Source organism: Zonotrichia leucophrys, chromosome 26 (assembly GCF_028769735.1).
Source record: "Zonotrichia leucophrys gambelii isolate GWCS_2022_RI chromosome 26, RI_Zleu_2.0, whole genome shotgun sequence".
NCBI classification, from domain to species: Eukaryota; Metazoa; Chordata; class Aves; order Passeriformes; family Passerellidae; genus Zonotrichia; species Zonotrichia leucophrys.
The window spans coordinates 516,801-648,674 of NC_088195.1; the positions used below are offsets into that span (position 1 = coordinate 516,801).

Consider the following 131,874-nt stretch of genomic DNA (forward strand, 5'->3'; position numbering starts at 1 on the left):
CAGAGTCGCTGTGGAAATACCAGAGGAAATACCTGCAGCAGGAGCACCTGTAAAAGGTGAATGGGAAACACAGGAGCTGCCTGCTGTCCTTTGGGAGGGGTGCATTAAATACAGCTCGGGGTATTGGGGGCACCTCAACAAACCTCCTGATCCACCAGGATCCCCCAGAACAGGGAGCAAACCCAAAGGCTGGAAACGGTAACAAAAACACAGAAACAAAAATGAAAATGTACTAAAATTTAATCATTCATAAAAGCTGTAATTTAATCTGTGACAGTAAAACACAAGAAGCAATATTAGAGTTGGTTTAGTATATTATATATTTTTGCTTTTAAAGCCATAGAAATCAGTTATCCCAGTTTTTTTCCTATAAAAGACCCATTTTTCCAAAGCATTATGCACAAACATTTTTAATTAGAATACAATGGCAGAATGAAAATAATGATATTCCGTAACTTTTAAATATAAAATGAAGTCAATGACTCAAAAAGTTATTTGTTGCAGTGAGTTCAAAGGGAAATTTTTGGATAATATATATCTATAGTTATAGATATAAAATATAACAGTGGAACATTTTTAGTGCTTGATGGGGAGAAATTATGATAAAATGGTCAATATGAATTTTAATTATAGTAGCAATCTCTAACATTTGAAATGCATCCATGCTCCTTGGGATAATCATATGCTAGAGTCAATTATATTTATTTTCACATCTGTTAATTGCTATTGCAAAGGAGGAGGAATATTGGCTTTCATTTCCAAGAGATATACACAGAGCAACTGCTTTTTCCAGGGACTGTGTGCAAACCATTTTTAAGATCTAAATTCTTCCCGCAGGATATAAAAAACAGGAGAAGCTTCTTCCGATATGTTACTCATTTCCATAAGGTTCTGAAGTTGGGAATGCTGGCACTTTCCATTTAGGCAACAGTTCTTCATTCCTGCAATCTGGAGGAAGAAAATAGAAATGAAGATGATGGGGGGGCATTTCTTACTCTGCTGGTGGCACCAGTGACCTCCAGGGCCTGGAAGCCAACAGGCAGCACAGGAGCTGCTTTTTCCCAGAACTCAGGCACAGAAAGCAGGAGAGTGTGGGAGTGTAACTCTCCAAATGCTGTGCTTTATCAGGGCCAGAGCAGTGCCAGCCAAGTGCCAGCCTGCTGCCCCTGCCCGATACCAGCAGTGCCCAATGGCAAAGGCAGGGCTGAACAGCACAGAGCTCACAGCTCAGCACAGAGCACAGCTTAGCTCAGCTCATTGAAATTACGTTATTGCTAAAATAAAGTCATTTCAGTAAATAAAAAATGCAGTTCAGTAAATAAAAAATAAAGTTCAGTGCAGCACAGCACAGCTCTGCTGGCTCCAGGAACCCCCTGAGAGCTGGCAAAGGCAGGAGGCAGAGCAGTGCCAGCACCCAGTGCCCCTCTCTGCCCCAAATGGGGACATTTCTGTCCCAGCCCTGGAGCTGCAGTTCCCTTCCAGAGCAGGACAGAACAGCTGTGAGCACACAGAGCTCCCTGCCAAGACACACAGGAAGATTATTTATAGCTCTGTCCAGTCTTGGTGTGCTTTTTGGTTGGGTTTGTTTGGGGCTTTTTATGCTTGGTTTGGTTTGGGTTGTTTTATTTTTTTATTTCTGTGCCACTGAACCCCATGTCCACCCAAAGCAATTTGCAATTGTCCCCAACGGTGCCAGCACAGGCACAGCAGTGGCACCAACATTTAGAGAGAATAACTAGCATTTCTCAGAGGATAAGCAACACTTCTCAGAGGATGAACAGGAAGCACAAGCCAGCCCTGGGGCTGCTCAGTCACCCCCAGGAGCAGCAGCAGAGGGAAGGGCTCTGCTGGGAGCTCTCTGCTCACCTGGCCCAGGTGGGAGCCAGGCCCCTCTTACCTGGCTCAGAGCTGCTGCATGATGGGAGTCTAAAGCAGCAGACATGATTTCTTTTTAGGCTTCTTCTTTTCCACTGGTGTTTTTCTATTTATCTGTCTGACCAGGTCATAAAAGATCTGCAAATGAAAAGCACAAGTGATAAAACACAAGCTGTCAGAACTGAGGCAGGCTGGGGAGCTGACAGCTCTCTCCTGGTGGCTGCAGTTATGTAAATTCAATTAAACTGCCTGAATTTATTACACGTTTCTCAAGCAGCTGCTTATGGAGAAGGAAACCCAAAGCTCCCATCAGAACTTAAGGGAGCTGCAAACTCAGTTTATCAGCACCAAAGCCTTCAGAAGGGCAGGGCAGTGAAACGGCAGCAGTTTCCTTGCTTTGGAAAAGTGGGGGAAGCTCGGGATTAACAAAGGGGTTTTTAAGACAGGCACAGCATCCTCAGGGATCAGGAGGGGACAGCCCTGTCCCTGTGCCCTGGCTGGCCCTGAGCCCCCAGTGCCACCAGGGACCACCCCAGGGCCCTCTGCAGCTGCAGAGCCTGGTCAGTGCTGCTGCTGCTGCTGGGAGTTGTTTTCCCAGCAAGACTCAGCCCATTTATAGCAAAATGAGCTTTGCAAAAATGCTTGCAGCTGGGTCACAGCATTGAGGAGAAATATTTCAACCTTCAGAGGGCTCCACCCTTGTCCTTGTTTATTTTTTCCCCTTCCTGGAGTGGCTGACAGCTCACAAATTCTTGTTGATTCCAGAGAAATTCACAAGGCAAAGAAACAGTTTATAACACACTGTAACAACTGAAATCTGAGATTTCCCTTTCTCATAAATTAGATTATTAGGTGCTAGTACTGACTGTGAGTACAGCCATCTGCAACAAGGTTTCAGGAACGGCACCATCCCTAACACGAGTCAGCGTGCTGCAAGAGCATCTCAGAGGTCAGCAGGAGGTCATCTGGATTAAAAACTTATTATCTGAAAGGTTTGGTTCACATGCAGCAAATGCACGTAGGAGTTTATCACTCTTTACCTAGATTTTAACAAATTTAGGAACTCCAAAAGTAGTGAGAAAGCAAGAATAAATCCCAAAAGAATGCAAATGGCTCCCCAGCCCAGGAGGCAGCAGGACAGAGCCCCAGTGCCCTGAGCTGCTTCACTCACAGCTCCTCTCTTTGATTCCCTCAGCTTTTGTACTTTCACAACTGGGAAATATCAGCTGGCAGCAGACCAGAACACAGAGATCACAGGGAGAGCAGGAACTCATCCTCCAGATAAGCACATTGTCCTCTGTGCTGTGGGGGCTGCAGAGGGACAGGCAGGGCCCCCCGAGGGATGGGGGTGGCACCCCAGGACCCCCCAGCCATGGGGTGAGGCCTGAGAGGGGCAGTGTGCCCCCCAAAGCTGGCAATGCTCACAGCCCTGGGTCTGGCACCCCAGAACCCCCCAGCCATGAGGTGAGGCCTGAGAGGGGCAGTGTGCCCCCCAAAGCTGGCAATGCTCACAGCCCTGGGGTGCGACACCTCCCTGGGCATCTGCTGAGGGCTGGGCTGCTCCTTGCTGCACCCAGCCCAGACACACACACACAAATAAATCCCTGCTGGCAGCAGCCTGGCTCAGCCCTGCTGCTCCTGAGCCCCCAGCCAGGCCGATCCCAGCCCAGAGCTGCCATTATTCTCAGTTCCTGGGGCTCCCCTCCCTCCAGCCCATCCTGCTGGCTGCCAGGGCAGCTGGGCCCAGGCCAGGATCCTGCAGCTCCTGCTGCTCCCACAGCCCTGCACGGTCCCAGTTATCAGCTGGAAGCGGCCCAGCTCTGCTGCACGGGGTCAGCTCAGCCTCTGTGCCTGCAGACGTGGCCTCTGGCACGGGCAGATAACTGCAGCACACAACAGAGCTGGTGCCTGATGTGGAGCAGAGCTGCCCCAGCCAGCCACGGCCCCCGCAGGAGCACCCAGAGCAGAGGGGTCTCAGTTAAACCCAGGGAACTGCAGGGTCTGGCTTTGGGCATGGCTTTAGCAAGCTGGGGGCTTGCAGGGGCTGTGATGGGGCACCTGCAGCCAGAAATGCAAATATTCCAAACCCAACAGCCAACCCCACACAAGACAGGGAGCACAACAGGGCATCACCCACGGTGGGAATGGCAGCAGTTATTGTGACAAACATTCTCTCCAGATAAAGCTTATCTGAGCTAAAAGTCATCCAGCTCTCTCTGCTCATGGCCCCTGGGAGAGGCTGTAAAACACCTCTGAGAGAGCTGGGGAGTCACCCTGGCTGTGCAGGGAAAAGGGAGCCCATCCCTGGGGCAGGCACAGAGCGCCTGGCACACGGCATGGCTGGGAGCACGGCATGGCTGGGAGCACTGCATGGCTGGCACGGCATGGGGGACTGGCTGGAGACGCAGCTGATGGCTGGCACACTGCATGGCTGGCACACGGCATGGCTGGGAGCACTGCATGGCTGGGAACACTGCATGGCTGGCACATGGCATGGCTGGCACATGGCATGGCTGGGAGCACTGCATGGCTGGGAGCACTGCATGGCTGGGAGCACTGCAGGGCTGGGAACACTGCATGGCTGGCACACTGCATGGCTGGCACACTGCATGGCTGGCACACGGCATGGCTGGGAACACTGCATGGCTGGCACACTGCATGGCTGGGAGCACTGCAGGGCTGGCACACTGCATGGTTCCCTTCCCAGCTCAGACACACAGGGTTCAATGCCTCATTCATGCTGCGAACACACACACCACAGGAGGTGCTCACCTCATTTACGTTGATTTTCGACTTTGCAGACGATTCTAGAAAGGCACAGTTACACCACTGTCGTGCTAAGTTCTGCCCCTGCTCTTTGCCCACGACTCGTTCTTCCTCCAGGTCACATTTATTGCCAACCAGGATCATGGGAACCTGCACAGGAGCAACAGGGGGAGAAACCCATCAGCAAGGTCGTGTGCAGGCAGCTCTGTGCTGCTGTGGCGCTCAGGATGGGGGGAAATGGAGAATGGGAAACGCAGAATGGGAAATGCATGATGAACTATGAACCCAATAAAAGCCAGGAGACAATGATGAAGTGGCTCTGCCCCTCTGCAGTGCCTGGCACAGCTGTGGTGTCCCCCAAGGTGTCCCCAGCAGGTACAGGACAAGGTGTCCCAGGCCAGCCTGGACAGGCCTGCAGCTCCCTGGGGCACTGGAGCTGTCCCTGCCCATGGATGAGCTCTGAGGACCTTTCCAACCCACAGGCAAGGAAACAAAACCCCCAGAATCTCTCCCAGCAGCCCAAGTGCCAGGGCCAGGGTGCCAGGAGCTGCCCCAGCTCTGTCCCCAGGGCTGGCACACCTGGGCTCTGGCACAGCTCAGAGCAGGGCAGCACAGGGAGTGCCACAGCCCAGCTCCATCTCCTGCTTCCTCACACCCAGGGGCAGCAGAAAATCCCCCAGAAGCTGATGGTCAGGGAGTGCACCCGCTCCATCTCCAGCATTTCACTCTGTGAGCACAAACCCAGTCCTGTCCAGCTGGGAAATAATCACCACCCCATTCATTTGGTGATTTACAACACACTGTGTGTTTTTAATCTGCTTCAGTGTTAATGTTTGTGGTCTCTTCCTGACACAGCTACACTCAAGATTAATTTTTCTCCTTAAAACTCCCAGCCATACCCATTAGAGAGTGATCATATTTTTATTTTTGAGATGTAAATTTTCCTTATTACATCAGGAACCTGAAGCCACAGTACAGATGAAGCAAATGCAAATAAAGCTCATCTGAAATCAGATCTACAGGCTCTATCAGCTTACACAGAGCTGTAAATATCCTGTTCTTTAGAGTTTTCTAGACAGTTAAGAGAAGATTTCTCATACTGAAACATGAAAATGTGTTATGAACATGTTCAGCAAAAAACCAAAGTGTATCAAGATGTGAAATAATAGGGCAAAAAGGGATACTGAGATGAGTAAGCAGTACAGGTTTGAAGACATGAAACTGTGTAAGATCACTGCAGAAGGTATTAAAGGTTTATCCAAAAATGGAGTTTGGTGAGCAACTACCTTTGATCATTTGCTGTTAGGTGTAGGAGATTGGAATTTAAACTCTTCCAGATACAGATAATGCAATGATTGATGTGCTGGGACTTTACACATGTTCTGAAAGCTCCCTCAGCATCCCAAGGAGATCCTGTGAAAGCAGCTTTGTGTGTGGACACGCAGCCCTGGTGGCTGGAGAGCAAAGCCCCTTAGGCACCTGCAGGGACCCTCCCAGCCATGCTGTACTCACATCCTCGGTGTCCTTCACCCGCAGGATCTGCTCCCGCAGGTCCTGCAGGTCGTTGAACGTGGACTGTGCTGTGATAGAATATACTAGTGCAAACCCCTGCCCGTTCTTCATGTACAGGTCCCTCATGGCTGTGAATTGCTCCTGCAAGAAAACGGGTTTTACACTAATTAGCCGTTGAATGCAGCTAATGAACAGTTCCAAAGGAATACTGCTATTGTGCTGGAGACAAGAATGCAGTGCCACAGATGGATTTACATATTTACCCCTCACAGAAACCCACTGGAGCATGGAAATTGAATAAAAGCATTAACACTCCCTTTCCTTTTGGTTTGGGTTTTGTTGTTTTTTTTCCCTTTATAAAGGGCTTCTTGGAAAAATGGGGAAAAGATGAAGAGCAGCAGTAAAACCATCTCTGCATGGTGTTATTGACTGAAATGCCAGAGCAGGCTAGACAGTGCCAGCTCAGAGCCCCAGCAGGGCCAGGACTTTTACCAGACCCACCCAGCAATGATTCCTGCTCCTGCTGCTGAGGATTTCCAGGCTTTCCCAATAAAACCAAATTCCAGGGAGCCCCGGGTGCCTGGGGTGTGCTGGTTTGTTGGGGCAGGGCTGTGCCAGCTGCAGGTGACAGTGGAGGGACAGCAGGGCAGTGCCAGGGAGGTGCCAGGGCAGCTCTGCTGGGGAGCAGCCCCTTGGCTGGCACTGCTGCAGCCCGTGGCAAATTCACATTTCAAACCCTCCCAGAGCAGAAAGCTGACATGGGGATGGCTCAGGAGGCACCAGCCCCTGTGTGTCAGCAGGCACTGGCACTCACCTCACTGCTGAGGTTATCCAACAAAATCCTTCATTTAAATGACTGCACTCATTGACTGCCTTTGCTTGGGCAGGATTACTGCTCCCAAGGAAGGCACTGCACAGCAATGAGATACAGAAATGGCACTTACTGTCCCTGCTGTGTCGAGGATCTCCAGCATACACTGCTGACAGTCTACCTCCACTTGCTGCGGAAAGAGAGAACAAAGCTCAGGATGAATGGTCTGCATGGGACAGGCAAGAGAAATCCCAGCTCTGGCTGCACCTCTGCACAAAGGGCTCTCAGCAAAGAGCACCTGCAGGGCTGGGCAGCTCTGCTCTTAGAGGATTAACCATGCCCCAAGCCAGGCATCTGGGTCAGCTCACATGCTCCAGGACTCCCTTCATTAGCAAGGCTTAAATGAGCAGCTCACTGTAAACATCTCAACTTAAGTGAGATTGGAAATATCTCGACTTAATCCACTCTTGCAAATCAAAGCACCCTAAAACTCGAATTTTTCTTTGCTGCCCAGAGAGAAGGGAGTAAGGAAGAGAAGAAAATGCAAAATATTTCAGGATCCTCAGAGTGAGACTTTGCAAATCTTCCACTCTCTGAGAAATGTCTTGGATCTAAGGAGGGTAATTCCAGGAAAGTCAAGTAAATTTAACAGCAGAACTCACGGCACAATTTAATTTAATTATCACAGGCACAAATGTCACAAGTTTTCAGTGTATGTTTTGGTGCCTTTAATGTGCTGACACTTCTGCTAATCCGTGGAACAATGGCTCGCTTGACATCCACGCAGGGAAGAAAGCAGCTCTGTGCCTGGATTATGTAACAGCCCAGGGACCCTGCAAGGACTCTGCCCAGCAGCTCCAGCCCTGCACCCAAAGCAGCCCCAGGAATTCCCTCTGAGAGACTTGGAAGGAATAAAAACAACGGTGCTTTACCTTTCTGTATGAATCTTCTATTGTTGGGTCATATTTCTCAACAAAAATTCCCTGAACGAACTGTACAGTCTGGGGAGGAAGAGAAGAAAAACATCCTGAGTGAGCTGAACACAACCAGGGAAAAGAACAACAGTAAGTCTGCTTTTAAAAGTCAGTAGTGAGGACCAGAGAAAAAGACATAAAATTTCTATTTTGAAAATAAAATTGCCCTGAGTGTGACAATGTGACTGGCATGTGACACTCCTGATCTCTGGTGGACTTCATCTATTATAGGTGAAAAGAAAGGCCAAGGGAGGAGCTGCAGATCTGGGGATGTTTTGGGCTCTGTGTAGATCCAGGACTTTTACAAGTTTCCCTGTTTGGGTGGTGCAGCACAGCTTCAGTTTCCAGCTCCCTGCAAGGCTCTGCACCTCTGGGCACCCTTGTAAATCCTGTCACCCTCTGCCACCCCAATAGAGTTTCAGCCTCAGAAACGGGATCAAAGTGCTGCACAGGAAACAAAAGCTGCTGTGGCTTTGTGACTGTGAGGGTTTCTGCTGCTCCACCAGTGTCACCAGCAGCAGCCTCAGCACTGGGCTGGCACAGAGGAGTTAAACCAAGCAGGGTCTGCAGGGAACAGCCCCAGTTTGTCACTGCAGCCACGCACCCAGGGCTGGACATGAACACCAGGCTCTTTGTTGCACAGGTCAGTCTGTGCAGTTGGGAGAATGAAATTTAAAGTGACCCCCAGATTATTTTAAATCCCACCTTGTAACCTCTCCTTGCCAATGTTTGTAAATAAGTACACAGACTCTGTGAAAGCTAAATATCACCCACTCCTAGCTGCTAATTGGCAATTACTGTGTGCTGCTATAAAAATAATGGATCATGAATTACCAAATTCATGCATATGAATTACCAGATATGCTGACTTAGCACCCAGCCTGTCAAACAGAATTTAACTTTTGTTTACCAGACTATTTGAGTATTTGCATTTCAGCTGATCAAAAGGTCAGGGATGGTGCTGACTCAGGCTTCACATCACAGAGAAGGAAATTCAAGTATGTCAGATGCTGAGTAATTTTTATTTACAGCATGCTACTAAGTTCCCCACTTCACCTAGTGAGTCTTTCAGTGTTACATAAGAAAATTAAGATAATCAGGGAAGTGCTGGTGGCAAAAGCAATACAGATTGCTCACATTGCTGAGGAGGAACAGAGCTTGTAAAAAAATTACACCCTGTAAACACCTTGTAGTGATTAGGGTGGCATTGCTGAAGAGTGCATCAAATTTGATGTACAACTGAGTAATCCCTCCTCCTGCTCACTGGGGTCCTGCAGGTGATTTACCAGGATTATCACCTGGCTGTGGCAGCAGAACAAACAGTGGGGCAGGACACGAGAGCTGCTCAGCCACTATCGTGCCTGTGACAAGGAACACTGCGGTTCTTGCTGCAGATAACTCACACTTGACCAGTTCTTGGCCTGTCTGCTGGAGAGAGCTGCTTGACTGCTGAGTGATAAATGTGTGACAGGAGTCCCTCTCTCAGTGCTCCACTATCAGCCCTGCTGTGTAAAGCTCTCCTGAGAACAGGACAGCACTCCAGCAGAGCAAAGTGCTGCTCCTCCCTCTCTGCAGGGCTGTGGATGCTCCCTGTGAGCCAGCTGCTGCCTCAGGATGGAAACCCAGAGCCCTGGAGGTGTGCAGGGCTGATCCCAGCTCTGGGCTTGGTTCTGTGATTGATTCCAGCCAGGTTTCTCCTGTTGGGCCTGCAATGCTCACAGACACTCAGCACCCGTGCAGGAGGCAGACATGACACGCTAATTAGCAGCAATTAATCACCTCTCTGAAGCATGGCACAGCTCCCCAGCCCTGGCACAGTGGCTAGTGAGGTGCTGGCACATACAGAAGTGACCCCAGACTCACCAGAGCAGACTTGCCCACACCTCCTGAACCAAGGACCACCAGCTTGTACTCACGCATGGTGTGGGCTGTGCAGAGAGCAGCGACCTGCAGGGCAGAGAGAGGGCAGAGTTAGAGCACAGGGCTGGGGGCTGCCCGAAACAGCAGCACCCTGCACCTCCTGAGAGTGAGAATGCCTTCACTGCCAGCTTGGGTTTCATCTTCCCGAACACAAGGCTGAGAATGGCACTCTGACAGCCCCAGGTCAGGGGAAATGGCCACAGCTGGGTCCTGCCAGAGAGGAAGAGGATGGACACAGCAGGGACAGACACAGGGGCTGTGCTGGGCACCACGAGCTGCCACTGCCCATCCTCTGCTTCCTCAGCATTCCATGGCCCCAGCCAGAGCACGGGACAGGAAAATGAGATCAGAAAGCAGCAAGTGAAGAGGTTTCCCTCTCCCCTCCACCCCCAGCAGGGAGGGATTTAGGTCAGTGCTTTCTCTCTGGAAAAGGTCAGGCCCAGCACACGGCTGCCAAGGCAGAGCTCTGCTCGCCCAGCACAGACTCTGCCTTTTTATGGAAATCTCGCAACTCCCTCAAGTCACTACGCAGCAGCAGCAGCAAACCGTGCTGCTCCTCGAGATTCCCTGACTAATAAGGCAAATGACAAAGGCAGTGATAAACACTGGCCAGAGTGTTTACAGAGCAGCAGGCTGGGCTGTCCCTGCAGCAAACAATGAGCTCAGCAGCGAGCCCCTTCCGCAGGGCTGAGCTTCCTTCCCAAGTAAGGCTGCACACACACACACACACACACCAGGCTGGGCAGCCCCAGCCCAGCACTGCAAACCAGCCCTGCCATGGACTGTGGGCTCCCAGACACAGCCCTGGGAAAGGAAAACCTCCTCCAAGGGCTTTGGGACAGAAATGCACCAGGAGCCTGTGAAGAACAGGGGTGTATTTTGTGTTTCCAGCTGAATGTCACCCAGGTATGGCTTAAACAAAAACTCAAACATCCCATGGGCAGCTGGAGAGAGACACAGATTTCAGTGATCAGCTCAGCACAACTTTAAACTCATTTTAAGGCAGAATAACAGAAATAAAGGGTTTGCCTGTGCAGTCACAGAGCCAAGGGAAGCTGCCCTTCCCTCCCCAAGCCCTGGGCAGGGAGCGAGGCTCAAGCAATCCGTGCAGCCCCTCACTTTAAACACCTGCAGGAGGTTTTTGTCCAACTCCTGAAGCCCGTGTGAGCTGCAGCTGCCTAACTGCAAACTGTGAAACCAACTCAAACCAAAAGGGGTTTCCCAGAACTGCCCAAAGGCAGAGCAGGCACGGCTGTGCACTCCAGGACACTGACAACAGCTCTGGCTGCATTCTGGGAACTGTGAGCTCTTCTGCTTCACCATTTCCCTGAGAAGTGACATTCACTTCCTTTCTCTCTGAAATCGTGATTTTGAATGGGAAGGACAGGGGAATTCCAATTAACAATTCTTTCCCCCTTGATAATCCCTAGAAATTAAAAGCTGATGCATTTTTTATAAAGCATAAATGCAACTTATTGATCCAGGTTGTCATCATTTCCCTACAGTCCCAAAGAAAACCCAGAAAGCAATCAAGCTAAGGGTTAAATTTAGCTGTGAACTATTTCACTTCTTATTTATAGTAGAAAATACTTGTGGGAAAGCTTAAGCTCGGAGCAGTACAAGACTAACTTCTCATTTCTTCTCTACAGTATTTGCTGATTTTTTTTTTTCAGGTGCAACAGGAAACCAAGATCCTGAAAGGCACGAGCCTTATTACTGTAAACCCCACATGCCTTAATTATCTTGTAGCTCTTTCACAAGTATGTTAATGTTATCTGTTTATACAACATGAATAGAGTGCTCAAGAAATTACTATGCTGCATCCCAGCCAACTTTGCATTTGGCAACTGCTGAAGCCCACCTAAATACAGTGAGACACAGCAGCATTCATTTCCATCCAGAGCTCTCTGGAGCAGTCACATGCTGGGAGGGAACAGCTCCATTTCCAATGGAATTGAGCTATGGCTGTTAAGCGTTCTTTGGAGTCAGGAAAAGGGTATGATCACTAAAGAGTGTAGAAAAATTAACTGTAAATGTTGTGAGACTGGTCTCATTAGTTCAGAATGCTGTAGTGCAAAAATAAAGCAACAGCTGAGGGTGTTCTCCTTGCTCCCTTTGGCCAGTGTCCTGGTTTGAAAAGTGAATGAGTGTTTTTGGGATGATGTGGTCAAACTGTGACAGCCAAGCACAGCCCCTGAGCTGCAGCAGGACAAACAGGCACAGAGCACGAGTGCCACCCCAGCACTGCCTGAGCTGCAGCCCCTGTGCCACTCCATCACTCTCCAAACCACCTCATCACCTGCAGGGCAATAAATCACAGGGTTCTGCATCTGTAATCACCAAAAACTCCGCTTCAGACACCTGATCCACCAGAATCCACCTGTGCTCTGCATTCTTTAACAGGAGCATCTCTGCTGCTGCTGGTGCCACCAAAGTGCCCAGGCAGAGACAGAAATGGACTCTCCCCACTCACAGGAGCAGCCCCAGCAGCTCACAGAGAAGTGGAGCAGACAGAGGTGAAAATCTGCAGGATATTTGTGTCAGTATCCAGAGGCAGAGCAGGCACACGTCCCTGAGAAGGACCATGGGTGGATCCAAACCCAGCTGGAGCCCAGCCCGAAGTGTGGCTGCTCCCATCAGCCGCCCCTGGCTCACCAGGCCCTGGTGCCCTCTCAGCTGCAGCAGCCAGGGCTGGGCAGGCAGGAAGGAGCAAACCCGAGGGTATTTCCCAACAGAGCTGGGGGAGGCCCTGGGGACAGGGGCTGAGGCCACCCAGGACAGAAACCTGACGCAAAAGCGAGCTGCTGCTGTTTCTAGAGTTTCAGCAGCTCAGCAAGAAGTTTGTAATTTGGGCAGTGGGGACAGAGAAGCGTGAACCAAACTGAGCAAACACAGCACTGAAAGAGTGAGTGCAAGAGCTTCACTTATCAATTACTCACTCCAACAATGTTCACAGAAATTTCATTTAAAATATGATGAGAACACTAAAAATGTCTTACCTTGGCATAAAAGATCTCTCATCAGTGTTAGCAGCTCTACTGAAGGTTCTTCCAGGCTCCCCACAAGGAACTGAAAAAAAGAAGAATAAAAAAAAGGAGTTAATAGTTTTTCAAGTGTCAGCATTTGTGAAGCATCTCTGCAGTGCTTAAGCCAAAGCACCCTGTTCCTGTGGACCTCTCCTCCCTGGAACACTCTGAGACTTCACTTACACCAGACAGACTCAAACTAACCATGTCTGAGGTTGCATCAAGTTCTGCAACACCTACACAGCACAATTATTTTAGGGAATCCAGCAGGTTTGTGGCAGGGCTGGAACAAGAGGAGCTTTAAGGTCCCTCCCAACCCAACCCAACCCAACCCAACCCAACCCATTCTGGGATTCTGGCGCAGTCCTGGACTCCCAGCACTGTCCCGTGCCCAGGATCCCGCTGGCCCCTTGCCCAAGAGCTTGAGAAGCTCCAACATTCCAGTCCCCAATCTTTGTTCAGCAGCCCTGGGCAGCAGCAGAGCTGATATCCAGTGATCACAGCACTGGCTGCACCTGCTGCTCTCACAGGGACAGTCCTGCCTTCAGAGCCCCAGCACTTCATCCTTTCTTTTCAGGGGATTAAAAAAAAGAATCAGTTGCTCCTCTGGAACCATAGGAAGTTTAAATAAAAAACTAGTAGTCTGGTTTTCTGTAAATATTCCTTTTTAGCAGCTCTGGAGTCACCTTGGAGTCACAGAAATCAAAACTGTCTCAAAGCCGATAACAGAAGCTCTCATAATCCTTGTCAAATATTTTCCCGAGTATAAGAGAAAGTGAGTCTAGAGGGCAGGGTTATTGGGATATTGGGATGAAATCCTTCCCTGGGAGGGTGGCACAGGGTGGGCAGAGCAGCTGGGGCTGCCCTGGATCCCTGGCAGTGCCCACGGCCAGGTTGGAGCAGCCTGGGCACAGTGGAGGGGTCCCTGCCATGCCAGGGGGCACTGCAGGGCTCTGAGCTCCCTTCCAGCCCAATCACTCCAGATTTTCTGTGCAGTGCTGCCAGTGCCAGCTCCAGCACTGCACAGGGCATGGCTCAGCTGCCCCTGCACCCAGAGCACAGCCTGAGCTTAAATGGGGGTGAGAGAAAAGGAACAGAAAGAAGGGAGGCACAGAAAGGAGCAGCACAGAAACCACAGCAGCAGCTCCTAGAGACAGTGTGGGATGGCACCTCGAGGTGCAGCTCCTACAGCTGGAGGGGCTCTGCTCCCTGCTCAGCCCCAGCACTGAGGGGCTCTGAGGGGCTCTGCTCCCTGCTCAGCCCCAGCACTGAGGGGCTCTGCTCCCTGCTCAGCCCCAGCACTGAGGGGCTCTGAGGGGCTCTGCTCCCTGCTCAGCCCCAGGAGGATGCACTGGGATACAGGAAGATGTCCTGACAGAGAGAGGCAGGCAGCAAGGGCCACTCACCTGGCTGGAAGGAGGAAAAAGCAATAACTCCTTGCTTGCCCATCACTCACACCTCCCTGTGCCTGGCTTTCACCAGCAAAGCAGAACACGGAACATTTCCAAGGGAAGAGTGGGGTCAGCACCGTGCCCATCTGGGAGAGCAGCACAGATGTGCAGAAGGGCTGCACCTCACTCCAGGCTGGCAGTGCCACCCCTGTGCCCTTTCCCTTTCCCAGATAGAGGCAGATTCCTGGGCTGCTGCAGCCACGTGTCCTGGTTATTTTTATCCTGGCAGTTCAATGCTGAATCGTGGCTACTATAAACAAACCTGTTTCATTCTCAACTTGGAAATGTTCTCCGTGCCAGTTTTCTTCAGTTACTATAAACTAGGCCATGGAAAGTGGTGGATTTTCTTTTTTTAAAAGTGTCAACTAAACATTGCTCAACACTCTACCAAAACCCCTCCATTACTCAGAGCCATGTTGGCAAAACAAACCCAAACCCAGCACTTGTGCAAGGGGGAGATTTACAGCGATCAAAGCCACACTTGAGCTGACAGATTCCCTCCAGAGTAAAAACAAAGAGTCCAAACAAACAGAGAATGATGCAGCAGCAAAGGCTGGAAACTCCAGGCCAAGGATCTCCCCTTGAACCAGCCCAGCTCCGGGCTCTGCCCAAGGACAGCTCCACTCAGCACCTGCTCCCTCATGTGTTCCACACCGTGCTCTGAGGGGTTAAATTACTCAATGGTGTCTAAAGCACATGAAATACTTCCCTAATGCTCACCAAAGCTGTCAGCAATTACACAATGGCTCCAGAGCTGTGCAGGGAACAGGGATGTGCACCCCAAAGGGGGATTGGCACAAATCTCACAGCTCAGGAACAGGGATGTGCACCCCAAAGGGGGCTGGGATGGAAATCCCACACTCCTTAGCAGACACCACCCCTGAGATCACCCTGCTAGTTAGCAAGGAGTCTGTTTAATTAATACCAATCACTGCCATGGCCTCACTTGTTCACAAAACTCTCACAAAACCTTCTCCAAGGCAGTCAGAGTCCCTGGCTCCAGGGCACAGGGAAACCTCCTCCACCTTTCCTGAGGCCGCCAACTCCAGAAAAAGGAGAGGGAAGAGGAAAACAAAGGACTAAAAGACCAGACTAAGCAGAAAGCAGGACTCCAATGTGACTTCAAAAGCACAGTTTGACAAACTTCCGCTCACAGACTCTGCATTTATTTCCTTGCTCATTATCACTGCGGTCTCTGACACCACAGCAAGTGTGTTTTAGGTACTAACATTACATAACAGGTAACATTTTATAATTTGTACCAGAAATCTCAGTTTGGTAATTTTAACACCAAACTCATTATCATTTCCACTGCCTGCTTTCAGCATCAAATCAAACACCAATCAAGGCAGCAAAGGTGTAATTAGCTAAGCACAAGCCTGCTGTGGGGTGAGTCATGACCCCACTGAGGTGCATTCCTGATGCTGGAAGATGCAGGCTGTCCCTTGCCCAAACCATCAATAATCCAGGTGTAAATGGATTTTCCTTTTGTTTTTCAGATAACAAATAACCCCAAAAAGACCCAGCAAGAAGCACACACAGAAAATGAGGCTGGTGACAAACCAAACAAGCAAACAGGTATGTGAGAGCACAGGAGAACGATGTGGGTCAGAGGCGTTATCTGAAGAGTTCCATCAGAAAAGGCAAGAGAGCAGCCCTCAAACCCTGCATCCATTCCCAAAACCACCAGCCAGGTGCGTGCAGCTCAGAGCCACATCCCAGCCACACTTTCTGCATCACCCCACACCTCCTGCAGCCTGGCAGGCTCCTGAGCCAGGGCCATAAAGGCTGGGCACAGAGTAAAGTCCTCCAGCAGCAGAGCCTGGGCTGGGCTGGAGCTCCAGCAAATTAACTGCAGCCCACACAAACACGGCCCAGAGACAAGCTCCTTGGAAAACAGCAATAATTCTGCCATGGGAAATAGTCATTTTGTGCACAAACACTCTGGGATTGATCCTCCTCAGCCTGCAATCTTTTGTGCAATCAGCCTCACGCTGAACCTGCAATTTCAAATAACATAATGTTAACTTCTATGGAAGTGGCTGCCTAATTATTCACTGGAAATTGCTCTGCTATAGAAGCTCTCCAGGCAAGGAACAAGGGCTCTGGGCAGCTAAAGCCTGCCGTGCTGAAACGGCTAATTTATTTTTTGTCCTATTGCTCTGCACTTGCAGAAAGTTGCTAGGGACATGTGCCAGCCAGACAAAGGCAGGGGAGAGGAAGCCAGCAGCACAACTCAGAGCCCAACACACTCTGCATCCCCAAATTAGAACAAAGCCCTACGTCAGGGGCTGGAGCTGGCAGCTGCCCTCCAGCCAGACTGCAGCACTCTGCAAAGGAATGCCAACCAGGGCTGCAGGCAGGGCACAGCGCTGGGCACACCGAGGCACACACGCTGCTCAATTCCCAATATCTGGGATGGTTTGATGGCAGGGAGGGCAGGGATGGCAGGGACAGCGAGGGCACAGCTCCTCCCAAGCAGCACCACAGCCACATTCACCATTTCTCCTTTTCCATGCAGCCCCATTGGCGCAGCTCAGCAGAGGGCTGTACACCATTCACAGGAGTTCTCCACAGCTTTTTTTTGGAAGAAAAAATAAAAAAAACACTTCCTTTCCCCGTTCCTCATCAGGCAAAGACGTAAACATTAAAGGGCAAATCTGCCATTAGGCACAGCAGCCGCTCAGGGCACTTCCTCCTTTTGCTGCCTATCACATCCACAACTTGCCACTGATTTTTAAGCCCTGTCAAGTTTTTCATTCCTCTCCATTTCCTTTAGTGGGAAAAATATTCTGACCTTTTATAAAACAGATTAAATTCCAGACAGACCTGAGGAGGCTCAGTGGTAGCAAAGACCAGCTCCATTCTACTTGCAAGGAATAATTTGCTGTGCTGATAGTAGCTTGGCAACATTCGCCCCTATTCTTCCTGGTTTATATAATTAAGAGTAAATAAGTGACATGAGGTAGATAGATTGCCACCGAAAGTTCAGCCTGCACTTTAATTATTTTATTTCTGCAGTAGTAGTGACGAGACATTGGCCGTAAAGCCCAGTTTGAGCTTACCTGGTCTCCAGCATAAAAAATATAATAGAGAGAAGAAGCTTCCATGCCACTAGGGGTTCTTTGAAACTTTTCAATCAAGTTGGAGAGGTTCAAACTGCTCTTCCCACATATTTCAAGCTGACAGTGGGTAGGTTAAGATTGGGTATTGGGAATAGAGTCTTTACCCAAAGGGCAGTGAGGCCCTGGCATGGAGCAGCTGTGGCTGCCCTGGAGCCCTGGCAGTGCCCAAGGCCAGGCTGGACACTGGGACAGGGGAAGGTGTCCCTGCCATGGCACTGGATGGGCTTCAGGTCCTTCAACCCAAACCATTCCATGATTCTATGGCTTACACCCACCAGTGATAAACCCTAACACCAAGCCTCTACACATGGGGCACATCCCAGCCCTTCAGCACACCGGGCTAACTCACAAATGCCAGAAAATACTGAGATTCTTTAAATGTGCCTGGCACAGCTGCCATAATCTGTGTTTGCACACTGGCTGTGACCGTGCAGCCCGTTCTAAAGGTCAGCTCTGCATGTGCAGCCCAGAGATTTTCACTTGCCACAAGCAACCACCCCCCCCATTCCCACGCAATTAAACGCCTCTTTTAACAACAATTTCCACAATGAAAAGCCCCACTGACCATATGGCCGCTTATTAATACTACATTTGTTTATCAGTTTAAACAAACCCCCTGCAGCAGTGAGCATCCGTGTAATGAGGACTTAAACACAGCTCACAAGGGATGTCCTGGCACTGCCAAGTGGGACTGCACCTCCCCAGTGCTTTTCAGGGCAGATTTCAAGGCTTGATAGGAACCTGAATGGCACTGAGCGCACAGAATTAACTGCAAATAGAGGGGAAAGTAACAGTTTCATTACGTTTCGTAAAGAAATTAAGTTATTTAATGTGGTGCTTAATCCTCCAGTATTTAGCTCAGCCCCTTAATGCTGCTTCCTGGAACCTTGGGCCAGAGTGGGGGTGGAAACTGAATTTTCTTCTACAGCGAAAATGAAACTTTCTTCTGTGCAAAGGTTTTAACTGAAGGAATATTCAGACAGTTATTAACACTTCAGTGCCAGAGAGAGAGCTTCAAAACCAGAGGGGTTTTAACCAAACTGCCAGGCCTGGCCTCTGCACCAGGGCTTCTCTCAAGTTTCTTAATCCTCCTGAACCTGCTTAAAAGGGCAAAACCCCTTTGACAATTCATCCTGGAACTTCCTTCATGGTGAATAAAAGGTGGCATTAAAGGAAACAGCTCTGGTAGTTTAATCAGTTTCATACGAGCCATTTCAGTATTTACAGGTCAAGCTTGATTACAACCAAAACAGACAATTATAGAGCAGCCTTTAACCAGCAGCAAGGCCAGGGCTGGGGCAGCACAGGGGCTGGATCTGACTCACAGGAAGGGAGGGCACATCCCAAAAATCCTCTCTCCAACACTAATATGTGCATTTGTCAAACACCCAGCCTGGGGGCAGGTTCTGCACTCTGCAGGACCTGGGCACACAGCTCACTTCATCTGAGTGTAAACTGCCATCTCCGCAAGTTCTGTGCCTTCCTCGTGGTGAGAACACCTTCCACCAAATTAAAAACTTCCTCTCATCTGTTTTCTGGAGTAAATCTACAAACAGAGCATCAGCCCAACCCATGCTTTCAGCACAGAACTACCACCACTGGTTTTTAAAGTTCCCAAATCTATTTCAACTTCCACCCACGGAGATGCAGGGGATGCGAACCTGGCATGAGAAGGACAAGGGCAATAATTACAGCATTAACAGGACAAGGGGAGTTACAGCACCCAGCTCTGCACACACAGTTTCATCCTCCTGACACCTGCTAAGCCACCCAGCTCAAGTTTGCTCTGCTACCAAACGGATTTGGACTCAATTATTGTGTTTGTGACAAGGGTTTGGGCAAACAGCTCGTTTAACAGAGGCTGCAAAGTACTGGAATTACAGAAAAAAGGACAAGACCCACTTTCTCAGAATCACACCACCGAGGAAAGTGCCCTGGAGCATTACAACATCTGTTTGAACATTTCAAATGGGATTCCTGAAAAAGCCCTGACTGCATTCTAATGATCAATACGCCAATGCAGTGTATTCACAAAACAAGGCAAAGCCATAATAATATTGTAACCTCCACAACTTCGTAAGTGATCTGATGAGTTAAAAGCCCTAAATGCATAAATATTTCATGAGAAAGGCTGTCTGGAACCACTTCAGTCTGTATCTTTAATCTTAATGTTATTTTCAGCTACAATTAGTGTTATAATCTAAAGCAGAAAGCAACAATTGGCTAAATTTATTTTATCTTCACCCATATTTACTTCATAAATCCAGCAAGTTTTCTGTTCTTCAGGCCTGATACCCAGTAACAGCTACTTAGCACAGGACTGACAAACACATCAAATCTCAGGGTAAAGCAAGATGTGCTGGAATGAGACTGTTACACAAAAAAAAGGAGAATTGCACCAGAAATAGCCTTACCCAGTGAACTATGAGTTACTTTTAACTATCACGTGGTGAGTGGCATATAAAAAGATCTTATTCTGCATGTCAGCTGTCTGTAATGAAAGTTTTCCTCTTCTCAGCCGCCCCTCCCTACCACTTCAAGTTTATTTGCATGAGAGAAAAGCATATTGCATAAAAATACAACATAAAAGGCACTGCATCCAATGCATGCAGCCGAAGCGCTGCTCCCGCGTCCTCGCTGCTCTCCAGAGCCAGGGTCTATTTCCAGGTTCCAATGTGGGAAATGCCCGATTGCACAGGGATTCCTGCCTGGGACCACAGAGGGCAGCAGGGCAGGAGCAGCCCCAGCGATGCTCAGAGCAGCCCGCACTGCCCTCGGCTCACACGCAATGCCCCGCTCCAGCATGACAAGCTCACATTTTTGCAGCATTACAACACTGCACAACACAACACCATTGAATCCAACAAATATTTCCACTAAAAAAAACCCCAAAACATTCCAGCCAGCCCTGAATGTGCAGTCACTGACCAGGGAAGTGCAAGGAAATGCAAGTGTCTGTTTTCCTGCAATGCTCCAGCAAGCAGCAGTTATGCAACACAGCCCATTGACAAGCACGCTCCCAGGTGCAGAACATTCCCAAAAAGCAGGGCTCTGACAAAGCGACAATTCCCATCACAGAAATGCTCACCCTGCTTGCTACATGGAGCACATTTCTGAGTGCATTCTGCCTCACTGAAGCCATGAACAAAGATTTGTTTCTGCCCCAACACAGCCACTGCTGTGGGCACATCCAGACCTCTTGCTTCAGTGCCCCAGATGGATTTAAGTATTTCCCATCTTATCAATATTCACAATAAATAACAAACCACAATGCCTCGGGCCACCTGCTCAACAGGACTGCCACTGCCTGGCTCCCCACATTTTGAGTTAAACAAAGTCAAAGAGGTGAAAGAGCAAAGCCAACCACCTGCAGCCACGGGCTGTGAGCAGCCCTGGAGACTCCTTTTGCCTGTTCTTCCTGTTACCTGTCTCTCCCTGGAGATTCCTTTTGCCTGTTTTTCCTGTTACCTGTTTCTCCCTGGAGATTCCTTTTTGCCTGTTTTTCCTGTTACCTGTTTCTCCCTGGAGATTCCTTTTGGGCTGTTTTTCCTGTTACCTGTTTCTCCCTGGAGATTCCTTTTGGGCTGTTTTTCCTGTTACCTGTTTCTCCCTGGAGATTCCTTTTGGGCTGTTTTTCCTGTTACCCGTTCCTTCCCTGGTATAAAAGCCCAATGCAGGGTCAGGGTCCCTCTCAGACTGATGATTCTGTTCACCAAAAGAAAGCAGCCAGCAGTTTCCACAGCATGCCAAGCCTGCTTTTGTCAGCATCTGGGCTTCCCAACCAAAAAGATGCAATGGGTGCCTTTGCCTGGGTTCGGGTGAAGCCAGGGCAGCTGCAGTGAGGAAGTGCCTGTTCAGGTATAGCAGGTATTTCCCAACTGCCAATACCTGCTGGAGCACACATCAAAACATCAAAACACCGTCTTTATGTGGCCACCCGACCTGCTCCAGCAGCTGCCAGCTGGGAAAGAGCCCCAGCCCTGCCCTGGGCCCTGCTGCCACAGAGAAGCAGAGCCAGGCACTCCTGAGCTCACCCTCACCCAGGGCTTTGAGCACAGCCTGCAATACAGAAGTTACAGACCCAAAATGACTGGGGATCCAGCGAGGGATGGGTCCTGGTGTCCCATTTTCTCCCACACACACCCCTGAGCATCTTCCCACAGCACATGAATGCAATTTGAGTTTAAACACAGCATTTCTGATCAGGAATGTAACGCTCAGTGCCTCCTCCTTGAGCACCACCCTTCTTCCCACAGCCTCCTCATTTCAATACTGTTAAATGGCTTTCTCTACACAACTTCATTACTGCAGCATTTGCAAGGGAAGAAGGGATCTCTCAGGAACCAGTTCCTGTCCCTCTGCAGATCAAAACTTGTTTCACAGCAGACCTGGGAGTGAAATGGCACCAGAGGTGCAGCACAGAGTGCTCCAGTGTAAAAACCTGGTACCAGGAGCTGAGCAGGCCCACGTGTGTCCTGACTGATGCTCTGCTCTCACTGGGTCCCCCTTCCCTCAGAGGGGAGCTCAGAAAACAGGCACTAATTAACAAAATTATGCTATCACAGGAAATAACAGGAAGCTTCTCATAATGAGCCATTTAGCTCTGAAGGGTTTCAGTCAGACATGTCAAACCAGCTCACAGAGGATGTCAACAGGCACCAGCACACCGCCAGCTGAAAAACAACCAGCACAGACCCTCAATCTGCTGCAGGAGAGGCAGCTCCAGGTAACTCCCATGAACACAGGCTGGTCCTTGCAGGTAACAGCCTGGTACCTCTGAGACCCAGCATCACCTCTCTGGAACATTCTGGCACCAGAATGAGACACGGGGCACGCTCCTGCCAGCTGTCCCAGCCCAACAGAGGCACCACAGCATCCCTGCTCAGCACCAGGCTGAACAAGGACACTGCCCTGCTCAGGCCTGGCAGGAGCTGCAGGTTCCTCTCTCCCCTCCATCAGCAGTGCTACTGGCACAATTAACGTGCATATTCCTCACACCCCTTTAACCCTTTCTCCTCTGCTGTCACAGTCCAACAGGGCTCCACTCACCCAGCACCGACGGTTTTCACTCTGATGTTGGTGCAGGACACCCTGAACTGCATCCCCTGGGTTCCCACTGGGCTCTGGCTGCCAGGAGGCGCTGAGTGCTCAGCAACAAAGGTTCCACAATGGGACACAGAGGATTCAGAGTCTGCCGTGCCCTCCTCCCCGCCCAGGGGTGAGTGAGTAACCCACACAGCTCCATCCCACCACCTGCCCTGGAGCCTCCGAGCCTGATCCTGCCTTGCAGGAGCTGCAGGGAGCCCACGGCAGGGACGGAGGGGGACTGTTCGCACCTCACACAACGTCATGGTCCACCTGAGACAGGCTGGACCAAGCAGGAGAGCTCAGCAACACGCACAGCTCTTTCTTCCTTCAAAGAGACTCTGGGACATCCTTACTTATCTCTGCCATTAGGTGTCATGTTTCCAGCAGCAGCACCTTTCCTGAAGAGCAAACACAAATGCCTACAGGAAAATTTCACCCTGGGATTTAGAAGCATCCTTTTAAGAAGACGCTTTCATTAAAATTCAAATAAATAACAACTTCAGCACTCAACACAAAATGAACTGAGGCCATACTTTAACCACCGTCCTCACTACCATATCTTCAAAAAATAACCCAACAACCCCCAAAATCAAGGCCAAAAAATCCAAACAGCACCCTTGGGCTTGACCAAGTTTCAAAAGTTGTGTCTCTCTTGAATCTGCTCTGCCAAATTAAATACACAAAGTTATAAGAAGCGACTGATGTTCAACACTAATGTGGCTCAGCAGAAATGAAAAGAAAGTGATAAAATAGGAAGTCTCCCATATTACCCTAAAACCCAAAAGTTTTGATCAGGATCCACAGCCAGAGCCAGCTAAGCTGATTTTGGCAAGGCTGAAAGTAACACTGGATCAAGGATAATTCTGAACTTCAAACAGCTACACACAAAAAACACTTCAAATATAAAGCCTAAAGGTTTGAACTTATGTATGTTCAAAAGATACACTTTGTTTTCTCCAGGAAAACAGATAACAGGTTCCTGTTGTCAGAGCATTAGGATTCCTCTTGAAGATGATTTTTAAAGTCTGCAGAGCTGCACAGAAGCAATCTGTTCTCTAAACACTGAGTTCAAAGTGCCACCGAGTGCGCTGTGCACGTGCAGGGTACAAGAAAAAGCACTGCAATATAAAGTACAAACAAATGCTTGGAGTTGTTTATGCCCAGGACGATGATTCAATATACAATTAAAACTTTAATGTTCAAGTGCATCCACATGTCACCCTCCTGCCATTTAATTACTTTTCAGTTTTTTTAAGAACAGTCCTCCGACTGGCTGAGCAGCCACCAAATGCATCACCAATAACTCATGTCTGTATATTTGCAACTTATGGCTTCAAATATAAACTGCTCCAACGCTCTGTGTAAACACGAGCCTCCAAACAAAAGCATTAACCTGTCACTGGACTTATGCTGCGCGAGTAATTCAGCCCGTTTGGCAGGAGATCCTCTCAAACCTCCAGCAAAGCTACTTACCCTGAACACAGCCACGCCAGGGCCAGGACACGTGATGGCAGGATCCTTCCTGGGAGCCCTGGGGTGCCAGCCTGGCTGGGACAGTGCTGGGGCTGGGCTGGCACCGAGGGTCCCCCAGCCCTGCAGCGCTGGGCATCATCTCCAGCACCAGGCTGTGAGCAGGAGAGGGTCCCCCAGCCAGGCTTAGCAGGAATGGGCATCATCTCCAGCACCAGGCTGTGAGCAGGAGATGGGCACCATCCCCAGCACCAGGCTGTGAGCAGGAGATGGGCACCATCCCCAGCACCAGGCTGTGAGCAGGAGATGGGCATCATCTCCAGCACCAGGCTGTGAGCAGGAGATGGGCATCATCCCCAATACAGGCTGTGAGCAGGAGATGGGCACCATCCCCACGACCAGGCTGTGAGCAGGAGATGGGCATCATCCCTAGGCACAATGGCAGGAGATGGCATCATCCAACAGTGTGAGCAGGAGATGGGCATCATCCCCAGGACCAGGCTGTGAGCAGGAGATGGGCATCATCCCCAGGACCAGGCTGTGAGCAGGAGATGGGCACCATCCCCAGCACCAGGCTGTGAGCAGGAGATGGGCACCATCCCCAATACAGGCTGTGAGCAGGAGATGGGCATCATCCCCAGCACTAGCTGTGAGCAGGAGATGGGCATCATCCCCAATACAGGCTGTGAGCAGGAGATGGGCATCATCCCCAATACAGGCTGTGAGCAGGAGATGGGCATCATCCCCAGACCAGGCTGTGAGCAGGAGATGGGCACCATCCCCAGCACCAGGCTGTGAGCAGGAGATGGGCATCATCCCCAATACAGGCTGTGAGCAGGAGATGGGCACCATCCCCAATACAGGCTGTGAGCAGGAGATGGGCACCATCCCCAATACAGGCTGTGAGCAGGAGATGGGCACCATCCCCAATACAGGCTGCCCTGCAGTGCTGGGCATCCCCAGGACCAGGCTGCCCCGAGCAGGAGCTGCTCTGGAGCTGTTCTGGAACGGCTCTGGAGGGATAACTCCGCTCCCCTCCAGGATCAGGCAGTGCCAGCACTGCGCATGAAAACAGATTTTTATTTTTAGAAGCGGCGCGAGCGCAGCACTTCCTGGCGGCTCCACCTTGAAGAACGACAGACGCTCTGTCACCCTCCATTCCAAAAGCAGCATTTCACAACTTCTGCTACCTGCCACAACACAGGGAGGCAAGGGACAATCTGCTGAGAACGGCAAGTGACAGTTTCCCAGTTTGTAACTTGGCACTGAGAACTTCTGTTGGAATATGCTGCCAGTCTTCGCTCACATCAATAAATCGATGCCTTTTTTCCTGCCACGGGGATGAACAGAACATTAAATGTTTTTATTTATGACACTGATTTTTTCCATAGCAACTGGATGTGAACATGGCATTCCCGGAGCAATGAAGTCACTATAGCAACGTGATAATGATGTCAGAATAATCAGCATTTCATACTTGTGAAATACATGGCTTCTGTGAATTCAGAAAGTCGCAGAGACCACAAGAGCAAGAGTGCTCCATCTGGAACTTCCCTTTAACTTGCCTGGTTCTGGATAACTTCTCATTAAAGGCGCAGAGCTTTGCTAACGCACCATTTTCTGTTTCTCCAAGCCCCATCCATTACTTCCTGAAAGTCTCACAAATTCCCGCATTAAACCCGAGGATCCGCTACACCAGGGAGAATTACTGGCACACCATTTCAGCATGAAAAAAGCAATGACACCAATCACAACAGTGAAACACTTCACAGCAGACAGGCACTGTCAGCTGAACAGACGCTCTCTTCGACTCTTCAAATAATCTGGTGTCTCTTTGCGGGGAGCAACACAACCACTCAGAGAGAATTACAGCAGCAACAGAAATTACAGAGTGCCGGTACAATACTCCGAAGGCAGACAGGCGTTTTCAAGTCAAACAACTATTTTAAGCAATATTATCTCCCCTGTCAAGCGACTGAAAGGAAAAAAAAAACCAAGTTTTCATGGTTTGCCCTTCCTGTTTGCAGCTCTCTCCAAGCTGTGCGCAAAGCAAGACCCAATTCCAGCTCGGTGTCAGTCGGAACTGGTTCGGCTGTGTCCAAACCCCAAACCCACACGTTCTGGACCTCAAATATCGCCAGCAAAGACACCAACTAACGAGAAGTACCTAAACACCAAAGTTTCCCTACGCAGAGAACGGTTTCTCTTTAAAGCGACCGAAGGAAGTGCAAGAACCCTTTTCAGAGCTGAGGTGGTCTGAGACAACCGGTCCTTGGGAGTGGGGGATGATGATGGGCTGGGAGGGTGAGGATGGGCTGGGAGGATGGGGCGGAGGGTGAGGATGGAGCAGAGGATGAGGACGGAACGGAGAGTGAGGACGGACCGGAGGATGAGGACGGGCCAGCCCGCTGCTCCACGTGGCTCACGGGGGGCTCCCCTTGGCTTGTCCCACCTGCCCAAACCTCCTGCCGCCCATCCGGGCCGCTTGTCCTACCGTGCCCTGCGCCCCGTCCTGCCGTGTCCTGTGCCAGCCCACCGGCCGTGCCCTGTCCCCTGTCCTCTGTGCCCTGTCCCCGTCCCGCCGTGCCCTGTGCCAGTCCCCCGGCCGTGCCTCCAGCCCCCTGTCCCTTCACTCCGCACCAGCCCCTGTGCCCCTGCCCAGCCCAGCGCGGGCAGCGCGGCCGCCCCGCACGCACCTGCCCGCAGGGGCACCGCGACAGTTCCGCCTGCCGCCGGCAGCCCGCCCGGTGCCGCACAAGATGGATGTCCGGCGGGGCTGGGACGGGACCGGCCGGCCAGCACGGGGCCGGGGCCGGGGCCGGGGCCGGGCCGAGCCGCCTCCCCCGCGCTCCGGCCGGGCCGTGGGCAGGGAGCGCCCGGCGCGGCCCCGCTGCCCCCGCCCGGCCCCGCCGGACTCCGGCCCGGCCCCTGCCCCGCTCCGCCCGCCCGCGGCCTCGCCAGGCCCCGCCGGGACACCCGCGGCCGCCGCTTCCCCCGCCGCTGCCCCGGCCCGGCCCCGGCCCCGGCCCCGGCGCCTTCCCCGCTCACCGCCGCCCCCGGGCCGCTCCCGCCGCCGCTCCGCCGCCGCTGCGGGCCGGGGCTGGGGCTCGGCTGCTGCCGCGGCCGCTGCTGCTCCTCTGCGCGGCGGCGGCGCCGCTCCGCTCCGCCCTCCGCCCTCCGCGGCCGGGGAGGAGCCAGCGGCGGGCGGGGACCGACGGGCCCGCAAAAGTTCCGGGAGGCCGGGGCAGGTGCGGGGTCGTGTGGGAATGGGTACCCGGTGGGGTCGGGTCTGTCCCGTCCCGCGGGACCGGCTCCGTCCGGGGATGGGCACCCGGCGGGACCGGGTGCGGGGCTGGAGCGTGTCCGGGGCAGGGAGCGGAGCCGGGAAGCGGCTGGAGCGCCGGGAGCGGCTGGAGAGGGGCTCAGCCCGGAGAAAAGGAGGCTCCGGGGGACCTTGAGGCTCTGCACAGCTCCTGACAGGGAGGGATAGACGCGGGGTTTGGGGTCTGATCCCAGGGAACAGGGACAGGAGCAGAGGGACCGGCCTCAGGCTGGGCTCAGGGTGGATTTTGGGGGAATTTCCCCGTGGAAAGGGCCGACAGCAAGCAGGGTGACTGGGCTGAGGGTGTTTCCAGAGGGAGATGATGCTGCACTGCTCACACGGGACAGGACAAGAGTCACCAAGAGGTCATGGAGCACTACCACGCCACAGGGCTCAGGAGCAGCACCACACCTCCTTCACCCCTTAAAAAGCTTCTCTTGAAACACAACACTTCAAACAATTGGTTTATTTGTTTAGAAAAGCCTGAAAAGAAGGAACTGTAACATTGATGTGAAGTACACGTGCAATTGGCAAGAAACAGACAAAATGCGGGAAGGGGAAACGGAACATGAATGGAAACTGCACATAAATGGGAACAGCACATAAATATCCTGACGGGGTTTTTGTCACTGAGGTTTGTAAGTGACACACAGGGAGGATCGGGTCAGGAGTCCAGCACAGTCACTGGTCTGGGATCACTTCATCTGCCCCAACCCAACTATAATTCAGCTCTAAACTGCACACTCCAGAAAAGCTAATGTCAACAGTCAGTAAATTTCAGGGCTTTCTTTCCTCATTAGGAATGTACAAATACCCCAGGAGGAGCAGTCCCTGTATGGCTGCGATGCCCAAACATCGCATGCCTGTAACTGAACCTGCTCCAGTTCTCCCTCTCACAGCTTTGTGCGTGCAGCAGAAATGAACACACAGAGCAGAATTTGGCTTCCAGGTACAATTTGTGGCTGCTGATAGCGATCTGTAAATCGCTGTTTTTATGGCTGCAGAGGTGTCTCCTTCCCTGGGGACCACCGTGAGCAGGTGAATCAGGTGAATCTCTGCAGGCAGGGTGATGTCTGAAGGATTTCCACACTTGTCTCTGCAGGACTTGGCAGCCCCAGCATGAGAGGCTCGGGCACAGGGGGACAGTCGGGGTGACAGAAGCAGCTGCCTCCAAGGATGCTCAGCACTCGTGGTTGAGCAACTTGTTTATTCAGAGTAAAACGTTATCGTGAAATCTGTGAACTTAGGAAGTTACTGCTCAATGTTTAAAAACATGAGGCCGTGTCTGGAAAACAGGCAGGGGCAAAATATCAGCAGTAACTTCTGTTTTAAAAGCTGTGTAAAAACGTATTCCTGTGGGCAGAAACTGCAAGGGATGCAATTCCTTTAACAGGCTCAGTGTACATGGAAATGTTTGAGCATTCTGCAAGGCTTTACCTCAAATTTCATTGGAAATTAAAGCTTTAGCAACCTTTGCCCCAAATATCAACACATTTGCAGCTTTTCCCACTGAGCACTGACTGAAGAGTTTTATTGTATCCAAGAAATCACACACTTATCTCTTTCATGGCTCGTGGAGCATCTTCCAAGCTTCAGAACAATGAGGGTCCAGGCACACTGAGGGCCTGACTCAGCAGGACACAGCTCCTGTTTGGTGTGAGCTCTGCCAAGGGTGACTTTTTCCCCCGTTTTCTGCAGGTTGGAGTGGAAGCTGATAACATTTGTTGCTGAGTCAGACTTTGCAAGTACTTGAAATTAGATCTGAATGTGAACCTGGTTATGAAATGATCAGAGGAGGAGAAGCAGGTCCAAGTTCAGCTGAAACCAGAGGCACTTTTCTTGGTGGCTCCCGCAGGGAATAAACCTGGATCTCAGTTCCTCCCAGCCCAATCCTGCCCTCCTCCAGGCACACAGAGCTGTTTCACTCCTGCCTGCCCTCATCTCCCATCAGCAGTGGTTGCAGGTCAGCAAATCCAGGCTGTCAGCAGGCTGTCACCTGCCGTGTCCACACCTCGTCTGTCCCGGGGCGTTTCCCCATTTCCAACAACCCCATCCTTGCAGGGACATCCCCAAGTGGCTGACAGCACAGGGCTGTGAGGCAAAGAGAATGGATTCTCTGCATCCTGTCACACACAGGACACCCCTGGAATGTCCTGGACACAGCCCAAGAAACCCAGTGACCCTTCACACTGCACTTTTATTGGAAAATGGTGCCATTTATCACAGCCCATCTATTTCTACAAAACAGGAGTTGCCACAATAACTTTCCCTGCAGTCTAAATCCATTCATATTAAATTACACCAAGATTTCTCTCCCCTTTTCCAGCTATATGGCAGCAGTAAAAGACTGAAAGGAAAACACTAATTTATCCCAGAACCTGCAGCAGGATTGCAATTTCTCACCTGCTCGTGCAGCTGAGTTGCAGAGGTTGCACTGAGCCTTCTGCAGGCAAATTAATGTGAAGAAGAATCCCTCAGGACTTCTTTTATTCCAAAACAATAATTGCCCAATTGGATAAATGATCACAAGTTCAGCTGATGTAAATATGTAGCTAAGGCCCATTTGCTGATTTAATGAAATTCAGAAACAATTTGTGATTGCATAATGACCTTGGATTCCTGGCTGATAGAATCAGAGGGCTGGCAGTAAATGAAAGTGGGTTTGACACCATGCAGCTAATAACACGTTATCCTTTAGCTGTGGCTGTCACAAGTGAAGGTGCTGCTCCATCCTGGCCTGCCCTCAGTGTCTGAGCTGAGGCTGCACAGGGAAGGAGCTGGTGCTCTCTAAACTCACAATAACCATGCTTTAGACTCCACTCAGGGAGGAACCGGGAGAAAAACGCTCACTCCAAAGCCCTCAACACAAGCCTTTGAAGTGCAAGCACAATATTTTCTTTACAGATGAGATTGCAGTGTATCATTATGAATAATGACTAAATGATGTAATTAACAGTGAGCACCCACATGGCTGCCAGCACTGCCCTGGCCGAGGGTCACCGAGCTCACACCTCCCCTCCCACGCTGGCCCTGCCAGGGATCTGAGCAGAACGGAGCATTTAACACCCATTTAAGCACCCCAGGCTCTGCAGGACAGGAGATCCCCAAGCCCTGAGCCCGTTCCCGGGGCAGACAGGAGCAGATCCCCTGCACAGCCCATCCCTGTCCCACTGCAGGTCTGTTCCAAGCCCACTGCCTGCCTGCCTGCCTGCAGCTCCCAGGTAATTAGGCTGTGAGCTGAGAGCTGTGGGATGTGGGGAGGGATCCCGAGCAGGGCTGTGCCAGAGCTCCAGCAGGTTTGCAAGGGGAGAGCCTGGACTGTGGGCAGCCACAGCACGAGAGGCCCGAGCAGGAAAAACTGGGACAGCCGAGCTCAGCAAGGGCAGTAAAATGTGTTTTTCTTCACTGACAAACGTTGCTCACTGCTCAAAGGCAGCTGCAACCACACATTCTGTGTTACCCAACTCCTTCCTGTGCAGGGGCCAGGCACTGCTCACCCCGTGTGCCTCCTCCGTCTCTGGGTGCCAAACCTCCTCCTCCTCCTCCTCCTCCTCTGCCTGCTGCTTTCACCCATTTCACCCAATTCAGCTGCAGCTCCCTTTTCCCGCATCTATTCTGTAAAATCCAGGCAGCAGAGTACGGGCAAGTTGGGGGAAAGGAAAGGAAAAACCAAAGATAAAATGAAAGATAAAATGAAAGTGACTGCAAGAGGATGTCAGAGACATCCTTTGCCTGGGTTTGTGGAACCCACACATTGAGACAAACAGTGCCTTGAAATTAAATGTCATATATATATTGAAATTAGAGAATGTCTAACCCAGTAAGTAATCCTTCCCACGTCTCCTTTCATGGGGTTTCAACACTTGTTTTCTTTAAACACAGTCACACAATGAGTGTATTGTAGCCAAGGGGCAATTTTTGATTAGCAGGTAAAAGCAGTAATCCAGGCATTTGTCTATCAGCTCCTGGAGCCCGGTGAGACCCCTGGAGGTTCCTGGAGCCCTGTGAGACCCCCGGAGGTTCCTCGTTCCCTGTCGCAGTTAATGAGTGGTTCCACTCAGGGTCAGGCCCAGTCTCAGCCAGGGTCAGCCCCTCTGTGCCCCCAGCCAGCAGCACAGCAGGCACAGGGCTGCAGGACAGGGTCTGTAAAGGCATCAGCGAGGGAATAATGCACTCACCTGTACCTGGAGAGGGGATCTGTGTTCCCGATTAGTGCTGCTCTGCTGTCCTAAGAGCACTGACCCATGGCCCAGCCTTGGAGACCCTGCAGCACCTTCATCCCTCCCGCTCCCAGGGGTTGGCCTGTCCAAAAGCAGCTGTGTCAGAGGCAGCTCCTCAGCTCCTTTGATAGCTGCTCCACTGTAATTATGATTGCACTAGCACTTAGACTCCTGACAGCACTCTTTGTTTTCTGATTGCTTCCTGCGCACAAGTGCACAGCCCTGGCCTGGAGCCCCTTTCCCGGCAGGAGCAGGTATTTTCCTTGGGGAGGGCCGGACCCAGCGCAGCAAACGCTGAACGGGCGGGAGCAGGAGGCCCCAGTGTCTGCTCAGAGCCGAGCTCCCCTGCCAGCAGCGTCGCCCTGGCTCCCAGCTGAGTGTCACAGCCCAGCTCTGCTGCCAGCTGTCCTCCTCGGCGGGTCGTGAGTCACTTCCACTGCTGAGTGACTCACAGGCTGTGCCTGGGAAGGGCTGCATGCATGTCCTGTGTGCCTGCCACCCTGCCCTGTCCCCCTGGGCAGGGACAGCGGGGCCACCGCCCCACCGGGGCTGGCAGGGCACCCTGGGGCACTGGGCATGCTCAGGGATCTCCTTAGGCACCCTGGGCATGGTCAGGGATCTCCTTGGGCACCCTGGGGCACCTGGGCATGGTCAGGGATCTCCCTGGGGCATCCAGGAATACCTGGGCACACTCAGGGATCTCCTTGGGGCACCCTGGGGCACCCTGGGCACACTCAGGGATCTCCTTGGGGCACCCTGGGGCACCTGGACACGGTCAGGGATCTCCCTGGGGCACACAGGGGTTATGGAGAGGCTCCCCACGAGCTGTCAGTGCTGTCAGTGCGTGGCTGCAGCCCAGCTGGAATCCCAGTGACATCCCCGAGCCGTTTGGGTGTGCTTTGGCTCCCAGCACTTCCCTGTGTTGCCCTTTGAGAAGGGAGTGTTTGCATAAATAGCAGCAGATGCATCTGCAATCGCTCGTCTCGCAGCCCGAGTGCAGCCCTGGCAGTGAGCAGGGAGGGAGCAGCGGCATCTGGAGTGGGAAATGCAGCAGATGGGGCTGCAGCCGGCCGGGCTCCATGGGCTGGGACTGTCCCAGCACTGTGGCAGGGATTGGGGAAAGCCTGAACCCCTGAGAGCAGCGAACAAACGTGCCAGGGATGAGGGCATTATCTGCCAGATCTCACTTTACCCTAAACAAACAAAAAGCGTCCCAGGAGCTGCTGCCCGGTTCGATAAAGCAGGATGGGAGCTGAGCTGCTGGGCTGGCGGGGGCCGGCTGCTAAGGTTGCCTTAATGACAGAAATCTCCACTTGTCTTTCCAGAGCTACAGAAACCGCAGAGGTATCAGAGCCTTTCATCGCTTGTTTTACTGCCTGGGCTGTGTGCTGTGGTGAGGAGCCGCATTCCAGACTGACGGCTCCTCCCGAAGGCTCCTGTCACTGCCCAAAGGCTCCTGCCACCCCCGATGGCTCCTGTCACCCCCGATGGCTTCTGTCACCCCCCCGATGGCTTCTGTCACCCCCGATGGCTCCTGTCACCACCGCTGTGTGTGCTGCGGGCACGTCCCTGCCCCAGCAAGTCCTTGGTCACTGGAGCAGGTGATTGGGCACCTTCCCACCCCAGCAGCTCCTTGGACATCCCACCATCTCTCTGGGCACCCACTGAGCTCCTTGGGCACCCACTGAGCTCCTTGGGCACCTCCCCACCCCAGCAGCTCTCTGCCCACGCTCTCTGCTCCGTGCTCGGACCCTGGGCAGCCCAGCAGAGCTTTGGCTGCTGCCAGAGGAGCCAAGCCCAGCTCAGCAGTTTCACCCCCGTGTTTGGATGGGATGGGGTGGGAGTGACGGGGGCTGAGCAGATGGAAACAAAGACGTTTTATCTCTGTCCCCGTCCTTCGTCCTGCCCCACGTGCGGTTCCCATGCAGGGGCTGTGCCAGCCCAGGGCTGCACAAGGGCAGAGCTGCATCCCCTCAGCCCAGGAACACGGTGCTGGGGTTATTATTTACCTGGGAACACGCTCCCTTTGAATTCCCTTCCACTGCAGTGATGGGATTCCTTCAGACAAACCTTAACTCCAGGTACGTCATGGTGAGGCTCCAAAACTTGCAGCCAGTGTTTCAGAATATTTTATTTCCCCCCAAATCCTGGCAATGTGTCATTAACAAAATAATTTTCTACAGCAATGAGAGCTCTGTGTGTGTGTTTTGTTGTTAGGAAAAATAAATTCCTTTTTTTCACTAAGGAACCAAAACCATCTCTGAGTTAACTGCAGAACTTGATTTCTGCCATCCATCATGGAAAAGGTTGGATCCAAATATACATACATCAAAAATAAAAAGGTACAAACAATGCTTCCTTCCTAGAGAGCTTCCCTGGCAAACCTGGCCCCCAGAGCCTGGCTGCCTCCAGCTCATCTTCCTGTGGTGGAGCCGAGCTCTGGGGACAGCCCAGGCTCCTCTCAGGAGCTCTTCCCTGAAAATGGATTGTTTTCAGCCCATCCTTGATCCAAGGAGGGCCCAAAGGCTTTCCTGGCTGCCCTTGGTGTGGGCTGAGCCTCCCTCCTTCCTCCTCTGCCCCTTCAGACACCATGAACTGAGCCCAGGGCAGAGGCAGCGAGCTGGGGGAGCCTGGGTGGGGTCAGGGTGGGCATTGGGACCCCTCTCCTCTCTGCTTTGGGGCCAGCAGCTCCTTCCCTCCCCAAGGGCCCGTGGGGATTCATTTGTCCATTCGGAATTGCAGCTCCTCAGGGAAATCCTCAGCTCCCACCTGCAGGGGATTAGAGCAGCCACAGGGCCAAATCCCCGTTCATTACCCGGGTTAGGCTGGGTAAATAAATCCTGTTAAGCCATTGGGGCCACGCCGGGCTTACCCGGACAGAAACGGCAGCGCTATAAATAAGGGCTGGCTTTGATTAGGGAAATAAAGGCAGGAAAAAAGCACTTAAAAGATATCCAGAGGAAATGTAAGCTCTCCCCCCCAGTCATGCTGGCAGTGATGAATTAGTCCACGAATGCCAGTCAGAGAGTGAGTCATGATTCATAAATAAATTACAACAGATATTCATAGAATCATAGAATATCCTGAGCTGGGAGGGACCCACAGGGATCACCAATCCAGCTCCTGGCCCTGCACAGGATGACCCAAAATCTGAGGAAATACCTTGGAAATAGGAAATACCTATTCATTTAATCTGGGACATTTGTGACCTGAGATGCCACTAAACACTCGAAATTCAGAGTAACTCAGTGACCCTGCATCAAGCACACATAGTTGATAGAGCTGATTCCTGGCAGTGTGCACTCAACCCTTGCAGGAGACAAACTGCTTTGGAGAAGCTGCTAGATGGGTTTTACAGCCCCTGGGGACAGGCAGGGCAGTGGCAGTGGGTGCTGCCTGTGCCAGGTGAGCTGTGCCCTCCTGAGGATGCTCATTGGTGAGATAATGGCCTTTCCTCCCTTTCTCTTCAGAGCAAGGCTGCCTTTGCAGTGCTGTGCAGTTAAACACTTTCCTGGTGCTCAGAAATAGGAGCTGGGAAGGGAGCTCAGGGCCTTGGCTTTGCTGTTTCACCCCGTCCTGCCTCCCCCAGCCCTGCTGCACTGAGACGCAAAATTATCAGCGGAAGAGTTTATAAAATGTCAAAACAGTTTCTCTGCTGTCAGCCAGACAATTTGTGCAAATGGAGCCTCTCTAAAGAGCCTCCTGCCAGCTCCGAGCTCCCTTTCATCTCCCCAGGATTTATTGAATGCCATTTCCATGGAATTGTAAACCAGTCCGTAAGGAAGAGCGAGGATGGAAAGGTGTGTGCTGTGCAGTGGGGTCCTGGATCTGCTGTCGTTGGCAGGGCTGGGCAGGGGCTGTGGGACACAAACCCAGGTGATTTCCTCCCCTCACATGCAGGAGGTGGCTCTGCACGGTTCTGCATGGCTCTGAATGGTTCTGCATGGTTCTGCATGGCTCTGCACGGCTCTGCATGGCTCTGCACGGCTCTGCATGGCTCTGCACGGCTCTCTGATGGCTCTGCACGGCTCTCTGATGGCTCTGCATGGCTCTGCAGGGCTCTGCACGGCTCTGCACGGCTCTGCACGGCTCTGATGGCTCTGCACGGCTCTGCCCCAGGCTGGGAGGGCAGCTCTGGGAATGGAACATTCCAGGCAGTCCCCAGTGAGCCAGGGCAGCCCCCTGTCCCTGCCAGCCCCGGGTGATGGGAAGGAAGGGCAGGATAACCCTGGCACGCTGCTGCTGCCCAGGCTGGCACGGATCTGCCTGTGCACAGAGGGGCTGGCATCAAACAGGGCCCTGTGCCAGCTCAGCCCACAGCCACACCCCAAGAGAACCCTAAAAACTCCAGTTACAGTGCAGTTAACTCTAAAACACACCACAATTTAACCAGCCCAAGCCCCTGTCGTGCACCCCAGCCCTGTTTGCAGCTGGAGCTCCAGGGCAGCCATGGGGAGCAGGGTGCGATCCCTCCCAGCAAAGGCACTGGGCTGTACTGGTTTGGCTGCCCCAGCTCCTCCCACAGGGACTCAGCAGGAGCAGCAAACTCAGCTCCCTCCAGCTCTGGGGCTTTGGGACCAAATCCTCGGGAGAACCCGAGCCCAGCACGGCTCAGACTCAGGGAATGGGATGTGGAGGGGAAGAGCTTTCCAGATCTGATTCCTCTGACAATTTGCTCTTGACAGCAGCTGAAATCATCTTTGGAACCAGCCCTGCATTCTAAGGACAGTGAACTCTGCCTTTCAGCACAGCTCTGTGTGCCAGAGGAAGGGTTCCTTCAGGTTTGTGCATCTCTGAGAAAAACCAGCAGCGGTTTTCCAATGCCACTGTGCCCCCATTGGAGGAACAGGGGAAAAAATCCCAAATGGGGAATTTCAGAGGGAAACCCAAAGGGTTCTGCTCCTGCCCAGCCCTTCCCAGCTCTGTGTAGACCAGATTAACACTCCTTTTACCATGCTGGGGAAACTGAGGCACAGTGACAGGACGCTGTCCCCCACGCCAGGCTCCATTCTCTCATTCTGTTCATAATCCAGCAGCCCACAGTCACCCAGCTGTGACTCTGCTCCACACTCACATCCTCCCTCTGCTGCCTTCCACTTCCTTCCAGGCAGGGAAGGGCCAGGACAGAGCTCACCACTCACCACTGCTTGCTTTAGGAGTTCCTTGGGGTTTTCCCTATAAAGTAAACGTTGAATTCTGAAATCCAGAGAAAACCTCCTGCACACCCCCTGGCACAGGAGCAGGAGCTGCTGGGATGTGAGGAAAGGGGGCACAGGTGTGCCAAGGCAGGGAGGTGCCTGTGGCTGGGACAGGCTGGCCCTGTGTGAGTGGGGACCCCCGAGCCCCCCGTGCCAGGCAGGGCCCCTTGGGGGGCTCACCCTGGAGAGGCTGCCCTGTGCTCCCCCCAGTGCCCCAAACCCCCCCAGAACTAAGACAGACTGGCTGTTGTTGACTCACAGGATAAGATCATTGTTGTGGGACATTTTTTTTTCTGTGTGTCACTTAGACATGACTTTTTCCAGCGAATTTGTTCTCCTCCCCTCCACCCCCGGAGTGAAAAGGGAATCTGTGCTCAAAGCTGCAGCTGAGGTTGCAGAGACCTTCCCTTCCTGATCCTTATCTCACCAGGATGTAGGAGGATCCCTCGGGAGGAGCTGGAAGCCTTTCGCTGGAGCCATCCAAGAACAGAGCTCAGCCTTTAAATGGCAAAACCATCGAGTGCTGGGGATCCGAGAGCTTTAACCCCATCTCAGGGTGACATCCCCGGGACTCTCCCGATCCCAAACTGCCCGGCACGGAGCCACCTCAGTGGATAACAAAAAAACCCCTTGGAACCCCGACCTTGGAGCCCCAGCCTTGGAACCCCAACCTTGGAACCCCAACCTTGGAGCCCCAACCTTGGAACCCCAACTTTGGAGTCCCAATCTTGGAGCCCCAACCTTGGAGCCCCAGCCTTGGAATCCCAACCTTGGAGCCCCGGCCTTGGAACCCTGACCTTGGAACCCCAACCTTGGAGCCCCAACCTTGGAACCCCAACTTTGGAGCCCCAACCTTGGAACCCCAACTTTGGAGTCCCAATCTTGGAGCCCCAACCTTGGAACCCCAACCTTGGAACCCTGACCTTGGAACTCCAAACGTGGAACCCCGACCTTAGAACCCCAGCCTTGGAACCCCAACTTTGGAGCCCCAGCCTTGGAGCCCCAGCCTGCCCCAACGCTCCGCCTGCCGCCCCAGGGCACAGGGAGAGCCCTGCCCGCGCCGGCACAGCAGAGGGCACAGCTCATCCTCCTGCGGGGACACGGGAGTCGCCGCAGCCGGGCTCTGTCAGGGTTAGCACAGGAAACAGATGCTGCCTGCTGAGGAAGCACCTGAGCAGCATCAGAGCGCCTTGTGCCCGCCCCGGCAGGAACCTGGAGGGAACGGGGGGTGCTGGCTGGAACCCCCGATCCGGCCCCAGCTGGGCTCGGGGGCATCGCCCTCGGACACAGTGTCCCCATAGAAGCACCTGCCTTGCAGGGAAGGGCATGGGCAGAGGCAGAGCTGTTAAATCCGAGCTGCAGGAGCAGATCCGTGAGCCCCTGGGCAGGGGCTGCTCCATCCTCTGGCTCCAGCTCCGGCTGCCCGCTCCAGCCAGGCCAGGGAGGAGCCTCTGCTCCAGCACCCGCCCTCTGCCTCAGCAACTTGCCTTTCTTTCTCGTTATCCTGCTCTGGTTTGATTGGGAATTAATTTTTCTCCGGGTCAAGTCTGTTTTCCCTGTGTTGGTAACACAGAGTTACTTCTCCCCATCCTTACCTTCACCCTTTGGTTTTCAAGTGCAGCCCCTTCACCACCCCGCAGCTGATCTGCCTCAGAGTGACAGTGAGGGACAGAGTCACTGCATCCCTGAGCTGCCCCAGAGTGACAGTGAGGGACAGAGTCACTGCATCCCTGAGCTGCCCCAGAGTGACAGTGAGGGACAGAGTCACTGCATCCCTGAGCAGCGTGACAGTGAGGGACAGAGTCACTGCATCCCTGAGCAGCCTCAGAGTGCAAGTGAGGGACAGAGTCACTGCATCCCGACCTGCCTCAGTGTGACTGACAGTGAGGGACAGATTCACTGCACTGATAAGTGCCCAAGCTGCCCCAGAGTGACAGTGAGGGACAGATTCACTGCATCCCTGAGCTGCCCCAGAGTGACAGTGAGGGACAGAGTCACTGCATCCCTGAGCTGCCCCAGAGTGACTGACAGTGAGGGACGTTCACTGCACTGATAAGCGCCCGAGCAGCGTGACAGTGACAGCGAGAAGAAGCTGCACTGATAAGTGGCCGCTTTGCAGCCAACTGCTGTTGCCACTTTTGCACTTCCAAAGGGGCTTGAAAGAGGAACCTGTGGAAGGATTTCTTTATAAGTTGCTGGTAAGGACGTTGGGAGGACAGTTCTCCCTTCCACACGGCTTCCCAAGGCACCGTGCTGGCTCGAGGCTGCTGGAGGGATGCAGTGAGCTCCAGAGGGGTCTGCAGAGAGGGGAGCAGCTCCTGGTGCTGAGATACCAGCAGATATCTGATTTGCTGCCCGGGTGCTGAGGTCATGAGGTAGCACAGAGGTGTGGGTGTCTGTCAGAGCCCCGGAACAGGCGAGCACAGCCCGAGGATCCCAGCGTGGCCGTCGATGCTGTCACGTTGCTGCAGCTGCAGAGCCCGGGATGCCCAACAGCAGCCTGGCCCTGAGCAGCCTGGACGGGATCTACATTGGCACCGAGTGCCTGCTGGCGCTGTGCGCCACGCTGGGCAACGCCCTGGTGATCTGGGCAGCGCGGCTGAACGCGGCTTTCCACAACACCACGCTCTATTTCATCGCCTCCCTGGCGCTGGCCGACGCTGCCATGGGGCTGCTGGTGATGCCCCTGGCCATCGTGGTGAGCCTGGGCATGGCCATGCCCACCTACGGCTGCCTCTTCGTGTGCTGCCTGATGCTGGTGTTCAGCAACGCCTCCATCCTGTCCCTGCTGGCCATCGCCATCGACAGGTACCTGCGCGTCAAGCTGCCCACCAGGTGAGGCTGCCCCACCCTGGATCCTCTGCCCTCCTTTCCAACCTCCCATTACTGTGAAATGGGTGTTTGTGCCTCGGAGCCCACCTGGGATGGGCTTTCTGGAGAGCTGGGGGTGCTCAAGGAGCAGCTTCTCATGAGCTGGGTAACCATCTCAGCTCTGTTATCCCCGACCAGAGTGCGGTCACAGGATGCATCTGTGGGCAGAGTGTTATATTTTCAGCACTTTTGGTAATTGCACAGGATGCTGTGTTATAGGGGTTTTTTTTAGGTTTCTGATGCTTGTCTTTTAAATAAAATTCCTTTTCGTATTTGCTGAAAATACAAAAGTGGTAACAAACTTATTAACAGTTAACTCACTGTTAATTGGCCTCACTGTTTACATTTAAATGAAAAGTACACAAGCTAGAAAAGCAAAGCATAACCTCAAGCATCCAAGAAGTCATTTTTTTATAAAAATGGGAAAGGACCTGTGGAGCTGTAGAATTAATTTTAGCCCTACAAATGGCATAAGCCAAATAAAAAGAGGAAGGTACATCCAAGGAAGCCAAGAAATGAGATAGGACTTCCAAGCGCAGCAAAGCAATATCCTGGCCAGAGGAGAACTAGGATCAGAATGAAACAAGAAATAAAATAGGTTAAACATCCAATTTTAAACAGGGGAACTTTAGCACAGTTCCTACTGATGCTGCAAAGTCACTGCTTCAAATGAGGAGGTGGGGCTTGTGTCAAGATAAAATTTGGGTTCCTGCAGTACCTGAACAGGTGAGTTCATCCTTAACTACCTTGAAACGCTTCTCTTTAACATGACCTGGGATTTCTTCCCCTTCTTTCCCAGATATAAAACAATCACCACAGAGAGGAGAGTTTGGTGGGCCCTGGGGCTGTGCTGGTGCCTGTCCCTGCTGGGAGGGCTGGTGCCCATGTTCGGCTGGAACAAGGCAGGCCCCAGGAGCTCCAGCTTCCTCCGCTGCAGGTTCATCTCCGTGATGAGGATGGATTACATGGTGTATTTCTGCTTCTTCCTGTGGACCCTCGTGCCCTTGCTCATCATGTGTGTTCTGTATGCCGAGGTCTTCTACATCGTCCGCACCAAGCTCAGCCAAGGAGTCAGAGGGGCTGGGGCTTTCTACGGCCACGAGTTCAGGACAGCCAAGTCTCTTGCCCTTGTCCTGCTCCTGTTTGCAATCTCCTGGCTGCCTCTGTGCACTATAAACTGTGTTTTCTATTTTCACCCTGACTCTCAGATCCCCCCATATTTGATTTACTTGGCGATCCTCTTATCCCATGCCAACTCTGTCATGAACCCCATTGTCTATGCCTACAAGATAAAGAAGTTCAGAACCACGTACCTTTTCATTTTAAGGACTTACATCCTGTGCAAAAAACCAGAGCCAGCCCTTGCAGAGCAAACAACAGACCCAGAGTCATAACAGAGGCTGAAGCAGCCAGTGAGCACCAGAATGTTGATAAAGCACCTGGCTTTGCCAAGAAACTCCTGGGAAATGCAGCAACCGGTGGGTCTGAGGCTGCTCCAAAGCTCCATGTGAATATATGCCTTTATGTAATATAATTTCTAAACACAGAAGATGGAAACTTTTTCTGATTGGGGGTTTTGGGTTTTTTTAACATGAGGATTGGTTGAGTTGATTGAAAAACAGGATAAGTTCTTTGCTGTTCATAATCCAGCAGCTCACAAGCTCTCTGACCATTCTTGTCTGTCCATTCAGACTAAACTTGAGTCTGACCAGCTTGTGCTTCAGCCAGTGTTGTCACGTTTTCATGAGTAATAATAAAGAGTAGATGGATTTTATATTAATTCTGCCTGCTGAGTCCTCCCATGACCAAAAAACCCTGCCCAGTTTCAGTTGATGTCCTGCCTGGGATGGCTCAGAAGTGGCAGCAATTGTTACACCACATGGGTCAGACTGGAAAGAGGTTGTTAAAGGCCAGGCTCTTTTCTTTCTCCATCTCCAAATAACGAAGCCGGGGCCCTGCTGGGTGTGCGGGGCTGGAGCAGCACAGGGCACCCCGGCAGCCCCAGCCCAGGCTGCTGCTGCCATCAGGTGGCATCTCCAGCCCTGCTCTGACACTGCCAGCCCCGCAAAATCACCCATGCACAGGGAACGATTTTCACACTGCACTTAGAACACCGTGGGTAAAAACACCTGCATGAACATTCCCGGGGATTCTGGCTGTCACTCTCTGATTGTGCATTTCCTTCATGGGAGCCAACCAGGAAGCACAGATTTGCATCCAAATGTTTCATAATCATCACTTCAATAACAGAAAATAACTAAGCAGAACACTTGGCAATCAAAAAAAAAAAAAAAAACAGACCAGAAAATGTTGGAGTTGGTGACAGAAAAGGGAAACACGAGGACACAGATATGGATAGATGCAGAGAAACATTTTCATTTCTCACGTCTCTCTGGTGGTTCTCACAAACGGAAACTGTACAAGGCAGGGAGATTTATACAGATGAGGAAATCCTGTATCGAAACTCTCCATTTGCCCACAGCTGTTGGCAGCCAGTTTGAACAGGAGACAATTTCCTGCTGTAACTACAAAAAGAGCTGTGTTACAGAGGGCATGGGGGCATTCCCAGGGCATTCCCTCGGTGTAACATCCTCGTGGCTTTTGATGTCCAGAAAGTGGGATCGTTTTTATTCCATTTGGAGCTTCCTCATCACACAGGCTGTGGTGTCCTGCCCCGCTGGAAGACCACAGTGCTGTAGGTCACTTCATTCTGAGGATGTGAGAGAAGCCACAGACATTAGAGAGTGCATGAACACTGCATGTCAGCAGGGATTTCCCACTTGTGACTTGTCCTCAACACCACATCCCATTAGCAGCCTGTCGTGCATGGGAAATTGCTAAATGCTGGTTCATCCCACTGGCCAGGCTGGCTCAGGGTAAAGTCTCCTTTAGGGGCTTCCAAAGAATTCATATCACAGAGGAAAACTGCAGACATGCTCCCCCTTTAAAAAGATTTCTCCTAAGCTGCCTCATCAGTGGTTGAGCCCCAGAACCCCTGAAGTTGTCAAAAGAACTGCTGAATAACAGTTGAGTCTCAAAGGTGCCTTTTCTCCCTCCCACCCCAAATTAATATTTACCACACTATCAAGAATGTGAAATATCTGCAAGAAGTATTAAAATGACAGTTGTGACATTTACCTGGGTGTTCCTAACAGATTCCTCAGCTGCCATCTGGGAGAAAGTTTCCTCTTGTAAATTTTGGTGGCATCTTTTAGACCCTAGGAAGGAAAGGGATCCCAGTCTCAGGTGTTTGCAAGGGAGGGCAGAGGGTGACAGGCAGGTGATGTGTAACCTCTGGCACACACCTGCACAGCAAAGTGGCACTTTGGGCTGCCCAGTCCCTGCCCACCTGCTGGAAGTGGCCAGGATGAATTGAGTGCAGCCAGGGTTAGGATGAGAAAAGGCCACAACCAACAGAAAGCCCCAGAACTCCTCAGTGGCAAAGTTAATTCTTTCCTGAAAACACCACTGGGACAATTCACGAGGAGTTACTGCCAGGGGTGAGCTGTTCACCAACACACAATCATTCAAGGCAGACATTATTTGAGCCATTTCTGCAGCCACCATCAGTCTGCTGCTATGCCCTCGACTGTGTCACTCACTTTTTCTGAAGAGGAAGATGATTGCAAAAACCAGGACAGTCAGGAGGATGCCAGAGATGAAGGCCAGTGACATGTACAGTATTTCATCGCTGTTGATACACAGGAAATCCTGTCAGAATCCCCAGTTTCAGCAGAGGGATTGAAGCACCAGCAGTGCTCAAATTAACCAAGCTTTATGGAGTGCAACATTTATCCCCAGCCCCATGAGACTAACGTGTGTGTCTGCACTGAGCATCTCTAGGAACCCCCATCCAGTGCACAGAGCAGGCAATTCTAACCAAACTTAAACCCCCAAGATGTTAAATATGTGATATATAACCCTTCCCTTGCAGAAGAAAGCTGCAGTCTCAGGGAAGTCTGGGTTTGAAATCAGGAAATAAAGGTGCAGTATTTACTTATTAATCCCACATCTGACTTCTGCAGTTCTGAAATCATCTGTAGGGGTGTGGGCAGTGGTGGGGACAGGGACAGTAGGGCAAATGGGTCCTGATGTAACTGCAATAGAAAAAAAGAAAAAGGTTATTTTAGAATGTGCAAATCTCTCCAGCAGTACTACAAGCAACTAGAAGCACACGGGGGGCTGTGTCTGTGCAGCCTGTCTGAAAGTGGAAGCAGCAGACAGGAAAATTCTGCTGCTCAGATGGTGACTGTGGCAGGCAGCCCATGGCAGCCATGCAGCTCTTCCCCAACCACCCCCAGGGCTGAGCCCCCCAGAGCAGGACACCACCTCAGTCAGCAACACTGCAGCTAAGGAAATTCCCTAAAATATAAAATACCTGGAGCTTCTTTTGAGGACCCGCCTCCCATTTTCTCAGAGCATTAACTGACAGGAACAGAAGCTGAAAGAAAGGCAAAGAGTTATATTTATATACGCATACAAATTTGTTATCCTCTTCTAACTCAAAAGACTTGACTTAGTTTCTATCCATTTCTTGGAAATCTTGTAGAAGTGGCACAAAGCCACTCAAACCTGGCAGTTCCTCAGCACCAGCCCCTGTGTCTTGTTCCTGTACACAGAGTTCACTGCTCCCTGCACAGCGCCTTCTCCACCCAGAAAATGGAGGATATTTAATAACTAAAAAGCACCTACAGGACTATTTTTGCAGCAGTTAAAACCCTGTGAACATTTTCATAATCAGAAGCAGCTTTGAAAAGTTCCTCCCTTGATGTTTTTAAGTTAAATTGACTTTTCCCACCAGAACAGGAACAGTAACTTTCTCCAATTTGTGTGTGCAATCTTAGAGATAGGGATTCTAAAAGATATTCCACTACAAAATCCCTGCACTGGCATTTCTCACCACATGCTTTGCAAACTGTGGATTGTGAACAATGTGAAAATATTCCAACAACATGAAAACAAACACCCCGTTCTCTGCTGCTGCCGCTTTTCCTCCTGCATCCCATTGTTGCCACATTCCAGAGGAGTCAAGCCATGAAACCTCCCAGTTTCCCACACCAAACCTCGCAGAGTGTACAAGAATAAAAGAAACAAGAAATGATATGGCTCCATCTTACCTCCCACCATGGAAGTGCTGCTGGAAAACTCCCCAAGTGTCAGCACACCACTTTAACCACTTGCTGTGTGAGAAGAATCTGTCACACGAGCCAGAAGCTCAAATGTCAGTCAGACGTGGGCTTACACAATTGTGGAAGTTAAGCAACTTCACTTTTTTATTTAAATTGTCAAACAACAGGAAACCATGAAAGACACCTGCATTCTCTGGAGCTGTTAGTCTAAAAAAGGAAGGCAGCTTCAGCTTAGGTTGGGCTGAACAAGGTTCTTGCCTCTAAAGAACACCATTTTGGTGAACTGAGGTACTGGAAGTGTAGGAAAACTGTTTCTTAACCCCACAGAGAAATGGGATTGCAGGCAGCCCCAGTCTGCCCACTTGGGTTTATGGACTCCATAAATCACAGCACACACAGGAGGAGTTTATTTGTCTGTGTGCATTGCTGGGATTTTTGAGTTTAAACTAATTCCTTCAGGGAAAAGTTTCCCATAAAATGAACAGAATGATGGAAGTCCAGAAAAACCCTTTTGGAATACACGTGCCCATGTCCCATTTCAGACTGAGTACACACACATGGCCAGCTGAGGGCGTTTTTCGGGAGCCTTTGACACATTTCCTGCACCATCTCTTTTCCCAGAACCCAGACTTTCAACACGTCACAAGGCTTTATGGTGAAAGGGAGTTTCCAGCTCCTTTGGAGAACAAGAACGTTCACCCAGAGCCCCTCCCAGCCCATGGCAAGGTGAATGGGAGCACAAACCATCCTGATTTTAGAACGTGTGTACAAGGACAGCAGGTATCTGGGGCTGCTATCACCCAGAGTTCTAACACAGGGATCAAATTCAGCAGCAGGATTTTTCTCTGTATCTTTGGAAGTGTTCCTGACCAAACAGGAATCCAACAGGATCTCACACACTGTGGTTCCAACTCATCCCCCACCACAAACCAGCTGTAGTGGCTGCTGTGACCATCCAGTGACTTCAAACAGACAGGCAGGAACTGAAAAGACAGCAAAGGAGGTTTTTTGTCTGTTTAATGATATTTCAGAGTCATACAGTATCCAAGAGGAGGTATTGGGACATGTCAGTGGGCTCAGACTGCTCGCATAGTTGCTTGGGCACTCTTGGACAGTGCCTTCAGGTCCATGATGCACTTGGCAATGCTTTCCTTCTGCTGCAAGAGACAGGAAACAGCCTTCAGGGACATTTCAACAAGAAAATAGACATTTAAGTGCATTTTAGATAAACCTTTTTAGACCTCTAAGTTGCTGCTCAAGAGAGATGCAATTATAGCTCATGAAGTCAGAGATTCACATCCACTAAAGCACAGATTCCTGGAATCCCACAAGGTTTGAGTTGGAAGGGACATCAAAGACCTCAAAGGACTGGATCCAGTCCCACCCCTGGCCAAGGCCACCCATCCCCTCCTGAGCCAGGATCCCTGAACAGCAAACCTTTGTGCAGGCTAAAACGCAAAGCAGGCAAACCCCAGCAAGTACCTGCTGAGGTGTGATGCTCTGAACAACGCTCTTCTCCACCCACTGGATCATGTGGTCCTGCTCCTTCTGCCGCTTCAGGTTCTGCAGGGCCACCTGGTAGTCCAGCCTCTTCTTCACCTCGTTGTACACGGTCAGCAGGCGCTCCCGGTAGTTGGCTTCCAGCAGCATTGCGATGTTGTTCTGCAACACAGCGGCACACGGGCTGGAGGCTGGCACAGAGCATGGTGCGTGCAGCACGGTGTGTGCCAGGGGCCCAGCAGGGCAGGCTGCCCTGGCACTGCAGCAGTGCTCACCCGCTTGGCATCGAAGAGGTAACTGCGGCCCTCGGCCCTCCACTGCTCCTTCTTCTCCTCCTCGATGGCCGTCTGCAGCGTCTGGATGGTGTCGTTCTTCATGGCCAGAGCTGAGGCCATCTTCTCCTGCAGGAAAGAAAGAGAGGACTCCATGCTTTAGAGGCAAGGAAAACCAGTGTTCTGCAGTTAATGCTGCAATGCTGCACTGAGCTGTGAGAAACGTCTGTGTGAACTGCCCTGGGCCAGGGCTGAGGTTATGCCAGCAGAGGAGAACGAGGGCTCACAAGCAGTCATGGAATCCCAGGCTGGTTTGGGTTGGAAGGAGCTTAAATCCCACCCAGCGCCACCTCCCACTGTCCCAGGCTGCTCCAAGCCGTGTCCAGCCTGGCCTTGGGCACTGCCAGGGATGCAGGGCAGCCCCAGCTGCTCTGGGCACCTGTGCCAGGGCCTGCCCACCCTCCCAGGAAACAATTCCTGACCAACATCCCACCCATCCCTGCCCTCTGGCAGTCTGATGCCATCTGTACTTTAACAAAACCCTTCCTTTGCAGACTAACAGCTGCGAAGTCAAACTGCAGTTTCTTCATTACCTCGTTAAGTTTGTCAGCAAAAGCTGCCACCTGAGGCCCAAACTTCTTGATGGCATAAACGATGACTGTGAGTATGCAGGCAGCTGCTGCTGTCTCGTGGTTCACCACGTAGATCTCCTTGGAAAGGAAGTAGAGCAGGAGGCCAGTGCCCAACATGTAGGGCCCTACAGGAGAAATGAAGCAGCACTACTTGTATAAAGCACAAGAGTATCAGTAAACTCAAATATCTAAGAAGGAGAAACTTTAAAGGCTCACAAGGTCAGGAGGAAGTGTTCTATTCTACCAGGACAAAAAGCAGAGCACCAATTCCACCTGGCAAAGGTGCCACAAGAAATCTCAATAAAAGTGGGAGCAGCTTGCACCTGACATGGGACCTGCTGCTTCTGCTCATTCAGAAACATGCAGAATTTAAATTTTTTAAGGACCATCAGGCAACTAAATCTTTCTATAAAATCAAGCTCACGGAATTCTTTCAACCATTAGGTGACTAACTTTAGAGCCAGAGTCCTACAGCGGCTTGTTATTCACAACCTGCACCTGCAATATACTCATTTTGAGTAATATTTTACCTTTTCAGCAGCCAGAACTAGTGAACAGAACTATGTTAACATAGCTAAAAATGGTAAAAGTCTATATTAACCTGTCACTCCTGTTTTAGGGTACAGAAACTGGAAAAACTCCTCAGGGATCAAACCATGACGAACTTCTCCTCCCTTCTCAGGCAGAGGTGGCACAGGAGCCAAACTCTGCTGAGTTGTGTGCAGTGGTCTTGTGGTGTGCAACACCCTGTGAAGAAGGAGAACATTTCCATTATGATTCTTACTTAAAAAACAGACAGAAACCGTCCCCCAGAGCACCCGTAGATGAGGCTCAAGCACATTTCCAATGAAATAAGCAGTAACGGGTGAGGCAGGGCACAGGGTGCCCCATCCCTGGCCGTGCCCAAGGCCAGGCTGGCCCTGCTCTAGGGGAAGGTGTCCCTGTCCATGCAGGCGGTGGAACTGGATGAGCTTTAAGGTCCTTTCCGCCCCAGACCCGTCCGTGATTCGAAGAAGGAGGCACTGCCTGGACACACCTCCCCTCACAAGTGGGCGGGACTAGATAACCTCCACAAGCTCCTTCCAGCGCCCCTGCTCCACACTCCCGCAACACAATGAGAAAAACGCGAGACGAAACCCCACAATGACGCCGTTTAAGCCCAAATCCCGGCCGGTGCCCCCGGTACTCACCCCACGGCGACGGGCGGCGGCAGCGCCCTGAGGGCGGCGGGGGCTGAGGGGACAAGAGGGCAGAGAGCGCGTCAGGGCAGGGCTCGGCCGGTACCCCCCGCCCGCCACCCGCTCCCCCCGGGGGGCGGCACTGCCCGGGCTCACCGGCGCGCAGGACGAGGCGGGACAGCATGGCAGGGCACGGCACGGGCTGTGAGGAGCGGCGGGGCAGGAGGAGCGGCGGCGCCGAGCTCGTCCCGGTCCGTGACCGCCGCCGCCGGGCGCTGAGATGGCGGCGCGGCTCTCGCGAGAGCGCGGGCGGGGCGGGCGCAGGGCGGGCGCTCTCGCGAGAGGAGGCGGCGGCGGGAGACACGTGGGGGCACGGCCGGCCCCGCCGCCGCCGCCATGGAGGAGCCGCTGCCGCCGCCGCCGCCGCCGCTGCTGCCCCAGGCGGCCCCGCCGCCCGCCCCGCCCGACGGCGCGGCCCCCGCCGTGCCGCTGGATGGGGACCCCGCGGCCGAGGCCGCCGCCGAGTGGAACATCCCGCCCAACGCGCCCGCCTGCATGGAGCGGCACCTGGAGCGCGCGCACTACCGCGCAGGTAGCGGGGCGGGGGGCGCGGCGGGCCCGGGGCCGGGGAGCGCTCCGGGGCGCTGCCCGCGCTTCTCCCCGCGCCGCTCCCCGCGCCTCCCCTCGTGTCTCTCCCGCAGACGGGGCCCTGCTGCTGGGCGCCTCCGGGCTGAACGGGCGCTGCTGGACCGGCTCGCTGTGGGTGTTCGCCGAGCCCCGGCGCGCCCCCAGCGAGGGCTTCTGCACCGCCGGCGTGCAGACCGAGGCGGGGGTGGCCGACGTGTGCTGGCTGGCTGACAGGGGCATCCTGGTGGCCTCCGACTCCGGTAAGCCGTGGGCACGGCCCCATCCTTCTGGGGTGCGCCTGTCCCGTCTGCTGAGCTGGTTGTTCCCTCCGTCCCTTCCCTGAGGTGTGCGGCCCCTTCCCCTGCTCAAAGGTGGGTGGGTGTGCCTGTCCATCACTCAGGTGAGTGTCCCTGTCACTGAGCTGGGTGTCCCTGCCGCTGAGATGGGTGTCCCTGGCCATCACTCAGCTGGGTGTCCTTGTCCATCACTGAGCTGAGTGTCCCTGCCACTGAGATGGGTGTCCTTGTCCATCACTGAGCTGAGTGTCCCTGTCACTCAGGTGAGTGTTCCCCTGCGTCCCCCAGGTGCAGTGGAGCTGTGGGAGCTGGAGGAGAACGAGAGCCTCATCGTGAACAAGTTCTGTAAATACGAGCACGATGACATCGTCACCTCAGTGTCGGTGCTGGCCGGCAGCAGCCAGGCTGTCAGCGGGGGCAGAGACTGCTGGTGAGTGTGCCCAGCCTGGCATCCCTGTGCCCAGCCTGGCAGCCGTGTGCCCAGGCTGTGCTGGGCGCTCACTGCTCCCTCTCATCCACAGTGTGAAGGTCTGGGACATCCCGGAGCAAACGGTGCTGCACTCCTACAGAGGTGAGTGCCAACACACCCCTCTCTCCCTTTTATAATCCCCTTGATGTCCCACTTTGACCCTTTCCCTGGAGCCCTTGTCTGGCTCCCTCAAGCTCAGGGCTGTCACAGGGACTGTGGCCATGGCTGGATCGGGCAGCTCATCACCTTGGTAGGAGGCAGTTGCTGCTGCTGAGCAGGAGTTATCCCTGTCTGGGCATAACTGTTAAACTGCTGTGCCTCTGGAGGGCCTTGGGAATATGTGGGAAAGTTGGATCCAATCTTTGAGCCTCTTTATCCTTTTGTGCTTTTGGTAGCTCACTCCGATGCAGTGACATGTGTGGCTTCCTGTCCTGGTAAGGACACTGTGTTCCTGTCCTGTGCTGAGGTAAAGCTCACTCTATTCTCTAAATCTACCCCTTTTAAATGAAATTTAACTTTAGGTATTTACAGTTTAATGTACTAGAAGCCACCTGACATGTTGCAACCTGCCTCCCTGTGTTATTGCAGTATTTCGGTCTGATAAATTTGTAATCAGTTTGCCAAGCTGATTCCTACAGGTTTGTTTCAAATTTTGGGAGCTCCTAGGTCTGTCCTGGGGATGACTGAAGGCTGCACTTGGTGACAGCATCATTTTAGCCCATAGCAAAACACAGGGTCATTTTGCCTGTGAACCAGCAGTAAATCTGAATTTATGCCACAAAGAAATTGTAAAATTCTTCTCATTCCTTTTGGATTTCTAGGACAACAGAACTTTACTCTGGGACACCAGATGCCCCAAACCAGCTACCCGAATTGGTATGTGTCTGTGTGCAGTCACTGCTTCTGCATGAGCGTGTTGGAATAAATAAATTATTTTATACCTTTTAACTCCAAATCTAATGATTGGAGTGCTTGTTAAAACCTGAGGAGGTATAACACTGTCACAGAAGTACAACAAGCTTAAAACACTTGTCCTGCTGCAGTAGCAGTGCTAAAGGAAATAGATGAGGAATGTCTTTGTGCTGCCTCCTTCCACTCTCAGCCCAGTTTGTTCCCTTGCAGTTTGCAGTGCCTGTAATTACCTCCCTACCTCAGTCATGTGGCATCCACAGAAAAGTGACATCTTTGTCTTGGGTAAGACCCTGCACTCCCACCAGGCAAGCCAAGGTGGTTTGCACAGGACAGTTTGTGCTGTAACCTCGGTGCCCCTCTCTCCCAGGTGATGAAAGTGGAACAGTTGCACTGGTGGACACAAAGAATCCTGACTCTGCCCTCAGCGCTGCTGTGCACACCCAAGCCATCACAGGCTTTGCTTTCTCTGCACACAGGTACTGGCGATTCTGGCACACTAAGTGGCTCTGCCTCCCTCAAAAGCCTTAGTTCTTCTTGGGTGAAACCTGTGAGAGTGCCAGTTTTGGTCTTCTTATCCAGGAGATGGTAGCAGAGAATAGAGTAAACCAAGCAGTGTCTCACTTCTGATGTGTGAATGTCCACAGCAAGAATTCTGCAGCTCCAGAATTACTGACCCACACTGTGGGGACTTTTCTAATTACAGTCACCTCTGATTAAAGAAGGATCACTGCTTTTCAGACTCTAATTGAGTATTGAGTAATACTAATTGAGTATTCCCACTTAGTGTGCTGGCACCCTGCCAAATAATGGTGAAAACATTTTTGTGAGATTTTTGTGAGTTCGTTTGCTGAACCTGGGTCTGGATGACTAAGAATCCTGCTGTTCAGAAGTTTGTCCCTAAAAGTTGTTGTGTTTGCTGGTTCTGACTGTGCTCTCATCTCTCTCCAGTTCACCCTTACTGGCTTCCATCAGTGAAGACTGTTCAGTTGCTGTTCTTGACTCAGACCTCTCAGAGGTGTAAGTACAGACGCAATACTCACTGCTGTTGTCTTCTCGAGTTAATTATTAATACACAGGATAGTTTGGGGTGGAAAGCACCTTAAAGATCATTTATCCCACCCTCTGCCACGGGCAGGACACCTTCCACTATCCCAGGGTGCTCCAAGACCCCTCCAGCCTGGCCTTGGGCACTTCCAGCGCTGGGGCAGCCACAGCTGCTCTGGGCAGCCTGGAGGTGAAGATGTTCCTAAGTGGAGGAGCATCATCCTGACAAGCCAGCAGTTAGGGATTGCACAAGCCCAGTAGTCTCTAATGATGGCTAATGGAGTGTTGGTGTTTTCCAGGTTCAGAAACCATTCTCATCGAGACTTTGTAAAAGGCTTGTCCTGGTCTCCTTCAGATGATGCCTTGCTCACTACAGTTGGATGGGATCATCAGGTTTTACATCACACTGTCCCCCTACCAGCTGGTGAAGCTTCTGGAATCAACTGTGTAAAAGAATAGTTTTATAAACTCGTGGTCCAAGTTCCTTGCTGGCATCACTTTGATTCTGCTGAAGTCGCAGGTGTGTGAGCTGGAGCGGGGTCTGGTGTCTGCCTCCAAGCTTGTGGCTAAGAAGGTTCCTGTAGTAATTTTGAATTAGGCATAAGTTAGTTATAAACCAAGCTTTACCCTCTCCTCAGGAGTGGTGGCTTCTCCTGTAATAAAAGACTTTGGTTTTACTCAGAAAAAAACTGACTTTAGGCACAGAGGAGACTTGGAGAGACAGGGAATTAGGTGTAATGAAAAAAGAAATAAAGTCAAAAAGACTTGATCCTTTCCTCAGTTCTCCAGACTACCCATGGAAAATTCATAGAAGCTTCTGGGGGAGGTTTGCAACACACCTCTTGCTGGGTAGATGTGAGAGCCTCACCCTTGAGCCAAGTTCTTTGCTCTGTAAATCAGGTGGAATGAAAATACCTGCTGGGATCCAGGGGTGGAAGGGTTCCAGTGTTGTCCTTAATGCAGCTCGTGGTGGGTGGAGAGGATTCAGCCTCAGTACCAGTGGGCAGCCTGTGGTGTGCACTGGTGTAGAATACGAGTGTTTGGTGTAAAATACCAGTGATTGGTGTCGGGATGTAAAGTGAGGATCCCTGCAGTTCAACACTGGGATGGTGCTGGAATCCTGGTGTGCCAGGAGACACTGGCAGGGGCTGGAAACAGGAGAGAGTGGCTGCTGTGCTCTTTGACACCAGGGTTCATCTCCTCTGTGCTGAAGGAACGCCCTCAAGGATAAGAGCTGTGAACAGAAGGTTTATGTGGGGTAAAACTGGACCAAGGACTTCAGTTGTCATTTGCTTGCTCCTGTACCAGCCTGTGCTTAGTGATAGCCCAGATCCACGCACTTGTGACAAGTGACTTCTTGTGCTGGCACTGTGGGGACAGGACACTGCCCCACCCCAGGCCAGCCTGCACAGAACCCACCGAGGTGTTTTTGTCAAATACCACAGACATTTCTAACTCAGCTGTTTACCTGGAGAAAGTCACTGCTCTGCATGCATTGCTGCTGCTCTAGTATGGCTTGGTCTGGCCTAGTGTTTCCTAGACAGAATTAAACAAGTCCTGACTGATGAAGCAAAAATACCATTGAAGTGAATGTTGCCCCTGGTTCTTTAGCATGATAGCAGCACTTAAATGTACACTGCTTCCAGTCTTTACCTCTGCATCCACATAGGTTTAGTTGTGCAAAGCCCACAATTAATTTTGAGGCAGACTAAGCTTTCCCAGGCTCTGTACTTCTCTCATACTCTGTAAACCTCACTTGCTGCTTTTTAAATTCCCATGTCATACAGGTGTTCACAGCAACTGCCTGTTCTAGAGCAGTGTATGACAAGAAACGGTCAATGATGATAAAAACTGACACATTTCCTCAGAAAAACCCCTTGAGCCACAAAGTCCTCTCTTGGGGGGGATGCTGTACTGAAACAGGTCTTGTGCTGGTTCTGAAAATGTCTTGGAAGATGGTTTTCATTTGTAACTGGGGTTAACTTTCACTGGGCCACTTCTGTAGCACTGAAGAGCCAGCTGAGATCATCCACACAGTTCAAGTTGTGATTTCAGTCCCTGATATTAAAACTGTTCTTAAATAAATGTTCACCGTATTCCTGTTCAATGCCAGGGTACTGCAGTTCTTCAGCACTGCTGCAAGGCAGGCTCTGGCTCCTGCTGCTTTCAGGAATTTTTTCTTGCCAGAACTCTGAACTTGGGGTTCCATCATGCGCAGCTAAAAATAAAAAGTTCAAATGTCAGACATTAAACCACATTAGGTTGCTCATATTGCCACACCTGAGCAAAACACAGCAGTCCATGGCAAAAGACTCTGGTGGGTGCTGAAGCCTGTAGGGAGAGCAGCTCATTGGTGATACATTAACTAATTTTTACAATTAAAGACCCAACGAGCCTCAATGCTTGTGTCTGGCAGGTGTTCGTGGTGCCACAGGATGGCAGCAGCTGCCCTTGACAAGGGCAAGGCACCATTGCCTGAAGGAGTGGAGTGTCTTCGTTTGGGGTGTCTGGCACTTGCACTCGGGGTGTTTCACTCTCGTAGGCACAGAGGAGGAGCAGTTCAGGAGTCACTGCTGGGGTGCAGCTCGGCTCAGAGTTGCTGTACCAGTGCTGGCAGTGAAGTCACAGGGACAGCAGCAGTCCCACATTAGTGCTGGCTGCCTCTGAGCTCCCTAAGGAATGGGGGCAGTGCTGGGGGTTTGTGCCTTGCTCAGCTGTCCCTGCCCCACCACACACCATTCAGGTTTGGGGACACTTGGGGACAGCCACTGTGGCTCCAGTAAAGCTTCAAGGCACACATTGCACCCTTCCCTCCCTCACACAGAGCCTGCTTCTGTGGCAGAGCTGGCTGAAGGAGGTGGGAATGCAAATCAGTTGAGTTCTGAGTGCAGAGGAGCAGCCACGCTGCAGACAAGCCCTTCATGCTGTGTGCATTGCTCACACTGCCTGCAGTTCTGGGCACAGCGTTCCAGTTGGGACTTGCAGCAGGCAGGAGAGTTTCATCCCTGCCGAGCAGCTCCAGCCCAAGCCCTATTTATAGAGAGAGGCTGCTCCTCTGCCAGCCTGCCCAACCTGCTGGGTGTGAGTGACAGAGCTCCTGGGGCTCAGCTGCCCCTTCCTGCCCTGCCTGCGCTCCTGCAAACACTGGCACGGCCACAGGCTTTGGGTCAGGCTCAGAGACGCTGGACCAAGCCCTGGGCAAGCTGAAATTCAAACCTTTCCCCATCCTTTCAGGGATGTGCAAACTTCCCAATCCTCCAGCAGACACACCGTGTAAGCAACGCCAAAAAAAGTCAGGCCACACATGTAATAAAACATCCAGAAATGTTTAATGCAAGAAGGTTGGTGTTCAATGGCACTCATAAATAAGAGACTTTGTTCAATACTTTACAGCTAAGCTCTGTTACACTCCCCTAGCAGGAACCTGTGAGGAAGAGGCAGCTGCAGGGGATAATTTCAGTTGTGTCACGACTTGAATTACCACACTGCCTCAGAGAGGGTGAAGTGAGAACAATTCCACACTCAGGCTTCAGCATTGCTCTCAGCACTGGGCTGAGGCAGGGTGCTTTGCTCCATTAATACCCCTTGGTTTTGTTTCCTCTTTCTCTATTGCTAAATGTCTGCAGTGAAAGAGCTGGGAGGAGCAGGAATGCAAGGACAGTTTGTTTATCCAGTTACCTGCCCAGGGAGGGGGGCTCGTCCCACCCTGCACTCCTCGCTCCTGAGAGATCCGACTCTGTCCCCTTTGGCTGCCAACAGCTCTGACAGTGCTCCCTTTGTCACAGCGGCCCCTGAATCAATGCTGAGCTGTTCCTGAAATACCAGAATCTGCTGAATGCATTCAAAAGAAGCAGGGATAGTGCAAAGTGAAGAATAGAAGAGTCCCACTGCTGAGAACCTGCCTGCTAACCAGTCCTACAACTGGGAGCAGGGTCCAGCCTGATCCAGTGACAGCTCAGGCCCCTGGGCAGCCCCTGAGTGCTGTTCTTGAATGAAGAGTGGCTGTTTTATAAAGCTGATTCTATTATCACACTTCTAATGCTAAATTAAAGCAATTATGTCTGCTAGAAATGAGACACTCCGTGGTGTCTAAGACCATATTTCACCTACACATGAATTGTGTGTCTGGGTGAAGTAAATGTGGCATTTAAAGCAGGTACCAACATTGGAGTGTCACATTTTTCTCTAAAAAGAAAAATACAACTTCAGGAGATTGCAATTTGGAAGAATTCTTGAGGTGGAACACTGCACACATACCCCACTGCCCTCCCCTTCTGGGCAAAGTCAGTACCAAAAGCTGAAATTGCCCACCCAGCCTTAAAATTGTTTCTGAGAGCTCGTTTGCAAATATAGCTTATTATTTTGGAAAAAAAAAATCAGGAAGAGAAAACCATCAAGTTGCAACATTATCAAAGAGCCTTCTTTGTTTGCTTTCAAGTTAAACTGGTGAAAATTCATCCAGTACCAAAACATGACCCTGAAGCCCCTCAAAGAGGAGCACGGATTTACTTCTACAGATGAATAAGAATGCTCAAGATGCTCCTTGCATGGAGAAAATCCCATGTTTTGGGGCAGGTGGTGTTCCACATGACACTTGGCACACTTAAATGTCCTTATAGTTACTCCATAGTCACTTTTCTCCATAAATATTTTTTTAAAACCAACACCCATATATTAAAGGCCTATTATTTCAATATTGGCTGGGGTGAGCAATGGAAGTCTTCTAAGCCACTGTGACTTGCTGGCATAAAAATGCCCTTTGAATTAGCTATTAGACTGATTATTGTATTTGCATTTTCATTTTATTCACAGCAAAGTGAAGTTCAGAATACTTGAAAGCTGCTGCAATATCTCAAAGGGCTGTTAAATTATTAGGTAAAGCTGGAAATAACACAAAACACAGAATGTCAATGACATGACTCGAATATCAAGATAACTTTTGAGAATTCCACAGTGAAGGAAAATTTATCCCTGATTTAGAGCTGCATTGTAAAGCAGGATCTGCTTGCAGGCCACATCCAGGTGTGTGCCAGCCAGGGTCAGCTGGAGTGGAACCAGTGGCATTTATAGCATTGAAAATAGAAAGTGCTTTCCATAAAAACAGACTCATGTCTCAAAGTGCTTTCAGTTTATCAGTGACAAGAAAAAATTCTCTACAAGTTTTTACAGTTATCTTACAGTGATTTTCAGCAGGTTTGCCTCGGAGGAAGCGTCTCTGTTTCTAGTTTCAGGACGTTGGCTATTCACAACTCAGGTCAGCTGTGGTGAGACCCCTTGGCTCACTCTGGAAGCTGGAACTCTCTTTAAGGCTTCTCAGAGCTCCCACCCTGCCCAGGCAGCAGAGGGGAGCAGGGCAGGGCTGCACCTGCAGCACCTGGAGCAGCACTGAGGGAAACAGAGAGAGCCAGCTCCCTTTGGGTGTCCCTGCAGACACCCACCTGCACGAACAGCCACACTGAAATGGAGCTCCTCAGCCCCAGATCAGTGGAACAGTTCATAACGACACTTATTAATAACTGAGGAAATAAGGACACTTTGGGGGGCACAGGGCTGTGAGTGACAAGAGACCCCTCAGGGAGAGCAGCACAGCACTGGGCACCGCTGGCACCCACCAGCCCAAGGAAAAGGATTGCTCCATGTCCTACACCTCCAAAGTGCTTCACAGCCTTCCAGCCAGGCCTCACAGCCTCCTTCCACGAGGAATAATTGCCAACAGAAACATTTACAGTGACCAAAAGGCACAGCAAAGCAGGGCCCCTGCTCCCAAAGCTGCTCCTGGAGAAGGGTCAGAGTCTGGCATGGCAGGACAGGCACTGACTGCTCAGAGCTGGGCTTAAGGCAGAACTGATTTGCTCCAAGCTCTTAAGGACAGCAAGGGTCAGGATCAAGGCATCCTAAGCTCTCCTCCTACCTCACTGGCCTCACATTCTTATTTCAATCCCTGACATTTAGATATACACTGCTTTACTTCCATTGTGCACATCTCTCAGTTGGTTTCTCCCTGCTCTCAAACATGCTGGAGTCAAACCAATTAAAAACCAAACCAAAATCAACCTTTCCAGTGGTGATGCTCTCTGAAGAGAGCTGAGGATGCTCTTTGGCTTTCCTAGACAGCCAATCAGGCTGCAATTCTGAAAATAATCCAGGAGGGAGAACAGGAAAGAGGGAAACCATGATTGCTCACGTAACACGGCAGCGGCCTGCCCTCCACAGTAACAACTCTCCATGGCAGTCTTTGAGAAAAGTCCAGTTTGGGCTCATTCCCCACCAGCAGTTCCAAGCAAGTGCATTTCCAGGCTGGGTTGGGACCATCCCTGGTGCCCGTGGAGAAGGAAAGGACCAAACCCAGGCACCTTCTTGTCCCCTCCTGAGCTCGGCCTACCGGTGGCTCGGGTAGGCGTAGGAGATGGGCTGGCGGGTGCCAGGCCGCACTGTGAAGGTGTTGGAGGGTGCCCCGTAGTGCGGGGTGCCGTGGGCAGGCCTGCAGGGAGAACAGAGGGACAGTCACCTAAAGTGAGCCCAGACAAACCTCGGGGTTGGGTCAGCACCATGGGGATGCATTTCAGTGCTTCGTGTCTCCCCTCAGTGAGGTGGGATGGGAGGGACATGTGCACAGGGTCACAGCTGGCACCAGGGAAGAGCCAGGAACGGTCACTGCCCTCAGAGCAGGAGCCAAGGGGCAGTGACTCCCCTGGAGCCCCAGTGCTGCTCTGGGGCCATTCCAAGGGACACTGAGGGCAGGGAGGGTGGGCTCAGGGTGGCACATGGGCTCAGGGGGCACGTACCTGCTGGCTGTCAGCACGCTGGCAGGCGAAAAGTCCCCGTTCTGCCCCTTGTACTTGGCCTCAGCCCCGGTGCCACCGTAGGCCGCGGCTTTCCCCGCAGCATCCATGGACGCCCGCCTGCCCTGGGCGCTCGAGGGGCCGTTCCTGAGGCCGGGGCCCGGGCGCCGAGCCCCCTCCCCAGGCGTGGAGCTAAATCCTCCGGGGCTGTAGGAGGAGAGGGTGGAGGACAGGGTGCCCGAGGCCCGGGGGGCTGCAGCGGCCCGTGGGTAGGAGCTGTCGGGCTCCGACATGTACAGGCGCTTCTTGATCAGTGGCCGTGGGTTGGGGCCGTGGCTGGGGAAGCTCGAGGAGCTGCTGTTATCCGGGTACTGAGGCGTGAGGTCTCTGTTCCTCCAGCTCTTCTCCAAGGGTGGCGGAGCCGCTGGCTCTGGGTTGCTGCTCCCGTAGATGCGGCTGTAGCCAGCCCACCTGAAATAGCGCGGCTCTCCCGAGCCCCGGCCGCTGTCAGGGACGCTGGGGCACTTGCGGCTCTCCTCACGGCTCGGGAGGGGAGCCTCGTTGGCCTCATTGCTGAATTCGGGGGGCGGGGGGATAATGCCAAAGTCCAGCGCCGTGTCCCCATTCTCCTCCTCACTGGGAGCTCCGTGCCGGGCCGGGCTGGGCTGTCCCGAGTCCAGCAGGCCCCGGAGCAGGCTGGAGGCAGCGGCTCGCTGGGGCCTGGGGAGCTGCGCCTCACCCACCGCCCGCATGGCCCGGCCCTGCTCCGAGGAGCTGGAGAACGAGGGGGGCTTGCTCCAGCCAGACCCTGCTGGGCTGGCCGCAGACGGCCGAGGCACCACGGTGAAGGAGAAGGGCTTGGACTCGTTGCGGAAGAAGCTGGTGGAGGAGGTGGTGTCCGAGGAGGCACTGCCGAGTCTCAGGGCCGGCCTCACCCTGAGTGCAGCTGCTCCATCCCCGGGCTGGCGGCCCCGCTGGGCGCGCTGCTGGGCTGCCAGCAGCAGGGCCATGGGCGAGCCCCGCTCCACGCGCTCCCCCGTCACGGGGTGGATCAGCACCTCCTCCTGTCCCGCTCCCGAGGAGCCTGGGGGGCTCCTGTCCGAGCTCCCGGGACAGGGCGGCTCGGTAGAGCCCGGGACACAGGGTGGCTTGGCTGAGCCCGGGACATGGGGTGGCTCGGCCGAGCTGGCCCCAGCCCGGTGCACTTTGTACTGGAAGATGGCCGAGCTGGGCTGTGGTGCTGGGCTCTGTGCAGGGGACACAGGGGCCGAGGGTGGGCTGGGAGCTGGGGGCTCCTCTGCCGGCCCCTGGGGTGGCTCTGGGGGACTCACGCTGCTGCTGAGGGACCCAGGAGGAGGGCTCACATCCTCTGTGACCTTGCCAGCAGCAGGAGCAGGATGGTCCTCGTGGTCTGTCTCATGCTTCTCCACAGCAGCCACTGGGGCTGGGAGCGGGCTGGGGACTGGCTTTGGCACCACTGAGTCCCTCGTGTCAGGGGCGCTCTTCCTCACGTCAGGGGGGCTCTTCCTCACCTGTGGGGTGCTGATGCCATTCTCCACAGCCTGCTTCTGGCTGCTGGGCCCTGGGGCAGGTTTCCCCTCCTTCTTCAGGGACAGCACAGCCTCCAGCTCGTTCCTGATCGTCATCACACTGCGGGGCTGCGTGTCAGGGTTGCTCTCTGGGGCGGTGACTGCAGTGCTGGGAGAACCCCCACTGGTGCTGGGGGTGCTGCTGGGTGCCTCTTTCTTCTCAGTCTCCCCTCCCTTGGGTAGCCCCGTGTCCTTCCTGGCGATCTGGGGCTCACTGAGCCCTGGCTCACGGCTGCCAGCACGGCTGGGACTGCTGTCCATGGGCTGGGGAGCTCCTGGCCTCTCCAGAGGCCTCTCCTCACGGCGCGGGGAGCGCAGCAGTGCCGAGAGCTCGTCCCGCAGCTTGTTCAGGTTGCTGGCATCCTTCCAGTCATCCTCGCAGCTCGGGTAGTCCGGAGGAGGCAGGTCCAGGTCGTTGGCAGTGAGAGGCTCAGATTTTGGAGGGGAGTCTCTCCCGGCTGTTTTCAGCTGGGGAATCCTCTCCCCCTCGGAGCCCGGCAGAGGGGACTGGCGGCCGGCGGGATTCACGCCTTGGCCGAGCCCAGTGCCCGGCTTGGGGCTCAGTGGAGGGGGCACGGCCGCCTTCCCCAGGCCCTGTCTGAGCCCGGAGCTCCTCTGCTCGGCCTCTCCCGGCCGTGCCTTGCTGGCAGCTCTGATGGTGAAGCAGGGTGGCAGGGGCGGCCGGGCGTGGGGCTGCCTGGGCACGGGGGGCTCCTGCCGGCCCTCCTGCACCGGGATGGACGAGGAGCGCGCCGGGGCCGGCGGCGGCACCTTGAACGACCGGGGGAAGGTCAGGTGGGGCTCGGCCTTGGGCTGCAGGCTCTCCTTGGGGCTGGGGGCTGCGGGCACCCCAGGCTCGGCAGCGCAGAGCGGCCCCTCGGCGTCCCCCTGCCTCGAGTTCAGCACGGTCTCTGATTTCCACTTGGACATGCCGGGGCCGGAGGGGTCGCGGGCGCCCGGCGGGGCGGGCGGGATGAAGTCTGGGGGAGCAGGAGTGCTGGGCGAGGACAGGGCCGAGGCGGGCGGCGGCGGCGCTGCCATGGCGGGGGGCGGTGGCACCAACTCGGGTGGCACTGGCGGCGGTGGCGGCAGCATCTCGGGGGGTGGAGGCACCGGCGAGGCCACGGGCGGTGACACGGGCGCCGGAGGGGGCGGTGGGGGCACCGATGGCGGCGGGGGGATGTCTTCATCCAGGTCGTGCCCATCGAGGGCCTGCGGGCGCAGGTCCCCCACCGAGCTGTACATGCGAATATTGCCATTGAGCTGGGAGCCAGAGCCTGCAGGAGAGAGAGCTGTGAGAATCTGCCCATCGCTGCTGAGCCAGCCTGGCCTGTGCCCGTGGCCTGGCCAGCCAGCCAGCCCCTTGCCGGGCTTGTCTAAAACATCCTGAACTTAACAGCCACTCTGCCTCACCCCTGAAGAATTTATTAATTCTCAATGACTTCAAAAAATAATTAATAGCAGACTCTACTTTAGCATGAAAATATATGAGCAGACTGTCTGCTCCTGAGCTGGGTACACACACACATTTCCTGCCCCGAGGGCTCCGCGAGCGCTCTGTGCTGGCCAGGGCTCCACAGAGAACATCCCTTACCAAGAGCTGCCTTCTCCACAAAGTCTTCTGGCACCGACGGCGTTGGCACAGCCACCCCGTGGGATTCCTGGGCGTTCTGCAGGAGTTGAGAAAACAGAGCTGTCAGTCTTACAGCCAGGGATCAGCGCTAAGGGCTGACAAGCAGCCGGTAATTTGTCCACAGAGCCCTGATGGGATCGGGGCAGTGTCTGTGATATGGAGGTCCCTGTGGAGGCTGCTGTTGACAGGCTTTGAGGGGACAAGTGAAGTCATCAAGACTGCACAGGCCATGGCCAGGATTCCCCTGTGGTCAGGCACCAAGGCTGGAGAGGAATTCTGCTATTTCCCATCTCCCTCAAGGAATTCAGCTATTTCCCATCCCCCTGGAGGAATTCAGCTATTTCCCATCCCCCTCAAGGCTGCCCAGCTGCCAGCAGCAGCCCCTCACCATTGATGTACCAGTGCACTGGGCACTTTGGTGGGCATTTCTCTGCAACAAGCACTGCCACAGTCACCTACACACAGACAGATCTCCAGCTTTTGTGAAACTGGCACAGCATACCTGAGCACTGTGGGGAAAGCTGCTCCTTGTGTGGTTTGTGTTTTGCTCAGTTACTCCCTTCATGCTGAGAGTTTGGCAGTGCCTGTAGCTGGTACAGGACCGGCAATTTGGCAGCCTACACACCCGGGAGGGCGCCTGCAGCCAGGGCACTGCTGTAGTTGGTAATTGCAGCCACCCAGGTGAGCCATCGGGGCAGGTGACTCACCTGGAGCCAGCAGCAAAAGCCTCTCCTGTCCCTGACTCACGGGCTCCGAGGGGCTGGGGTGGCTCCAGGACACACCTGGGCACCCGTGTGCAGGGCACAGATGGGGTGAGCTGGGCACAGCTGGGATAAGCAGCACAGCCAGGGGGTGTCACACTGGGCCTGGGGGCAGCTGGGGCACAGCAATGTCAGAGACACAAAGCTCGATGGAGCATCCCAAGAGGGACACACTGTCCCATTGGCAGGCCCCACATCAATCCCTGCTCACCCCAGGCAGCTGTTTGCGCTGCTAACAGCCCTTGACAAAGGAATTGTTATCCTGCCATCAGCCTGCGCCTCTCCCCAGCCATTTCCTGCACACAAAAGCCTGGATAATGATTGAGCCCCTGCCCTTTGCCTTTCTCTGCCGTTATCACCGTTTTTACATGAGATTGCCGTGGGATTCCAAAGTCTCCTGGATCAAAGGTCACTTGGATTTGTCCATCCAGCCCCATCCAGGCTCATCACAGCCACATTGCCCTGCCCGGGGAGCTCATTCAACAGCAGCACCTGGGCTCCTGTGGAAGAGCCCTGCAAAGCCCCAGATCTGGCCAAAATAATGGGAAATGCACATATTTCACTTGCTGCATCCATCACCCTGCAGTGACCAAAGATCCCCGATAACCACAAGGGACTGAGCAGTCACAGGTGAGCCAGGAGTGAGGGAATTCCTACCCTGGGATTGCACAAAGGACCAGACATCTCCAAGCTGATGGAGAAGCCAAGGGCTGCAAAGGCATGAGGGCAGATCCTGAACTTCATCTGGGAGCCAGAGGGAAGACAAAGGCCAAGAGAGGCACTTCAAGAGCTGATAGTTAAACTGTCCAGAGCAATGAGACACCAACATCACAAAGAACAAACCAGCAGTCCCCATTTGCAATGGAAATCCATTGCTGCAGGTTTGCAGAGCACCCCGAGGGAGCTGCTCCTTTGCAGGGAAACAGAAATGTCTGAGCCCTGCATCACCTGTTGGAGGAGTGCAGAGGGACTGGCAGTCAGAGCAGAGCCCTGCAAAGCTGGAGGACACAGCCTGCACTCCATAAAGGAGCAGAAACCATGGACGTGTCATTTCAAACTGGGCAAGCCTGTTCCTCACCAAAACCTTCTGTGGCAGCTGCTAATGCTCAGCATCTCTCCAAAACCACCCATCCCCACGTCATGAGGTGGCTTCTGAGGTGGAAAGCATCCCCAGCACGCTGCCAGCCTGCAGAGATGGTTGGGAAGATTGTTCCCGGTGCTTGCTGGGGTGTGGCCAGCCCAGAAAAGCTCCAGCTGATTCAGGGCAGGCTCTGGGTGCTGTGCCAGGAACTTGCATTTCCAGTTTGTGGTGCCTGAATCAGATCGGGGCCTGCTGAGGATGCCGTGGGGGGAAGCTTTCACTGCAAGCACCAGGAATCACTTTTCATCCCTGGAACAGAGTCAGCCCCCAGTGAAGGGAGCCTGCCTGTCCCTGTGGTCCCCAGCTCTCAGGAGCCCTCCCATTCAATCACCAGGGTTTGAGGCTGCCCCTTACAAAAGCCACCCAAAATACAACTGCTGAGCACCCTGGGCTCTCAGAGACACCAAGAATTTCTCTGAGTATGAGCAGCTGCCCCCAAACTCCCTGGTTTTGAGTAGGGCAGTGTGGAGTTTGCAGCAGGAGTTCATTCCCCGGGATACCTGCAGGGCTGGGGGAGCAGGGGGACCCCTCTGTGCAGTCCCTGCTGCATTCCTGTGGGACAGCAGGGCTGGGGCAGGGAGCTGCTGCTCCTTGGGAAGAGCTGCCAGGTGCAGAGGCTCAGGAGCTGCAGGGCAGGGTGTGAGCATCCTCCTGACTCACCCAGAGCCGCTCCTGGGTGGGTGGAAAGGGTTAAGGCAGGAGCTGCAGAACAGCCCCGTGCAGGTGTGTACCTGGGGCAGGTATGTGCGAGGCAGCAGCAGAGTCAGTGCCAGATCAAATCATCATCAAACCTCACCAAAAGCGTGCAAACACCCAACACACACCGGGCCTCCAACACACTGCCTTTTCCTGCTGATTCCTTCACAGCTGGGACTGCGAGGGGAAACCCAGGCTTGTGAGGGACCCTCAGAAGGGACAGAGAGCCCCAGGGCCAGCTGTGCCTCTGTGGGCAGCAGCAGCAGGGCTTGGATGACAGCCCTGAGGACTGGGAATGGTTTTTCATACAGAGATTGAAAGAATCACCCCCGCACAGCCACAGCATCACCTCACCCTGTGCTCAGCAGGACTGGTGCAGCACTGCTGGCTCCAGCCACTCTCCTGATCTGGGACAGCACCAGGGAGATGAACTGCAGTGCAAGCCTGATCTACCATCCCCGTGCTCAGCAATTAGCTTTTAATTGAAAATGCAGTCTGACAGTGCTCACACCTCTCCCTCAGTGCCTCCTCTGTGCCCCAGAGCAGCCTGAGCTCAGACCACCCCCAATCCCTCATAGCCAGCCTCATTGCAGAGGGGTTCTGCTTTCATTTCTGCTCCCCTCAGCTGAGAGCAGCAGCTCTGGGCCTGGGCACCAGGGCAGCCCAGCAGCGCTGGGGCACTCACCAGGGGCAGGAAGGTCAGCAGGGGCCGGACCCTCGGGCGGGGTTTGAGCGTGGCCGTGCCCGGGTCTGTCACCGTCCCGAAGCGATTGTCCCCATAATAGACCTCGATCACATCACCTGGGGGAAGAGCAGAGAGTGAGCAGCAGCACTGAGCTGGGCACTGCTGAGAACAGCACAGACACCTGAGGTCACACAGAGCTGGGCAGAATTCACTGCAGCAGCCCCCGGGGTGGGCACAGCCCATCAGACCCTGGGCAAAAGCTGGGTGTCCTGGAAATGAGGGGAACACAGGACAGGAAGGTCCCTGTGTGCAGGACAGGCACTCCGAGCCCTGTCACAAACCTGCAGAGCACTGAGAGCCTGGGGAAAAGCTGGGTGTCCTGCAGGTGAGAGGGATGCAGGAGAGGAAGGGCCCTGTGTGCAGGACAGGCACTCCCAGCCCTGCCACACTCCTGCAGAGCACAGAGAGCCTTCCCTGAGCTCTGCAGGATGAGCTGGAGCAGCTCAGAAGGAACAGGAGGCAATCCTGGCTGGGCTGAGCAGCAGGAATTGATAGGGAGGAGCAGGGACAGCTCCTGCCCTGCCCAGCACTCTGGGCACAGCTCTGCCATCCCAGCCAGAGGGATGCCAGGTGCTCCAGCACCCTCCAGCCTGCTCACAGAGCAGTGCCCTGCGTGGGGAGACAGCAGGGCAGGAAGTCCCAGGGCCCTGCTGTGACAAGCAGGAGCAGCCGTCAGGAATTCCTGGTTCCCAGCCTTGTGCTTTCACCTTGAGCCACACCTCTTGGGCTGGTTTATTTCTGACAGCGAATAAAGCTCATAAAATTAATTTAATTACGTTCTTTGTGTCTGATTAGCAGCATGAATTAACAAGCAGAAAATAGTGAAGCATGTAAACCCCACCTTGGCTGGAAGGAGATACACAAATAACTCGTAGCCAAGGAGACAGACATTAAAGAAATTCTGGGAGTTTGAGGAAGGAGGGGGAAACAACGAAATGGCTCTGATTGAAGGGAAAGCTGCAGGAGTGTTCCCAACAACAGACCTTGATAGTGAAGGAAGGGAGGAGAAGAAGGAGGATGGGCAGAAATGAGGAGGAACCTCCCAAGGAAACAGCTTTACACCAAGTCCAGGAAAAAGAGGAGGGCAAATGCTCTGTGTATGTCCCACAGAAGGAAAACACTTGCATGAACACCTGGAATGGGGAACCTGACAACACCAGGGGCTGGGCATGAGGCAGCACAGCCTCTGCTGAGGGATGGAGGCAGGAGAATTCCACACAACCTTCAAACGCACCACAGAGCCCAGGAGCACGCCAGCTTCTCCCTTCTCCCACTCAGCACCCCCAGGTTACCCTGGGACACCCCCAGGAGCATCTGCCCTGCTGCCCCTGCAGGCGCTCACAGCCTCCCCTCCCTCACACCAAACTTCTCCCACCACGAGTGATTCTTTACACAAAGGACATTTTCTCCAGCTTTCAAATCACCGCCCAGCTGTGCTTCAGCCAGCCTGGTCCTACCAAGCCTGGGAGGGGCCCAGAAGCACCCAGGAGGAGCTGCTGCAGTCCCAGGGAGGACAGGAGGTGCCAGCAAATTGCCTGGAAGTGTTCAAGGGCAGGCTGGATGGGGCTTGGAGCAGCCTGACCTGGTGGAAGGTGTCCCTGCCCATGACAGGGAGTGGAATAAGAGGAGTTTTAAGGTCTCTTTCCACCCAATCACTCTGTGATTCTGTGATGATTAATTCTGTGGGTGACCCCGCATGCAGTGAGTAAGGAGCAGGAATTAAGGCCAAGGCAACAGGAGAGTTTGGACTCAGACAGCCCAAGCAGCAACAGAGCAGTTCTGAGACTTGAAACGATGAGTTTTATATTTAACAGTCACTAGGTAAACCCAGTGAGAAACTGGATTAAAGATCACAGGGACTTTGATCCTAGATTACTAAGCATCGCTACCCTGAATGCTTTAATTAAAGGAAAATGAAGTGCTTGTAGTTGTGTTTTCTCTGCTAGATAAACAGGACTTGCCTGCTGGGAGCCCATCAGCAGCAAACCCTGAGCCCTGCCAGCCTCCTTTCCTGGAAGGAGGATCAGGAAATGCACCCTTGGAAGCTGTGGGGAGCAGCTGGCTCAAAGCACCGGCCTTGCTTGGGCCACTCTCTGACATCCAGCCTGTCCTGGAGACATTCGTGTTTGCTCGGCCACGGGAAATCAAATAAACAATTTGCCACGCATGTAATGGAACTTCTTCCTCCCCAGGGGTTGCATCACCTGGAGGAGGCGCAGCAGGTTTGAGCCGGGGTGCCCACAGCAGGAGGAGGAGGAGGCTGCAGTCACTATATTCAGGAATCTCTGAGTCAGGGACATGCAAACCTACACCCATTGCACGTTGCCTAACTTGTGTTTACTTTGTATGAGAAACCAAGGTGGGGATCTGCAGGAGCAGGGGACTCCTCCAGGCACGGAGCCCTGCAGGAAACGGGCCAGAAACGGGGCCAGGGCTGGGGCAGGGCGGGCTGTGTGTGGGTCTGGGGACAGCACGCTGGTCCCTGGGCTGGTGGACCCCTTTGGGCTGGTGTCCCACCTGAGCTGCTGTCCCCACTTTGGGCTGTCCCTTTGAGCTGCTATCCCCCTTTGGGGCTGCTGTCCCTGCTGTCCCACTGCCACCGCACCCTCACGGAGCCCCATCCCGGGCACAAACTCCAGCAGGAGGATGCTAAGGAAGGAGCGATCCACCAGCTGCTCCCCAGGCTCAGGTTTCAGGATTCCCGGCCCTTCCTTCCCCTGCGCTCCGACCCACACCTGAGCAGAAAGCAGAAAGCTTTCCTACTGCCCCTGCAGAACCGCAGCCACGGAAATCAGGCTCCTAATAAGCAGACACAGCAACTTCTTTTCTTTTTTCTAATCCAAACCACATCAGAGAGAAGCTTGAATCCTCCTCAGATTTACGACAGTTAGAAATCAGCAATTTTCCTCCCAGGTTGCAGAGTTGCACGAAACTCCCTGTCGCATTTTCATTTTATCTTGGTTTCAGCAGCATGGCCTTTGGGGTGTAACCACCTCGCAGTTGCTTTCACAGACAATACTTCACCCTGCACAGCTCAGCAGGCAGTACTTCCATTTTTTTAATCTTGGAAGAGTTTGTTGGGCTCTTGGAGCCACCAAACTTCATCCACAAACTGCTATCTTCTATCTACCTGGCTCCATTACTATTAATTTGGCTCCCTCCTACATGAGCCTCCAGGGCACCGTATTGCAATTAAAACCACAAAGAAACACAAATAAATCCCGAGGAATATGCAACCCTCAGCTCCGTCCTCGCTCGCAGCCCTGCGAGAAACAGGTTTATGAGTAAATAACTCCGAGCGGGCAAGGCGCGGATCAAACATGGCGTGGGAAAGCGCGACGGGAAGCAATAAAGTGAATTTTCAGTCACTCATCGGCCTCTTCGAGCCGAGTTTAACCCGCCGGGAGCGGCAGCGACCCAGCCGGGTGCGGAGCCCCCGCTCCCGCTCGGGCACAGCTGCGGGACCGGCGCTGCCGCATCCCGGGGCCACCGAGCGCTCCCGGAGCCCCCCAAAGCCCCCCGAGCCTTCCCGGTGCTCCCCAAAGCCCCCCAAGTGCTCCCGGAGCCCAACGAGCGCTCCCGGTGCCCCCCAAAGCCCTCGAGCGCTCCCGGTGCTACCGAGCCCACCGCACCCTCCTGCCCCGGGACCGCCCGTCCGAGCCCCGCGGCCGCCGGGGGACGCTGGGCCACTGACCGGTGCCACCCGCGCTGTCCGAGGTCACCTCCTGCGTGAAGATCCAGGGCGGGTTGGTGGCGAACAGGGACGCGGCGCTGGGGCTGGAGTGGCGCTTGCCGAACAGGCGGCTGAAGGTGCCCTGCACCGAGTGCGGCTGGTGCTTCTTCATGCTGGCCGAGCCGAGCCGCGCCGAGCCGTGCCGGGCATCCCGCGGCACCGGGGGGACGGAGCCGAGAGCTCCGGAGGGGCGGGGACGGCTCCACCCACCTCGGGCCCGCCCTCCGCCAGGTGTCCCTGCTCTGCCAGGTGCCCCTGCTCTGCCAGGTGCCCCCGTTCCTCCAGGTGTCCCCACTCCGCCAGGTGTCCCCCTCTGCCAGGTGTGCCTGCTCATCCCGGTGCCCCCGTCTGCCAGGTGTGCCTACTGTGCCAGGTGTCCCCGCTCTGCAGGTGTCCCCCTCTGCCAGGTGTCCCTGCTCTGCCAGGTGCCCCTGCTGTGCCAGGTGCCCCTGCTGTGCCAGGCGTCCCCGCTCCTTCAGGTGCCCCCGTTCCTCCAGGTGTCCCCACTCCGCCAGGCGTCCCCCTCTGCCAGGTGTGCCTGCTCATCCCGGTGCCCCCGTCTGCCAGGTGTCCCCGCTCTGCCAGGTGTGCCTGCTGTGCCAGGTGTGCCTGCTGTGCCAGGTGTCCCCACTCCTCCAGGTGTCCCCCTCTGCCAGGTGTCCCCAACATCTTACACCTCTATCTCTACCAAGTTTTGAGAGTCAAAACAGTATAGATTGATTTTTTGTCAGTGATAAATATCACTTAATCGCTTTAAAATGATGTTTTTCTTGTGAAAAACATCTTCTTTTTTGCTTTAAAGAACTAAGTAAAGCAGCACATTAAATACCTTGTGATCAATGAAAAATGAGCACTGTTATGATATTCCAAAAGTCTAATCGTGGCACAGATACGAGGCAGCACTTAAATAAAGTGAATTAAGAACAGGAAACGGGGAAGGAAAAGGAGAATTAAAATGTTAAATTCAATTCCGTGGCCGTGGCAGAGGAGCTCTGACACTTGAAGGGATTTTCGGGGATTTCAGCGGGGCTGCGGCTCCGGGCGCTGCTCGGGTGCCTCTCCCTGGCTGGGGCCGCTCCCTGCGCCAGCCCTGCAATTAGTGCCGTGTCCTGACAGTTATCTTAAATGGTGTTTGTGAGAGGAAACGCCGCTGCAGACACACAGACACACAGACAGACAGACACACAGACTGACAGAGAGCTGTCCTGGCACTCGGCAGGGCTGTACTGGGCTGGGGGAGAGGGGATTGTCTTGCATTGTGGGGAAAGAGAGGGATGGGATGGGATGGGATGGGAACTGGGAAACAGCAGCCACTGCATTGCCAGAGGAGCAGCTTTCTTCTCCCCTGCATTCCCAGAGGGAGCCCAGGCCCATCTCAGCAGCCCTGGAGCTGCAGAGGAAACCTCCCCCTTGTGCAGGATCCCTGCTGCTGCAGAACCACAGCTGGCACCACGTGGAAATTCCCGGCTGGAATCCTCATCAGAACCTCTCTGGTGACAATGCTGTTGGGAACACGCTGGCTGCACATTCTGGTGGTGTTCTGGTGTCAGGAGCTGGTGATGGCACCGTGCACCTCTGGGGCTGCAGAACTGGGTACAATTTCTGCAGCTGTGCAGCCAGCTTCCTTGGACAGTGAATCAGGAATGTTTGCTTGTGGTTTTGACCAGCCAGAAAGCAGACTGCTAACAGCTGAAGCTGATAAAAGTACACAAAGAAGATGATGCTGCTACTGAAGAAACCCATCCTGTCAGCTGGAAACCAGAAATTATCAAGCGAAAGCTATTTTAGTGCAGCAACATATTACTTCTGTAATCTTGTTTTGGCTTTCCTGAGAGCATTCAGTCACATTTTGTTCTGCCTACAACACCAGAGCAAGAAGCCAGCTATTTCAACATATAATAAATTTTATTTCTCTTTAGGAGGAAAAAAAAAAAAAAGGAACAGAGCTGCAGCGGCCAAGCCAATAAAACCCTGTGGAATGAGAGAGCCTGTGCTCGTGCACAAAGGTGTCCCACAAAATCTCATTATTACAGCAAGGAGGCTTCAAAGGGGTGGGAGCAGCAGGGGTGACTCAGCTGCTCCTGCCACTGCTGGGGTGCTCCGGGGCTGGGGCTGGGGGTCACACATTCCCAAACCCCACATTCCCATATCCCAGCACTGCCCCTGCCCCACATCCCAGGCCTGGCACCCCAGCCCTGCTCCTGCCCCACATCCCCACATCCCAGCCCTGCCTCGCCCTGGGTGGTGAGCACAGGCACACATCACCCTCACTGCACGCAGGGATCCCGAGGTGAATTTATCACCCCACAGAGCACAAGCTGCTGCACAGCCCTGCCAGGGCTCCTGTGCACGTTCCCATCTGTGTGTTCAGATCAAAGATGTTTGGTTTCACCTTCCAGCTGCCAGACCTCCCCTCAGAGGGGCAGCAGCAGCACGGGCAGCAGGCTGGGCACGGTGGCTTCTGTGAAATGCAGCTCCAGAGCCACAGGAGGTGCCAGGCTGGGTGCCTGGGCTGTGTTTCTGGGCAAGCACAACTGTCACTGCTGTGTGTGATCGAGGCCACACAGCAAAGGGACTGCTGGGCTGGGCACAGAGCTCAGGAAAGCACTTGGAAGATCTCCAGCAGATTTTATGGCAGAGAAAGCGCCGTGTGAGCAGTGGTGTGATGTAACACAGCACACTGTGAGGCTGCCTTTGATCCCAACACAGTAAACACCCAGAACAATCTGCTTTCACATCAGGGGAGCAGCTGCACCCTCACATGTGGAAGGTTCCTGCTGCACTCGTGGGTGTCAGAGGGGTTTGTGCAGCGAGGGCTGGACCTGGAGGAGGAAGGGGTGTGAGGAGAATCCCTCAGGTGTGTCCTCAGAACAGCAAACGGGGATAGAGGAACAGGACAGGGGGCAGGGGCCCGTGCTGCAGCTGGGGTGGCAGCGCCAGCAGTGTCCTGCAGAGCCCCAGCTGCTCCAGGGCTGTAAATCCTCAAACCCTGTCCCCATGTGCTCCTGTGCACCCCTGTGACATCCAGCACACCTGTGACACCCCGGGGTCACCACGGCCCCGAGGTCACAATGGCCTGAGAGCCCTGAGAGCCACCCTGCAGTGCTGGCCCTGCCTCTGCCCACACAGTGCCACCCTGCAGGGCCTCCTTCCTGACCACACCGCCCAGGTGGGTGTCCCAGCGCACAGCTCACAGCAGGGCACTGTCCCAGCCTGTCCCTTCCTGCGGGCTGCAGCTCCTTGCAGAGGGTGACCAGGTCACGGTGATGTCATCATGGATGGTGCTCCATCCCATCCCTGCTCTGCCAATCCTGCTGCTGCCATCAGGGGCTGCGTCCCCGCGGGGCTGAGAGCTCACAGCAAACATACCTGGTGCTTGGATGGCTCTGGGTGGGTCTGGGATGGCTCTGGAATGCTCCGGGATGGCTCTGGGATGGCTGTGAGATGGATCAGGGATGGCTCTGGATGGCTCCAGGGGGGTGGCCAGGCTCTGGCAGGAGCTCCTCCCCAGGGAGGTTTCCCTCTGAACCCTTCCTGCTTCCGCAGCCTTTCCCTGGGACCCTCCGGGGGATTTGCTGTGACGGCCAGCAGCAGTTTGGGAGGGATTAGGGATCTCTCTACGTAGAACGGGTGCAATAGGATTAGTGGGACTCTCCATTGAGGCACGGAGCCATAAATAGCACCTGGACCTTAAGCTGGTGCTTCCCCTCCGAGGCAGGGATCACCAGGCAGGTGCCTCCCCCCGGGCAGGAGGAGCCTCTGAGCTTCCCCCAGAGCTCCAGGGGCTGCAGAGGAGGAGCGGGAACCGAGGGGCAGCCCCAGGGCAGGGGCAGAGCCAGAGCTCAGAGCTCAGCCCTGAGTGACTGCAGAGCCCTGCTCATCCCTAGGCACCTGCATGACTTAGCAATGGGGCTGCCAGGGCAGCTGCAGCCTCCCCTCCACACCCAAACTGGTGACTGAGTGCTCCTGCTGGTTGGGTGCGCAGGCACAGCACAGTCCTGTGTGTGCCTGGCTCCTCCAAAGGGCAAAGGGGCACGAGCTGCCAGCACTCACCTGGGTGAAAACAGCAGATCTGAACAATCCAAGGCCAGAACAGGGGGCACAAACCTCACTGGGATGGCTGTGGTGGTGTAAAATCTGCTTTTCAGGAGTCAAAATGCCATTATTTTATCCCCTGGGGGGAATGGGCTGAGGTTTCCTTGTGGCAGCAGCTGTGGAATAACCTGTGTGAGCTGAGGTCCACTGGAGAAATGAGAGACAGAAAGAGGTGGTGAACCTGCAGGGAGCTGGTGATTCCCCTCAGAGGCTCTAAGGAGATTTCCAAACAATTTGCAGGCATTCCCCTTCTTAATAGATTTAGGAGCCGGGGAACAGAAATAGCACCAAGCACGACACGGAAAGCAGGAAACCTCTTTACAGGGTTAAAAATAAGCAAAGAGCAGAGCATTTATTTAGGACAGGGTGGCTAATTGCTGAGGGAAGAGGCAGTTTCCATTCGCACAGAGGTGTCGTCAATGAAAACAAGATAACTGAGTCATGCTTAGGTAACAGCAGCAGAAACGTGTCTGCAGCCCAGCACGGCCCTGCAGCAGCTGTGGGTCACCCCTGCGTGTCCTGGGGGTCACACCCCCCTGTGGTCCAAGCATGGGTCCCCCCCTTTGCAAGAGCTCTGCATGGGCTCTTTGCCTGCTCCTTGTGCCCTGTGTGGGCAGGCATCTCACATTTCTGGGGTAAAACCCACGTGGAGATGGACTGAGAGCAATGCCCAGAGCAGGAGGGGGCTCAGGGAGCTGTGGGGTCCCTGCAGAGGCACCCAGAGCTGCTGCCCCAAAGGACAGTGCCAGTTCTGCCATCACTGCTATGTCCTGTTGGCTCAGATTGTGTTGAACCCTTTTCGAGGCAGGGTTGCCATGGCTGTGGCTGCTGCCATCACCAGCAGCATGTGTTGCTGGCACTTATCACTGCTGTCAAGAGAGAATCAAGTCCTTTGTGTCTCATCATTCCTATTCTCTCAGCATTTGTTTAAAGTCTCTTCCATATTTCCAGAGCATCATTTGGGTTTAAAGTCCCTTTCTCTTTAAGCAGCACCAGCTCAGATTTTCCATGTGCAAACCCCTCAGCACTCACAGTGCCTGCCTGCCCTGCTGGGGATGCTGAGCCCGGGGACAATTCACATTTCTCTGCATCTGTTCCTCCACAGGTGGCTGGAACAGCAGCAGCCCCCGGCAGAGCCCACCAAGGAGAGCCCAGGGCATGGAGGAGGCCAAGGCAGAGCCGGGGGTCCCCCGGGCGCCCCCCAGGCCCAGGAACCGGCCGCCCCCCGGCGCCCCCCCGGGCTCCCACCTGGTGCCCGTGGTCGTGCACACCGGGGGCCGCCCCCTCAGCTCCTTCCACTTCGTGTTCTACCAGCGGGCCTGGCCCAACTCGCTGGCCCCGTTCTGCACGGCACAGAAACCCTTCTGCGGCTTCCGCTTCCAGGAGGGCACCGCGCACGGCCGGGCACGGCTCGGGGTGCCCAGCACCGACATCCGCAAGTGGCGAGCCTGCCACGGCCCCAAGCCATAGCCGGGGGGCAATAGAGTGTCCCTCGGGGCAATAAAGGCTGGGACAGCACGGGGGGACAGTGTGCCATGGTGTGAGAGCCACAGGGTGACAGTGTGCCATGGGGCAATGAAGGCCTGGGACAGCACGGGGGGACAGTGTGCTATGGTGCATGAACCAAGGTGCGTGTGCCATGGGGAGAGCCCTGGGCACCATGTCCAAGGTGGACAGCACAGGACATTGTGTCCCATTGGTGTGAGCAGTGTCCCATGGGTGTGAGCAGTGTCCCATCGGTGTGACAGCCTCGGGCACTGTGTGTGCCCCATCAGTGTGAGCAGTGTCCCCTGGGCATGAGCAGTGTCCCATCGGTGTGACACCCATGGGCACTGTGCCCCATCGGTGTGAGCAGTGTCCCCTCGGTGTGAGCAGTGTCCCATGGGTGTGAGCAGTGTTCCATGGGTGAGCAGCGTCCCCTCGGTGTGACACCCATGGGTGTGAGCAGTGTCCCCTCAGTGTGAGCAGTGTCCCATGGGTGAGCAGTGTCCCCTCGGTGTGAGCAGTGTCCCATCGGTGTGAGCAGTGTCCCATGGGTGAGCAGTGTCCCCTCGGTGTGACAGCCTCGGGCAGGGCACTGGGCTGGGTGGGGAGGCTGTGCCGCTGCTCCCCAGGGAAATATGCAGAGTGCATTTTGCTCTGCAGCCCTGCCCAGCCCGTCCTGTCCCTTCCTGCTGCCCGGGTGCCACAGCACAGGGCACTGCCAGCCCACCCAGCCCAGCTCACCTGGCTCAGCACGGCCTGGGCTGGGCTCGGGGCTCCTCTGCAGCCTCACCTGCTCAACAGGGCCACTACAGAATTAGCACATCCAATTAGTGTCCCTCAGCTTAATTCCTTTTCCGTGAGTGGTTTTTGATTGTGTAATGCTGCTTTTTTTAGCAGAGTTATTCCCAATTTACTGAGGTGCAGAAGCAATACCGGCCTCTGTTACTTGTTAGATAACTGCAGTTATATATTAAATGTGTGTTATGGATAAACTCTGCGGGACACCCTGGGCTCACACCTTTCACTTCCAGCCCAGGATCTGGCCCTTGGTGCTTTCTGAGATTTTATTCCCCAGTACTTCTCAGAATGCTGTGTGCCAAAGTGAAAACAACATTGGATTTGGTTGTGTTTACATGGAGAATTTTCCATGGCAATCCATCACAAGTGAAAATTGAAGCTGCATTTAACTGCACTGAGTTTGTAGTGCAGCAGCCAGGACACACTGCTGGGGTGAGCAGGGTGGGAAAAAACTCTCAATTAACAGGACCAAGACTGGAGACAGGACCCCTGGAGCTGGGGGGGAGGGCTCTTCCCCTTCCTGCTGTCTGCAATTAAAGCAGATTTAAACCTCTACCATTCAAAGCAATTACATTTCTATATTTGTCTCCTCAGACCAAATTCACCCTCCTGCTGTCTCCTCAGGAGCTGAGGTGGCTCTTTGGCTCTTGCCCCTGCCTGAGTTCCAGGCTCTGGAACCCTCTGGAACCCTCTGGCAGAGTGAGGGGAAGGGACAGCAAAAAGCACAAACAGCACAGAGGATCCAGAGTGGTTTTCTCTCATTTTTCCTACTCTGGTTCTGGTCCAAAAGTTGTTGCTCATGTGACGCCAGCCCCCCTTGCCATAAAGATAAATGAAGTGGATTAAGAGATTAGCTCATCACAGAGAAAATTCCACCCTCCTAATCTCCTGCTGGGCCTGTAATCTGCAAGACTTCCCCATTTTACCTTTTTCTATTTTAACCTGAACTCTTAATGCCTGGCAGGAGCCCAGCGCCCCTCCAGCCTCATTGGCTGGGGAGGGATTTGCTGGGTGCTTAAATGCCACCTTCCCTGCAAGGAGGGTTCTGTGCTTTTGGGTTTGCAGCAAGAGGAGCCTCCTGCGTCCATCCCTGCTGGGATCTGTACAGCACCAGGGATTTCCTGATGCCCTGACCCTGCGCTGCTGGGGACATCGAAGGCAAGAAGCACAATTGTGAGATTGTTTTATTTTCCCTAAATCTCACAAACACTCCGTTTTTGGCCGCAAAGGGCCCCGCAGCCGGTGTGGAGATGGGGAACATGGACGGGAAAACCGTGGAGGAGCTGAGCACCACCGAGTGCCACCAGTGGTACAAGAAGTTCATGACAGAGTGTCCTTCTGGCCAGCTCACCCTCTACGAGTTCAAACAGTTTTTTGGCTTGAAAAACCTGAGTCCGGCAGCGAACAAATACGTTGAGCAAATGTTTGAGACGTTTGACTTTAATAAGGTAAATATTGTCCTTCCCACTGGGCCGTGCAGGGCTGGGCTGGCTGGGAGGGAGGGAGCAGAACCTGCTCTGGGTATGTGCAGCCTGGTTCACATAAAGTGTGGAATCGGTTCTGGAACGTGAGAAATGCCAGCAGGAACCCTCACCCACTGCCTGCCCTGCAGGGACACACAGGCTTCTCCCAGAACTGGCATTTTCCTTCTGGAACAGGGGGGCTCTATCTGGCAGCCTTTGATCCCTTTAAAATGAAGTGCCCTTTAGTCCCTAAACACTGAATGTTGTGACAGTGGCTGTGAGGACAAGGGCTGCATTCACTGAGTCCCCAGCACGGGCTGGGGCTGCTTGAGCTGTGGGAAACTGGAAACTGTGAATGGATTGCACTGGGATTGGTTTTATTCATGGGAGAAGGAGCTTGGAATCCCTGGGGAGAGGGATTTGCCTCAGCAGGGATTGGGGAATGCAATTCCAGAGCAGGGATTTGGGAATGCAATCCCAGAGCAGGGATTGGGGAATGCAGTTCCAGAGCAGGGATTTGGGAATGTAATCCATGAGCAGATGTTTGGGAATGCAGTCCCAGAACATTGGGATTTTTGGGAAGCAGGTGGATGCTGTGTCTCCAACAGGAAACTGCATCCTCCTCTGCTTGCAAATGACCTGAAATTGCACCTCCTGTGAGGTGAGGAATCTATTTTATGGCAACCCAAAGGGCTTATGGCATTAATCCCATTGACAAAAATGCAAATCGGGCCCTAAACCCTTCAGGTGTTTGGTTGGTGCCTTGGCCTTTCCCTTGCTCACTGCTGTTTGAATGCCTGCCTGAAAGGGGAATTGATGCACAGGAAATCCTGCTGGGAAGGGGCTTAGCAGTTATTTGTCCCTAATCTGGCTGCTGCAGCCCTGGGATCAAGCAGATGATCTCTGCAAGGTCCTGGCCCCGGGGCAGTGCCTCTGTTCACTGACAAACCCTGGCTCATGCTCTGTACTGGGAATCATGGAGTCACTGAGGGTGGGAAGGGCCCTGGGATCCCTGAGCCCAGCTGCCACCGTGGGTTCACCATGAACGTGTCCCCAGTGCCGCAGGAGCCCTTGCAGGGAAGTGCCACAGACCACAGCAGGGCAATGGATCCTTTCAAACACCATGGGAAGGCTCTGGGGTGGGCAGGAGGCATTTTAACAACCCTCTGGCAGCTGTGGGTGTCACAGGCTCCTCTGGGGGCACTTTGGTGCCCGTGGGCTCAGGGCAGCAGCTCTGCAGTGCTGCCACCATCCTGGCTGCAGCTGGGCACCCAAACCATGGCACCAGCTGGGGTGGGCAAACACCCAGCAGGAAAGTCAAAGATAAAAGTGTTTGTGCTCCAAACGTGGAGCGGGCACAGCAATGGCACAGGGACAGAGGAACCCCAGCCCCAGATGTCACAGCGTGCTGGGGTCACCCCTGAGTGTGCTCCTCTCCTGGGATGGGACCCCCGGCAGGAGAAAGGAGCTGAGGGTGTGTGCAGGCAGGATGGGGCTGGGGGATTTATCTGGGCTCATCTGCATAAACCTCTGTGACCTCTGAATCCCCTGCTTTGGGCTGGTAATTAATGCCTGGTGTGTTAATTCCCCGAGCCAGGCCAGCTCTGTCCCTGAGCCACATCCACCAGCCAGTCCCACCCCTAACGGTGCAGGGCTGGGCTTGGTGATCTGGGAGCCTTTCCCAGCCTTTATGGCTTTATAATTCTATCATTCTACAGCATTTCTGCCCAGATTCAGGCAGAACCTTGGCTTTCACCACTGCACTCCACAAGCCCCTGGTCTCAGGGTGGAGGTGAAGTTCCAGGGGGAACTTCAGAAGCGACCAAAATAATCCTTTATTGCCTGACTCTGCTTTTAATCTCAGCTTGTAACCTTCTGCCTTTAGGATGGCTACATCGATTTCATGGAGTATGTGGCAGCCCTGAGCCTGGTGCTGAAGGGCAAGGTGGACCAGAAGCTCAGGTGGTATTTCAAGCTCTACGACGTGGATGGCAACGGCTGCATCGACCGGGCGGAGCTGCTGAACATCATCAAGGTGAGTGGGGACAGCTCCCCCATCCCTGCCCAGATGGGCCCTGGGTGCGGGGGCTGCAGCAGGAACTTCCAGCCATGAACGCCATGGTCAGCTACAGAACTGCCCAAAGCTGCTGCTGTGCTGTGCCAGCTGTGCCAGCTGTGCCAGCTGTGCCTCCAGCACCCCTGTCCTGCCCTGGCAGCTTGCTTAACCCTGGGCACTGAAACCAGGGCTGAGATAAGCACCTCAATTTAATCTGAGGGTTTTCAGAGGTGAATGGCTCCTGGCTTATCCCAGCATGCCCAGTAAATCTTGTAAAGCATTGATGGCCTTTTTGGGTGATTTTAATCTCCAGCCTTTCAGACAGGACTCACTCCTTTCCAAGCCTAACTGCCTGAAAACAAGTTTTAGCCCTGAAAAAGCATTTGGCCTTTAGTGTCTGGTGATTTGGCCAGTTGTTCTGATGGACACCCACCCCTGCAGAGCTCTCAGTAACTCCTGTGCCCTCGCTCCCCCCAGGCCATTCGCTCCATCAACCGCTGCAACGAGAAGATGACGGCAGAGGAGTTCACAGACATGGTGTTCAACAAAATCGACATCAATGGAGATGGTGAGGCCCCTCCTGGGCTCTGCCCTCCCTTCCCTGAGCCCCAGGACACCAGGCTGGGAGAGCTGGCAGAGGGTGGCTCCCTGTGCAGGCTGAGCCCCCCACCTACCCTGGCTCTGTGCTGGGCTTTGGGGCACAATGCAGGCACTGAGCCCCCATTGCAGGCTCTGTGCCAGTCCTGGTACAGGGAGCTCTGGGGCTGGGGGTTTAACAGAGCTCTGTGCCCTGCAGGCGAGCTGTCCCTGGAGGAGTTCATGGAGGGCGTGCAGAAGGACGAGATGCTGCTGGACATCCTGACGCGCAGCCTGGACCTGACCCACATCGTGAGGCTGATCCAGAACGATGGCAAGAACCCGCACGAGGCCGGGCAGGACGCCCAGGCTGCCCAGTAGCTCCCTGGGCTGTGCCTTGGCCTCCCCTGGCACTGCCACTGATGGGCTGTGCCTGCACTCCCTGCTGACAGAACTGTCCCCTGGGCACGGGGACCGGGGGGACACCCCTGGGTACCAGAGGAGAGGGGTGCAGAGCTAAATAACTCAATGTCCATCCCACACGGAGCTGGGATGGCTCTGGACACTCTGCTGAGCTCAGAGAGGGGACAGCCAGTGCTGCACGAGGCTGTGCAGAACAGGAGCTCACTGAGAGCACCCCAAAATTGCCACCAAAGCCAGAGGGGACAGCCAGTGCTGCACGAGGCTGTGCAGAACAAGAACTCACTGAGAACACCCCAAAACTGCCACTGAGGCCGTGGCCAGCACCCCCAGAGGGGTCCAACCAGCACTTGGCCCCGTGAGAGGGGTCCTGGAAAAGCAGATCCAAACCTTCTCCTTCCATTTGTATTTCCAGAGCAAGCAATCTCCAGTTCTGGTCGCTCCTTCCTTCACTCATTATTTGGTCAGCAGTGAGCAGTGATAATGTGAGATAAAACATTTGTGAGCTAGCACAAGGGGAGGGGTGAATGCAGTGGCTTTTCTTTGTTTAAAAGCACTGAAAACATGGAATGGTGCCTTTTTCTAACAACCCCCTGGACTGTAAGGAAATGCTTCTCCCTGAAGCATCTGCAAGGAAGGAAGGAAGGAAGGAAGGAAGGAAGTGCTTCCAGACAAGCAGGACCATTTTCCTGACCATTTTCCTGGGTGTCTTTTTCACTGGACAGAGTTTTACCTGGAAGCTTTTGTACTTCCAGTCCTACGGTGAGCTAATAAAGATGTTTTACAATATTATTTCAGGTCGTGCTTCTCCTCTCTTGCAATCAACCCTCCTGTTTCCAGCAGGACAGATTTAGTGGCCCACCCAAGCACAGAAACAGCTGCTCTGGGGTTGTTCTGGGGCTCACAAACCACAGCACTCTGGACGGGAGCCCTTGATGGTAAATTTGTCCACTCTCAGCCCTGCAGGAGGGAGCAGCTGTACCCTCATTGAGGTGGGCTGAGCTGTTACTCACAGCGTAATGTCAGATCCTAGAGCAATACAGCAGTGTAATGTAAGATGCTAATGCAATACAGCAGTGTAACTCTCCTTCTTGCAGCACAACCAACTCCCCCACAGGTGACCAGCACCAAACCCAGAGCCCTTTGGCCTTGGCACAGCACGGGGAGGGAGCTGAGCTCAGCGTGGGCTTCCTGGGCACCTCCCTGGGCACAGACAGCATCAGCTCTGCCAGAGCTTCCCTGAGCTCCCCTCTGAGCCCAGGGGGCTGCAGGAAGGGGCTTTGGGCAGCCAGATCTCCAGTTATAAAGCCAAAGTTGTTCTAAAAGGTGTCACACCCTGTCCCGCCCCTGTCCCCATCTCTGTGCCACGCCATGCCGTTATCCCATTCCCATCCCATCCCATCCCATCCCATCCCATCCCATCCCGTTCCCATTCCCATTATCCCCCTGTCCCACTATCCCGTTCCCACTATCCCGTTATCCCACTATCCCATATTCCCGTTCCCACTATCCCGTTCCCGTTCCCTTCCCGGTTTTTGCCCGCCTCGCTCCCGCCGTGTCCCGTCCCGCAGCGCCCCCTGCCGGCCACTCCGGGAGCAGCGGGAACGCGCTGGGACCGGGACCCCGAACCCGAGAGAATCCCCAAAACCCGAGGGAATCCCCCCAAAACCGCCCAAAACAGCCCCGGGATCCCAAACAGCGAATCCCCCAAAACGTGCACGCCCGGAGTGCGATCCGAGAGGCGAGGAGAGGCCACCGAAGCCATTCCTGGCCGGACTCTCCCTTTTCCCTTTCCGGCAGCCCCGGCGCTGCTCGGACCCCAGAACGGCCTCGAGGGCAGGGGCTTTTAGGATGATGCTCTTGAGACACCGTCTAGGCTTCTGAGCTGAGCTTAACTTTGAGGAAATGAAAGAAGAGAAAGGGAGGAAGGGAGGGAGGGAAAAGGAAGCACAGCAAGGAAAGAAAGGAAAGGAAAGAAAGGAGGGCACGGCAGGCAGGAAGGGAAGAAAGAAAGGAAGGAAGGAAGGAAAATAAAGGAGGAAAGAGAGGAAAAGAAGGAAAAGGAGGAAAGAAAGGAAAGGCATTTTGCCATGGCCCAGCTGGGCACAGGTGCTGTAAGAAAAGCGCTGTAAGAGACCACAGGCAGTGCCTGCAGTGACCGGCACGGGGCTCAGGAGGTCACTCTGGCCTCGCTCAGGACATTTTCCAAGGGAACCTGCCCCGGGTGCTCCGGGAATGACCTGGGCACAAACCCGAGCCCTGGGGGCCGCCCCTGCCCCAGGCTCAGCTGCGCCGGAGCAGGGCAGGGATCCCCCTCCCCTCAGCCGCCCATCGCGGCTGCTCGGCCTCTCCCAGGGATGCTGTGCCTGTCCCGGGCTATTTCAGGGTGTGATTGACGCCTCCCTGGCTCCTGCTCCCCCTTCCCTTCCACCTCAGCCTCAGCTGCAGCTTCCCAGCCCGGTTATTGCCCCTTCAGTCCCGCCCGGCTGCAGGGCACGGAGCAGATGGCAGCCCAGAAACGTCAGGTGGCATTTGCCTTTTCCGAGCCCTCCTGCTTCCCCGTTTAGAGCAGAAAGAAATCCGATCAGATCAGTGCAATCCAATTGGGGCCGGCCCTAAGTCTGGCAATGGGATTATGCAAATTCTGACATCCACAGCCCGCTGAGCGCTGATGGGACTGCGAGAGATCAGGGCTCTGTAGCCAGGGCTCTAAAATAGCGCCTTGCGTTCCTCGGCCAGAGATTACACGATTGATAAGAGGAAGGATTTTCCATGGGCTGTGCCAGCTCTGACAGCAGCACAGCCCCTGCAGCTCCGTGCCCGGGCTCAGAACCAGCTCCTGTCCTGCTCCAGGCCTGCAGGGTCACACTGGGGAATCCAACTGCAGCACTCTGCTTTCTTTATTCTAAACACCCGTTCCCAGCTCCATTGAGAAACGTTGTATTTTTAATTATGCTCTCACGGTTTTTGCTGTCATCACACGAAGTTAAACACAAGAGGTTCCTTCTCAACTCTGCACCAGCATCGTCATCTCTGCCTTATCTCTGTCTGACCCAGCTGCTCCTCCCCTAAATTCAATATATCACACTCACAGGCTGCAGTTTCACTCAGGTGCTCACACAGCTCTTCACCTAATCAACAAACAGATACTGCAAAACAAGGGTTTTTAATAAATATTTCTTTATTCAAGTCGTGTTTTACAAAACTTCTACCAACATCTGTACAAGGGCTCACCAGGGAGGGCTGCTGGGTCCCCAAGCAGCCCCTGCAGAGCCTGGGCTGGCCAGGTGAGCAGAATTGCAGAATTTGAAGCATTTCAGTGAAGCAGCAAAATGCAATTCTATGAACTAAACAGCCTCTCTAAATCCGTGCAAGGAGCAGGGGGCATTACCTGGGCTGAGATGCTGAAATGTAAGGAATTCTTAGAGATTTGTACCCTGCAATAAAAACATTTTTTCACAAGCTGGAAAATCAATAAATGTGGATGTTTTCATCCAGGCTCTCAAGCCAGAAGTCAGATTTTTCTCTCAGATCTTGAGCTGATGAACTATTGACCAGAGAGAGCTTTGAGCAGCTGTCTCCGAGCAGCAGAAAGCACAAGTGTAATCAGCCCTGATAAGTCAGCACAGCACAAAGTGCTCAGTATTTACAGAAAACTCATAGAAAGGCTGTTTCAAAGTGGAAATGTGCACAATCTGAACTCCTGCACTGATTGTGTCTGATCCTGAGCACTTCCTCATGGAATTTAAACACTGGCTAAACTGACAAGACCACAAACCAGCACACTAATCAGCTAATGACAGCTACTACAGTCCTAATTAAAGGCCACAAAAAAGGGGTTGTAAATCTTTTCATTGGGATGACCTGGCCCACTGATCCCATAGGAAAATTCAGATGGAACAGACAAGCTCATGTTATTTTCCTGGGGGGTTTTCCTCTTTTGAATGAACCAGTAAATCCAATAAAGGTGAACCAAAATATTGATTCAACCCAAATCCTTTTCCCACATACATCTATGTAGGAACATGGGTTAGAACAGCAGAGCTCAGCCTGCAACTGGTGTAAATTCTATATCTGGGGCTAAATGAAGTCCAGTGTAAAACCACTGTACTGGAATTTTTGTCACTTTTCCCACTTTTCAAGGCCAGTTTGGACAGGGCTTGGAGCAACCTGATGTGGCATCCCTGCCCAGGGCAGGGGGCTTGGACATCAGGGAGTTTTCAGGTTTTTCCCAACCCAAACCACCCATGACTTCTGATTCTGTGGTCCTGCCAATGGAGCAGCAAAAATCCTCCCATTGCAGAGACACTGCCGAGCACAGCCCTGCTCTTCCCTCACCTCTGCTCCCACTCCAAACTGTTCCCAGAGCAGTGAAAATCCTGGGGCTCCCGGGGCTCATCCACCCTTCCCAGGGCAGGAGAGGCTGCTCCAGTGAGGATTCCCCAGAACCAGGGGCTGGGAGGAGCTGAGACCCACCCGGGCTGCTCTGAGCTCTGAGTGGGGCTGGGAAATGCCAGAGTTTGGAGCCAGCATCCCTCAGCCCCTCGGGCTCAGGGCAGGCAGAAGGAGCAGCCTCTGGTCCCCAGCAGGGGCAGGAAGGAGCCGCTGCTGCTCCTGCCCAGCCCTGAGGTTGTTTCCCTCAGCTCTGTGTGCTGCCCTGGCCACTGCTCACACCCAAATCTCATTTCTGGTGGGGTTATGTTGGACATGAGCAGCAGTAAAGGCTGCAAATCACACACAGAGACCCCTGAGCATCCACAGAGCCCCCTGAGCATCCACAGAGCCCCCTGAGCATCCAGAGCTGCCCGTGCTGCCCTGCAGGGCTGAGCCATGGCCAGGCTGCTCTGGGACAGCACTCAGGCTCCATCCCCACTGCCAGCCCCAAGCCCTGCTCAGGATCTGCCTCCAGAGTTTGTTCCTTGGGGTGTAACCAGAACGCAGAGCTGGCAAACACGGGATTGTGTGCACAGCAAGGGTTATTCATGGGCCAGAAATAGCCCCTGGGTACCAGCAGTGCCCAGCACGTGGGGTTGACAGCAGAGATGGCTTCTGAAAGCACTCAGGTTTGCATCTGGATGCTGAGATGGAATTAAAATGAAAGTCATTACCAGGCTAGAGGGAGGAAGGGTCACCCCTGGGACTCAGCATCGCCATCGCAGCCGTGCCAGAGCCAATTCTCTCAGAACAAAGCACTCTTCCTCCTCTGCTCGGTGATCCAGCTGCCGGGGTTCACATCCATTTGTAGCATCTTCATCACCCACTTGTCCTTCCTGGCGCCGTCAATGAACTCGTCCAGGGACAGCTGCCCTGTGGGCGGGAGCGGGACAGGCAGATAAGAGAGGAGGAGGAGGGTTCCACCCAGGGTCACATAAAATGCTGATCAGGGACGGTCTCAGGGCATCCCCCAGCTCTGAGGCTGAAGGACAAAGCAGGGGCTGTGACCCAGCATTTCCCCCTGTCCCACCCCAAAGGGACACTCTGGATGCTGCAGGGCTCACCCAGACCCTGCCAGGACCCAGCCAGGTCCTGCAGAACCAAGCCCAGCTGCCCATGGTGAGAACACAGCACAGCCCAGCCCAGGTGAGCTCTCAGCAATGCCCCTGGGCATCACTCACCATCCCCGTTCTCATCCACCAGCTGGAATATCCTGTCCACCACCTCCTCCGGGGTCAGCAGCGGGGTCCTGTCCTCCACGTCCGACCAGCACACCTTCTTCAGCCTGTAGATGGACTGCAAGCAGCTCCCAAATCAGGGGATGAAGCACTGAGCTCTCTGTGCCCCCCGTGGCTGTGGAGCCTTTCCCAAAGGCTGGGTTTAACCCTTCTGGAAGGTTCTGCCCCTCAGCAGCTCAGATCTGCACGGAGCCCCTGACCCATGGCTGCACATCAGTGACCCCATTTGCTCTGTGAGGCTGCTGCCCTGCTGCTCTCCTTACACACACATGGGCAGAGCTCAGGGCTCCTTGGCAGAGAACAAAGTGGGAATTCCACAGATGGGGAAAACCACAGGCCTTGAATGGGAGTGTTGGCTGGCATCCCAAGCCAGGCACAGCTGGACTGAGCCAGCCCTGGGGCAGCAGCTGCAGATCCAGCCTGGCTCAGCTCACATTCTGACCCTCAGTTTCTGCCCCCCTTTGCCAGGGAAAGGCTCAGACTGCATCCACCCCTGCCATGGCACCACGTGCCCGTGGTTACCTTTGCTGCCCAGATTGAAGGGTTTTGTGCCAACGCTGCCCACAGAGAGGATTAGCAGTGGCCTCACCGTTCTGGGCACCTCTTGGCTGACCTCAAAACTGCAGTGGGAGGTGGCCCAGACAGGCTGCCCTGCTTTCCCAGCTGCTCACCCTCCTGGCCAGGGCCCTGCTGCCCACAGGAGGGGCCCTGCACATCCCGGGGCTGCTCACATGGGGATGAGCAGTGCTCAGATACGGGATGTGCTCAGATACGGGATGTGCTCAGATACGGGATGTGCTCAGATATGGGATGTGCTCAGATATGGGATGTGCTCAGATACGGGATGTGCTCAGATATGGGACGTGCTCAGATACGGGACGTGCTCAGATACGGGACGTGCTCCCCAGCCTCTCCCCGGCCTCAGGAGCACAGGTACCTGAGTACCTGCTCAGCCCCACAGCACCCTTGGAACCCCATTACCCCAAACCCCACACAGCCCAGAGCGTTGCCACAGAGCAGGGATTGCTGAAAGCAGGGATTGGGCAATGCCCGCCTACCTCAACGATTTCCAGCAGCTCAGGTTTGTCTATGCAGCCGTTGCCATCCTTGTCGTACACTTTGAACGTCCACCTCAGCTTGTGCTCCAGCTTCCCCCTCAAAACCAGGTTCAAGGCAGCCACGTACTCCAGGAAATCAATGGTGTTGTCCTGTGCCAGCAGAGAATCAGCAGCTGGGTGACACTTGGCAGGGCAGAGAGCTGATGGAAAAGCGCTTTACAGCTCCCAGGAAGCCTGGCCAGAGCTGCCAGGAGGACAGGGCATGGAGCAGGGCTTGCTTGGCACTCTGAGAAGGTTTGTGGCAGTCCAGGACCTGCAGCCAGGCTGGGCTCCCCTCCCCATCCTGCACCCACCAGCACCCCCAAAAACAGAGCCTCTGTCCTGTTAGGAAAACTCCTGTAAATTAGGAATGGGACTTCATCTTCTGTGCACAGTTTGCTCTGCTGCCTTTCCCCACAGCTTTCATAACGGAATTTGGGATAGTGCAGGAATTTGGTTTTTCACAACTTGGAATTCTGAGACAAGCCTGACCTGCCAACATCTTCCATGGCCTTTTTAAATCCTTTCCCACAAAGTGACTTTTGCTGCCACTTCCATGAGATTTTGACCCTATTTTCAAAGGGAGCTTAAGGGAGATGAGTTGATCAGGGATGAAGAGCCTGAGCCCCCTTTTCCTGTATTGATACAAGGAACAAACATTCATTGATACAAGGAACAAACATCCCCACAGCTGGAATATCATCAGGAGCTTCAGGAAAATAACAATTTCCCCATTTGGCAAATGCTGTTCAGCCAGGGCAGCTGAGAACCCAAGGCAGGCCAGGCTGCCCTGCAGCAGGGCAGGGATGCAGGAGCTGTGGCTAAACCACAAATCCCAATTTCCCCAGGTGTTCCATGGCAAATACGGCACAGGGAATCAAACCCAGAATGTCTGAATTGTTCAGCATTCCTCTGCTTTTGGAAAGCAGAGCTAAAATCAATATTTTATTACAAACCACCTGCTGGTACCTGCTGCAGACACTTCCTCGACACAGAAGAGCCTGAGTAGGATTTTCCTGCACTGAGATTTCCCCTCTATCTCAACACAGAAATATTTCTGCCATGTGGGAGCCTTGGCTGTTTGAGGGCCTCAAAGTGTGACTGCCTGAGTTTCAACTTTTTAATCCACCCTTAGTCCCTCAAGGGGACATTCTGACCTTAATTTAGGTGGAGATTTGAGGAGATAAATCCAGGCCAGCCTGTGCTCCTTCTGCTGCCCTCACTGGTCCCCTGTTACATATATAATATACAGAAATAAATGACTGCAGAACCCTCTGAGCACTTACCCCATTCTTGTCAAAAGCCCTGAACATGTTCTCCACATACTCTGCTGCCTCCTGGTTGTCCTGGACCCCGAAGAACCTCTTGAACTCGTGCATGAAGAGGGTCCCACTGGGACATTCCACCACAAACTTCTTGTACCATTCCTGCAGCTCTGCAACATCAATCTCCCCTTGCTCCCCTTCAGCGTTGGTGAACTGCTGCCCCATTTTCCTCCAGAAAGCAGGATTAAAAACAGAAGGAAAAGAAGAAAAACCCTGCCAAAGTCCTTTTCTCTTTGTCTGCTCTCTGTCCCGTGCCTTCCTCTGATGTCAGCGCTGTTTGCTGTGTCACCTTCCCTTTTTTGTGCTTTATTTTCTGTTCCTCCTCCCTGCCCAGGTGCTGGCAGCTCCGTGCGCTGCCCTGGAGATCTCAGAGTGGCTCCTGAGCACTGAGCACTGAGCGCTGGGCACGGATAAAAATAACTAAAGATCATTAGGAGATTCCCACCCATGAGCCCCAGAGACCTTCAGATGTTCTGAGCTGTGCCCTATTTAGAAGCAAACTCCAGGGGCTCAGGGTCTTTCTGCACATTGATGCCTCCCTGTCAGAGAATTTGGGAGCAGAGGTTCCCTGTACACACAACACACAGCCCCACTCTCTGTGCTGTAGGGTTTTCTGGGGAAAAAAGGGATTATAGGGGAAGGAACATTAATGTTTGCAGTGCTGGCTTGTGTTACTGCCTGTGGGGGCTGCGCAGTGCTCCAGTGAGATGGGGCACAGGAAAAACAGCAACTACAGAGGGGGGATCCTGAGAAAACAAACATTTCCACAGAAAAACCTGCTGGTGGATTGAATTAATTGAATGCCTGCAGTAGGCTGTGGGACAATTAGTGATACACACCAGATACACACACATTCCTCTCACTGCCACCTCTCCATCCTAAAGCTTTAAGCTAAACAGAGCATGAGTTGTTTATTTCCATATTTTTAGAGCATTTTCTCCTTATTCCCTCCCCCCTTTGTGCCCATGGAAATTCTCCTGCTCGCCCCTTCCCCTGAAGCTCATTTATGGCTCTGATGGTGGCAGACACAAAGAGCAGCTCTTCCCTGGGCTGGCTCCTTCTGTTCAGCACACCCAGAGCCCCTTCCTCTTCCTCACAGCCCCTTCCTCTTCCTCACAGCCCCATTGTTCTGAACCCCACCAGTATCTGTGTCAGTGGAAAGAATGACCTGAGCTATAAATGTGCCCAAGCCAGCCCAATATCTTCATTAAGAGGATTGGAGCAGCATTAATAGGAAACCATAGATTCTCTTATCCCACATGCCAAGGCCCAGATGGATTTAAGCTGCTCGTTTTTTGGGACTTTTTTTGGTGTTGGTTAGGTAAGAAGAGCCTCTCTCATGGAAGAATACTGGTTAAGAACCTGGCTGAAAATTGAATTTGATATTTCAGAGCAATTCATGCTGCAGTGTCAGAGTGGGGTTTGGTCTGAACCCACTCCCACCTGCAAGTGACCCAGCAGTGGGACTGTGTATATACATTTACATATTTATATATTTATATATTTTTATATTTATATATTTATATTTATATATTTATATATACACACAGAGATTTGCAGGAGTTTAACACAACCTGCCACCTTTACATGTGAGGACACCCAGACAAGGTTTGGTTTCACTTAAAAGAGGAGCAAAGAGAGGACAGAGACAGCACAGCAGAAGCCTGGAGATGGATGGGAAGGACCAGAGAAGTTGCCAGAAAATTTAAGACTGTTCTATTTCAGTTAAAGCATTTCTATCTAGTGGTATTCTTGTCTATCCTCGTGCCTAGAAGAATACAACACAACAATGAACTCAGCCCTTCCTTTAGGGAGTGCTTCAGCCCCTGACTCAGGGCTGCCTCATCACAGCAGAGCAGCTGTGGGGCTGCCCACCAGAAAAACAACAATAAATCCATCCCCCTGTTTTCCTCCTCACTAGAGCTACTGGAAAGGAGTATTTGGTAGCCACAGCCATGTTTATAAATTATTTTATATCATTTTTGGGATTATCTTGGCTGGTGAGGCCAGGAGCTCTGCCCGGTCCCAAAGAGCCCCAGGCCACAGAGGGGTGCCGGGACAGGGTGGGAAGGATTTGTTCCTTTTCCTGCAGCACAGCTGGGGAGTTTGGGATGTGCTGGGTGAAGCCTCTCCACCATTTTGTGCTGCTCTCCTGCACGGAGCTGCCTGCTGGAATGTGAGTGCTGAGCGCACACAGCAAGACTCCACATGCCCAGGACATTGTCTTGACTCATTGCATAATTTTGTTTTGCCTTATGGGAACTTGGTGATCTGTTCCCAGGAGAGAAAATGGTTCCTTTTTGTTTTGATGACTGCAATCTTCTCCAGCTGGGAACAAAGGGCTGCAGCAGACCTGGAGTACAAAGCCCAGCTGCTGCTCTTGCAGGTATCATGACATACAATCGTGTTGATAAAATAGTGATATTAATTTGGCACTGAAATAAAGTAAATCCCATAGCTCCTGTATGGAAATTCCTCTGCACGCCCTCTGTGTGCTCTGCAGACTGCCCGGGAAGAGCTGCTCTCAGGCAGCAGGATGTCACTTCACAAGGTACAGTTTATCAGCCAAAAGATCTCTTCATTTGATTTTTAAAAATGATGTGGATAGAGGTAATATAGGCAGAGAGAAGTAAAAATAAAAAGAATAATTTCTGGAAAACACCAGAGTGCAGAGGCTGGGGCAGTCTGTGTGCCTGAGGGAGCAGGATCAATGCTCTGGTGTTGTGTCAGAGTGGTGTTCACTCTGTGGATGATCAGTTACAGACAGGTAACACCTGCCTGCACATCCTGCCTCATGAGCCACCCTGCATTATCACCTCTGCAGCTCCAGAGCCGCGCACTTTCCCAGCCAAGAGCATGGAAAAAGATGTGCAGCTGCTTTCCCGTCAGCTGCCTACCCCAACGTGCTGCCACACGCCCCAGCACGGGCTGGGAGAAACTCAGCAGGGAAAAACCACCAAACCCTGCCGAGGGCTGGGCAGAGTCATTAGTCTGGCATCTGTGCCGGTGCTGGGGGGCAGAGGGGCTGTGGCAGAGGCAGAGGCACAGCTGCCTGCCCTGAGCAGCTGCAGGGACACTGCAGGCAGGACTGGACCCTTCTCCCAGGATGGAACTCTCAAAATCAGCAATCCTCATCCAGCTGCTTTGCCACATTGCTCCATTTTTTAAATCCCCCAGCCCTGACCTGCCCCAGGACCCTTCCTGCACCTTGGGCATCTGAGTGTCCTTCCAGTGTGCCCAGGAAGGACAAACCGTGCCCAGGCACTGCCAGGGCAGCAGCAGAGTGAGCAGCAGCCCTGGTGTCCCTCTGCACAGCCAGCCCAGAGCATCCTGCCCTTTCCCTGTGGGACAGAGGCGTGCACAGCAGGAATGCAGGAGCTTTTGTGCTGCCCTGGCTGGGGAGAGATCAAAGATGCTGCAGAGCTTGCCCTGGAGTCCAGCCCAATATCTGCCTGTGTCTCTTCCTGGCTGCTCCCAAAATTCTCCTGCCACTGTGTGCTTTACACAGCAGGAATAACAGGGGTGTTCTACTGCAGCAGCAGCTGTTCCCTGATTTACACACCAGGAATGGTCAGGTACCACTAAGGGAAACCATCTCACCCAGCACGGAGAGCTCTGAGTGTCACATCTGGTACTCTGCTTATTGCCAGGAAGGTTTTCTTATGTGCTGACAAACTCCTGCATGTTTCCTCTGAGTGGAATTCCAAGCTGAATGAAGCCTGAAATATTTACCTTGCACCGGTATCCAGCAATGCAAACTTGCCCAGAAAAACAATAAATTGTTTTGTCTCTGTGAATATCTCCAAGATTTTGTCCAGTTCCAACCTCTTGGCTGGGGTCTGAGCTGTGGGTGTAAGTCAGCCTTCCCAAAGCCAGGGCTCAGTATTTTCCACAGTGTTCATGGTGAGAAGGAGAAGGGAAATTCCCATTTTTTTTCTGGTTCATTGAAACTGAAAGGTGAAGCACTGTATGATCCTTGAAACCAAGATTCACCACTGAGTCACGGTTCTCCACCTACGAGGAAAATAAATAAGACGCGAGGCTGGAGGGCAGGAGCCTGCAGAGGGACCAGGGAGAAGCTGCTGAGCCCCTTCCCAGGGGTAGGTGTGACCCAGAGCAGGGATGGAGCCAGAGAAGAGGGACGTTTTTATGCTTTTCACAGAAAAAACTGTGCACCTGTGGCTTTAATCAGAACTGAGTTTACGCTTTGGCTTCAGCCTGTGCCTGGATATGGATTTATATGGATGGATGGATGGATGTGGGACAAGAGCAAATGTGCTTAGGTTGTGCTAGGGGATGTTTAGATTGGATATTTGGGAGAATTTCTTCACTGAAAGGATGGACAAGCATTGGGGCAGGCTGCCCGGGGAAGCAGGGAGCCTGCGGCCCTGGAAGCGCTCAGAACCCTGCGGATGTGGTGCCGAGGGACACAGATTGGGGGTGGACCCGGCAGTGCTGGGTTAATGTTTGGACTTGATGATCTTCAGGTCTTTTCCAGCCTTAATCATGCCGTGATTCTATGACTCAGCTGAGTATGCTTTGAACTGTGAAAAAGCCCAGGAACTTAATGCTTTCTGCCCAAAATATTCCATTTAAAAGGCAAAGATACCCCACTTAAAAGCAAACTTCCTTTCCTAAACACTCCATTTACCGGGGGGAAAAAATATATCCCGTTTGGAAGTTTCCTAAAGACTCCGTTTGACAGGAAAAGGGCCGCGGCAGCAGGGCGGGGGTGCGGGGAGCTCCGCTTGCCCCGGGATGTGCAGGAGCGGGGCGGGGCGGGCGGCGCGGCTGCGCTGAGCGCACCTGGGCAGGTGAGGGCCGGGCCGGGCCGGGTGAGGGGCGGGCTGAGCCAGGTGGGCTGAGCCAGGTGGGTCGGGCCAGGTGAGGCGGGGCGGGCGCTGGGCGAGCGCGGCCGCCGCTGCCCGAGCGCCGCTGCCCCACGCGCGGGCCCCGCGGGGCGGCCCCGAGCCCCCGCGGGACGGACCCGCCCCAGCCCCACGGACGGACGGACGGACGGACGGACAGACAGACGGACGGGGTGAGCCGTGCGGGGCGCGGGGATCGGGCGGTGCCGGCCCCGGAGCCGCCCGGCCCGGGAGCTGCGGGGCGCGGCCCCGTCCCGCGTGGGGCTCCGGGCGGAGCGGGGCCAGTGCGGAGCCGGAGCGGGGCTCGGAGCGGGATTCGGGCACCTCGGGGCTCCGTGCGAGGCTCTGCAGGCTGCATTGCCCGGCCCCGGGGCGAGGGCGGCGGTGCGGGGGCGCCGTGCGGGTCCGGGAGGGCAGAGCCCGCTGCAAACGCCGATTGAGCGCTCCTTGCCCCCGGCTGGCCCCGGGCTACGCCTTCCTACCGGTGTAAAGCGAGGCCTAAAGTTAGAGCAAGGCTGGTGTGGTCCCCCCACCCTCTGCTGCCTTCGGATCGCAGCTGTTACAGCCCAAACCCCCGCAGTTTGTGTTACAACTCGTGCCCCTTCCAACTTCAGGGGCTGCCCGGCCGTGGCGGGGCTGAGCTGACCAGATTGGGTGTGCAAACTGGGAATTCAAAGAGTTGATCGTGGTCAGGTGTGCTGGGGACAGCAGGGCTGATGGGAGGCAGGAGATGTACAGAGCTGTGAAATGTGGGAGCCCCAGGTTCCCGGTGCAGGGAGGTGATTTAGCATCACATGGTAATTCAGCCTGTTTGGAAGGTTTGCCTTTGAAAAAATGAATACAGGTCCATGAAATCCAGGATAATATACTCAAACAAAGGTAATGGAGCAAGGAGAAGGGTCTGTGGATTTGCAGGTGTGAACCCCGAGAAGACCCTTGCACCTTGAGAGGCTTTAATGGATGAGGTGAAGCAGGAATGCTGAGTATATTTGGATCTGCAGGTGAGGAGCGAAAGCATCCGTGCAGCAAAGCTGAGCTGGGCCTCGGGATGGTTTTCCTGGTGCTCCGTGGGCTGTTGAACTGTCTGGGACCTCACCAGGGCCCCGAGTGTCACCACAGCTGACCGGGGCTGTCCCTGACCTTGGTCACTCCTCTGCAGCCCTGCGGGGAGTGCCTGCAGGCTGTCTGCTCCTTCCTGCCTTGGAGTGGCTCTTGTTGGGCCCAAGGAGAAATACCAATAATTAGGGTACAGGCACTAATTACATCACTGACCAGAGATGCATTAGCAGCACAGGGATGTGCTCATTATCCCTGCCCAGCACCCAGATTGAGTGGGAATAAAGGGAGCTGGACAGTCCCTGGGTTTGTGCACTGAGGAGCCTCTGCCTTGGCAGAGCTGTGAGTGTGCCCAGGCATTCCCAGGTGTTGCTTGTGGAACCATGTGATGTGCCCACACCTAGTTGGATGGTGAACCACTGTGATGTGCCAGCCCCAGGTGTGCATCCCGTGGGTTGCAGGGTTCATCCCAGGTGTCTGGCATTGGTGGAAGCCACTGTGAGTGTGCCCAGCCATCCCTAGGTGTCTGGCATCCCACCGTGGATGTGGCCAGGTGTTCATTCCCCAGGTGTCTGGCATTGGTGGAACCCACTGTGAGTGTGCCCAGCCATCCCCAGGTGTCTGGCATCCCACTGTGGATGTACCAAGCTGTTCCCCAGGTGTCTGGCATCGGTGGAACCCACAGGATCGAAGTTGAAGGTTGTTGAGAGGCTGACTCACCGTCTGAGCCCAGCAATGGGATTCAAGTTGATTTGCTCTCAGTTATTGTGTCAACAAGTCATTGGTGATAAAAGGTCATAAAGCATTGTAGTGCTGAGTGCTGGCAGACGCTGTCTGTGGCCCAGGGACAATCCCTGCCAGCACCCACCTTGTCACCCGACTCCTCTGCTCTGAGAGGGGCACAAACCTCTGCTGTTCTGGGGGTTTGAATTTACTCTGTGTCTTGCAAAGGTGTGTGCACAGCACATGTTATTAGCAGGGACTGCTTGTAACGTTAAAAGAAATGGTGGAAAGCAGTCGCGCTAAGGATTCTTCAAAATGTCACTTTTTATTTCCTTTTCAAGAGGAACCAGTACCTAATTTTGGTCTCAATTCCAAGTCCAGGAGGTTTAATTCTGACAGCATTTTCAACATGGAGAACCAACACAGCAGAGTTTCAGGAACACTAAAATAATTTTGATGATTGCTTCCTGATCCTTTGCAGCTCCTGGGAAACAGTCTGCTAATGTGCCCACACATTTTCAAACTATTATTTGAAAATGGTTTGCAGTTGAAGCTGAACATTTTCTTTGCAGAGAAGATAAACAGATAAACTGAGTTGTGTTTGGATTAATTTTGTGTGAGCGCTTGCCTCTGAATGGGATCTGCAGGTATTTGAACAAATAAAACCTGTTCCCAGACTAGTTCTTGGATAGGATTTTTTTTTAATCTTCTCCATCTCTGCTACCAGACACATTTTGCAATTCCTCCAGCAATATTCAGGGCTTATGGCAAAGGTTTTACTTGTCCTGTAACTGCTTTATTAATGGGAATATTTGTAATTTCTCACCTCTGTTTCAGGATTTACAAAGGAATATGGGAGATGCACCTTCTCACCACACACGTAGTGCAGAAATCCCCTCCCAAAATCTAAAGATACTGCATGTTGCCTCTTCTTAGAGAGAGACACACGTTAATTCTGTTTGTTTGGCTTTGTTCTACACCAGGAAAATATTGTTGGCTGGCTGCAGTTGTATGAGCAGCACAGGGCTGCTTAACAAAAACATTAAGTAAACAGCAGTCGATTTTTAGCAGCAGCGCAGGCAGACCTGCAGTTCATGTCCTTCTGGATAAACATCCTGGTTATTACAGGTCACTGCTGTTTGCCAGTGATTATGCTGCATTCAGGGCATTCATGGAAAAGCCATAAAATGACTTTCAGGGTCTGTGGCTGCGGTAGAGCAGCCCCTGTGCCTCGGTTAAACCCTCCCAGTCAGGGTGAGCCTTTCTCCTCCTTGCTGAGAGTCTGACAGGACTGCAGGAGCAGAGATCAGATCAGCCCCTTCTCAAGGTGTGCGTGGAGGCTTTGGAAACTCTGCTGCCTGTTCTTGCTGTGGCTTGTTGGTGCCTTTATCTGCTGCTCGGGGTTTGCAGCCCAGCTCTGCTCAGGGCTGGCGCTCCGTGTGCTCGTTGGGCACAAATAACACCCTGGGACACTGAATGTGAGCTGCTGTCCCTAAACAGCTCTGGGCCCCCTCAGGGAGGTGTGTGTGACTCTCCCTGGCAGAGCAGTCACCCAGCTGAACCTGAATTGGTGCTCTCAGGGTGCAGTACATAAAACCAGCAGCAGTTACACAGCACAGGGCCCTTTCTCATTACATCACTTCAGTCTCTTTGAAGCAAACGAGGCTCGAGTAACCTCCAGCGTGGCTCTGCTGTCCCCCTTGCAGAGCATGGCCCTGCACCCGCGCAGGGTGCGGCTGAAGCCGTGGCTGGTGGCCCAGGTGGACAGTGGCATGTACCCCGGGCTGATCTGGCTGAACCGCGAGGCCAAGCGCTTCCAGATCCCCTGGAAGCACGCGACGCGGCACAGCCCCCAGCACGAGGAGGAGAACACCATCTTCAAGGTGAGCCGGGGCAGCTCGGGCATCCCGGGGCTCTGGAGCACACACAAAGGGCTGGATTGTTGGCCAGGAGCTGGACAGGCATCTCGGGAGCTGTCTGCAGGCACATTTCATTTATCTGACCTCAGAAAAGCCACTTTGTGCACCTGGATGCCAAGCTTGGCACTGCCTGGGGTGGTGTTGAGTTCTTTAACCCTTTCCCACCACCAAAGGCTGGGTGCTGTGGGATCCTTGGTTTCTGGGAGATGACTGCTGTTGGCTTCATCTGCTCAGGCTGGGATGTGGTCACTGGCTTGTTCCTGGCAGCAAACCATGAAACGCTGTTACATAAGCCTTAAGAGGTCCACCACAAGCTCATCACAAGCACTCATCGCTGCTGTCCCTAATATTCTTATCCCAAGGGATTCGCTGTAACTCCCTGCACTCCTTTGAGGAATTTCTGACCTTTGTCTTGGAGGCATCTTGGACCAATAATCAGATTTTGGGGTGAGAGAGGGAGAGGCCAGCCGGATGTCTGTGGCTGTCCTTCCACTCCATTTTAACCGAGTCCATTCCTCCTGCACAGGCTCCCTGTCAAAAATGACTTCTGGTGTTGAATCTGAGACCTACAAAATCTCCAACCCAGAACTGTGAACATTCTTTTGGAATTTGGATTTCCTTTTTTTTTTCCTCCACTTACTTTTAATAGAAAAACTATTAAAGTGGGAATTTCCTTTTTCGTTATCACAAGAGCTCTACCTAAGGCTTCTGCAAGAGAAGGATTTTACAGTGCATTTGTGTGGAGGTTTGGTTTCTGATAAAAGCTGCTCTGTGGGGAGGGCTGGACTGAGCTGGCTGTACTTTGTCCCCAGGCATGGGCTGTGGAAACGGGAAAGTACCAGGAAGGAGTGGACGAGCCAGACCCTGCAAAGTGGAAAGCCCAGCTGCGATGTGCACTCAACAAGAGCCGGGAGTTTAATTTGATGTACGATGGCACCAAGGAGGTGCCCATGAACCCGATTAAAATTTATGAAGTGTGCGACATCCCGCAGTCGCAGGGATCAATCATTAATCCAGGTGAGGGCCTTGCTGCCCGGGCTGGCTCCTGGGCTGGCTCCTGGGCAGGCACTGCTCCAAGGGAGCTCCTTCCCTCTGCATTAACTCTGCAGCTGCCCTTGTGCAGCAGGAGCAGCTCCCAGGTGAAGCCTGTACCTAAACTACAAGGACTCTGAACCATCCTTTAGTCCTGAAATTAAAAAAGCTGCACACAGTTGTATGTTTTCCTGCTAAACAGTCTAATATTGGCAATACTGTGTCTTACCTCATCAATACTTAACCTTCACTTTCTAGAATTAGATATTAAACTGAAATTAGCACATTGTATGGATCAGATTCATCCTTTTTTACTGAAATTTGAAAAATACGCAAATTAATATCCAACCTGAAGATGATCTTTTGCCAGTGTTTCATGCTGATCATCCACCCACAAAAATGTGCTTGTTTGCAGGTTCCACTGGCTCAGCTCCGTGGGATGAAAAGGATAATGATCTTGATGATGAAGAGGAGGAAGAATTGAATCAATCTCAGCATGTCCCAATTCAAGAGACGTTTCCATTTCTCAATATCAATGGTTGGTGGCACAGACTAACGTATTAGTGAAGGTATTTGTAAATTGCCACATGCTTGAAATAAAATCTTGATTTATTGAGGAGTTGTTGCCTTTTTGTAGATTCTCCGATGGCTCCAGCCAGTGCAGAAAACTGCAGCTCTGAAACTGTGTGGCCAAAGAATGAACCTCTGGATATGGAAATGCCCCCAACAGCACTGCAGCACGACTTCTTCAGCAGCCCCGAGCTCTGGATCAGCTCCCTGCCAAGTATGTGTGTGGGCTTGTGACAGTGCTTCTGCTTTTGTGCTTTGAAACCCCACAGAAAAGAGTGTTTTGCCTTTTTTCCTGTGGCTGTTTGTGAGTGAGTGAGGAGAACTTGTGTAGTTTAAATAGAATTGTGTGTGGTGTAAATATCCCCGTGAGGGCAGTGGGGCTTGTGTGGTGTCCCTGCTGCTGGTGCTCCAGGAAAAGCCACACTGATGTTTTTTCTCTCAGTGACAGACCTGGAAATCAAGTTTGAGTATCGAGGAAAGGAGACCGGGCCCACAACGACCGTGAGCAACCCGCAGGGCTGCAGACTGTTCTATGGAGAGCTGGGCCCTATGCCAGACCAGGAGGAGCTCTTTGGGCCCATCAGCTTGGAGCAAGTCAAGTTCCCAGGGACGGAGCAGATCACCAACGAGAGGCAGAAGATCTTCACGAGCCGGCTGCTGGATGTAATGGACAGGGGACTGATCCTGGAGGTCAGCGGCCATGCCATCTACGCCGTGCGCCTCTGCCAGTGCAAGGTGTACTGGTCTGGGCCCTGTGCCCCCTCCTCCACCACCCCAAACCTCATCGAGAGGCAAAAGAAGGTCAAGCTCTTCTGTCTGGAAACCTTCCTAAGCGGTAGGTGACTTCTGCTTCTGGAGAACAGCTCTGGACACCTGGCATGGCACTGTTGGAAAGGGTGGTCTGCACTGGGCTCTGCCTGGCTGCACCAGGTGTGGACAGCAGGTCAGGCCACTGCTCCCCTGACTTCAGGAGAGTTTGGAGTGAGTGTGGGGCAGGAGAAGGGCACTGTAACACTCATTTAATGCTCTGAGAGACACCAGAGGGCCTTGCTTTTAAAGAAAGCACTTCACGTGCAAGGGGTGAGCTGTAACTGTGTGAGAGGTGCCAGAGGACTGTGTAGGTAAGACCGGTGTGATGCAATGAGGTGGGATGTCATGGGTGTTTCCAGCCTAAAGAGGACAACACTGCAGCTCTCTGCTTTTTCCTCCTAGAGCTGATTGCCCATCAGAAGGGACAGATTGAGAAACAGCCACCATACGAGATCTACTTCTGCTTTGGAGAAGAGTGGCCCGATGGAAAACCCAGGGAGAGGAAGCTGATTGTGGTGCAGGTAGGGCACTGGGGCTCTGGGGTGACATGTCCCAGCCTTGTTTGCTTTGGGATCAATTCCCCTGGATACTGAGATCTGTTATTTTCTGCTGTGGCTTCTGACACCAGGGAAACTCCACTAAGACTGGTGGTTTGGGAGAGCAAACACAAATGTGACATGTGCTGAAAGGAATTGGTTTGTGTGTTTTAGGGTATTGTGGAAACCTTCTCTGCATCCAGGACAGGGGCTCCTGCAGAGAAACAGGGACATTCCACATGCCTTTAGGCTAAAAAAGGGATTTCTTCACCAGGTGATCCCCGTTGTGGCGCGGATGATCTACGAGATGTTCTCCGGGGACTTCACGCGCTCCTTCGACAGCGGCAGCGTGCGGCTGCAGATCTCCACGCCCGACATCAAGGACAACATCGTGGCACACCTGAAGCAGCTCTACCGCCTGCTGCAGAACCACCAGGAGGGCTGGCCCATGCAGGCCCCGGCCATGCACATGGCACAGCCGCTCCCAGCACAGTGATGACCCTGCCTTCTGGCCCTGTACATATACCGGAGTGCTTCTTAACCTGTGCCTTGCCTTAGTCTGAATAAATAACATCTGTAAATCTCGTCATCTTCTACAATTCCAGCAATTCGTGGTGCTTTTGTTTTGGATGTGGCTCAAAACAGAGGGGATTACAGGAATGCTTCTAACTCCTTCACCCTTTTCAGCTATTTGCTTAAACAACTCCTCTGTATACATCAGATTTCAATTCTGTAATATTTTTTAATCTGCTATAATACAATGTATATAACCACTTGATCATTGGAAGGAGAGAAAGAAAATAATGTTCTCTATTAAATCTGCCTGGACAATATCACCTTGTCTCATTTTTTTCTCTTTAACGGGGCTGTAGCAGCAACCTCAACAGGCTGATACTCCTTTTAGTGGGGAGGGGGGAGGTTATAGGGATGCATATACACAAGCATTGTAAATGCATATTATAACAGAATGGGGTTGGAAACAATCTCTGGAGGATCTCTAGTCTGCTGGGGGCTGATTGTTCAGATCTGTACAACTGTGAGTGATGGTACAGAGCTGTCAGTGGCTTGCAGCACAGTTCAGTGCTGTCCCTGCATTGCCTGCTTTGTGCCCAGGCTGAGGGCACTGTCCCTGTGCCCTGCTTTGTGCCCAGGCTGTGGGCACTGTCCCCGTGCCCTGCTTTGTGCCCAGGCTGTGGGCACTGTCCCCGTGCCCTGCTTTGTACCCAGGCTGTGGGCACTGTCCCTGTGCCCTGCTTTGTGCCCAGGCTGTGGGCACTGTCCCCGTGCCCTGCTCTGTGCCCAGGCCTGCCCCAGCCCGGCTCCCGGCCCGGCTCCAGGCCCTTCCCCCGGCCACGGCGCTGCCCCGGCCCTTCTCCCGGTCCTTCCGCCGGCCGGGTGGAGGCGGTCCCGCCCCGCAGGAGGCGGCTCCGCCGGGGCCGGGCCGATCTCGGGCCCGCCCCGGATCCGCGGCGGGTTCCGCCGATGGCGCCGGGCCCCGCGGCGCTGCCGGTGCCGCTGCTGGTGGCGGCGGCCCGGGAGGCGCAGGGGCCCGGCCGGAGGCGGCGTTTGCCCGCGGCCCGGGCGCTGCAGGCGGCCGGGGAGGTGCTGGCGGTGGCGGCGGGGCTGAAGCCGGCGCTGCTGTGGGACTGCGGCCCCGCGGGCCCGGCCGAGCTGCGGCGCTACCTGGGCCGGCTGCGGGAGGCCGGGCTGGCCGCGGAGCGGCTGCACGTGCTGGCCATGGGCGGCTTGGCGCTGGTGCTGCGCCCGGGGCTGGCCCGGGACCGGCTCCGGGACCGGTCCCCGCCGCTCGTGGATGTGTCGGCGGCGCGGCGGGGCCCGGCGCTCTGCGGCCCTGACCAGGCCCAGGCCGTGCGCCGCCACCTCGCCGCCCTGCTGGGCCACCTGCGGGACGCCGAGGCCGCCGGAGCCGAGCCGGTTACCGCCAGCGAGGTGGAACCCAGCGGCTGGAACCTGTGCACCGTGGCCGGGCTGCTGCTGGGCTACCCCGCCGTGTACACCTTCGCCGAGGGCGCCGAGAACTGCCTGGCGCTCACCCCGCTGAGGGTGTTCACGGCCCGGGCCTCCTGCCCCCGCATCAAGGACGGGCTCCGGGTGCAGATCTGCTCCTTCAGCGTCCCCGAGAGCCTGTGTGCCGAGCTCCGGGACGTGCTGGATGCCTGGTGCCAGCAGCTCAGGGAGGCTTTCGGTGCTCAGAGCGACTTTGTAGATCTCTGCATCTCCAGCGAGGTCGTGTCTCTTCCCGCAGTTGCCTTGTAAAACAGGAGCGTACTCAGACTCTTTAGCCTTCCTCACTGTGTCAGGGACCAAGGCAGAAGATCCAGCTCACTGTGTGTGTTGTCCCCTGCGTCTCTCATGGTCCGTGAGCACTGAAGGCTGAATTGTGACAGCCACTGCAGGACAGTGGCAAAACCAAATATATTTTCTTTTAAAAAAAGTGTGCTCCCAGATGCTCTGCTGTCTCAGTCCTGCCTGCCTACACATCACACCCTGCAAAGTCAGTGTGTGTTTATTTGCAGTGGGCAGCTGAAGATCAATAAATTATTTGAACACCACAGTGCTTTGAATTAGTGAAGTTTATTGTAGGCTCCATGTACTACGTGTACATTACGTGTATATTTCAGGTATATTTACTTCCATGGGAGGTGATGTCATTGTGTCTGAGCCTGCACATGAATGATGGGCACGTTCTGCTGTAAAACCTGCACGGTGGAGCTGCAAAAGGGACTTTAAACCCCTGTCCCTGATGAATTCTTGTGGTGCTGGCAATGATGGGAAGCAGGTGTGGCTGTGGGGATGCTTGGCCACAAGGGAGGCTGGAGGAGTGGGATAGAGCAGTGGGTGTGAGGGGACTGTGCTGAGGAGCCCCCCTGAGCTGGGTTCCTTTGTCAGGTAAAAGTAGAGATGGCCCAGGATCGAGTACCTCCCTTTTAGGGAGGCAATAAATACAGGAGGGGAACTTGGGGATATAAACCCCAGGTAGGCTGGATGGCACAGGCACAGGATGCCCTGTCCCTCTCGTCCTGACAGGGGCTTTGTCCCTCGGATCTTCAGGGCTGGGCAGGGCAGCCTTTGGCAGTAACAGAGCAACCACAGCAGCCAAGGGAAGGGGCGATGTCCCCGTGCTCACAGGAGCTGGCTGGAGTGACACCAGCTCGGGGTACAAACCCAATGTGCACACACAAAACAGCAGAAGGTGAGGTCAGGTCAGGTCAGGTTGCTCTTGGTGAAGCAGAGGTCAGTTCCTGCAGTGAAGTCAGTCATCAGGGAGCTCCTTCACAGGCTGTACGTTGCCAGGAAGGCGGCGATGGCCACTGCTGCCACTGCCACCAGGAGAGGGGTCCAGGGGCTGCGCTGTTTCTGCCAGGAGAAGCTTGTGTTACTGGGGGATGCCACTTCCATGGCAGCCCTAGCAAATGTGCCCTCTACATGGCACAGAGGAGGGGACATGTCCCAGGCCGGTGTGCAGGGCACAGAGGAGGGGACAGGGCACAGAGCAGGGGACGTGTCCCAGGCCGGTGTGCAGGGCACAGAGGAGGGGACAGGGCACAGAGCAGGGGACGTGTCCCAGGCCGGTGTGCAGGGCACAGAGGAGGGGACAGGGCACAGAGCAGGGGACGTGTCCCAGGCCGGTGTGCAGCACTGGGGTCAGGGCAGGAGCTCCCACCTGAGCCTGGCTGCCCTGGGAGCGGTTCAGCTCGTCGCGGCACTGCCGCAGCCGGGTCAGGCACCACTGGTACTCCTGGCTCAGCGCCTCCAGCTCCGAGCGCAGCTCCGAGCACTGCAGGCACAGCGAGGGGCTCTCAGCAGGAGGGGTCCCCTGGGCTCTGTGTGCCCCCAGGGCTGCTGGGCTGCTGCAGTGGCTGCAGCGCCTCGCCCGCAGCTGGGCACGGCTCTGCTGAGCATCCTCGGGTACCTGCAGGGACAGGGCACAGCTCAGAGTCACTGCTGGGGCACTGCCAGCTTCCCACGCCTGCCTGCTTTGCTGCCAGCAGTCACAGCACAAGCTCTTTTCCTATGTGCCTCTCAGCTCTGCGACACTAAAGGATATTGGTTTTTTATAAATCCTTTTTAATAGATCCTTGCTGGCTGAGCACTGCTATAAGAATTGAGGGGCTGTTGGTTGGCAGAAGGCTGGTTTGATGGCAAAGTGTGTGTGAAAGGCTTTGGGTTTTTGGGTTTTTTGCAGCCCACTTGTACAGGCATTGCTTCTGTTAGCAGAGCCTTGCTGTTATATTTATTGTTGTTATTATTGCAAGCATTTTCCTTTCCTCCTCTCCTTCCTTTATGCTCAGGGGCTTGGTTCTGAAAGCGTGGCTTTGGCTTTTCCCTGTGGGGCTGCTGAAGCTCTCCTGTCTGTGAGAGCAAGGGGGGTTTCTACAGGGAGAGCTCTGCTCCTGCAGCCCAGGCTGCTGCACCCTGCCCTTGTGTGCAGGGCCTTCATCGGGGGGTCAGGATAAATCTTAGGGCAGGTAATCCTTACAGGAGCCAGGCCTGGGCACCTGCAGGAGCTTTGGTGATTCTGCTGAGTGACTTCCTCACCTCGTTCTCCTTTGCTGTGAGCTGGGATGTCCTTTTCTGCATCTCATCCTTCAGACTTTCTGTTCCCTCCTCCTCCTCCTCGGGGTGCTCTGACAGAGCGTTTTGTTTCTCCTTGGCAGGAGTGAGAGGTGGGGTCTGTGTGGTGGAAACCTGGTCTAGAAAAGAGTCAGGCTTCTGATGAGAAACAGCTCCAGGCTCTGGGCTGGCTCTAGCTCTTGTTTACTCAGCACACTTTAGGGATAATATTGGTGTGCTATGCACAAAGCAGAAGACACAGGAGCTGAGTTTGTTATCAGTCTCTGCTGTAGCTACAAGTTCATCATCTTAAGAGCAATATTTCTAAGAAGTTGCCAGAAATGCAGGAGAGGGAGAGTTAAAATGCCTTTTTTATTGCTTTCTTTTTGTCAAGTAATTGCAATTACAAACTGGAATGTGTTTTGTTTGGAAAAAATATGGCGGAGCCACTGAGGTAGAATTTGCAGTGAAATCCATTTATTTTTTAAAGTGTTTGCCATCATAAATATGTTTATAGTTTTAATGTTAGCTAGCAAAACAATTCATTCTGTGTAGCTTTAAAATAACCTTTTATTCTAGACCACTGCAGACTTTCCTAGGGTCAGGGCTAGTGTTCCTGTGTCCAGGGAGTGCTACGTGGGGGTTACAAAGTTTGCTGACCTGTCCTTTGCACCGTCACCTCCTGGCCCCTCTGTTGGTTGTTCTGGTTGTGGATCACGTCTGGGAACACAAAAAGCAATATTATTGTCCACAGCACTAAAGGAGACCTCTAACTTTGTGCATTTCTGTGTTACTTACTCTGCAAATGGCTGATTGTTGTCTCCAGTGTCACTTTCTGCTCTTGTTCTTTTTGCAATTTATCTGAAATAAGGATAGAAGATCAAGGTTGGTGTAAATCTCTCTGTATATTTATGCAAGGGTGGTATTTTCTGTTCTCCACATGTGTAGAGTGGAGCAGACGTTGTTGGCTGCCCTGGACTTTCTTCTCTGAAGGGATGTGATTTTTAGCTGTTTATTGCCCTTTCCTTTTTGGCAGCTTTCTCTCTTGTGCCTTTTGTTCAAGTCATTTATGGTTTATTTAAAAGCTGTTCATGCAAGACCTGTTATGAGATTAGAACTGCCACCCGCTTTCTCTTCCCTAATTATGTTTTAAAATAGCCATGTGTGAGTTTAAAATAACGTGTGTGAGTTCCCTCGCTGTGTCTGAAGTGGTGCTTTAGGACATTACCAGCTCCTCTGTCTGCCCTCACCACCAGCACCGGGGCTGATGCTCTGCCAAGGGTGGCAAGTCCTGCCTCAAGCTGAGGACATATCTCAGGTTTTTAGTTCTTTTCAGGTCTCCCATCACATCCTTTCCTCTAGCAAAGCCACTTCTCTGAACTCTTCAATCCAGCCAGGAACAGTTTTGGAGGGCTGTGGCAATCAGCAGCCTTGGTGGCACACTGAGATGTGCGGAGTGCTGGAATGAGCCTGGCGTGGGAGCTACCCTGAGCCCCGGGGAGCTCTGTAGGAGCGCTTTCCCGGCCCCTGGCGGTTCCCGGAGGGCACAGGCGGCCCCGGTACCTCGGAAGCGGCGGATGAGGCCGGCCTGGTGGTCGTTGTCGCTGCGCAGGGCGCTGGCTGTCTGCAGCAGCTCCGTGCGCTCGTCCCGCAGCGCCCGCAGCTCCCGGCTCTGCCGCTGGCTCTGCGCGTCCGCCCGCTGCGCCGGGACACACAGACAGACAGACAGACAGACAGACAGACAGACAGACAGACAGACAGACACGCAGACAGACACACAGACAGACACACAGACACACAGACACACACACAGACACGCAGACATACACACAGACATACACACAGACACACAGACATACACACAGACAGACACACAGACACGCAGACAGACACACAGACAGACACACAGACACACAGACACACACACAGACAAACACACAGACATGCAGACAGACACACAGACAGACACACAGACAGGCAGGCCGGCTTGGCAGGGCTCGCAGCTCTCCTCGTGCTGCCCTGCACCGCCTTCCACTGCTCCAGCCCCAGTGTCCAGCCCGGCCCGTGTGATTATCCCTCTATATCTCTATCTACTGATGTATGTTACTCTTCTAATATATTAATTACAATCGACTTCCAATCCTTAGAATCTGGTTTGAACCCAGAGAAGAGTAATAAGCATAATCCTATTCATACTGGCCCTATCACTGACCCTACACATCCTCCTAACTTCACTAAACTTTTGACTCACCCAAATAACACCCGACTCAGAAAATCAATCCCCAAATAACCCCTGACTCAGAAAAACTATCCCCAAATAACCCCCAAATCAGAAAAAGTATCCCCAAATAACCCCCAACTCAGAAAAACTATCCTCACATGAATAAGGATTCAACCCCCCTGGGATGCAGGGGCAGCCACGGCTGCTCTGGGCACCCAACAGCAGCAAAATCCCAGAGCAGGCTGCTCCTGCAGGGAGCCCACGTACCTGCAGCTCGCTCTGTAGAGCCTGGAAGCTGTTTCTGAGCTCGGTGTGTGCTGTGGTCTCCTTGGTCAGCTCGGCTCTGAGTGTGGCATTGTGCTCCTTCCACAGGGCCAGGTCCTCTCGCATCTCTGCCAGGCTTCTCTGGGGAGCAGAGAGGGGCCCAGGGGTGGCTGTGACCCAGGCCCCAGCGTGCCCCAGGCCCCGGAGGATGCTGCCAGCCTGCCCTGGTGCCACCAGCCGGGCTGTGCTGGGCAGCGCTGGCTCCCGCAGCAGCAGCAGCACACAAACACCCGTGTGGGGCTGATGCCATCTGATGGACAGAGCCAAGCAGGGCAGAGCTCCCTCTGGAACACGTTCCTGTGCTGCCAACAGGCTGGAGGAGCCCGGTGGTACTTGGGATAAAGCTCACTTGTCTTTCTGCAGATATGTTATCCTGTGGGTCAAAGCAATTTGCTGCCTCTTGGGGAAATCCTATTTTCATATAAATGAGCAACTGCAGAAAAAAACAGCTCTGGAGACCTCTGGCCCGGTGTCTGATGGTGTGAGCAGGGCAGGAATGGCCCAGAGGGATGGTGGGAGGGAAGGGATTGCAATTCAAGCTGACAAACCTGAGTACATTTCCCCAGCTGTGAGCTGTCTGTAACCTGGTGTGCAGCTTTTGGAGTGAGTACAGGTTGCACTAAAGCTGCTTTGGGCTTTGCTGAGTAGCTAAAACTTCATTTATTTTGTCTGTGCTGCTGATGGCAAGCCTGTCATCACCTTTCCCTGACATGTGGGTTTTCTTTGTCACAGCTGGGCTAAATTAAAGCCAAGCCAGGTGTAAGACATACTGCTCACCTGAGAGTTCTGCAGCTGCTGCTCTGTTAGGAGTTTTTCCTCCAGCATCTTCTGAAGAGCCTCTTTTGCCTTCTGCTCATAGGTTTGCTTCTGGTCCTCCATCTCGATCAGGATCTTCTTCACACACTCCTTTGAGTAACTCTTGAAACAAAGAAAGAGCTTGAGGTGCTTTATGTGTCAGATTCTCACCTTGCTAAATATGAGTGTTAGCAAACCCAGAGTGTGTCAATGCTGCTGCTAATGTGCTGTGAAGCATTGCTCCAGCAAAGAGTTAAAGTCCTTTTTGGATCCGTATCTCATCAGATTGATGGAGAAACTGAGGCCCGGCCCAGTGACAAGGCTTGGGTTTTGTTTTCCTGCCTTTCCTCACCCGTGTGTGTCAGTGAATCGGACATTACCTGGCTGCAGGCCTGCAGCTGGTTTTCCAGCACCCGCAGTTTGCACCTCAGTTTGTCCTCGTTCAGCTGGCCCTGGGGAAAAGCAGTTGAAGTGAGATGTGAAATCATGAACTGCACAATGTGCCCCCAAAGTTTTGCTGGGTTTGTGTTTTGGTTCATTTTCTCCCTTCATCTGTAATCACATCAAAGTCTCTTCAGTGCTGAGAGCTCAAGGAAACCTTCCCAGCCTCAGAATAAATGGGATATGGGGGAAGTGACACTTTCATGGATTGAAAGCCTGTCCTGAGGGGTTTCTCTGGTTACTGAGTGCAGGTGCTGGCAGTAACATGACAAGTTAGGAGCAAGGGGATTTTGGGCTGTTGTGGCTGGCTTTGGCAGAAATGCAGCTCTGCCTGTCCCCACTGTTCCCTGCCTGTGCTCCCTCCCTGCCTCGAGCTCCAGCTGCTGGAACGCTCCTGTCTGTCTGTTTTCCTTAGAAAATGGTTTGGCTCTGTGTCGCAACATCTGCATTTGGGCAGGGGGATCGAGGGCACGGGATGATTCATTTTCCTCACTGTCATCGGCTCCTCTCGGTGTTAGTCAGGCTGCTCAGGCCCTGTGGAAGCAGACTGCATGCAAATTCACATAACATTGCTAGCAAAGAGTTCACGTGGGCTGTTTTCCACCACCAGTACTGAGAACACCAATATCCTCTGTGCCCACTGCCGTCTGAAGTCACGACTCTGACAAGAAACTCCCCGGTGTTACAGGAATAGCTGACAGAGCCGAGCAAACCAGACTGCCGGTGTCTCAGCACTGGTTAGATTTGCACAGAGGCACATTTACAGTCCCAAAGACTCCATTTTCCCATTTCAGCTGTTGGTGCAAAGAGCTAAAGGCTCTTAGTACGTAGGTGGAATTTTGAAAAGCAATTTTAGATGTGCAATGTTCTGCCTGGTTTTCCTCAGCTCTCCTCCTCCGCTGTCTGCACAGGTTCCAGCTGTGCACAGATGTGGCTGTGCCATCATCCCTCCATCCATCATCCATCCATCCATCCATCCATCCATCCATCCATCCATCCATCCATCCATCCCTCCATCATCCATCCATCCATCCATCCTCCATCCATCCATCCATGTTCCATCCATCCATCCATACATCCTCCATCCATCCATCCATCCATCCCTCCATCCATCCATCCATCCATCCATCCTCATCCATCCACCCACATCCATCCATCATCTGTCATCCATCCATCCATCCATCCATCCATTGTCCCATCCATCCATCATCCATCCATCATATCATCCATCCATCCATCCATCCATCATCCTAAATCATCCATCCATCCATCATCCATCCATCCATCCTCCATCATCCATCTATCCATCCATCGTCCGTCCATCCATCCATCCATGGTTCCATCCATCCATCCATACATCCCTCCATCCATCCATCCATCCATCCCTCCATCATCCATCCCTCCATCCATCCATCCCTCATCCATCATCCATCTCCATCCATCATCCGTCCATCCATCCATCCATCCATCCATCCATGTCCGTCCATCCATCCATCCATCATCATCATCCATCCATCCATCCATCCATCCATCATCCATCCATCATCCATCCATCCATCATCCATCCATCCATCCCTCATCCATCCATCCATCCATCCATCCATCCATCCATCCATCCATCATCCATCCCTCCATCCATCCATCCATCCATCATTCATCCATCCCTCCATCCATCATCCATCCATCCATCCATCATCCATCCATCCATCCATCCATCCATCCATCCATCCATCCATCCCTTTGCCAGCCCCACCTGCCTCACGGAATCCCCTCTCAGCAGCAGCATGTGCCTGTTGGCTCCAGCACAGGGGGGGATTATCAGGCTGATGAAAAGCTGATTTTAGGCCGATGAAAAGCTGAGTTTTAGGCTGAGGAACAGCTGATTTTTAGGCCAATGAAAAGCTGAGTTTTAGGCTGAGGAACAGCAGCGAGCAAGAGGCAGCAGCAAAGTCTCTCCTGTCCTGCACAGGGCAGCGAGCAGCAAGGAGCACCCACCTGTTGGTATTCTGAGGTTTCGTGGCCACTTCCTGCACCTGTGGCTGGCTGTTTTTTCCTGCTCACGTTATATTAGAGGAGCAAGTGAAGGCGGAAGTTTCTCACCACAGGATGTGTCTAACACAAGTTTTTGTCCCCCCTCACCCAATCACTCGCTTCTCTGCCCCAACAGAACTTTCAAACCACACTTTTTTAAATGCCACAGCAGCACGAATTGTTTGATTTAAGGATCCTATAAAAAAGCCCCATATATCACATAAAATAGATAATCTTAATTTTGCATCCTCATAGAAGACACAAAGGGCCTTTTCTGCTGTTTGTCCCACCCATCCTGAGGAGAGAGGCAGGGGAGGTGATGGGGGGTCCTGCAGCTCTCTGGTACCTGCCAGGATTTCTCTGAAGCCTGCAGCAGGGTGGACAGGAGCTCCTGTAAAATCACCATCTTCTGCTTGAGCAGCAGCTCACGGTGCAGGGCCTCCTGTGGGACAGGGACACGGTCAGTGGGGCCAGAGCTGGGGCACAGCCCAGAGCCCCAGCCCAGAACCCCTAGCCCAGAACTGGCCCTGCCTGGGCTCCAGGTCTTTGGGGTCTGTTGGCTTTTTCGGCCATGTTAAAACTGGCCTTTTAACACCCCTTCATTCAGCAATATTAATAATTTTAATAAGCATTATTCTTGGTGAAAACCAGCTGTCCCAGTGGGTGCTGAGCACTGGTTGCCACCTACCTTCAGGTAGTTGGAAAGCTGCACCATTTCCTGAAAGGGAAAGGGCAGGTGTTTAAAAATAGGATTGTTTCAGTTTATAAACATGGCATGAACTTGCTACAAAACTAAATAAACTTGCTAATAAAAACAAACTTTTTAAATAAAGATGAATTTACAGCCTATATTTGGGTGGAGAAGGAGAGCCTGCTGGGGTCCTTTGGGTTAGTTTTTCCAGAGAAGTGGAAATATTCCCACAGCAGTTTACCTTTCAGGAGTTCCATTACCTGTGCTTTGCTTACCTTATTTAAAACTGCTATTCCCCAGCTGCAATGACAAACAAAGAGCGTTACTGAGGGAGGGTCTCCAGCTGGACACCCCCTCCCCAGCTGTGTCTGTGCAGCCTTCGTGGGAGCACTTTGGGCATGGCCAGGGAGGCAGAGCCGCTCACTCTGTCTGCTGGCTGGAGTCTGTCACTGCCGAGCTGGGCAGGGTCTGTGTCCCCGTGGAGGCGCGGGGACAGCGTGGGGACGGTCCCCCCCCGGAGGGGCTGTGGCTGTCCTTCGGTGAGCGCGCCCGTCTCTGTCCCGGCAGGGCCCCCCCGGCCTCGGGCCCCAGGTTTCTCCTGCGGAGGAACTCGGCCTGCCGGGGGCTGGTGGCCGTGCCCCGGCCCGGGGTGACGCTGGCCCTGCAGCAGGTGGCATTGACCCGGCCCCGCCGCCGCTCCCGCGCCTCCTGCCGCCGCTCGCTCCTCTCCTCGTAGCTCTCGGCCCTCCTGGGCATGCTGGCCCCGTCCCCTGGGGGCTGTGCCCTGTGGAACAGCCCAGAACACGGGGGATCAGTGAAATTCAGCCAGTTCTGGGGTTTGTGCGTGTGAGGCAGTGCTTCAGGAGTGCCAGTCACATCTAGGCTACTCCCGTGCTGTTTAGTTTGTATAAAATCTGCTCTGTAATTCTTTACACTGTCCTGGTGGTAGCTGTGGGGTGCTCAGAGCTCATTCCTGGTGCTTTCTTTTACTGTAGGGGTCTCCTTTGAATGTGAGCAGCATTTTTGGGGTGGTGCCTGGGTGGGGAAGGTGCCCACAAGCCTCAGCCAGGACACTGCTCCAAAAGCTGAGCATTTTTCAACTTATTTTGCTCTGTTTTTGTGTGTTCCGCTCAGCCTCCACTCGTCCATCTCTTCCCACCAGGAAAAGCTCACTCCTCTCCCACCTGTGCTGCCTCTGCCTTGCCCAGCCCGTCCCAGGGCTGTAAAAGCCTCAGCTCACCAAAAATGCACTGAAAAGCAGGATAAAGCTTAAAGAAACCCAACCCATTACTCACCCCGGGCTGAGCAAACCCTGGAGGCTTTCTTGACAAGCCAATGCTCCATTTCCTCCTTCTGCTACCCCAAATTACCCTCTGTAATTAAACCTGTCCTCTATCTTTGCTTTCCAAGCTGTTACACTTCTTGCTCCAAGGGAAACCAGGGAAAACCCTCTGCTTCTTGCTGGTTCACGTTACAGCTCCCCAGTGCCAGTTGTGCAGGCTGAAATTGGGGTGAAAAAGGAGGGAAAAGGTGCCTGGTGCTGCCCTTGGCCTCTGCCAGCCCCATAACTGGTGCTGTGGTGCCGCACACTTACCTGGTGCCAGGCTCCTGTCCTGCCCCTCGGGTGCCGTGCCCAGGCGGGTGTCTCAGGGCAGGAGCACGCCCCAGCTGCCCTCCTCATGCCCAGCAGCTCATGCTGTGCTCTCCTGCTCGCTCTGTGCAACAGGAAGCGCTGCAGCTGCGGCCGAGCGCCGGTTCCTGTCTGCGCCCACAGCCTGGCCCAGCGGGGTCGCGCTTATCTCAGGAGCGCCGAGGGTCCAGCCTGGCCCCAAGCAGAACCAGCAGCTCGGTTATCTCCTGGGCATCTCCCCGTGCTGCTGTGTGACACTCAGGGGGAGCTGGAGCTGCCCGTGGCACTCAGGGACGGAGTTCCCCTGAGCGGCTTTGGGGAAGCACAGTAATGCTATTATTGGAAGGCTCCTTGCAGGTTGGAAAGGGGAAAAAAAATCCGTGTTTTGGCAGCTGAGGAGAGGTCAGGAATGGCAGAAATTCGTTAAGGTCTTTAGAGAAGTGAAAGCTCCGTTAATGCAAATCGGGAGGAGGTCTGTTCAGCCAGCTGGGCGCTGATAAGGGCGCCCTGCCCTGATAAGGGCTGTGCACGTGGAGAAGGAACACCCGGAACAGCAGAGATCTCAAAGCAATATTGGATTTATTTCTACAAAGACCGGCATGGAAGGGATGTGTGACAGAAATCTCCCAATTCAGAGACTCTCTCGTGGCTTTGGGGGCTCTGTGCTGCCTGGCCCAAGGCCTGGTGCTGGGCCAGGGCTCAGCTCAGCTGCCTCGGTGGCTCTCCAGAGGGAGCAGTGTCTGCAGGGTGAGCAGAGCCCTGCTGCTGGGCAGGGCAGATACTGCTGCAGCCCTTCTCTGAAGCGCTTCCTGGCTGCAGAAAGCCCTTTGCAAGAGCTTATTGCTAAAAAGGACATTTTTGTGCTGCATTACAGACTCCTGGAGTGCCCTGCCCCAGGCTGCCAGGGCGTCAGCACAGGGATGCCCCAGGGTGTGGAGAGGGCACCGAGCAGCTGGGTTCACAGGCAGACCTGTCCTGAGCAGCTGGGCTCACAGGCAGACCTGTCCTGAGCAGCTGGGCTCACAGGCAGACCTGTCCTGAGCAGCTGGGCTCACAGGTAGACCCATCCTGCTTGGCCCCAGGTGTCCCAGCACGGCCCCAGGTGTGCCAGGACAGCCCAAATGCGCCAGGAGAGGCCAGGTGTGCCAGCCCATCCCCAGCTGTCCCAGCACATCCCCAGCTGTCCCAGCACATCCCCAGGTGTCCCCGGTGTCCCAGCCCATCCTCAGCTGTCCCAACACATCCCCAGGTGTCCTTGGTGTCCCAGCACATCCCAGGTGTCCTAGCACAGCCCAAGTGCACCAGGACAGACCAGGTGTCCCCAGTGTCCCAGCACATCCCCAGGTGTCCCCGGTGTCCCAGCACATCCCAGGTGTCCCAGCCCATCCCCAGGTGTCCCAGGTGTCCCCGAGTCCCGGCACTACGTTCTCCGCACGTTCTCCAGGCGGTAGCTGCCGCGGAGCAGCCCCTCCAGCAGCTCGGGGGCGAGGCCGTGCAGGAGCAGCGCGGTGCCGACGGCCGGCCCGGGGTAGCGCAGCTCCCGGCGGCGCAGGGCCCCCGCCCGGATGATCTCCAGGGCACACTCCTCCTTGGGGGCCGGGGTGTCGGGGATGACGTGGGACACGGCCTGTACAGCGCTCTCTGCAGTGGGGACAGGGATGGGTCAGGGCGACACAGCGGCATCGGCTTTGGGGGGTTCGGGGCACCCCAACCCCTCAGATCCAAACCCACAGAGCCAAACCTGCAGACCCAAACCCACAGAGCCAACCCCACAGACCCAAACCCACAGAGCCAACCCCACAGACCCAAACCCGCAGAGCCAAACCTGCAGACCCAAACCCACAGACCCAAACCCACAGAGCTAACCCCGCAGACCCAAACCCACAGACCCAAACCCACAGAGCCAAACCTGCAGACCCAAACCCACAGACCCAAACCCACACACTCTGGGATCTGACCTGCTTAACAAGGCTCAGAACAGTGACAATGACAATTATAAATGTCCTTCCCTTCCCTTTGCTTTCCACCCCTGAGTTCACTGAGAGCCTGGCAGAGTTTTGAAGGGTTGGGGTACTGTTCCCACAGCTGCAGAGGCAGGGGAGGCTCCAGCAGCTGTGGCAGAGCAGGGTGGCACCAGGGACAGGGGCTGGGCTGGAATGGGCCGAGCCACAGCGGGGTCTTGGCAGGGCTGAGCTCACCTGTGTTGATGTAGCCCAGGATGCAGAGCGTGATGGAAACGTTGATCTTGTCTATGATGAGCTCCTGCCTCAAGGAGCTGAAAAATCCATCTAGGGCGAACTTGGTTGCGGAATAGGGAGCAGTAAAAGGGCCAGCAATTTTACCTGGAGCAGAAACACAGGGCAGGTGTTTAGGTGCTGGGCAGGCACCAGACTGCACAGCTCTGCCTTCCCCTTGCCCTGCCAGTAGCTCCAGTGCTGGGATGTAGGGTGTTGGGATAAACTGAGAGATAAAGCACACTCAGGAATGTTCAAATTGTGACATATGGCACAAAGGGCCTTCCAGAGCAGCTTTTGTATCCCTGCAGAGATGCCCAGGTAGTGCCAATGTGTGTTCAGTGTGTGGCTGTGCCTGTGAAATCACCTGCACGGCAGAGTGGGAAGGTGATCAGAAGGTGGCAGGAGCCGGACAGGACAGAGGATAAATTTCCCGGGGGATTTGAGTTGTGCAGAGTTAATAATGTGCTGCCCCTGAGTGCCAGCCCTGCCTGTGGTCCCTCCTGTGCCTTTTGGAGCAGTCTCAGCAGGGACTGTGGCAGGAGAGGAAGGGCTGTGGCAGGAGCTCACCTGCTATGGATGAGACCACCACGATGCTGCCCTCGCTCTCCCTCAGCAGGGGCAGGGCAGCCGTGGCCAGCGCCACGTAGCTCACAAAGTTGGTCTCCATGAGGCTGCGGACGTGCCCCACGTCCCCGCTGAAGAAGGTGAAGCCGCTCTGGCCGATGTGGTTGAGGATGAGCATGTCCAGGCCCCCTGTGGGCAGAGCAGCTGTGGCACCAGCCACGGGGCCAGCACCTGCTGGGGCTGCGCTGCGCGGGGCTGAGCAGGGAGCACCTACCCCAGGTGTTCTCAGCCTCCCTGAGCACCTCCTCGGGCAGGCTGGGGTTGGCCATGGAGCCGCTGATGTAGCGGGCGGAGGCAGCGCCGAGCTCCAGGCACCGCTCCACAACCTGGGGAGAGAAGGGGCTCTGAGGGACCCACCTGGAGGGAAACCAGCCTGGGCTGCAGGGAACCCAGCCCAGACTGCAGGGAAACCAGCCTGGGCTGCTCCTGTCCAGGGCCAGGCAGGGCTGGGGCTGGGGGAGCCCTGGGGTGGATGTGCAGGTACCAGGTATGCCCAGGGGTGGATGTTCAGGTGCCAGGTGTGCCCTGGGGTGGATGTTCAGGTGCCAGGTGTGCCCTGGGGTGGATGTTCAGGTACCAGGTGTGCCCTGGGGTGGATGTGCAGGTACCAGGTATGCCCAGGGGTGGATGTTCAGGTGCCAGGTGTGCCCTGGGGTGGATGTTCAGGTACCAGGTGTGCCTGTGTGCCCGGGCTGGGGTGAATATCACATCCAGCCCAGCACGCCCCCCTCGCCATTTACTTTCTGCAGCTTGGCCTCTGTCCGCGCCGTGAGCAGCAGGTGTGCCTCCATCCGTGCCAGGTGATATGCCATCTGCTCCCCGATGCCGCTGCTGGCTCCCGTCACGATCACCCGCTTCCCCCGGAGCATCTCTGCCGAGGAGGGTGCAGAGCTCAGTGCTGGCACAGTCCTGGCACAGCCCTGGCACAGCCCCGGCACAGTCCTGGCACAGCCCTGGCACAGCCCTGGCACAGCCCCGGCACAGTCCTGGCACAGCCCTGGCACAGCCCTGGCACAGCCCCAGCACAGCCCTGGCACAGCCCTGGCTGCCCCTCTGCTCCTCCCTGTCCCTGCGGCTCCCCTGTGCCCCTGCCAGCCTGGTCAGACCCCGCTGCAGTCTGACCCCAATCCCAGCGGGGTGGGGAGGCCTGAGCTCTGCACCCCTGCCCAGGGAGCGGGGAGAGCTGGCCAATAAAGGATTGAATGTTTAAAGGGAAAAGTGCTTGTTTCCCGAATAAGTCATTGACAGGGGTCAGGCACTGTCCCAGCAGAGCCAGGGTAGCTCTGTGAGTTCTCCCCAGCTCTGACCGCTTGCCTGGGGCAGCCTGACCTCCCCTCAGCCCTCCCTGGCTGTGCCAGCCCCGTCCAGGTCTCTGTGCTCGGCACACGCTGCCCCTCTGGTGGCGCTTGTGGAGTCTGCTTGTCCCTGCTGGTCCCTGCTTGTCCCTGCTGGTCCCTGCTGGTCCCTGCTTGTCCCTGCTTCTCCCGGGACTCACCTTCATTGAAGTTCTCAGGTGCTGAGTAAAAATAAAAGGCCAGTGCTGCTCCCAGCAAAGGGATGAGAATCTTGAGCAGCAAGCCCATCCCTGTGCAGAGGAAAGGCAGGAACCAGACGAGCCCCACGGGGAGGTGAAGGTGGCTGCAGCTCGCGAATGGGCCTGGGCAGTTTTGAGCTGGCTCTTATCTCGCACAGGTTTGCTGTTGGACCTTTTCTTTGCCCTGCCGGTGATTTAGCAAACATTAACCTAATGGAGCGTGTGGCTTTGGACTTTAGGCTGTCCCTTTGCACCCTGGGCCTGCCAGGAGTGCCAGGTGTGCTTTTGGACAGAGGTGAAGGGAAGGCACTGAGCCGTGGTCAGGTGGCTGCCCAGGGGCTGGGACAGCAGTGTCCCCTCGGAGCAGACATCCCTGGGAGCATGGACATCCCTCTCTCCCCCTCTAAACCAGGAGAAGCCCTTTCCTTTCCTTTCCTTCCCTTCCCTCCCTCTCTGGCTGCCCGAGGATTCACTGAGCAGCACTCCTGTACACGTTCACAGCCAGACCTGGGGAGAGCAGGGCTGCCACAGGTTCCATTTCCCATCCACTGCTGATGATCCTGGGTTATCCTCTGGGACATCACCATGGGGGCAACACTGGCAGTTTGTTGGGGGGCTCTTACCCCTAAAATACATCCCTGTGGAGGAACCCATGGGTTGCAAAAGGCAGTAAAGGAGCCAAGCGGATGAACAGGAAAGATCTTCAGCTTTCCCAGGGTTGTGATTCTGCTCAGTGTCTGCTGGCAGGTGGCAATTGGCTTTGAGGGTGACTTTCTGAAAGTTTAAAGGGCAGAACCCACTCTGTGTGTGCTGGTTTGTGTGGGTAAGAAGAAATTAGGAGAGAATTGTTCCCTGTGAGGGTGGCAGGCCCTGGCACAGGTTCCCAGAGCAGCTGTGGCTGCCCTTGGATCCCTGGCAGTGCCCACAAACAGCTGGCAAAGGCCATAAATCCCCGCCAGCACATGCAGCGCTGTCCGGCTAATACACTTTATTTAATAATTAGCTCAATAATTTGCATTGCGCGGCCGGGCGGGGCCGGCAGGGCACGGAGGAGCCGCCAATGCGGCCCCGCTCCGTCCCTGCGGGTGCCGCCAGCGCATCGCGAACCGGGCGGGGGCGGTGGCGGCCGGGAACGGAGGAACGGGGCTGGCCGGGACCGGGCCGTGACCGGAGACCCTCCCAGGGCCGGGACTCTGCCGGGGTACGGGACGCTCCCGGGGGCTGGGGACCCTCCCGCTGACCGGGACCGTCCTGGTGACAGGGGTCCATCACGGTGACCGGGACCTTGCCGGTGACAGGGAACCATCACGGTGACCGGGACCGTCCCGGGGGCCGGGGCTCAGAGCGGCGGGCGGGGGGCGGCGGGCGCGGCGGGCAGGCGGTAGCGGCTCCGCACCAGGTAATCGAGCAGCTCCGCGGCGCAGTCCCGCAGCAGCAGCGGCAGCCGCGTGGAGCTGTAGCGGTAGTAGAGCTCCCTCCGGCGCAGCGCCGCGCCCTTGAGGATCTCCAGCGCGCACTCGTCCCGCGGCGCCGGCCGCTCCTGCAGCACCTCCGCGGCAGCGCGCACCGCGCGGTCTGCGCGCCCCCGCGTCAGCGCCGGGGATGGGGACAGAATGGGGATGCCCAGGGATGGGGGGAGAATGGGGAGCCCCGGGGATGGGGGAGAGAGTGGGGGATCCCTGGAGATGGGGGAGAGTGGGGATCTCTGGGGATGGGGGAGAGTGGGAGGGATCCCAGGGATGGGGGAGAGCAGGGACCCCCGGGAATGGGGGGAGAACGGGGATCCCCGGGGGATGTGGGGAGAGCAGAGAACCCCAGGGGATGGAGGGAGAGTGGGGATGGGGGAGAGTGGGGAACCCCGGGGACGAGGGGAGAGTGGGCAGCCGAAGGAGTGTTGGGCTGTGCCAACAGCCTGTGCCAGCCTGTAAGCAGTGCCCAGATTTACGTGGCACAGGGAAGCAAATGGCTGTTTTTGGGGGCAGACAGGTGGGATCCCCCTGCAGCAGGGGTGACAGGCTGAGGGGGCAGGAGAAGGAGCCGGCGTGGGGATGCCCAGCCCTGGGCAGGGCTGGCACAGCTCTGCTCTCACCTGTATCGATGAAGCCGAGGATGCAGAGCGTGATGGAGACATTTATGTTCTGAATGGTGAACTCCTGCCTCAGGGAGCTGAAAAATCCATCCAGGGCAAACTTAGTCGCAGAGTAGGGGGCGGTAAAGGGGAACCCGACTTTACCTGGGCACAGAGGGAAGTTCTGTGTTAGCACACGAGGCTGCTCTGCCTGAGCTGCTCTTCTGCCCTCCCTCACAGACTGGATTTTACCAGGGAAGTGCCATCCTGGCACCTGAACAGCAGCCAAAGCTGTGGCTCACATCTCTGCTCAGGGCATGGGCAGCCCACAGGAACCACAAAACCCTCAGAGAGGAGAGATGGAGCAAAGCTGGAACTCCTGTCCCTGGCCTGAGCTGCTCACCAGAGCCCTGACCAACGCAGCACTGTGGGGTTTAATTGGCCAAAAACCAAAATGGGGCGATTGGATCGAGCAATCGAGTGTTAAGCAGTTATGGCTCCTGGAGGGTGCCTGGTGTCCCTGTGTGCTGCTCTGGCACTCAGCCCAGGTGCCTTTGGGCTGCCCCATGTCCCCAGCCTGGTGGCACTGCCCACTCACCTGCCATGGATGAAACCACCACGATGCTGCCCTCGCTCTCCTTCAGCATGGGCAGGGCTGACGTGGCCATGGCCACGTAGCTGAGGAAGTTGATTTCCAGCAGCTTCCGGACGTGCTCAACGTCCCCATCGAAAAAGCCAAAGTAGGACGCACCAACGTGGTTCAGGATCAGCATGTCAAGGCCTCCTGCCAGCAGAAAAACAGGCATTAGTGCTGGGGGAGAGGGCTGCAAGCAGCAAAACAACATTTCCTGGGAGCAGAATAAGTGCAATCCAAGGAAATCAGGTTTTTGGGTCAGAGCTGGGGCCTGTTATCTCCAGAGCAGGGATACAGCCTGGATGGTGGCTGCCAGGAAATATTTTGTTGTGATATATTTTGTTAGTTCAAAACACAAATGCCACAGCCGAAGGGGGATCACCCTGAGCTGTCTGTGGGACAGGAGGGAGAGGAGTGGGGAGCTCCCTATAGAGCTGGAGCATTTCTGAGCTGTGACCCTTGGCCACAGTGGCCAGAGCTGTGGATCCCCCAGACCCTGGCACTGGGCTGATGAAATCCAGGGCTGTGGCACTGCAGCAGGGTGCCAGGAGGCCACAGGGCTGCAATCAGAGCGCAGTTCAGTGTGAGAGGCAGCAGTGCAGAGGAGCGGGGTCAGTGTGAGAGGCAGCAGTGCAGATGGGAGTGGGGCTGCAAGGGGCAGAGTTAGGGGAGGTTTTCCCCGTCTCTCCCTTTTTGCCCGTGGCAAACAGCAGGGCCGGGATGCTGGCAGCGTGCAGAGCGGGCTCACACGTACCCAGCACTGTCTGTGCCTCCCTCACCACGCGCTGGGCGAAGGCCGTGTCCTCCATGGAGCCGCTGACGAAGCGCGCCGAGGCTGCGCCCAGCTCCAGGCAGCGCCGCACCACCTGCCGGGCCAGGAGCGGGGCTCAGCACCTGCCTGGCTCATCTGGGGACCTCGTCCCTGCCCTGGGAACCCCTTCCCTGCCTGGGAACTCCATCCCTGCCCCAGAGAGCCCCATCCCTGCCCTGGAGCCCCATCCCTGCCCCCAAGTCTGCTGGCTCTCAGGTGTGGGTGTCGGAGCTCCCTGTGATGTGTCCCCACCTAAAACCAGCGGTTTGGGCTTTTGGGAGTGTGTTTGGAGCTTTGTGAGCTTCAAAGGGAGCCTGGAAAATGATTCCTTGGGTGAGCGCGTTACCCGAGGCAGTCTGGCTGCTCCTGCGTGCAGGCTGGGCTGGAAATGCAGGAGCAGCAGCAGGGGCAGGGGCAGGAGCCTGCTGTGGAATGAGGGTGTGTGGGGATGTGTGTGCAGCTCAGACACTGCGGCGTGGAGTGTGGGGAGCTGTGTGTGCAGGGGGGACTGCCAGGTGTGCAGGAGGGGACTGCAGTGTGTGCAGGAGCTCCCAGAGCACAGGGGTCTGTCACCATGACCTGTGACTATCACCATTGTCCATGTGTGACCTGTGCCCAGGTGGGACCTGTGACTGTCCCCATGCCCAGCTGGGATCTGTCTCTGTCCCCATGCCCAGTGGTGACCCATGCCTGTTCCCATGCCCATGTGTGACCCATGCCTGTCCCTGTGCCCAGGTGTGACCCATGCCATGGCTGTTCCCGTGGCCCTGCTGGGAGCTCCCATCCCCATGTCTGGGTGAGCCCTGCCGTGGTCCCCAGCCGTGCCCATTTACACTCTGCAGCCTGGGCTCTGTGCGTGCCGTGAGCAGGACGTGGGCGCCCATCCGTGCCAGGTGATATGCCATCTGCTCCCCGATGCCCGTGCTGGCTCCCGTCACGATCACCCGCTTGCCCCGGAGCATCTCTGTGACACAGGCACAGCCCTGCAGTCAGCCTTGTGCTATTAGAAAAACCTCAAAACTGAGAAATAACAAACCCCTGGGTGCCCTCCAGATCAGCAGGTAATTGGAAGGTAAATGAGTGTAACGCATCCAGCTCTCCCATCCCATGGAAAAACTGTGGAGCTGCTGCATCTCCCCGAGGAATGCAGGGACACAGGGACAGCTCTGGACTCTTCCAGCAGCTTTTTCCACAAACCAGGACAAAATTTATCAAAGCCCCAACTATTCTGTAACAACAGCAACCCACTGAGTGCGTGCTCCAAACTTTAGCCCTTACAAATCCCATTTATAAATTCTTTTCCTGCACTCAGGAAAATGGAGCACCCAGTGCCCTCTCCCCCTGCCTCACCTGCTCCCTCAGGAGGTTTTTCTGCACAGTCCCTGCTCAGTTTGGTTTAAATCTTTGTTAGAGCCCCTTTCAGTATCCACCACCCCACAAAGGCTCGGCCTTGCTCCGAGCTCTGACCGGTTTCCATGCAAAACACCCAAATGTGGCTTTTTGTCGTTCTTTCCTTAAAGCCAGAGTCCCTTTGGATACTCACCCGGTTTGAAGGCGTCCCTCGCAGAATAGAACCAGAAGGCCAAAACCAGTCCCAGGAAGGGAATGAGAATCTTTTGCAACCGACCCATCCCACCGTGGAGCCAGGAAATGCAGCAGGAGAGAGAAGGAAGGAACAAAAACCCCTGTGCAGAGCTGCTCCTGAGGGAAGCAGCGCTGTGACCCTTTAAAAACCCATCAGCCGAGGAGCTGCGGCTTCCAAAGGCCTGGAAAATCACGGCTGGGGGGATGGAGAAGCCAAGCCAAGCTTTGCTGTGCTCCCTGCAGCTCGGCCTGGCCAGCGGGGCTGTTTGGGTCCTGCCCGGCTCTTTTCATATTTCCTGTCCTACATTAAAATGCAGAATTTTGCACAACACCCTGGAAGAGGTGTGTCTTTGCTGAGCAGCATCAAGTTTCACTTGGAGAGCATCAGAGGGAGCCCGGTGCAGGTGGTTCAGCGTTGTCCCTCGTTCCTGCAGGCCCTGGGCACGGATGGGGCACGGGGGCAGCCCCAGATGGTGCTGGGCACCCCGGGCAGGGCTGCTCTGTGCCCCAAGGCTGCTCCTGCCACCGGGGAGCTCTGGGCAGCTCCTGCTCCCCAAACAGCCCCAGGAAAGGCTGATGGAGGGGAAGGGGTTTGTGATCCTGGCTGCTGCCAGCCTTGGAGGGGCAGAGCCCAGGGCTGTGCCCAGAGCGGTGCCCAGAACTATGCCCAGAGCCCAGAGCTGTGCCCAGAGCCCAGAGCTGTGCCCAGATCTGTGCCTAGGGCTGTGCCCAGAACCCAGAGCTGTGCCCAGAGCTGGGGCTGTGCTCCCAGGGGATGCTCCTGCCCTGCTGCCTGCTCTGGGCATGAATTTGTCCTGCCAGACCCAGCAGAGGGGAGAGGGAGCTCGGGGAGCCCTGCAGGGAGCTCGTTCCAGGGCCCAGCTCAGGCAGGTTTGTGCAGGCAGCTCCAAGGCTGAAAACACTTGGCAGGAATTTGGATTCCGCTTTTTTTTTTTTCCTTTTTTTGAGTGATATTTGGTTTTTTTTCAAATCTTGGTCAAATGCAGAGGATTTTCCTTTTTATTTTTTATTTTTTCCTTTCCCCTCTTGCTTTCCTTTATCTCATAGACATTAAAATGTTATTTTTCCTCCCCGGCTGTCCCAGTGCCCTTTGCCATGAACAGAGCTCTAATTCCTTTCTTTGCAGACAGAGCCATCACAATATCAGGGTCTGCCCTCAGTTCCTTTTCTCCTTGCACATCCTGCAGCCCCCATGGCTGCCAGCCTGCACCACTGGAAATGCGCTCCCAGTCCCAAGGGAGATGAGAGGGTTGGAGAATGGCTTTGCTTTGACATCACATTTCTGCCCACTGCTGGTTTACAGCAAACACTGTGATGTTTAAGTCGTTTCCAAGCCCTAAATCTGTGTTTTTTCCCTGTGTGACCAAATTGGGAATTGATGCCTTGGAATTCCATTGTTGAACAGTGGCTGCTGGGAGCCCTGGCCCCTGTCCATGTTCTCAGTGCCCTTGGGGCTGACATCCTTATCTGCACCCCTAAATTTAGCCTGGCAGCCCTGCAGTGTCCATGTCCACTGCAAATAGCACTGAGGGCTCTGAACACATCCAGCCCTGCCTTGGAGAGGCTTCAGCTCCTGGGATGAGGGGCTGGATGGCAGCTCCAGGCTGAAATCAGATCTTTGAGAGATGGCTGCACACAAAGGCTCACCAGATTCTGTGCCAGCTGCATTCTTCCTGAGAATTTAATGTACCAGGGAAGTATCACGTTCACAGGTTGGAATAAATCATATTCAGACAAGTCTCGGAACAACAGAAATCATCCTCATGGGAGCCCGGCAATGTAACTCAGCCCTGGGGCAATGTGTGGCTGTGCCCAGGAGTTTGTCCTGCAGGGTCTGGGGGTAACTCAGCCTTAAATGCTCTCCCCAGCTGCTCACTGGTCCCATCTGGTTTCTCTCTGCTCTATCCCAGTGTCTATAATTAAACAATTTTGCAATTGGCACCTTGCAGGGGCTGTGGCCATGGCCCCGTGTGCTCCGGGATGCTGTGGGGTGCTGTGGGACGGCCTGGGGTGCTGTGGGGTGAAATCAGGGATCCATACTGGTCTAATTCCCTCTCTGCAGAGGGTGCCAGGTCCCTGCAGTGCCCGGGGCTGTGGCAGAGCCCGGGCTGGCCCCAGGCTGGCCCTGCAGGGTGAGCTGGGTGCAGTGCCCAGCCCAGGGCAGGGACAGGGACAGGGCAGGAGCAGGGCTGTGCTTTAGCTGTCTAATCCCCTTAGCTGACTTAGGAGCGGCTATTTTGACTGCTCCCAACCCTCTTTGCTTTAAGCTCATCACCTCGGGGCTGCAGCCCTGGGCAGAGGAGGGGGAGCAGCAGCAGGGCAGCAAACCTGGGGGGTCTGGGGGGGCACCTGGCTGGGCTGGGACTGTCCCCTGGCTGTGATTGATCCTTTGAGGTGATGGCCACAGCTCTGGGCTGCCCAGGACTGTCCCCTGGCTGTGATTGATCCTTTGAGGTGATGGACACAGCTCTGGGCTGCCCAGGACTGTCCCCTGGCTGTGATCAGCCAGACACAGCAGCCCTGGGGGCGCCTCCATCCCCCAGGCACAGCCACAGCCACAGCCCCCATCTCCCTGCGCTGTCCTCACACCAGGTGTGCCCAGGAATTCCAGCCCAGCCTTCCCTGCTGGGAATGTGAAACCTCTCTAAAAGCTGGGATGGGCAGGGCAATGGAGCTGGTGGGTCCCTTCAGGCCTGAATTCTCCAGTTTTCCCATGAAACTCCCATCGGTATGGGTGAGGGGGGATTGTTCAGCCTTGCCAGAGAAGGACAAGTGCAGCCTTGCCAAAGGGCATTTAGTTACAGACTAAATACTTTTAGTTACAGACTAAATTCATTTAGTTACAGACTGAATCCATTTAGGTACAGACTAAATGAGGTAATTCTCAAACACTATTTTTTAAAAAACCTATAATTTTAATGAGGAAAAAGTACTTTAAATTTGAAAGCTTGAACAGATTTTTGGGCAGATACTGGGTAGGATTCTTTCTCCGCTCCGTGCTGCTGGGTTTGTTTGGGTAACAGAAATAATCGTCAACAAAATGAATTGTGGGTTGTGTATTATGAAAATGAAATAGTGAACTTCAGCCGTATTCTGGTATTTTCAGGTCCTGCTCTTATGTAGGAACTGTGCCCTGGGCACTGAGGTCTGGCAGGGCTTTCCCATTTTCCATGATCCAGTGCTTGGCCCAATGCTTTGCTGTGAGCTGAGAGTGGCACGCTGCTGGTGCATCTCCAGTTTCCATGAGCTGTGTATGCTGCCACCCTTGTCCTGAGGGTGTCTTTGAGCTGATAAGGAGATTTCCTGCCCTGGTCAGGACTGGCAGGGCCTGTTTGCTGCCCTCCCCCTGCAGTGTGGTCAGGATCACTCAGCCCTGGCTGGCTGCAGACTTTATTTGACTGACATGACACAGTCCCAAATGCAACAGATTCTTGCTAAGCCCCAGAACATTTTTGAAATAGGTGAAAGTCCTCTAATGGTCCTGGCAGGGCTCTGAGTGGAGCCTGGAACAGTTTCCACACCCTCCAGGCTGTGCCATCTCTGTGTTTTTCCATCTGTGTCACCCTGTGACTCTGGAATCCAACACTACCCTGCACACTCAGGTGTCTGTGGCGGCTCTGTGAAAAATCCCAGAAAGGTGGAAGGGTTTTGATTTTAGGCTTTGTGAAAGATCCCAGAAAGGTGGAAGGGTTTTGGCTTTAGGGTTTGTGAAAGATCCCAGGAAGGTGGAAGGATTTTGATTTTGGCTTTAGGATTTTTAGCTGTGCAGCAGCTGGAGCCTGCTGGAGGGCTGCCAGGGCAAGAGTGGGGTTTTGGTTTATTTTAAACCAGTTCTGAGCACACGTGGCCATGGCAGGGACAGATCTGTGCCACTGAACCCAGATAACCCCTGAGTCCAACACCGTGGCACCCGTGTGACACAAATGTCACCTCCTGGCCAGCTGGGCCCTGGGGAGGGAGCAGAGGGACAGACAGACAGACAGACAGACAGACCGACCAGCCCCAGAGCCGCCTCTCTGCGTTTATCTCCTCCACTGTCCCCCGTGTCCCCCCTGCCCCGCAAAAGGAGCCAGAGCTGTGACCAAAACCTCAGCAAGCAGCACGAGAAGGCTCTGACAATAACAGCAGCAAGAGAGAACATGAGTACCATATAAAATATTTATTGATCTTGCAAAATGGTGTAAAACGCGTCCGTATGAAAAATAAGAAACCACGCTGTGCACGGCGCACAGGTTTATACCAACAAAAGGTATTTTTCCCCACTGCTGCACAGCAGCAAATAAAGCCCTTCGCTTGTGGCGGGTGTCAGACGTGCAGCCTCCTCGGGCCGAGCCTTCCCTGCGTGCTGGAACCCCCCTGGTGGAGTCTCTGTGTGCAGATCAGCCTAGGACGCGTGCTGCCGGGTCACCAGGGCCCTCTGCAGCGCCGGCTGTGCCTTGCCCTTGGCCAGCACCAAATCCTCCCTTTGCTGCTGCTCCCGGGCCGCCCCGGCCTTGTTCTTGTCCTCCTCGTCCTCCAGGCTGGGCTGGGAGCTGAAGGGGCTGCACACGGTCTCCACCAGGCCGATGACCACCCCGAAGAAGGCCAGCACGCTGCCCAGCATGTACAGCTTGACCATCTTCCTGTTGGGCTTCTGGCTCAGCATCTCCTTGGCGAAGGGGATCAGCTCGTGCATGGTTTCCATCTCAGCTCGGCAGCAGCGGGGTCTGGTGAGGTTTCTGGAACAGAAGGGAGAGGGACGTGAGTTCGATCCAGCTGCTGTGGGGGCAGAGCTCCCTGGGCTCCCTGAGCTCCCCGCAGACCCGCAGATGGGCTTCTTTAAATGGGGATGGGGGATTTTGCTGAAGGTTTGCTTCAGGAAAACACAGCCACCCTGTCCCTGTAGTGCCCCAGGACAGTGCCAGAGCCACCGTGCCCAGGGCAGAGCCAGAGCCACCCTGTCCAGGGCAGAGCCATCCTGCCCAGGGCAGAGCCAGAGCCACCCTGCCCAGACAGAACCATCCTGCCCAGGGCAGAGCCAGAGCCACACCCTGCCCAGGCTGCGGTGGGGTCACACACTGCTGGTCCCGCGTGTTTTGTGCAGCGTCCTGACCCATAGCATCCCATCCCCATCCCGTCGCATCCATGCCCTCGCAGCCCTTACCTGGTGTGTTGTGCGGGCTGTGCTGTGCACTGGGGCTGCGGTGTTGCTGCAGTGCTGAGCGGTGCAGGGAGCGGTGCAGGGAGCGGTGCAGGGAGCGGTGCAGGGAGCGGGGCGCTGTCGCCGCTGCTGTCGGTGTCGGTGTCGCAGCCGCTGCGCTGCCGCCGCTGCCCGGGGCCGCCTCCGCCGCCTTTTATCGCCGCCGGGGCGGGCGGGGCGGGGGCCGGGCCGGGAGCGGGGCCCGGAGCTGGGGCCGGCCCGGCCCCCCCGCGCTGGCAGCTCCTGCCCTAATCCGGCCAGACGGGAAAAAAACCTTTTTTTTTTTTTTTTAAACCCTTTCCTCCCCCACTCTGTAAATTTTTTTTATTCTTTCTTTTCCCCATTCCATTTCTTCCTCCTTCCATTTCTCCTTGTGTTTTCCCATCCCTCCTTCCATTTCTCCTTTTTCTCTTAAAGAATTTATGTTTTACCTTCCTCCAAAAAAAACCCCCAAGATTTTCTCAGTCTAATTCCCCAACCAGAGATCTGATGCCTGACTTGCTGTACCTGCTTCTGCAATAAATATTTCATATATCCAATTTCATATAATTCACAGAGGCTTTGCTGATTGCCTGGGAGGCAGGGAGAGGGTCTGTGTCCACAGCTCCCAAAACAGGGCAGGGTTTGGGTCAGGGCTTGGGGCTGTGCGTGGCCAATTCACCAAAATGTCCCTGCCCTGCTGCCAGTGGCCAATTCACCAAAATGTCCCTGCCCTGCTGCCACACTGCAGGCAAGGGGGTGAGAAAACACCCCAGGGACTCAGCAGGCTGGTGTCAGCAGGCCGAGGTGTGACAGTGTCACCCCAGCCGAAGTGTGACCCTGTCACCAGACTGAGGTGTGACAGTGTCACTGGGCTGGGGTGTGACCGTGCTTGTGGAAGGTTTCTCCAGGTGCCTCCCCAAAGGGAGCCATGAGCAGGTGATTCTGCAGGTGTGACAGCCCCTGACTTCCTGGGAGTGAGGGAACTTGGGGAAGATCCAAAGATGGAGAGGTTACATCAAATCAGATCCACTCTTGACTTTTCCTGCACTTGGTGTCAATCCGTGTCACCCCCTTTGTGTCCCCATTTGTGTCCCCCTTAGTGTCACTCTCTGTGTCACCTGCAGCACGGTGCTGTTCCCATCCTGGGCTGCAGCCAGGCAGTGTTGCACCAGTAACCCCGGCATTACTGATGATGCAACAACGATTGCATCATCATCATCATCACCCCCATCATTGCTGCGGCTGCAGCTCCAGCAGAGCAGACACTGCAGGAACCCTCTGGCTTCCTGCACATCTCACTGAGCCCAGAGGGCTGCCAAAGCCATGAGGAGTTGTTGGTGATGGACTCTGAGTCAGACTTCTGGGCAGATCCATGTGGCTGAGAGGATGGGAATTGCTCTGCCAGGCAGTGTGTAGAAATTAAAATATCAGCTGACGTTGTAGCAGCAGTTTTAGGGAGAGGTTGGTGCATGAAGAAGGAGGTGAAGCTCATGTCCTTCCTGCCTTCCTCCCCTCCTCCTCCTCAGCTTTGATGCCCCCCACACTGCTCGGTTCCCTGCTCACGAGACTGGGCACCACTGTACCACCCCAAAAAGGGGCACAGCCCTTGAATCGGTGGGATTTCCCTGTCTCTGAGCTGTGCCGGGTGTGGGGCAGTGACTCAGCCCTGGCTCCTCACATCCCGCACGTCCCGAGGCTGCCCGGCCCCCACAGCGCTCCAAGGAAACGCTCCTGCTGAAAACTTGGGTTTTTTTGGTTTTTTTTTTGCAAGTTTTGAGTGTGCTTAGGAAATTGTATTGCAAGACTGGCTGTAAAAGTTGCTAAAGACTCGTCTATCCCTCCTCAGCGTCTGGGGTTTTCTACTTTAAATAAAGGGTCCTTATCTTCCCTGCCAACTTGGCGGCCAAGCTTGCAGCTGATCGCTGACTTCGGGCTCTGTTTTTTCCCTTCTGCAACACTCAAAAAAAAAAAAAAAAGGAAAAAAAAGGCTTTTGGAGAAAAGATAGCGGGAGGAGACAGCGGCCAGACAGGGGAGGTGAAGGTCACGGCTGATCCCAATGCTGTGGCTCTTTGGGGTCACTGTGCTGCCCCTCCAGCCCCCTCCTGCCCCGGCCCCGGCAGCAGCAGCGGCTGAGCTGATCTGGCCCCTGACACAAAGGGCACTGTCACTGTGACTTTTCACCTACAAAAACGATTTTTGATTGTTTTGGGTTTTTTTCAGGCAGGGTTTTTATTGCCTGCTGAACCTGATGTTTGCAAGTCTTTTCCTGAGGGCTGGGGAGGGAATTTCTGCTCATAAAATACTGATGGAGATGTGCATGCATTCCCAAAGCACTGAGAGCTGGAGCTTTTGGGCCAGCACAGAGCTCAGGATAATTTTGAGCATTAACCAATCTGCTGATAATCATCTCTGGCAAACACTTCTCATGGCAGCACTCAGATTGTGTTGATCTAATTTAACAACATTTAATTCGATTTTGGCTTAGATTTCAGTAACAAAGTCTATGCAAGCTCGTTGTGTGGACATTTAAATTGAATTAAGTGTGGCTAAAACGATTAATGATTAACACCAAATTAGACTAATTTTAGCCGTTCTAAATCTTATTTAGGAGCGTCTGCATGAGGATTCTGTCAGGTTTAATCGCAACTTTGATGAACCCGGGCTTGGTGGCCGGGGGAGCCACGCGGGTTTAACGTCATCGGGGGGAAGAGCTGGGCCTGAACTGCCCCAGCAGCGTCAGCAGCGGGGATTAACCTGAATCGGCTGGGAGGGGAACCTGGGCTGGGGCAGAGCTGGGGGTGATGCTCCAGCAGCCCCAGGGATGCTGCTCTGGCAGTTCAGGGGATGCTGCGATGCTGCACTGGGGCTGCTGCCGCCTCTGCCAGAGCTGAGCATCCTCCTGGCACCGCTGGCTGGGCACGGGTGAATTTGGTACCAGGGGTGCCCTTGGTACCATGGGCTGACCCCAGTACCACGGGTGACTTTGGTACCACAGGGTGCCCTTGGTACCAGGGGTGCCCTCAGTGCTACGGAGTGACCTCGCTACCCCAGGGTGACCTTGGTACCATGGGATGACCTTGGTATCATGGGGCGGCCTCGGCACCAGGGATTCCCTCAGTACCGAGGATGACCTTGGTACCAGGGGTGCCCTTGGCGATGCTCTCGGGATGGCAGCACTGCCCGGGCCAGGCTGGGCCCAAAGTGAGCCCTGCTCTCAGCCCCGCGGAGCCTTCCAGGGGCTCAGGTTTCACTGCCCCGGGCTGGCACACTCTGGGCTGGCAGGGGCAGGGGCACAGCTCAGGTTTCACTGCCCAGGGCTGGCACACTCCGGGCTGGCAGGGGCAGGGGCACGGCAGGCGCTGGCCATGCCCCGAGTGCGTGCTGGGGGCTCTGGGAGGAGCAGAGCTGCCCTGAAAGGGGCTGGGAGGGAAGGGGAGCTGCCCCTGCTGCCAGAAGAGCCCCATAGCAGGACACTTCCCCATAGCAGGGCACTCCTCCCACCCAGGACATTTCCAGGGTGTCCGATCTGCTCGGGCACAGCACGAGGTGGTGTCACCCTGAGACACTCAAGGGAATAAGGAGAGAAAAAGGAAAGGAAACCCTAAAGCCCAGCAAGGTGTGTTAAGGACCTGTCCTGTTGAGAATGAATAAAATAATGCAGGTGTGGTTCCACAGCCCAGCTGTGCCAGAGGAACCTCCCCAGGCTGTGATGGACACAGGCTGCAGACAGCTCTGGCCGGGCCGTGGTGACCTGGTCAGTGTGCTGACCTGCTCTGCTGTGGGGCCTGAGGGGCCATCGCTGCCCTGGGGAGGTCACAGGGACACAGGGACCCTGCTGCTGGTGCCCAGCGCTGTTGTGTGCCCCTGGTGCCCAGCACTGCCCTGTGCCCCGGGTGCCAGCTCCTTGAGCACCAGAACTGCACAGAGCTGTTGCCTCATCCCCCACGTGTCCATGAGTGGGCAAGGGTCGGGCACTGCTGGCTATTTTCTGCTCCATGGGCTGTGCCCACCCCTCATTCCAGCCAGGGAGGGCAGCACAGGTGGGAGCAGCCTCTGTTCTACCTGGGCAGCTCAAAGCTGGCAGGCAGGAGCAGCAAACAGCGTGTCCTTGGTGGGACATCTGTGCTTTAAAGGGGGCTCCTAAATATCCCTAAATGTCAGTTTAAACTTGTGCCCTGGATGTTGCAGGGAAGGCTTTTGGGGGGTTTGCTGGCTGGCACCAAAGGGGTGCAGAGATCCCCCATTCCAGTGTCTAGAACAGCCAAATCCCCCCAGAGGGGAGCTGGACGCTTTCCTAATGGAATATTTTCCTGTTTGGAAAACGGGGACGTGACAAAAATAACGCTGTTCCCCTGCAAGGATAATTTTATCAAGGTCCCGGTGGGAAGGGGGCACAGTGCCAGCCTGTGTCCTGCCAGCCCTGCACCGTGTCCCTTGTGCCTGGGGGCTGTGCAGCCCTGGGGACACTGGGGACACAGGGGCTACTGGGGACACTGGGGCTACTGGGGACACTGGGGACACTGGGGACACTGGAGACACTGGGGATATTGGGGACAGTGGGGATATGGGGGTACTGGGGGTACTGGGGTACTGGGGATACTGGGGACAATGGGGACAATGGGGACACTGGGGACACTGGGGACACTGGGGACACTGGGGCATTCTGTGCCCACCCATCATGAGTCAGGCCCAGGGAACCCCATGGGCTGGGGAAAGGAGCAGGGGGAAAAGGAAAACCCAATTTAATTTAAGGGCAAATCCTGAGCCTTTGCTTTGCTGCACAGCTCTGTGGAAGGGATTTGGGAGCACTGCTGAGCTCCTGGGCTGGGCTGGGTGAGGAGCAGGCCCTGAGCCCTGTGCTGGCCACAGCTGTGCCCTCCATGCAGCACGGCCCTGTGCCAGCTGTGCCCACAGCTGTGCCCACAGCTGGCACTGCTGCAGGGCTGCTCACACAGGCTGGGCTCACAGGCTTGATGCCCTTTGGAGCCAGCTCCCAGAGTTACTGGAATTTAAACCCAAAGTAGGTCAGTGGCGTTTTGGTTCAAAGTGTTATTTGCCTACAGAGCAGGTTTTCAGAACAGGAATTGGAATTTCATCAGGAATTCCTGAAATGCTTTTAAAGGAGATCATGGTAATTAGCAAAGCCAGTGATTTAAATCATCTCTGCTGGAGTAAGAAGGTGGTTTGATTTGAATTAAAATTAAAAGATTAGGTGGAGGAAA

General features: G+C 54.3%; 14 protein-coding genes across 20 annotated transcripts; 5 read left to right on the top strand and 9 right to left on the bottom strand.

Annotated features, from left to right (window-relative positions):
- Positions 1-222: 222 nt before the first annotated feature.
- On the bottom strand, positions 223-27,184 carry RAP1A (RAP1A, member of RAS oncogene family). 3 transcript variants are annotated; one of them, XM_064732939.1, is made up of 9 exons: positions 27,067-27,184; positions 12,858-12,927; positions 9,802-9,885; positions 7,897-7,965; positions 7,098-7,154; positions 6,154-6,294; positions 4,648-4,791; positions 1,898-2,013; positions 223-948 (listed from the first exon to the last, which is right to left on the bottom strand). In XM_064732939.1, the coding sequence occupies exons 3-8, from the start codon at positions 9,856-9,858 to the stop codon at positions 1,927-1,929; spliced, it is 555 nt and encodes a 184-aa protein (XP_064589009.1). In that variant the 5' UTR covers positions 9,859-9,885; positions 12,858-12,927; positions 27,067-27,184; the 3' UTR covers positions 223-948; positions 1,898-1,926. The 3 variants fall into 3 exon arrangements, with proteins under 3 accessions (XP_064589009.1, XP_064589010.1, XP_064589011.1); XM_064732940.1 differs by lacking the exon at positions 27,067-27,184 and adding an exon at positions 26,715-26,822; XM_064732941.1 differs by lacking the exon at positions 27,067-27,184 and adding an exon at positions 14,291-14,539.
- Positions 27,185-39,243: 12,059 nt separating this feature from the next.
- ADORA3 (adenosine A3 receptor) lies at positions 39,244-41,023 on the top strand. The gene is made up of 2 exons (XM_064733131.1): positions 39,244-39,593; positions 40,429-41,023. The coding sequence occupies exons 1-2, from the start codon at positions 39,244-39,246 to the stop codon at positions 41,021-41,023; spliced, it is 945 nt and encodes a 314-aa protein (XP_064589201.1).
- Positions 41,024-42,020: 997 nt separating this feature from the next.
- On the bottom strand, positions 42,021-44,271 carry LOC135458226 (transmembrane protein C1orf162 homolog). Of its 2 annotated transcripts, XM_064733244.1 has the most exons (6): positions 44,202-44,271; positions 44,008-44,070; positions 43,627-43,726; positions 43,232-43,320; positions 42,768-42,847; positions 42,021-42,339 (listed from the first exon to the last, which is right to left on the bottom strand). In XM_064733244.1, exons 2-6 carry the CDS (start codon positions 44,036-44,038, stop codon positions 42,280-42,282), a joined length of 360 nt encoding a protein of 119 aa, XP_064589314.1. In that variant the 5' UTR covers positions 44,039-44,070; positions 44,202-44,271; the 3' UTR covers positions 42,021-42,279. The 2 variants fall into 2 exon arrangements, with proteins under 2 accessions (XP_064589314.1, XP_064589315.1); XM_064733245.1 differs by having other exon boundaries at positions 44,008-44,247.
- Positions 44,272-45,758: 1,487 nt separating this feature from the next.
- On the bottom strand, positions 45,759-48,645 carry ATP5PB (ATP synthase peripheral stalk-membrane subunit b). The gene is made up of 7 exons (XM_064733250.1): positions 48,497-48,645; positions 48,353-48,395; positions 47,764-47,909; positions 47,124-47,287; positions 46,534-46,659; positions 46,241-46,420; positions 45,759-45,915 (listed from the first exon to the last, which is right to left on the bottom strand). Exons 1-7 carry the CDS (start codon positions 48,522-48,524, stop codon positions 45,835-45,837), a joined length of 768 nt encoding a protein of 255 aa, XP_064589320.1. The 5' UTR covers positions 48,525-48,645; the 3' UTR covers positions 45,759-45,834.
- An 86-nt stretch (positions 48,646-48,731) lies between these two features.
- WDR77 (WD repeat domain 77) lies at positions 48,732-52,464 on the top strand. Its single transcript, XM_064733190.1, has 10 exons — positions 48,732-48,932; positions 49,042-49,227; positions 49,552-49,693; positions 49,785-49,834; positions 50,128-50,198; positions 50,554-50,608; positions 50,855-50,926; positions 51,012-51,120; positions 51,593-51,661; positions 51,988-52,464. The coding sequence occupies exons 1-10, from the start codon at positions 48,737-48,739 to the stop codon at positions 52,145-52,147; spliced, it is 1,110 nt and encodes a 369-aa protein (XP_064589260.1). The 5' UTR covers positions 48,732-48,736; the 3' UTR covers positions 52,148-52,464.
- A 2,534-nt stretch (positions 52,465-54,998) lies between these two features.
- Positions 54,999-68,914, bottom strand: C26H6orf132 (chromosome 26 C6orf132 homolog). Its single transcript, XM_064733255.1, has 5 exons — positions 68,730-68,914; positions 64,976-65,091; positions 61,654-61,729; positions 58,474-61,336; positions 54,999-58,169 (listed from the first exon to the last, which is right to left on the bottom strand). The coding sequence occupies exons 1-5, from the start codon at positions 68,878-68,880 to the stop codon at positions 58,067-58,069; spliced, it is 3,309 nt and encodes a 1,102-aa protein (XP_064589325.1). The 5' UTR covers positions 68,881-68,914; the 3' UTR covers positions 54,999-58,066.
- A 7,482-nt stretch (positions 68,915-76,396) lies between these two features.
- Positions 76,397-79,622, top strand: GUCA1A (guanylate cyclase activator 1A). The gene is made up of 4 exons (XM_064733089.1): positions 76,397-76,594; positions 78,495-78,644; positions 79,143-79,233; positions 79,462-79,622. Exons 1-4 carry the CDS (start codon positions 76,397-76,399, stop codon positions 79,620-79,622), a joined length of 600 nt encoding a protein of 199 aa, XP_064589159.1.
- A 5,218-nt stretch (positions 79,623-84,840) lies between these two features.
- On the bottom strand, positions 84,841-87,920 carry GUCA1B (guanylate cyclase activator 1B). Its single transcript, XM_064733205.1, has 4 exons — positions 87,717-87,920; positions 86,392-86,541; positions 85,277-85,391; positions 84,841-84,968 (listed from the first exon to the last, which is right to left on the bottom strand). Exons 1-4 carry the CDS (start codon positions 87,918-87,920, stop codon positions 84,841-84,843), a joined length of 597 nt encoding a protein of 198 aa, XP_064589275.1.
- A 3,716-nt stretch (positions 87,921-91,636) lies between these two features.
- IRF6 (interferon regulatory factor 6) lies at positions 91,637-100,102 on the top strand. 4 transcript variants are annotated; one of them, XM_064733204.1, is made up of 8 exons: positions 91,637-91,855; positions 96,109-96,285; positions 97,134-97,338; positions 97,769-97,891; positions 97,991-98,137; positions 98,366-98,758; positions 99,136-99,254; positions 99,544-100,102. In XM_064733204.1, the coding sequence occupies exons 2-8, from the start codon at positions 96,112-96,114 to the stop codon at positions 99,763-99,765; spliced, it is 1,383 nt and encodes a 460-aa protein (XP_064589274.1). In that variant the 5' UTR covers positions 91,637-91,855; positions 96,109-96,111; the 3' UTR covers positions 99,766-100,102. The 4 variants fall into 4 exon arrangements, with proteins under 4 accessions (XP_064589274.1, XP_064589273.1, XP_064589271.1 ...); XM_064733203.1 differs by lacking the exon at positions 91,637-91,855 and adding an exon at positions 92,439-92,569; XM_064733201.1 differs by lacking the exon at positions 91,637-91,855 and adding an exon at positions 92,727-92,796.
- Positions 100,103-100,751: 649 nt separating this feature from the next.
- Positions 100,752-101,842, top strand: C26H1orf74 (chromosome 26 C1orf74 homolog). The gene has a single exon (XM_064733249.1). The coding sequence runs from the start codon at positions 100,752-100,754 to the stop codon at positions 101,544-101,546; it is 795 nt and encodes a 264-aa protein (XP_064589319.1). The 3' UTR covers positions 101,547-101,842.
- On the bottom strand, positions 101,830-112,074 carry TRAF3IP3 (TRAF3 interacting protein 3). Its single transcript, XM_064733248.1, has 14 exons — positions 111,942-112,074; positions 110,772-111,131; positions 110,623-110,647; positions 110,345-110,374; positions 110,003-110,098; positions 107,565-107,636; positions 107,167-107,307; positions 106,333-106,470; positions 105,408-105,543; positions 104,643-104,705; positions 104,505-104,564; positions 103,830-103,984; positions 102,955-103,203; positions 101,830-102,647 (listed from the first exon to the last, which is right to left on the bottom strand). The coding sequence occupies exons 2-14, from the start codon at positions 111,101-111,103 to the stop codon at positions 102,564-102,566; spliced, it is 1,581 nt and encodes a 526-aa protein (XP_064589318.1). The 5' UTR covers positions 111,104-111,131; positions 111,942-112,074; the 3' UTR covers positions 101,830-102,563.
- Positions 112,075-112,540: 466 nt separating this feature from the next.
- Positions 112,541-116,501, bottom strand: LOC135458079 (11-beta-hydroxysteroid dehydrogenase 1-like). Its single transcript, XM_064732997.1, has 6 exons — positions 116,334-116,501; positions 115,579-115,709; positions 115,053-115,164; positions 114,782-114,967; positions 114,176-114,319; positions 112,541-113,618 (listed from the first exon to the last, which is right to left on the bottom strand). Exons 1-6 carry the CDS (start codon positions 116,419-116,421, stop codon positions 113,398-113,400), a joined length of 882 nt encoding a protein of 293 aa, XP_064589067.1. The 5' UTR covers positions 116,422-116,501; the 3' UTR covers positions 112,541-113,397.
- A 1,210-nt stretch (positions 116,502-117,711) lies between these two features.
- On the bottom strand, positions 117,712-121,585 carry LOC135457956 (11-beta-hydroxysteroid dehydrogenase 1-like). Its single transcript, XM_064732809.1, has 6 exons — positions 121,429-121,585; positions 120,719-120,849; positions 119,829-119,940; positions 119,039-119,224; positions 118,462-118,605; positions 117,712-117,947 (listed from the first exon to the last, which is right to left on the bottom strand). Exons 1-6 carry the CDS (start codon positions 121,514-121,516, stop codon positions 117,712-117,714), a joined length of 897 nt encoding a protein of 298 aa, XP_064588879.1. The 5' UTR covers positions 121,517-121,585.
- Positions 121,586-125,634: 4,049 nt separating this feature from the next.
- Positions 125,635-126,798, bottom strand: G0S2 (G0/G1 switch 2). The gene is made up of 2 exons (XM_064733060.1): positions 126,634-126,798; positions 125,635-126,208 (listed from the first exon to the last, which is right to left on the bottom strand). The coding sequence occupies exon 2, from the start codon at positions 126,172-126,174 to the stop codon at positions 125,875-125,877; it is 300 nt and encodes a 99-aa protein (XP_064589130.1). The 5' UTR covers positions 126,175-126,208; positions 126,634-126,798; the 3' UTR covers positions 125,635-125,874.
- Between the last annotated feature and the right edge of the window lie 5,076 nt (positions 126,799-131,874).

Coding starts and splice junctions, on each gene's coding strand:
- C26H1orf74 (XM_064733249.1), top strand. CDS start 100,752: ATGGCGCCGGGCCCCGCGGCGCTGCCGGTGCCGCTGCTGGTGGCGGCG.
- LOC135458079 (XM_064732997.1), bottom strand. CDS start 116,421: ATGGGCTTGCTGCTCAAGATTCTCATCCCTTTGCTGGGAGCAGCACTG. Junction 115,710..116,333: donor ACCTGAGAACTTCAATGAAG/GTGAGTCCCGGG, acceptor CCTCCTCGGCAG/AGATGCTCCGGGGGAAGCGG. Junction 114,968..115,052: donor GGAGGCTGAGAACACCTGGG/GTAGGTGCTCCC, acceptor CTCTGCCCACAG/GGGGCCTGGACATGCTCATC.
- LOC135458226 (XM_064733244.1), bottom strand. CDS start 44,038: ATGGGAGGCGGGTCCTCAAAAGAAGCTCCAG. Junction 43,727..44,007: donor GTCCTCAAAAGAAGCTCCAG/GTATTTTATATT, acceptor TTTCTATTGCAG/TTACATCAGGACCCATTTGC. Junction 42,848..43,231: donor CATCTTCCTCTTCAGAAAAA/GTGAGTGACACA, acceptor TTTCCTTCCTAG/GGTCTAAAAGATGCCACCAA.
- LOC135457956 (XM_064732809.1), bottom strand. CDS start 121,516: ATGGGTCGGTTGCAAAAGATTCTCATTCCCTTCCTGGGACTGGTTTTG. Junction 119,225..119,828: donor GGAGGCACAGACAGTGCTGG/GTACGTGTGAGC, acceptor TTCTGCTGGCAG/GAGGCCTTGACATGCTGATC. Junction 118,606..119,038: donor GGTGGTTTCATCCATGGCAG/GTGAGTGGGCAG, acceptor CTCTGTGCCCAG/GTAAAGTCGGGTTCCCCTTT.
- ADORA3 (XM_064733131.1), top strand. CDS start 39,244: ATGCCCAACAGCAGCCTGGCCCTGAGCAGCCTGGACGGGATCTACATT. Junction 39,594..40,428: donor CGCGTCAAGCTGCCCACCAG/GTGAGGCTGCCC, acceptor CTTCTTTCCCAG/ATATAAAACAATCACCACAG.
- GUCA1A (XM_064733089.1), top strand. CDS start 76,397: ATGGGGAACATGGACGGGAAAACCGTGGAGGAGCTGAGCACCACCGAG. Junction 78,645..79,142: donor AGCTGCTGAACATCATCAAG/GTGAGTGGGGAC, acceptor CGCTCCCCCCAG/GCCATTCGCTCCATCAACCG. Junction 79,234..79,461: donor AATCGACATCAATGGAGATG/GTGAGGCCCCTC, acceptor TGTGCCCTGCAG/GCGAGCTGTCCCTGGAGGAG.
- RAP1A (XM_064732939.1), bottom strand. CDS start 9,858: ATGCGTGAGTACAAGCTGGTGGTCCTTGGTTCAGGAGGTGTGGGCAAG. Junction 7,155..7,896: donor TAGAAGATTCATACAGAAAG/GTAAAGCACCGT, acceptor CTCTTTCCGCAG/CAAGTGGAGGTAGACTGTCA. Junction 2,014..4,647: donor CGAAAATCAACGTAAATGAG/GTGAGCACCTCC, acceptor TTTCATTTGCAG/ATCTTTTATGACCTGGTCAG.
- GUCA1B (XM_064733205.1), bottom strand. CDS start 87,920: ATGGGGCAGCAGTTCACCAACGCTGAAGGGGAGCAAGGGGAGATTGAT. Junction 85,392..86,391: donor AGCTGCTGGAAATCGTTGAG/GTAGGCGGGCAT, acceptor AGCTGCTTGCAG/TCCATCTACAGGCTGAAGAA. Junction 84,969..85,276: donor GGTGGATGAGAACGGGGATG/GTGAGTGATGCC, acceptor TCCCGCCCACAG/GGCAGCTGTCCCTGGACGAG.
- TRAF3IP3 (XM_064733248.1), bottom strand. CDS start 111,103: ATGCCCAGGAGGGCCGAGAGCTACGAGGAGAGGAGCGAGCGGCGGCAG. Junction 105,544..106,332: donor CTCTACAGAGCGAGCTGCAG/GTACGTGGGCTC, acceptor GTCCCGGCGCAG/CGGGCGGACGCGCAGAGCCA. Junction 102,648..102,954: donor CCCAGGGCAGCCAGGCTCAG/GTGGGAGCTCCT, acceptor TTCTCCTGGCAG/AAACAGCGCAGCCCCTGGAC.
- G0S2 (XM_064733060.1), bottom strand. CDS start 126,174: ATGGAAACCATGCACGAGCTGATCCCCTTCGCCAAGGAGATGCTGAGC.
- WDR77 (XM_064733190.1), top strand. CDS start 48,737: ATGGAGGAGCCGCTGCCGCCGCCGCCGCCGCCGCTGCTGCCCCAGGCG. Junction 50,199..50,553: donor TGTTCCTGTCCTGTGCTGAG/GTAAAGCTCACT, acceptor TTGGATTTCTAG/GACAACAGAACTTTACTCTG. Junction 50,609..50,854: donor CAAACCAGCTACCCGAATTG/GTATGTGTCTGT, acceptor GTTCCCTTGCAG/TTTGCAGTGCCTGTAATTAC.
- IRF6 (XM_064733204.1), top strand. CDS start 96,112: ATGGCCCTGCACCCGCGCAGGGTGCGGCTGAAGCCGTGGCTGGTGGCC. Junction 96,286..97,133: donor AGGAGAACACCATCTTCAAG/GTGAGCCGGGGC, acceptor CTTTGTCCCCAG/GCATGGGCTGTGGAAACGGG. Junction 97,892..97,990: donor TCCATTTCTCAATATCAATG/GTTGGTGGCACA, acceptor GCCTTTTTGTAG/ATTCTCCGATGGCTCCAGCC.
- ATP5PB (XM_064733250.1), bottom strand. CDS start 48,524: ATGCTGTCCCGCCTCGTCCTGCGCGCCG. Junction 47,288..47,763: donor CCCTAAAACAGGAGTGACAG/GTTAATATAGAC, acceptor TTTCTCCTGTAG/GGCCCTACATGTTGGGCACT. Junction 46,421..46,533: donor ACCTCTTCGATGCCAAGCGG/GTGAGCACTGCT, acceptor GCTGTGTTGCAG/AACAACATCGCAATGCTGCT.
- C26H6orf132 (XM_064733255.1), bottom strand. CDS start 68,880: ATGAAGAAGCACCAGCCGCACTCGGTGCAGGGCACCTTCAGCCGCCTG. Junction 65,092..68,729: donor GGACAGCGCGGGTGGCACCG/GTCAGTGGCCCA, acceptor CTCTTCCCCCAG/GTGATGTGATCGAGGTCTAT. Junction 58,170..58,473: donor AGCGTGCTGACAGCCAGCAG/GTACGTGCCCCC, acceptor TTCTCCCTGCAG/GCCTGCCCACGGCACCCCGC.